Source organism: Chelmon rostratus, chromosome 5, assembly GCF_017976325.1.
Source record: "Chelmon rostratus isolate fCheRos1 chromosome 5, fCheRos1.pri, whole genome shotgun sequence".
Taxonomy (NCBI): domain Eukaryota; kingdom Metazoa; phylum Chordata; class Actinopteri; order Chaetodontiformes; family Chaetodontidae; genus Chelmon; species Chelmon rostratus.
The window spans coordinates 4,582,879-4,727,057 of NC_055662.1; the positions used below are offsets into that span (position 1 = coordinate 4,582,879).

The window sequence follows — 144,179 nt, forward strand, 5'->3', positions numbered from 1 at the left end:
ACTAAATTCAATTCACATGGCTGCTGCAGCGGCCTATATCTGAGGAGATGTGGGTGTTTGAAAGGGAGCTAGATGTAGTGCTGTGGTTAGGGTTTGGCCTATCTCGAACTGGTTCGGCCGACCACAGCCTTACGTAGAGCACCAGTGCCTGTGGCCAACAGTAACAAAGATGTGCTACAATGTCATAGTTTGTGGCTTCAATCCCCAGACGTCACTGAGAGAGCAATTACGATCAGCAACCTCAACTCCTAAATCATTTAGTCAGGTCTTTTGCCACACAGGAAGCTGTCTTATTACCTCTGGAAGCTGCACAGAGATTTATTGAGCTGATGTCTGATGACGGCAAACAACAAAGGGACACAGTTTGTGTGTGTATGCATGCCAAACCACGCCAATTGGGACAATAGCAGTCTGCTTGCAAAAGCAACTCAACACACTCTGATGTTTGGATCTAAACAAGACTTGTCTGGCACTCTATATTTGAAATTCTGATTATGTTGTTGCACTTCTAACAACCTCTTAATCATTGTCTGTTTGATCAGCTACACTTTTTTTTCTCATCAAAACAGATGACATGTAGATTAATTGCTCAATTAATGCTGTAGTTGTGTTTGTAGTTGTGTACATTAGCGCTGGAATGAAACGCTGCAGCAGGGCTTAATGTGAAAAGCCTGGCTTGAATGAGCTTAAGAACTGATATGAAGCTGTTTCATAATGAGATCGAGCAAATGGAAAAAATGCTACTTTCATTGCAAGGCGACAACAACAGGTCAGCGTTTTTTGGTTAGATTCAAATATCCCAAAGCAAAAACAGGTTGTCCAGTTCGTGTAGAATCACAAATGTGGACTATATATATATATATATATATATATATATATATATATATATATATATATATATATATAATTAATGTGCCCAAATACTTGAAATTGACTAATATCGTCATGTTACATCTTAGGTTGGCAAAAACTGCATGCATGTGTGCTGCTGTTTGACTCGAATCCTGTTCACGATCAGCACCAAGGAACAGTTAACTTTATTGTCTAACTGGTTAACATTCCTTTATGAAACTAAAGATATGATTTAGTGTGTGCAGCGATTACATATTATTGAACTGTACCTAACTCAGAAATGATCCTAATGTGGCTGGCTTCCAAAATTATCCTTGAATTAATGAATTAGAGACTTTTACATCAGTTATTTTCTACATTTTCACAGGCTGTCAGTTGAGTTATGATACAATTGCAGCCACTTTCTCAAAATTGTAAAAATATTGATCAAATATCAGCTTTTGATGGCTGAATTTGAGGACATAAGAATTGACATCAAACCCCACATTTATCAAACCCTGGTATTCATGAAGATAATCAGCTTAACAAGCTTCAGCCCAGAAAAACAAGCTACTTCATTACACTTCCCAAAGGTTTTCCCAAGCACTAGCAGAACAGAGACACCAACACCAACTCGACAGTTTCCTTCTGCATGCGTCTGCTCTGGGGCTCTGGTGTTATCAGCGTGAGTCACCTCACATAAATCAAAGTACCTTCCAGTGCCATGATGGCTTCCCACTCTGCAGCCAAAACATCTGGCTGGAGCTTGAAGGAACTGCCTGGGCCTGAGCGGAGCATATCACTGGCACAGATTGCACTTCCTGCTGCCGGCCCCGTCCGTACACATGCATGCAGCGAGGATACACACATAAAGGCTGAGCTGCAGAGAGGGTCTGGTCATGTGATGCAGATGGACTGCATGCTGGCCTCGCCCTCTGGCTGCTGTCAGTGCCTCTCTGATTGATTCTGTCTTTCCTGTTTAGCCAATAAAAGCTCTGTGTGGTGGGATGAGTGGCTTGTGAATGAATCACAAACACACACACACACGCATTCTGCACGCAGTGTGTGTCTGCTAGCTTAGCTGGAGCTCACAGTTTTGCCTGCCTTGTGTTTATTTGTTGGTCATTGATGTGATGAGAGATGGCTTGCGTGGTATGTTTTGTGTGTGTTTGTGTGTGTGTATATGTGTGTGTGCGGGGGCAGGTGGGAATGTGAATGCGTTGGTATGTTGACAACGTGAGCTCTCTTGCGTACGGCCTGTATTTCAATGCCCACACATACTGCATGTCTGAATGGCATGGTGTGGGTATACTGTAAGCCTGCATTCAGCACACATTAACGGGCCCTAAAAATAAAACCTTGGAGAGCTATACCTCTGCTTCTTCTTTCCAAAACAAATTCAACACTTCTGGCAGTTCTATAACAGGACTGTCACTGTCACAGCCAAACTATGGTACACACACACAGGCGCACGCAGAGACCAATGTATATATAACTAGCTCGGTAATTAGCCTTCACAAAGTAACCTTTGGCCTGAATGTTATCCCGTATGACAAATGAAGTAGCAGCAGCAACATGAAGAGTGGTCATTAGTGTATGTCGAGGCACATACTGAGAGGACGCATGGCATGTCTGGGCTCACTGATCTGGGTTCTGTCTGCCCAGTGGCATTTTTAGACCATCTATATCTTCATTCCTATTGCGTGCCAGTGGTGCACAGATGGCCTGAGCCTTTGCATGATAATGTACATACTGGCGGGTTGTGGAAACATCTATTTGTTGGCACGTAGCAAACTTTTTCTTTAAGAATAAGTAAAAACTTCAAAGCCAAAAATCTTTTTCAATGAAATTTAGCATTGAAAATAAAGAAATGCTAGTTACACGCCAAAACACGTTCTGGACCAATTTAGACCTTCTTTATAGCCTCTTCACTTAAAGTAAGTTTGATATTTCGAGAAATAAGCTCATTTGTTCCGTGTCAAGAGATAAATGAGAAAACTGATGCCATCTGTGCATTAAGTCAGGAGGTGATTAGTTTAACTTAGCTAAAAATATAGAAGTTTGGTGAAATATCTAGCCTGGCTGTCTCCATAACTTGTTTTTTTATTTCTGTTTTTGTTTAAATCAAATAAAGAATGCAATTTAATTAAGTCCTGAATCAATTCATTAATTCGTGATTAGTGAGGGTTTTTTTGTTGTTGTTGTTTTTTTAAAAACTTTTTGGAGAACTAAGGTTTTCCCTCCTGCTCCCAGTTTTTATGCTAAGCTAAGCTAATCACCGCCTGGCTCCATACTTTATTGCTGCATTCTTGCACTGTGGGTGCAGTGGGAAGAACAGGACAACCTCCTCTTATTCTGACTTTTTGACAGTTTGACTCCCATTGCTAGCATTGTTGTCACATCACTGAACCTAAAGTGGTTAGTTTCGCTGTGTAACATTCTGTATTTGGAGCTGTCCTTGAGTGACATCAGATACAAACTTTTAGCGTTTAAACATAACTACCAGAGACAGTGGCTTTTCAGGACTTCTGCCATCAGTTTGACACTTCTACGTAGCTCTTTTCTTCTAGTGGGACATAATGTAGCTGTCAGAAATTCCAGATATCTCCAACTTCGAGTTGCAGCAAGGAGGCTGACGAGAACGTTTTTTCCAACTGTGCTGCTGCTACTTACAGTCTGAACAACATGACGTGAGGCGAGGGACTCATTGAACTCTCAGGAGGAAAGTGAATAAATGCATTTCCCAAAAAGTCAAACAACTACAATCACTGTTCCACAATCACTGTTGATGTATTTTAAGGTATACAGTATATGCAAGGTTGAACATAGTATTTGGAGCAAATGGAATAGCTTGCATGTGACATTAGGACACTTGTTTCATTACATTTGTGTGTTCCGCATTTTCTGTATTAGTATAAAAGCAGTATAACTGGTGAGTAGGATAAACTTTTAAAAATGCTAACTCCTGAGTGTAATGTTCGGGGTCAGAGATAAGACTGCCTACTGCTCCCAGCAGACATGACCATGAGAAACAGCTTCATCACTGAAGAGGAGTTTCAAAAAGAACTGATAAGAATATTAACTTTAGACACTGGGTGCCTCCCCTTCTTCATATTCCGAGGGAGGACGGTTTCGTGGTGCTGATTGTGCCTGTGCATTGGGCTTCCTCCTTCCAGCTACGCACTGATTCATTAAAGTGGTGTTTTGTTCTACGCCTCAAAGTAAGACGGGCCAGTCACTCCTCGCCCTCCCTGAGATCTCTCTATTAACACCTGCAAAGAGGCCCAAGGAAAACATGAACTGAGGAGGCCTGACCATCACATTTTAAGATACCTGCACATTCAACACATACTCCCATAAACAGTATCTTCTCTTTCTCCTCTGATGACATGTAGAAAGTTCATAAAGTTGCACACATACATTTATTCTTGCATCCAACTGGTATTAAATGCCATATTTGAGGGAACATTGAAAGGACCCCCATCCTGTTTTGTTGTTAAGTGGTGTTTTTTTCTTATTCCAATGGATAATATCTAAAGCATAGAAGAAATCTAGCTTGACACCACTCTCATGTCTGTGTTTCTCATCATGTCACATTGGTCATACCGTGATTATTATTATTATTATTATTTTGTCATCCTCCTTGTTGTAATTCCAAGTTGGAGATATCTGGAATTTCTGTCTCAGCATGAAAGCAAATCAATGAATCATTACCTGACCTGTCAAGTGAATTATTCCTTGTAATGGTGGACTTTCCCACAGTAATGGTACCTTGAAGGCATCAGCGCACTTTTGCAATGCTTCGAGGTGTACAATGTGAGTACAGGAAAGACGTGAGGGACTGTGTGTGTATTCATCCCAGAGCTCTTCACAGCAGGACAACCACACTACAAGCTGCTGAAGGTGAAGGTGGGATGGCTGTGGGGACCTGAGACTGTGTTTGTGTTTGTGAACATTTTGAAAAAATACCTGTTTGGACTTGATCACTGACCACAAGCCCCTGGTGCCCTCACGAACAGTAAAGACCTCGACAATAACTCGATAAGGTGCCAGAGGCTGCTGATGGGACTGATGTGCTTTAATGTAGAGGCTGTGTCCACACCAGGACAAAGACATTAGCAGTAGCCAATGCTCTTTCCACGGGCCTAGTACAAACTTTTAGACATGAGATGTTCAGAGATCTGTGTGAGTAAAAGAGGAAGGTTTATCTGGTAGCGTCAGGCTACTGCTCCAGGTACTTAGAGGTCCTGCACCTACCCGTCCCAACCAGTAGCCAGATCATAGAAACAGCCACCTTTGCGCAGGATGGTGTTCCAGAAGTGCTAGTAAACGATAACAGACCTCAGCTAGTTTCAGAGGAGTTCACTTAACATCTACTCCACATCATGCTTAGAGTAATGGAGGGGCCACGATGGCTGCACAGGTAGCAAAGGGGATTCATAGACAGGAAGACCCCCTCCTGGCTCTGATGATATACAGGACCACGCCTTCTTCCTCTACCAGAGTCCGTACTACAGAGCAGCTGATGGTTCAGAAATTCTGACAACTTTATCCACCCTGTCTGATAACTTGGACCCAAGCCGGTCAGACATGGAAGAAATCAGGTGAGCAGATGCAACCTGTAAGCAGAGATAAGTATACCACCACAACTGCAGGAACAGGGTCAGGAATCTACTCTCACTACTCTCTACTGAACCTGGGGGACAGTGTTCTCATGAAAGTGGACAGAAGGAGCCAGTTCCACTCCTAGATTATACGTGGTGGACACAACTCAAGGAGGGCTGTGTGTGTTAAATTTGATTCGATTTAGAGAAGATTAGCACGCCTCTCATCACTAGATGACACCCATACTTACAAGACCGACATCATCTGTTAAGTGCACCCACAGTACCAACACAAACACACACACAAGTGACAACTACTGTTACTTGCTTAGGTTGAGTGAGTAAACCAGCACCTCGGCTGGACTTGTGGAAAAAAGAAATGGGAAATCAGTTAAAAGAAAAACACAGCAGAGAAAAGAGATTGTTACTGGGTCAGTGTTAAAGTGTGTTACAAAAATGTTGAGAATATATCTTTGAGGGGGAGATGTAATGTATGAAATTTCCCAGAGCAATGGTACCTTGAAGGCATCAGTGCACATCTTGCGATGCTTCAAGGTACGAGGTCTTAATGTGGGAAACACAAGGAAGGACTGTGTGTGTTTTCTGTGTGTTGACTGTTACATAAAATGCTGCTGAGCTTTCAGAGTTTTCTGAGTAGCAGACATTACATTCCTTTAATGAACTTTGTGGGACTTTTGATTGAAAAAAGGTCAGATGTACAGTTTAGTATTGAATATACTTACTCCGTATGGTTAGCTGACTCTTTACTTATTCTAATTAGTGAACTTAAGTTTCACATTTAGAAACCCCTAGAGAAGTATTAGGGGCTCTGTGTCATTGTATGTCGGTGTGTATATCAGTGTGCCCTGTCTGTCAGTAAAGAAGATTCCTGCTCATTATGTTGTGGCTCTCTCTGTCCACACTACAGTATGTAGTGAATGCTTTTATGGTCGGTCCATGGACTTAAAAACAGTGTCTCGTGTTGGAGTTTTGCCCTCCAGTGTGTGCAGTGCAGCCCTCTACCTCTCCATGATGAGAGAGGAGCCTGGTCGCTCTCCCATCTATTTCTATCTCCCTGTGGTCTGGCTGCTGCTCAGGCTGACCCACAGCCTTTCTAATTTGGTGATGAGCTGTAAAGTGACCTGCCTGCCCCCACGGCCTGGCGGCTGGAGCGAGAGTGGGATTCCAGGGATTTCCTTACCAGGCAGTCTCTTGGGTTGGATGGATGATACGGCATGCACACCTCAACCCTGTCACCTCCCCCCACCCTCTCCACCTCGGACCCACAGGGAGACCAAGGCTATATAGCTCTCAAGTGCACCCTGTGCACCCTGGCATTGTCCCGTACACCCTCCCTGCCTGGGTAAGCTGAGATGCCAGGAATAATTGATGATGATGTAGGCCATGGTATCTGTCCAGGCAGGGCAGCGGACACTTTCTCCCACCTCCTGCTGAGGGGTTACCATCCTGCCACCTCCATTTGCACTAATTGGTTTAAACTTGCTGCGGCTCTACAACTGCAACTCACCCTTTTCATGAATTTCATTAAGTGCTTATGTATTTCATCCAGCTCATTAGTAAATTAGATACGATGGTGATCCTCCTCGACTCAAAATCCAAAACACTGTATTTAGTATAATTTCAGTATGTGTGTCTAACAGGTGAAAATTTAAGTAAGTGGTTTCATGTGTAGATTTAAGTTAATGTGCTGCACCCCAGTGATACACCAAGTACTAGGACTGGGGTGTGTCCATGATGAAGGCTGCTTAGGCCAAAATGTTACTATTTGCTTGCCAAAATAAGTGTCCTTTAAAGTTAAATGAGTGCTATCTTTAATCTTCTGTCTTTTTTTGTTCCTTGGACTATTAGATTATATTGGTCTCTAACCCACTGCGCTCTGCATGCTATGCACCTTCTCCCACTGAACCACCTGTACTCCTTATTGTTTCATTTCAGAGTGCATCAGGGGGACTGGCTGACTCTAATCCATGGCCACAGAAGAGGTTTAAATCACTCTGGTTTCATCTAATCTTCCAGCTCAGACCTAGCCGAGCTTGAAACCCGCTTTCTCCATGATAGGAATGGACAAATAAAGGTCTCTCCCAGCACACCCATGAAAGGGGCCTGTGTGCTCTGTGGATTAGGGCCCTGTGTTTTCTCTGTCTCTCTTTCTCCATTAGACTGAAAAGGATGAAAAAAAAATAAAGACTCTCCTGTTCGTGCAGCATTGCAAGGATTTGCAAGTTCTATAGTTATATCTCAGTTGTGATGGGTTTTTAGGTAGTCGGCGTTTGGTAGCCCATTACAAAAGGAGTAGGAATTCAACAAAGCATATATCTGAAGTGTTAGTATAAGTGTTAGTAGTCTCAATTCTCCACTTTTTCTCTTCTTTTCTCTTCTCTTCACTAGAGAATATAAGTGACAATCTCACAACAGTCATCATAATCAGTATATTATGTTATGTATTGTGTATATTATATATCAGAGTCCTGTGCTGCTCTTTATTTCTTTATTTATCCAACTGACATTTTTGTTCACCTATTCCATATTTTCTTAGCCTCGTTTTTAAAAGACACTTCATAACACACACACACACACACACACACACACACACACACACACACACACACACACACACACACACACACGCAGGCAGACAGTCACTCCAGTGGAGAGAATGAGAGGGACCGCTGGCTGAGCAGAGAGAGTTGACTCTTCTATGCAGGCACTTTCACGGGCAGCTCATCTCTTGTAAATAGAGGTCCTTCAGCTCCGGCGCATGTTTTGTATCCTGTGCTCGCGAGGCTGACTGGGCTTCTCTGTCAACTGTCTAAACACCGGTGTCTCACTGAAATGGTATTTTATGAAGTTTTGTTAAAGCTTCTTTTTTTTACTATAGTGACCCGACTTTACGCAGCTATAGCGCCAATTGTGTAATAACAAGGCGTATGTGTTGTTTGTAGCTGTTGTTGTTGGTAGTTCCTAGCTTGTTGCTAACCTTGTAAATAACATCAAGAGACTGTAACTGTTACAGATGAATTGTAGTCTTACCTTGTCTATTTTCACGTCAACATTTTAGTTACTATTTTAGCTTCAGAGTGGTGACATATGAACACTGTTGTGAGTATAACAGCCCCGATAACGTCCAGTAGACTCGCAAGAAGACACGAACTCCATTCAAACTGTGGCTGTTAAACGACCAACTGTGTTGCTCATCCTCATTTCTTAGCATTTCTATTTCTATTTTATCAGTTAGTAGGCTATTCTGAGAAATGAAATGAAAGTAACGTCGCTGTACAATTAACAGTTAATAGTAAAACAACAACAAACAAACGATCAGTTAACAACACCAGTACAGTACCAGTTTTATGTAAAATGCTTGATTGTTAACATGTGTAAATAACTCGAATGTTAAACCTCCGATCATCTTCCAGCAGAATATAGTTTAGAGAGCAGCACTGAGAGATGTATTATCATGAAAGTTAAAATTCATTTAAAATAAACAGCTGTTTGTGGAATATATGCTTATATAATGACAGTCACCATAGTTAAATGTCAGTGAGGTACATGTATTTGCCAATTACCAAAGCAAGAGAAACTGCCTAATTTTTGAATGTAGTTTGGTGGGACTGTTCATGGATAAACTCATGAAATTTCTTGGACGTAGCTGTAATGCAGCTTTATTTTGAAAGAAAGGGGTGTGTGTGGGTCTGTATCAGAGCAGATACAGAAATTCTTTATTGGATTTCTTAATATTAGATTAAGCATAAAAAATATTTGATCTGTTTTCACTTGAAATTATGCAATTACTGATAAGAAGGCTGACGCGTATTCTGTGATTGTCTGTCTGTTAGGTGTATTTTTAAGGAGATCCACGTCCAGATGTCAATTTAGAAGTTCTACATATTTTGTATTGTCTTTTGTATTAATTTATATGATGTTGTATTTTAAAATTGCTGATTACACAGCCTTGGTGAAGGTGGGCTTATCTATTCTATGAGTGCTTTTTAGTTGTGAAATTGATCATAGAGCTCCTATGATAATGCACAAATTCACAGCTTAGAGCTGCATTAGTGTTGGTTGTGTTCAGCTTGCCAGTTTATTTTTAAAGTTGGTAGGACTCCGGAAGCTGTTCACTATGTACAAATCGTTATCATTCTGTCAAACCTTTCACCGTCCGTTACTTAGTCTTCATGCTGTCACTCATCACACCACTGATGATGACTGACAGTTTTAACACTGTGGCATGAGGTGTTTGACAAAGTGTAACATCTTGTTGTTTTCTGTCTTCCTTATCCCCTGTTGCAAGATGTATTATTGGGATTATAGCACAATGGACATGTGCTTGTTTTCATATCTTTGCCCTATGGACAGCAAAATCTCTGCGGATCCAAAGCCCATCACACCCGCAAGGTGTGGAGATGTATGATGACACTTGAGCTGTCGACCCTCTTGTGTCCCTTTATCCTTTAGTGTCCAGGTAAATGACCTCATGCAGGAAATGGGTGATAATGCAAACAGATAAGGCTCCTGGTACCTGTTGACCACAGTCAGGACCTCCTAAAACAGGACCCTCTGACACAGTGCTCCATCAGTGCCTGCCTCAATGACACCCACTAGGCATTTAGCCCTTATCTGCAATGGCCCCTGCTTAGCATTCACGCCATTCACGCGAACAATGCCACCTCTTCCCACTCATTGGATCTGTGACTGACAGTGGGTGTTGGTGCACTTGTGTCTGACTTCAGCCTCAGTCTGACGCTGGGCTGTTTATCCAGTCCAGATAACCCCTCCAAGACACAATAAAGGGTGTGTGTCTTCCTCGCCACTTCCCGTGTTGTTTGTGTTACTGGACTTTTAAAATGGACCTCGCTCGCTATTTGGCAGGTTGGTTTCCTCCTCAGAAGGATCTGTATTAGTTGGGGGAGGGTTCAGGCAGAAAGGCTGACTAATGATCATAGAGCCAGCTCACCACCCACTGACCAGCCAGCGAGGTGGAAGTGCACCCTTGGCAAGACGGTGAACAGCAGGGAAACAGCAGATAAGGCCACTGGCTGTGATAAACAGCAGAATGACTAATAGCTGAGGTATGATGTAGCAGGAACGGAGGGCTACATTTTTCAGGGTTGGCAAAGATGTTGCAGAAAATAAATACTATTGGTTTGAGAGGTTATAAAGTTGGCGTTTCATTGGAAGGCCTATCTATAATGCAGCTTTTGAGTTATGTGTAATCTACTTTTGGTTTTCATCATGCAGCTCAGATCTCATATTTGATGAGGCTGATATCAGCAGGGGATCTTGGGATCCCATGCCTGCATAATGGCTCCTGTGAAGCTGGGCATTATAAAGCTTCTGTAATAAACCCCTGTGATCAGTACCCAGCCCCCCCTCCGCCCCACTCCAACCCCCGCTCTTATTTATGAATGGCAGAATTTGACAAGGGGGCAGCTCAGGTGGGTAGCTGCCGATCACATGATACCAGCACTAAAGAGCCAAGACAGGAATGTGGACAGGACTCCCCCCCTCACCTCTACTCAAAAAAAACTTTGATGCCCCATATCACAACGAATACCCTCCCTTTCCCCTCCCTCCTCAGGCCCTCATATGTGTAGCAATGCTGAGGAGGGGAACGGGTGCTGCAGTTGAGGTGGGGTGGTGGTGGTGGTGGTGGTGGGGCGGATAGTGCCTGCGTTTGATCTGAAGGTCGCCAGCCCCTTGCTGGTGTTGAGAGATCCTTGGCGGACGAGGCTGGCTCTTATTTAATAACATGAAGGGGAAGCGGACCTTTCTCTCATAATTAGGCCTAATTACCCAGTAGGTGTGGACAGACGGCCCAAGAAGAGACAAACTGCCTTTATCCCTGGACTTAGAGTCAGATTACTCCAGAGCTGTCTTATCTGTTACAGGGCCAGCAGGAGCCTCAATCCTCCTCTCCTGCCTCTTCCCACTGGCTCCCATATCCAGCACACGTATATTAATCAGTCAGTGTGATTTATTATGCCCTGTCCACCATACAGGTACAGTTAGACCTAGCTAGTTACACCGATCTGTTATTTCTGAGATCTTTCCTGTGGGCATGTTTAATAACAAAGTTCCTGATCTGTTGGGTATTTGTTATCTATTGTTCAATCACTTTATCAAAGCTTCTTAGGTTCATTAAAACTGCTGGGTGGAGAGAATTTGACCTAAACAGGACAAGCTACTTGTCCTTGAGGGTGTTTGACCAGAGGATCGCATGTGCCCTGCTACTCCAGCAAGGTACCTTTGCATTTACTGGAGATGTTTTCAGATGTCCGTCTTACGAGCTTGACAAGTGACCTGCTTGATTGTTTGCCTGGCCGCCTCTCTCTGTTGGCAAGGAACAATTTAAGGGTCCTTGCAAATAGATTTGAGTGACATCCTGCCACTGCCTTGTTTGCTTACAGTGTCTGCGTCTCCCTTCCTGAGCTGCGTGCGTGTTTGTATTTGAGTTTGTGGGTGATTCACTGGCAGCCACCACAGCAGACCTATTGTTGGGGGCAATTCAGACACTGGAAATGCTGACGCCTGGAAAACAGAGGGAACAGTCCACTAAGGAAACAGTGGTAGGGAAGAGTGGCCATGATACTTCTCTTTTGAATACAAGTTGCTTTTGCAGTCCCCAAGTGACATCTCCATCACTGTCCCCACCTGTTGTCTGTGAGTGACAGTGAGCTGTGATTGTCACTGGAAAGTCTTGCAGCCCCTGGCCTTGAGACAATGAAAACAGCCCGCTTCAGGCTGCTGTGCTGTTCCATGCAGGCCTGCTGTAAGAGGACAATAAGAGACGCTTAATCCACCTGTTATCAGGGTGAGCCTCACCCTGTCAGACACTGACACAGGCTCAGGAATGCAGCCTTACCCATATGTTCACAAGAGGAGCAGCTTAACTGATAGACCCTCACAAAAACACTGTTGATGTTTTTTTTTGCCATTTTCGTCACACCACACAAAAACAAGTTTGTACAGTTGTTGGCTGAAGGGATCCTGTTGGTTTGGTTAAGAGATATGAGTCATACCTTGTGGTCGAAATATTGTGCAAACAGCCATATGCTTTGATCCATGCCGAATATTGAACCAAATGGGTTTCTTTTTTTGTTTTGTTGGTCATATTTTCTATAGTGAGTTTGGAAAAACTGCTCAATTTTCATGGCATGCAGTGTGTCTCCTTATAGTGTTAAATTGATAGCAAAGCTGATGGGCTGACTCTTTCCCTGTGAGTCTGTCAGACTGCAGCGTTGTATCCTTAATTAGGCAGGCTGGTCAGGGGTCTCTGTCTCTCTGCTTCACAGATTCACATGGACAATTTAACCACTAACCTCCTGAAATGAGTTGCTCCTGAATGCCTCGGGCTCCAGTTTCAGCGTCTGCTGATTGCAGGGAGCAAGGGTTATGATAAGTAAAAGTAGAGGAGGGGGTGATTGTGTGTGTCAGGGGTGGTGGTGGTGGTGGGGTGGTGCTCATTAACTTAGATGACTTGAAGCATAAAGTTACCCCTATTGCACTCTCATCTGTCAGTTCTATATGAAGCTTGAGTCGGGAAACAGTTAGCTTAGCTTAGCATAATGACTGTAAACAGGGGAAGGCATCTAGCCTGGCCTTGTCTAGGTAGTAGCTCAGTAATTAACACATATCTTCTTTTGTTTAATCTTTACAAAAAGCAAAGTTGTGGTTTCACAGGGGGTTCTGTGCTGGACTACTTTTTGGCTGGGACCATTGACTTCCTGGAGCCTGTGCTAGTTGCCTGGCAACCCTCACTTTCGCACAGTTTAAACAAACAAGATATATAACATGTTAGTCACTGAGATTTAAAGGTGGTGGATGGTCGGTGGATTTTTAGACAGAGCCAGACTAGCAGTTTTTCCCCTGTTTCCAGTCTTTATGCTAAGCTAGTTGTCTCCTGGTTCTTATTGAATAGAATGACTTAGGAATGGTATCAATCTCCACATCTACTTCTCGGCAAGAGGACAAAATAAACATATAGTCCAAAATGTCAAAGTGCTCCTCCAACATAAAGCTAACTTGATCTTCTTGTGCAGTTCTTTAGTTCTAAAACGATTAACTGTGGGGTTTGGCTGATTTTGGTCTTTTTGGAAAAGTCATATTCAGGATTTGTCCTGGTGTTGGTGAACATTTTATTGCAGATAAACGGGTGGAAAAATGATTTCAGTGTGGCGGTGGAGGAATTTTACTTACCAGCCTGGGGAGTGGCAGCCAGTAAAACCTGCATACCTTTGTATTTGAACCAGTGGGTTAATTAGTTAATTTAAGTGGGTTGTTCTTTTCAAAGTCATTGTCTGTCTGTTGTTTTCCATAACAATAGGTGTGATGTGTCATCCTGAATTGGAGAACTGCTTAAAAATGTTTATTTTCTAATTTGAATATTGGTATCAATGGTTTCAAGCCACCTGTGATTCTTAACAAGATAAACAGTTTAGAGGAGGGATTGATAGATGAATATAAGCTATCTGAAATCAGTTACTAAGAGTCACTTACATGTGATTGTGCTGCAGTTTAATGTTGATGCATCATTTCCTTGCAGCATACCTGCGGTCGGTCGGGTTTCCTCATCTGCCCGGCCTACAAACGACATAAAAGCCTGAGCTGTTACCTCTGCCTCTGGGACAACGTCTGTTGATCACAAGTGGAGTGAGAAGCCTGAATCTCCGTCTGTTTACTGTAATTAAGCTGTCAGAGCTTGTGATTTATGACGTATTGAGTAAGAGAGGTGTTATCATGTAGACTAGAAGCAGGAAGACAGAGAGAGAGAGAGCCACAGGGTTTGTAGCTACTAACAATAGAGAAAATACAGACAGCGAATTAAACACAACTGTCTGCTGTGTGGAAGAGAAAGGCTTCAAGGCAAAGTGGAGCTACTTTCTGACAGTCTGCTCAGTGTTTGTGCAAAAACAAAATGAGATGACTTTGGATTTTAGGCTGCACTACTTTCATCTCATTGTGTTCCTCTGCCAGAGTCAAATGAACGGGATTTGATTTGAATAGAACATTCATCATCTCTGCTGAAAATGTCTCGCTGACAGTTTCTGTTCCAGAAATACTGAAGCTCAAGCTGCACGTGCATCTTTTCCATTTCGTCAAATCGCAGAAGTTGCTCGTGTCTTAGCTCACTTTTCTTCTCGTCTGTTTCAGCGGGTGTCATGACGTGGGTTTGCAGCCTCCGCGCATCCCTGCATTGATCGCGTGACCCAGGGATGTCTCGTCCTGCTCCGTCCCCCATCTACACCCTGAGGGGGGCTGGCGGCCCCCTCCACACCCTCCACTTTAGCTGCCAGGGAGGGGACACTCCCCTCCTATTTTCTGGGTGAGTCATTTATCTTAACAGTCAGAATTTCATCATCTCCCTCAAACATTGATGATTTCTTGTTTATCCCTTCATGTTATGAGATTTTTCTGATTTAGTGCTTCATATATAGTTGTTTAATTGCGTGTCATATGTAGACATCAAGCCAGCCCGTCAGAATGCACTTCAGTTTTTAAAACAGGTACAGAATTTGGATATGCAAAGCCAGCTATTAAAGCAGCCTCCACCAAAAGCTTTAGTCTTATTCCAGTGTTTGTTAGTTTGTACAAGAGCAAATCTGACAATTTTCTTTCTATGGGTACAGGCGAAGTGAACTTTTTTTTTTTTTTTTATACTATGACTTAGAAAATCCACAATCAGTTGACCTTTTGTATACACGGTATGAGTCATAGCCTTGATAAAGCATCCTGTTGGGTTTTGCAGGTCAGGGAAGGGTGCCATCCATATCTGGAATCTGAACACCAGGAGGGCTGAGAGGATTGTGGAAGGTCATTCTGGTAACTCGGTCATCTGGGTCAGCACACTGCAGGCGACAGATACCCTCATCAGGTGAGGAAGACGGTTCTCTTGGCCCCTTAACTTTTGAATAAGATGTCTCACTCAACCCTCTCTCGTGGTTTCTGTTATTTGTGTCTGTAATTTGTGATTCTAAATTCTGATTTAATAGTAAACATTCAATGTCACGCAGGTTTCGCGATGACAGTCAGTGATGTATGCTTTCAAATATGCATGAAACTGCAGTTTTTGTTCATTCTGTTGGTGGAGCAGTCAGGGACGCGACATGCAGGTCTGTCTGTGGGATCTGAGCGAAGGTCGCAGTAAGGTGGTGGACTCTGTGTGGACCGGCAGTGTTGGATTCTGTCAGTGCTCCACGCTGGAGACGAGCCCTGGAAACTACCTGCTGGCCTTTGCTGGCCAACAGACAGAGGAGGTGAGACACCAGGCGTGGAAAATCTAAATTGTCTTTAAGTGATGGGTGTGAGTGTGTTTGGGTGTCTGCGCGCTTTAGGCCATTTATAAATTAGTGTACCCTGCCTCCCACTGAGTGCGTGCTGGGATGTGCTCTAGCCTCCTGCCACCTTGAAAAGAATAAGTGTTTAGAAAAAACGGATAATTTCCCAAAGATTCAAGGTTTTGTGTTTTCTGTGAAATTTTTTCCTCCTCAGTGTGGAGATTAATTGTCTGTAATATTATTTGAAAAATGCTGATGATACATATTCATGCTTATTTGTGAAATTAGATCACATTTAACAAATTAGCAAATTGTTAAATTAGATCAAAAGAGTTCACAAGTGACAGCCAGTTTAAAGCTGATGCATTCTACAATCATATGTCTAAATGGCTCAGTTTTATAGTTTGTTAACCTTTAGATAAATTAACCAGGGAGCCTCCCAATCCAAAGTGTTCACTGGCACATGTTCTTCTATGTTCAGCAGGTTTAGACATCCTTGAATTTATTGTCAGTTGGGAGGTGGGATTGTTAATTGGTTAAACAGTCTGACTTGAGTATAAAAAATGCCGACCTGTATGAACCTGGCCAGACTTGCTGTTGCCAGTTTGCTGGTTTGACTTCAAGTGTTCACACATACTTTTGGCTTTCAGTCCTGTTTAGTAGGTTAGTGGAAAAATGGAGGTCCCACAGCAATCCCCGTCATCTTTTCCTATTCTCACACTGCGATCTTTTGCATGTGGCCTGATCCGTAAATCAGCCTGGCTTGAATTCAATCAGGTTGCCAATTTAATATTTTTAGCAGAGCCTCAATAAATGTGTCATGAGTCAACACTGCAAACTGCATGCTCACATGTTTGCTGCTAGGAACTGTCAGACAGCAATCTGAGCATCATGAACAAACCAGCCGTCACGTCATGAGTCAGCATGCACATTACAAGGATATGAACGTAATGCCACCCACCAGCTAATGTAGAGACGCTTCAATACTGATAATCAAATATCGGTTACTGACTCATGTGGTTGGGTTGAGTATCGTCAACAATGTGCTGATAACCGATATCATTATTTTAATGAATAACAATTCAGTACATTTATGGCTATGTATTTATTTGCTAGTTTGTTTTTCAAAGTTAGGAAAGCAATTTTAAGTCAAGCATGATGTTGTCTTACACATAAACAAATGATCCAGGTTCCTTCCACACAGTGAGGCATACAGCATAGTAATTACTGGTACTGGATCAGTACTTGGCATGGGCCGTTACACAAAGCGCAGTTATTGGTATCAGGACTTAGATTTTTAACATTTTCATCTTTAACTGGTGGATTAACAAGGGAATTCCCAGACGTGAAGAGATTGTGCACTGGAATGGGATCACAGTTCTGTCTGCACAGTATGTGTTGGAGTTAATGCTCAACATCCACAAACCTGTACGGTTTTGTGTGGATTGAGGGAGGGGGGGGAGTGGGCAGCCAGCGATTCAGCCATCTTTTATTGCCTCCAGATTCATGTTACTTGCTCCTCTGTGGAGGAGCCACACTTGAAAGGGACAGAGCGGTCACCTGATCCAGCTAAACGTGCCTCTGCTAACCCCTATCCAGCAGGCCAGGCATCGGGGCGCCTGTGACTCCCAGCACCTCAATAATGCCATTGTCCCAACAGACACAGACAGACAGAAACACACACACACCCATGCGAGGTAGACCAAAACAGGCCACAGCCGATTTTGTCATTCGGTCTCCCCACCCCATTCCACAGACATAACTGGCCAAGAAAAATGCTTATCACGTATCTGCAAATAAAGCACCCACATGAATGAATTCCCTCAAGAAACAATGCATATGCACTTACCACAAAACATGCACAATAGTGGGATTTAGGGCTGTAGGCAATATGCAGATTGGTCAATATTTAGGAATGTAACCAAGAAAACAGAATCACTGCTTCCCGAGCTATTTCAGGTGGTTTTACTGTTTACTGCTCACAGCAAGATTCTTGGCAGCAGATTGCTGCCATGGTAGAAACATTAATTAATAGTGTGGGTGTTTTATTTATGGGCAGTGTGATGCCACCCAAGAACAGCGATCACCTGAGGCACAGAGAAGTCCTTAAAGGCCCTCTTTGTCAGGCACTCAGAGGTAAACATGCAGGACAGATGTGGCCTCGCGCTAAAATACAGATCACTCCCTTAAAGGGCTGTTTAATCTGAGGCCTAATGAGGATGAATATGCAGATCATCAGCATCGAGGAAGTCGAAGGAATGAGTTTTGGTAGTGATGTGTACTATGTACACACATACAAAGGCACACACTTTATCACTGGCTTCATTAGGCTGTGTATTTTATCAGAATCAGTGCCAATGTGTTCAGGAAAACACCATTCATGTCACGGGGTCAGGCTTTAGCAGGATTTATTATAGACAGCGGAGCGGCTGCTCTGCACTGATGGATGGCACTGTACTGCCGGTTGGAGGCACTCTGATCTGCGGAGGTCCTGAACCACAATGACAGATTCTGGTTGCTGCTTTGTTATTTGAATTCAGAAGACAAACAAATCATGACTTGGCAGACAGCTTGTAGATATATAAAGAACAATTGCAGTTTGTGTGTGTAATTGTAGCTGGGTCTCAATAATGAAAACAGCACTAGAGCAAAAATTAGGGAAACAGATAAAACTGGAACAAAACAATACCAGGATGTGTGGTTGGATCAATTCCTAAAATTATTTAAAAGAGGACTCTTTTCATATGAAACTCTGCTTGAAAGCTTTAGGCACCCTTAGAGCCTGGGTGGGCAAGTGACTCACACCTGGGTTTCGCCTAAAAGCGAAACCACTGGAGAGCATGAGCATGAGACAAGTTGCTGTGCAAAGCAGTTTAGCATGTTGACACTCAAAAATGTGCAGAAATCATGAAATGGTGACAGCTGGCTGCATGTTACAAAGGACTAAATATCCTCTTTTTAGCATGGTATTTTTTAGCATTCTTTTCATAACAGCTATTGGATGGATTGCCATGAAACCTAAGGCACATATCATGGTTCCCAGAAGATGAAGCCCACTGACTTTGATGAGCCCTTGACTTTTCCTCCACCACGAGGTTCACATTTGTGGTTTTAAGTTAAGTTATGTCCTTACAACTAGTGAATTGATGGGAGAAATTCCAGGCAAATATTATCTGATCATGTACCATATTTACCCTAATTGAAACAACAATTTTTAAAATTGGTCCAATATTGAATGAGAACACTGCAGCCAACCACAAAACGGGCTACAGTGTAAGGCCACTGGGTGTTTTCCCACTGTCAAAGTATGTCCAATAAAAGTGTTTGTTTTTGGCACTGACTCAGTAACTGAGATTGTTATTCACAACATTATGGAAAGGATCCCTACAGAGATACATTTTTTGTTCAACAGTAAGATCTGTTTTGTTTAACAAGAAATAGCCATCGTATCGCTCTCATTAAAGCCACCAGACCCCATTTACAGAAACAATAGTTTTATCATCATGAAACACACTTCATTCAGACTTGACAGAAACAAAATAAAACTTACCCAAACCCTCTTGGTTTGTCTTTCCAATGTTCCAACAATCATCACCAACTGTGGTTTGGTTGAAAAAGACTCTTAATTCACCGAACCAGGAGAGGAAAGAGAGAGCGAGAGAGAGCGAGAGGGCGGACATCAGAGGAGCAGCGGAAACAGCGTGTACAGCTGGAATATTTTTCATATCCATATTTAACACTGGAATTATTTTCACTGGACATTTTGACTGGAGAGATTTAAATATGTGGTCCTAAAACAGGTTTTCCCCGTGAAAGAAAACAGTACATTCCATTGCAGTACATTCAGTGCAGCTGGCGCGCCAGTGCTGCTTTGGCTTTGCAACTTTTTTCACATAAGCTGAAGAACTTCCTCACACCTGTAAACAGATATGATGTGTAAAGTAGGAGGAGTTCCCCTTTAATGTTAGCATGCACGCTAAACTGCAGCGAAGAATACGGAAGGCATTATAGCTGCTTATCATCAGCAGCACTGTTATTAGATGCATGTTAGCATGCTGATGTTAGCATTTAGCCCAATGCACAGCTGTGTCTTAGTACTACCTCACACAGCTGCTAGCATGGATGTATAATATGGAGGTGAACTGATCAGTTATCTCGAGTGAGTTTTTAGATCTAATTGTCACGTGTTCTCTGCAGATCAAGATTATTCAGCTTCCCAGTAAGACCCCAGTCTGCACCCTACTACCAGACGCTAAGCTGGGGATGGTCATGTGTATCAAACTGTGGCAGGTAAGCACCAGACAATCCTCTCAAGTGTTTTAACAGAAATTGTTGCAGTGCTTTTAACCGCCAAAAAAGTAGCAACGTGTCCCTCTGTAACTACATCTCAAGTTCAACGAGTTCACCTTGGCAGCCATTTTCAAAAGCACGAGATTCTCTACCTTGTACATTTTCAATACTTACCAACTTTATTCTGATTGGCCAGCAGCCCATAGCAAAAGATGCAATAATCGAAAAGTCAACAAAAATGCACATGAGAGACGTGGCACATGATTTACAGCCCAACAACTCGTTCTGGGCCATTTTTCCAACCGTTCCTCCTCAGCTGGCAGCAAGTTCCAACACTGTAATTAGAGCGTTTCTAAGGGCCGGGGGTTCACAGCCATATATCAGCCTGCAGCTGTACATCCAATCTGATGCGCGCAAAAGGTTAGCTTTCTGTTTGGTAAATGCTGTCGAAAGTTTTATTTTCCAGCCATTAACGAGACCCTGTAATTATTTTCATGGTTAATTATTAACTCTTTGGGTTTGGGGCTTCAGGGGACAGAGTGGGGTTTCAGACTTAGGCAAGACTTTGCATGGTTTGAATACATTTTATGAGCTGTGCAGTTTACAGGCAACAGAAATCAAAACGCAGCTCATCATTTTAAAGCCAGAGTGAGGCAAATTGCTGGCTCGTGTCCATTCAGTCCTGTATTCCTGGAATACTAATTAGATGTACTTTAATAAGTTAACTACAAAAACCACAGAGGTGACATTGTGTTTGTGAAATTATTATAGAGCAGTTAGAGAGTCTCACACAGTGCATGCTGACATTGTGTTTGTGTTTTTCTTTCTCTCCCTTTGATTCACTGTTACACCCACCTTTCATCATCTGATTTATGAACCAATGCTGGTTCAGCGTTGAGTGCCAGGAAACATAATGATCAATTATATCATTATAAATTATATAATATCATTGTAATACAGCACAGGCAGCTGTCTGACTTCAAAGCAGAAGGGCCCAGGTGATTCTAAATCATTTCAGGCTGATTCCTTTCAAGGCCGAGGCATGTTCATCTGTTACACTGACTGAGGGACTCCAGAGGTCCAAGCAGCGGGAAAAGACTGAAAAACCCCAGTCTGTGTGTGCATTTATGAGTGTGTGTGTGTGTGTGTGTGTGTGTGTGTGTGTGTGTGTGCGTGTGCGTGTGTGTGTCTGTGTCTGTGTGTTTGTGTGTTTGTGTGTAGAACCTCTCTGTCTGTCAGTCACAAGGAAAAAAAAATGCTCCCGTCGTCTTTCACATCAGATGCTCATATGCTACCCGCTGTTTCCTTAACCTCACACAGCAGGAGGCAACAGCTGACACCGTCACCCCTCTCTCCACCCTGTCTCTCTCCATCACACACACACACCAGGAAGAAGCCACCGACAATGATCTCTCTCTGTCTTCCCTTTCACCATCCTTCCCTCTCTTCTTCCCACTGTTGAGGCGAGAAACGATTATCCTCCATTATTTCCAGGACAGGCTCACCAACAGATTTATTGTCGGCCTTTAAGCCCTCTCTGCTGGAGTTTATGGAAAAGATTAAATGCAGTGTTAAACTGCACTTTCTTCTCAATTCAGCTTCCCTTCAACAAAATGCCACCCGGACAGGAGCTCACGTGCTGGGCTGTGTCTTAAAGGTGACAAAGCTGTCTGATTTCTCTGAATCTGACTGGCTGTGAAGCGGTGAACAATGCGGCGGACGTGGAGGAAGAAAGTGCCTCCACATGTGGGTTTTGACGTGTGCCGGGATGTAGGGCTTGGCCAGGGGGACGGTATTGATGTATGATGTGCAAGGCTTTTAATGTGAACAGAGGCTGGCGGGGAAAAGGAAATGTTCCTATACAGATATCCATCACTCTCAGCTCATCACCTTGCTGCCTCGTGGCCATGACATCATGGAGGACCGGGACAAATACCGGAGGAAACGATTGGTTCCTGATGTTGAAGCAGTGCCTGCCTGAGGCCCGTGGCGGCCACATCAGCAAACAAGCTGTTGGTCTCTGGGTTGTTCATGGTTTTGGAAGGACTTACCACATAAGGAAATGACATAAAAGTGTTTGCTGAATATACAATACATTCAGGATGTCACCCACATATTTCTCTCTAATTGCATTTAGATTTTATTTATTTATGTTGTTAGTTTATTTGACAGGGACAGTGCTCATTGATCAACATAGAAAATACTGTAAATGAGCCAGAATTGGCCTGAAAGCCAAACATTCATCGGTTGTCCCAGACCAGATGTTAAAAAGGCACCCTTGAAATAAAATAAAATGGCATATCCTTTAATATTTATACAAATAGTATAATAAATATACACAAAATAGCACAGCACACATCCATCAATGAACAATGCAATTAAATCCCATGGCCGGTAGCTACAATCAATAAAAAATAATTAATAAATATATAGATAAATAATGTTGCAGGCTCTACAGTATATGAGCGTTTTACATTTTTAAAACTGTGCTGTAAATGAATCCAGGGCTGCTGTAATAAGAGTACTTATATGAGGAGTTGATGGCCTGATTCAAGTAACATTTCTTTTGTAGCATTAAAATCATGATAAATAACAGCTTGTCAGAAGATGTGCAGGACACAAGCTGTGGAGGATTTGACCAATGCACAAGTCATACATTCACAGCTGTATTTTTGACAATTGGATGTAATTAGAAAAATATTAACACCTTCAGATCATCAGTGTGTAAAAAGACAGAACATTGTCCTTGTGTCCACCGTAAACTGAACTGTTGTGACAGTTCCTGCTCACTTCTGCTGCCATCGCCCTCTGAACTAGAGAAAGTTGCCTTTCAGAGCAGAGATCTGATCTGCCCACTGGCCTGACACATCCTATCTTCCTTTGCTGACAAATTTAATAAAACGTATTTTCTCTAAATTTAAATTTAATTTCAGATTAATTACTGGGACAACGTGTATCTCTCTTGTGATGCTCGGACAAATGCTTGAAATCAGGACTTGCTCTATTTAATCAGGATGTCTGATCATGCACACTGGAAAGTAGTGAAATTGAATAAACATGTTTCAGTAAAGTTCAGTTCAGTTCAAGTGTAGAGGCAGATAGGCCACATCGAAAGTGTATTGATTGATTGACTCAGAGATAATGAAATTGAGAAGGGAGGAAAACATGCTTTTATAAAGATTAAGAAATGGCAAAAATAACGCTGAAACGATCAGTCAGTTAAGCGATTATTTGATCGAAAAAAGTAAGATGGTAATTTTTTTTGATAATCGATTAATCCTTGAAGTAACTTCGCCTTCTTCCATCTGAGCTGATTTTCTTTGTTTCATGTGACAGTAAGTTGAATGTTTATGAATGTTTTGGACTGTTGGTCAGACAAAACGTGCAATTTGAAGATGAGACCTTGACATTTTTCACTTTTTTTTCTGACATTTTATAAGAAAAAAATTGATTTTTTGATTGGAGAAAAGCTGAATATGGAGACGAGTGTGTGTGCAGTGAATCTGTCGTCTGCTGGAAACTCTGAGGAGCTAAAACTGATTTAATGTTCTAATCTAATCTAATGTTCAGCAATTATAGTTATGTTGTCTCTATTTGTTTGAGTTGGTTTTAGTGCCTCTGTAGGTTACTTATTTGTCTTTTCTGTTGCCTCAGCAACAGGGATTTTAAACCTCTCCACCAAATGTGGAAGAAGAAGGAGAGAGAAGGAATAAAATGAAAAAGCCACCAACAGACTGAACACATATCTAAAAATATCTGGCTTTTAATTTGCAGGCTTTAGCGTAGTTGACTGAAATAATGATAATGTTTAATAATCTCCATAAATACAGTAATGAAAAAATGCCTCACATGACACATTACCAACCCAGGACCCAACTAGTCGCCACTCTAGAGAAGATCCAGCTTCATTGCTCCCTCCACTGGTCCTGCCTCCTCGAGCAGCTTCCATCCATCTGTCTTTCCAGCTGTTCTGTGGTGATGAATCTGCTCCCAGAGCCCCAGCCCCACTCCAGCAGAGAGCCCTCTTGTAGAAAGGCCTGTGGAGGATATAATGAATTAGGTGTCTACCCAGGGTTCCCTGACCTCTGACCCATGACATCATCAATCAAGGAGGTTCTACACTTAAGTGAAACGGTGGGCCCCAAGCCTGGAACGCTTATCCCGGGCCCTGCCGGCAAGCAGGGGCCACTGATTTTCACTTGTTTTTATTTGTTTTCATAATCCCTTAGTGTTCGTCCTCGCTGATGTGTTTGGAAGGAATACACGACTCTGTCTATAATTTGTTTAAAGTTGGAAGAAGAGAAATATAGAGCGTTAAGTGAGAAGAGGACTTGAAGATGGATGAAAGAATGGCCGACATGGCCCCCTCGCACATATGGAAAAAATTTCTTTCCCTCCTCGCTTCTGCAGGGCACAGTGCATTTACTGGGGGCCTGATGGTATTTTTAAAGCGAAGGCACGAGTCAGGATGAAGTGTGTATGTGTGCTGTGAATTCACGGGTCTTCTGAAATGTACTGTGTTGTTCCACAGGCTAAGTCTTTTAAGCTTGGAAAAGTTTAAATCATTGTTTGGGTAACAATCAAGGAGTGTGTGGGTATGAAGGAGAGCGCGAGGCGTGGTGCTTCATGTATGTGCATAGAAGATGGGATGGAGGTTAGGTCTCACCAGTCGGCCCTCCCTCCTCCTTCCCTTCTGTCTCTCCTTCAGTCCTTCCTTTCTTTCCTTCAGCATTTCAAAGATATATGAAGCCTTCAGTTTTTATCAGTTCACCTTTATGTTCTCGTTCACAGAAGTGATTTACAGGCTCACTGTTTACCTCCACACAACCGCTGACTGTCTCATCATACACACTCATTTTGAAGCCAGCACTGAGAGGTTATCAGTGACTCCCAGCTGTAGGAAGGCACCGCTTTATCATTCTCTCTGGATGTTGCTCGTCTTAATTTTCTCAAGTTTTCTTTTCTTTGCTTCATAAAACTAGATTTTGTGCTCGGTGCAGGTCGCTCTCTGTATATTTAACAGAGGGAGTGTGGTTTAGTTTTTGTGTTTGATGCCTGTTTGTGCACCTGGTTTCATTTCATTTCATGTGATTTGAAAGATTTACTGTGATGGTTTCACCGGTTGTAAACATTGCGGCTGGATCTGAGATGAAGAAGTGAGACTATAGTCTGTTTTTTTACATGAGTTTGTGTAAGTATGTGAGCATGAATAAGGTGTGGAGAGCTGAAATGATTAGCTGATAAATTTATTTGTCAATTGACACAACATGAATGTTGTTTAATGAATGAATTATTGATTAAGTTCCCTCTTTGTTTGATATGAATGTAAATTGATTTGGGTTTTAACATTTAGTTTAAACAGTTGGTCAGAGATAAGCATTATGGGACATTGTGATGGCCATTTTTCTGATTATGGACTAAATGATTAATTGAAAAAAGTAATTGCTATTTTAATTGCTGATTAGAATACGTTACAGCCATCATGTTGTGCCTCAGTAATAAGTATTTTATTTATTTAATAATCTAATCAATAAGTTTGAATTTGGCATTTGCACCGGCAATATGACATATAAAATATAGTTTAAAAAGTAGACTGCAAATGTAAGACTATAGCACATTCAGCATTAAAGGTAAAGAAAAAGGTAACACAATTATCAGGTTATATATAACAAAAGTATGGCATACCTAGACAAAAATAAAGGTTAAAGAAATAATATTGGTACAGATAAATTATATCAAGTCAGTGCACTTATAATAACAGAAAAGCAGCTAAATAACAAGCAAAATTACACTCAGCCGTCGTCAATGAACTTGAGTTTTAAATGATTTCAATGAACTAAGATGAAAAATAGGTTTTTCAGTCTGTTACTTCACTATATGTATCCGTCCGGCAGTGAGGTCTGTGGCTCGGTAATATAGATGAGGAGCAAAGTGAGGAGTGCTGTAATGGAGTGCTGGAAAGAGAGAGCAGCAGACTGACGAATGAAGCCCACAGTGTCTTTCCGAGTGTCAGTGGGAGCTTCCAGGATGATAACCTCTGCTCCGCTCAGCTTCCAGCACCACGCAGCGGTTTCTGGGGCTTTTACTACACATCTTACCTCACACTCCTCTTTGTGTTCTCTCTTCCCGTCTCGCTGCCCCTCCTCCTCTCTCTTATCATCCTCCCTCACTTCCAGCCAGACTCGGGGCCCGGACCTCTCCTGGTGGCTGGATATGAGGACGGTTCCCTGTTGCTGTGGGATGTAACCCAGAGGTCCAGTCTGAGCCAAGCCAAAGCCCACCCTGAGCCTGTCATGTGCCTGACCTTTGACACCCAGCGTCAGAGGGGCATATCGGGCTCCTCAGAGAAGAAGCTCTCCTCCTGGATGCTGGACGGACAGAACAACCTGCAGGTCAGCAGATGACAGGCTTAGAGAGGGTAGTAGTAGTAGTGTTGTCTAGTCTAGTAGCTCCCAAACCTGTTTGTCTGATGAACCCTCACAACCCCATCAGGTCAATCCTTCATTGACACCCCCGTCATATTCCAAGTGTGTTTATTTAAACTGGTTGTTATTTAACACTATTAATTATGACAGTTAGCAATACTCAGTGAACTGTGCTTGGTTTGGGGAGCATTCCTATGGAATCCCTGTATTCAGTGGATATTGTTCCAATCATTTTTATGTACAATTGAAATGTCAATGTTTAGGGCAAGTTAGCTTTAGTATGACTACCTTGGAGTGGGCAAAACTGCACATTCAAACCATTTATCCATTACTTTTAGCTTTTTTTTCACAGTTTTTACAACACTTGAAGCTAACTTTTTAAACTGATCATTCAATACTTTTAGCGATATTTATGAATTAAGTTTAGCTATTTCAACCATTTATCCCATTGCTTTCAGCTTTTTCACCATTGTTGCAATATTTACAACTGTTTGTTGATTACTTTTAGCTAATTATTTCCACTGTTTGTCTCTTACTGTTAAATAAGCGTTTAGACTCATCTGCTTGCTTGCTAACTCCTTTTCTTGCAATGTAATCACGTCATGTAGTGTTCAGCTGACTCCATGTGTTGATTTATTTATTTTCTTATAATCAAGTCAAAATACCTTTTTTTCAAATTCAACTCTTTCTCAACAGGCTTTGATAAATGCAGAAGTATGATGAAATATGCCTTTCTTGTAGCTCACTGAAGTGTCTCTGGTTAAGGTCCTGAACCCCCTACCTGCTAACTAATTGTTGCACAAGAGAGTCAGCTCAATGCCATAAAAAGTACAGAAAGGTAATGGTGGAGGTGGGAGGAGAGAAGTGTTGCCTTTCTCCAGGCTCTCTTGGAAAACATCAGGGGCCAAAGAGGAAGAGGCTCAGTAGGGCTCCAGGGGCCATAAATCAGCTGCTGGTTACACAGCGTTGGCAGGGCCAGGGGCCAAGGGCCGGGCTGGAGCTGTCACTCCAGATTCAAACCACCCACCCACACACACACACACACACACACATACTAACACATAGTCACACATTAGGCCTGGATAACATACTGTATGTAGAGGCATCACAAAATGTAATTTTTACATATTACTATGCAGCAATAAATAGGAAAACCCATGTATACTTATCTCATTTAGCAGTTAAAAAAGCAGCTAACTTGACTGGGATACTGTTGAGATGCATCCTTCTACCTGACAGTAGACGCAGGTTCTCACGCACACTTTAATACTTGGGAGTGGGCCAAAGTACACCCTAAAGCCCATACCAGAGCATCTTCTGCCACAACAAGAGAACACAACAGCATTGTACCATAATTCATTTTACATAACAGCCAATGCTCCAGAGACTTGACGCCTCATTTGAAGCTATATTTTCTCTTGATTTCATGAGCAAAAGGGAATGGGCCCATTTTGCAGCCAATCCCATGAATCAGAGCAGAAGGGGCTGATATAGTACACTCCTGCACAGTGAAGGGGTATTATTCTTTCCAAGGCTTTTTACAAATGAATGCTTGAATTAGAAATATTTGCAAAGTCTCATTTTTTCACCCCTAAAATGCGTCTAGAAAAACACTACGAAGGATTTGATTCAATATACCAAAAACAGGAGGAGAGTGGTTATTTGGTTTATTTTGCTCAAGCAACAAAATATTGATTCAGCATGTAATCCAGGATGAGGATGACAGGAAAAAAGCACAAGGAGAGGGAAAAGATCCAAGAGGGGCTTTTAAATTATCCTGAAGTGCAACTCAGTGTGACGTCCAGACAGCTATCCTCAGTTCTTCCCACAAAAGTATTTTTGTGTGGCAGCAGTAAGGGGGCAGGAGGGCCTGCCGGGCGGTGGACCCGGGCCCCGGTTCCTGATGGACGACCCGTGAGAGGTAATAAAAATATCAAAACCTTGGAGGCCCCTTAACCAAACAAAAAACACATCTGCAGTAAAGGGAACAGTAGTTCACAGTGGGAGGCTGCAATAAAGGCTGAGGAGGCTATAAGTGCCACAGCATCCCACTTCCCACAAATTACCCTGCGATACAATCCAGTGTAGTGGAACTGGCTGGCAAGCAAGATAGATGCTTTTTGTGAAATGGAGGGGAAACTGAATGTGACACAACACAGTGCAGTTATGATTTAGTGAAGCTGAAAGGCTGTGAAATGAGCTTATCAAGCCCAGATAAAGACAGATAGCCTCAGGAATGGAGGTTAATATATTACACATGGCTCCCAGAGGCCTTTATCTGCTGTTTGACCTGGCTGGCCTGATATCTTCTCATAGTAATGAGGCATCATCTTCACCCTTTGTTTTTTCTCTCCTTCCAGCATACATTTCTGAGAATGTGTCAGGGTGAGACTATGAGGGCGTGGGTGTTAGGCTTTACAAGCTGTTAAGCCAGATGGACATATATTTAGGCGGCCACGCAAATCTATTGACAAGTGCTGTGACGGGCTCCTGCAAGACAAAGAAAAAAGACAGAGGTCGCAGACTGGAAAACGAGAGAGCAAGTATAGACAGAGGAAGAAGCCGTGTAAATCAAGCCTGGCTGACAGCGAGCTATTTCTGAGACTGATGACAGTTCTCTACAGGTGGACCTCCTGCCTCTCATCTTCACTACAGTGTAAAGATATCCCCACTGTCTCCCCCCAGTAGTCACCTGCATGGTGTCTACATGGAGAATTCTTGCAACCGTCAGCCAGATCTGACCTGACTTATGGGTCAGGTCCCAACCTCAGTCTGCTGTTGGACTGATGTATGCACGAGCTGCTGTCATAAAAATTATTGCTCTCTTTGCTGAGCAGCCTTCCTCCTCTTCTCCCTTTTCTGAATGGGACTGCTCACCTGCTTGACACATCCATCTCCTGTCAGCCGGAGCCAAGCTCTGACAGGCAAGGTGACAAAAGGCTCTAATCTCCCGGCTGCGGAGTGTGATTCAGGGGCAGGGTGTGTCAGAAATACCTGCGAAAAGCCTCCCAGCCGCTAGGCTCGAGTGAGTGAGCGATGATGGGACGTTTCAGTAGATGAGCGTGAACGCCAAGATCCGTGCCAAGACTGAGGGGAGAGACGGGGAGAAAAGTGGAGCGAGGCTTGAGTGAGATCTGCCAAGTGGACGCTCCTTCTGAACGTCTCCTCTGTCGGTGAGATGCTACAGAGGAGGATCCTGAAGTGCGAGTTTGTGTTGGATCTGTCGTAGGGCCACAAAAAGTGTAATGGGCCCAGCTGCTGAGCAGAGCTGATAGCCTCCTGACAGCTGAGAAAGCTGGCGTTTAGACAGCAAACTTGCTCTGTGTGTGTGTGTGTGTGTGTGTGTGTGTGTGTGTGTGTGTGTGTGTGTGTGCGTCTGTGTACATCTGCATGCTGTAACACAGGCGAGGAAGGAGTGTTCTAACAAAGAAATGATGAAGCCCAAAGAAGAGTTCTGTCTGTGACGAGATAGTAAGCAAGCAAGGGGAAGAAAAATGGGGCGTCAGATAAAACGAGCCAAGTCTCTTCCCGGTGAGAGTGAATGGATTTCATTACATATGGAGACCTGGTTAATGGCAGTGCTGGAAGTCAGCAGTGCTTTCTTGGTATTCATTCAACAGTGGCGTGACTCTGCAGCAAGAACAGCAATACTGCTGCAGGAGAACATTAATTAAAGTGACAGCACAATTTAGATAGAGTTATCCTAACATCAAGAAATAAAATTTCCCAGCTGTTAACTAGCTGTTATTTTTGTCATCCATTAATCTGCTCATCATGTTTTCCCAGAGCTCAAGGTTTGACATGAGACATTTTGTCTCATTGCATTTTCTCTTGAGTTTATTCAGAGGGTCATTAAAACTCTGTGTCCGTACAGTAAATATGAAGCGGCTGGTTATCTTAGCTTAGCACAAAGATTGGAAATGAGGAAACAGGTAGCCAAATGTCGGAGTTTTACTTAAGAAAATGACTTGAAATTATTATTATTATTATTTAAATGATAATCTGTAATCAACATTGTTGGTGATTAATTTTCTGTCAGTCACTTAATTGATTGTCTCATCGTTCCAACTCTTATTATACTGTATTAAAAGAACTGTATTTTTCTTGTGCTGCAGTGTTAATCACAACACGGGCAGATGCCAAATATGACCAAAACTAACTGGCAGGCAGCAATTACAATTTGTTTTAATTATTTACTAATTGATTAATAAGTCTATAAAATGTCATAAAATTGTGAAAAATGCAGACCCCAAGGCGATGCCTTCATGTATTTTGTTTGTCCAGCTAACAATCCAAAACGCAGTTTACAATGATGTAAAACAGAGTAAAGAAGCACGTCTTTACAATTTTTATTTGACAAATGACTTGAATCAATTAATTGAATTTCAAAATAGCTGTTAATTACTTTTCTGTTGATCAGTTTATCAATTAATCCCCTAATCATTTTTTACCGTCGAGCACCACTGCCACATGAAATCCCAGAGTAAACACTGATCCCTGGCAGCCCTGGAACCAGCACATGAGCACCATTTATTTTCAAATGCTGCACGGGGATCAGCTTTTTTCTCACTACTTTCCCTTCTTCTTTCTCAGACTGTAGAAAGTAAAAACAGTTAGCCCGCCAGCCCTGCTGAATGACCATTACTGCACCATTAGCCATTTACTACTTACAATTGACCCTTTAATGAAACAAATGCCTTTTCCTGACACAAACTATGGGAAGCAAAACAAACAAAAACAGACACTTAAACCCATCATTATCAGGCCTCTAATGCAGACCAGATGGAGAGAGAGGGGGGGCATACCAACTTCTTGAGGTAATAACAAAGCTCCAAACAATCTTTCACCCCCCAGGTTTCTTTGTATCAGTGAATCTGGCTTGTTTGGTCTAACCAGCCGTGCTCTGATTCACACTGGCGGTACCAGCGTTGATGGTTTGATTAACAAAAAAAAAATGAAATCACATCACTGCCTGTTCTGAACTTTCTCGCTCTGTTTTGATCAATGACATTCCTCCCTGCTCCCTCTCTCCCTTGCATTCCACGTTATCCACTTGGGCTATGAGTACCTGGCTTATATCTTCCACATGCAGCTTGTGGATGGTTCCTGCCCGGAACAGGAGCATGCAGATAAATTCTCCACCGTCTCCTCCCATCCAAGGCCATTAGTCTCCCTAGACACAACTTATGAAGTCAATTTTACGCTGTCCAGTTTGATTTCAACTCCCATATCCAGATGTTTGTGTCTCATCTACAGGTTCAGCAGAGATCCCTAGCCTGCAGGAAGAGCACGTTCGCTCCCCAGGAATGCCCACCACAGCAGGCCCTTTAGATAGTGATCTTAGCCGCCATTCATTATAATATGTCAGAATGTTGCCCCTTTAGAGAGATTGATGCTGTCCTTGGGACACTGTAGATCAGAGGAGAGGGAGCTGTGGATAATCTTTAGCAGGCAGACGTTACAACCGTGTATTTATCGGGTCTCTTCTCCTGCTGACCAGACCTTTCAGTGTGAATGTAATTCATCAGAGGCGCTTAAAGCAACAAGGCCTCTGCAAACAAGCATTTCATTGAGATGGTCTCTCTCTCTCTCTCTGTCTTGCAAACTGTGACAAAGCTAACTCAAGCCCCGTCGTGCTTCCAGAATAGGCCTCCCTAACTCCAAACCAAATAGTGGGAAGCAGAGAGATTTGCTCGTGGCCCTCGTGCCATAATGTTTTATGGCCGATGATTGAGTCCCAGGAGTCTGCAGCCAGGTTCAACAGACATCCAGCCTCACACTTGGACCTCAGTCATCAGATCAGCTGATAGTCTCTCCCTGTCGGTGTTTGTGTTGGCCTCAGTTTCCTAGACAGCAGTGATTAATCAACTTACTGACCTAATTTGTTAGTGTGATTATTTTTGTCTCCTTATTTGCATAAACAATAGGTTCACTTAGTTTTAGATTTCTGTGACTAATGCCGCAAAGAATCTACTACTCTGCATCCTTTTGCATGGTCAGCTTGTATGAAGGTGCTTGTAATACAGGTTCTCTAACCTGCAAACATCCCCTTTCTCTTTGTGGTTTTACAGCTCCAGGACTGTGTGACGCTGGTCAACCCTGGGGTTTCCCAGCTGTGTATCAGGGGGGACGGTAAGCTTCTGGCGTCTGCGGGCTGGGACCATCGGGTGCGGGTATTCGGGTGGAAGAAGCTGCGGCCACTTGCAGTGCTTCAGTACCACACTGACATGGTGCAAAGTGTGGCCTTCTCTGACCACCAGGACCCCAGAGAAAGACTACTGGCTGCTGGATCCAAGGACCAGCGGATCAGCTTGTGGTCAATATACAACGAGGGAGCTGCCACTGCCTGAACCCCTGAGCTCTGGGAGGATATATTAACTTTTCCATCAAAACTTTCTCGACCTTCATCTTCACTGATGTTGGTGTGGCCAAACTGGTGTCAGTGGGCAACAATTCAACAGTAGTCCAGAGCAGTCTGGACATATGGACTGTGTATATTTTTTTAGCTGCTCTGTTCGCTTGAAATTGAGGTCCTGCATTGACGTCGCTATCTAGCGCCAAGTGATATTGACAGACTGAAGCAATGTGGATAAATTGCAATGTCTTATTCAATGTTTTGCCATGAATCAGTTATTAAATAGGGCCTGTTTCCACCTTCTGTCCACATGTCTCACCTGAGGTCTTCAAAGCAAGACAGTTACAGTAGTAAAATAAGGGAAATACATTTATGTGACCCACACTGCCCCTGCTCAGCTGTTTACAATCCTAAAAATTGTTGTATCTGCATACCAACTCAACGTGTCATTTTTTCCTTAACAAATTCAAATACTATGTCTCAAATAATGTCTACAGATTTTTTCTAAAACATTTAAAATCTAAAAGTCAAGATTTATAATGTTACTGCAAAGCCTATGTGAACTGGCGTAGTGCAAGTTTTTTTTTTTGCTAAGATTTTTTCAATGCATCTACACGCAGGAAGGGCTGAGAGTAGAGTTTCCTGCCCACTTGTATGGCAGCTGTTGGAGGCTGTGATGTCAACTGCAGGACCTCGATAATGAGTGTGCAGTGAATGTGAACATGAAGATTACCATGACACTGAAAGTTTAGATCGAGGCCTTATTTTCCCATGACACAATACAGTTTTTCCACTGTTTGTAAAAATATATACATCTGCATGTATCTGTTAAAGCTGAACAGGCAGACACAGTCTAACTTGAAGTGTGAGGCTAGTGAAAATACGTGCTTATTGTTCATTTGGCGCTTGCTGACTTTTTCAGTCCACTGTTTGCTAAAGCCTTTTGTGATGCCCTGTGCAGCACTGTGATTGTGTTGACTTATCTGATGGGAGATTTGCTCCAGTGGATTTGAATTTGAGGTATACGACGCACCTGAGCAGCTATGTAATCTGGTGTTGTTATTCTAGCAGGTCTTAGCTTAACGCGCAGGCCGTCCAGCCTGACCTGAGCTGTATTTGTCAAACAAGGTTAATCACAGCAGGGACATGAAGAACAGAGAGCTGTTGGTTTAGTGGAGGTGCTGATCTGCAGATGCGCTCCCTGGTCAGCATTATCTGTTTAGGGCCTGATTTTTTTTCTAAAAGATCTTTTAAGATCCTGAAAACTGAAGAAATTGACATTATCAGGTGAAAATGGTCAAATAACTTAAAAGTAGAAGAAGTAAATTGCATCTTAAAATAAGACTGTTGTTAACTTCTACATTTACTTCATGTGTAATGCCAAATACAGATGTCTTTTTTTACGAAACAGACATTTGTCATGACCAAGGCCAAGGGTCTTGTTGTGAAAGTGCCAGAGAAAATAGAGAGGTGTTGTTTTTCTGTCCACTGTCTCTAATAATATCTCTGTGAGTCAATGAGCAGCATGGGAGCCCATGTGTTACAACACCGTGCCGAGAGGCCAGGGTCAGGGCTTCAAACACTTGACGTTCTGCTTCATAAAGACTTTGTCTCTTGGGATGACCCCAAGTTGAGAAGCTCATCGTGCTGTACAGGAAAGGCCCGAGAAATCAAAGAGCCAGACTAGCATAATGGCCACGAATCATTAGGGAACAGAGGAAAGACGAGGTCATTTGCTTGACAAGCTTCCTTGCTGTGGTGCTACTGTCATTGAAAAAAAGTGTGTCACTGCAGGTTTGGTTGGTTGTCGTGCCTGTATTCAAGGTTATGTTTTGGTTGAAAAGCCTTTGTCATGATTATAGAAATACATGGAATGAGAGCCGTTTTTTGATTGTTCCTGGCAGAGCTCCATCTATACCTTTTGTCCATGACCCCGCTGGTGACATCTTGCACTCATAACGGCTTCCTAACTCTCCTGTTGGCTTTGAACAAACACCAGAGGTGGTGTGGGCCAGCTTCCGTCCGTTCTCTGATAAATCAAATGCCGCGTCCATTGGTGCAGATGTCTGCTGAATGGAGCAGACAGCAACCCGCTGGCCTCAGAAGAGCCTGGTGGGGTGGCGGTGGACCTCGTAAATCACTTCATAATGGATCATTTAGGAAGTCAATAAATGGACAGGGAGTCCGTCTGCACAATAGGCCCTGTGCTTCACTTATCACCTAACGTGTGTCTTCCGTGGCCTCGAAGGTCAGAGGTCAGCCCGGCTTTGGGACAGGACATAATCCAGTGGGTTGTGTGTGTGGTTGATGCTGTCACTTCCTGAGCCTTTGGCTGAATTTGAAAACATTTATGGTGAAAAAGAACGATTTGAAGAAAATAATCCCCTCTCTATAAGCCAAAACCAACGTTTGTCCTCACGGTGAGGTTGGTTTTATTTATTTTTCAAATGTGACTTAATACAAATGTATCAAGGCTCTTGCCTAGTGGTGATGATGTGTTTTGATGTTCTGCATAAAATGTCCGTCAGCAACCTCATGCACACCATAAACCGTAGCACCTTTTGTATTAGTTGAGAGGCCATAGGGGGCAAAATGTGAAACATGTGTTCCGTTGTTTAGGTGGAGGACTCTGGTTGGTTTACCTGGCTTGTTTTTTAAAAACTGTCCCCAGATCCGGCAGACAAGCGAGGCTCAGCAGCAGAAATGTACACAGAGGCGATGGGAACGAATCGAGACCCTGATAGGCCTGTCACAACAGATGTTCCAGATGCAGCTGAGTGTCAAATGATGCCTCTGGTCGCATTATCATCCATCCTCTACCTCTTCATACTTCAATGGCAAGTCCTTGGCACCGTGTCTCCCGGAGCCTGAAACATCTGGGCACAAGAAATACTCCACAATGTAACTGGGCCTAAACAGGTTTCTCTCTTCCACTGTGTGAAATGAAGGACACATTGAAATATTGTGCTTGAAAATGGCAGAGGCTCGTTGAAAACATGCTGGAGCCTATTTGATGTGAAGAAATGTAGTGTGGAATACAGGCACCATACTGACTACATAAATTTGTATTAGGCTGCAATTCATAACAAGTGTAATTCATAATAATACCTCCAGTAGGCGCAATTTCCTCCTGCCACTTTGAAAAAAGGGTCACTTATTTAATTTGCAAGGATTTAAAATGTCTTATCTCAAACGATTAAACAATATCTTTTTATCTTAATTCAGTTAAACTGAGTTTCAATAAGGGGCTAAAGGCCAATAATAGAAAAAAAACATCCTGTGTTCCTTATTTGTATGGACTCATACAGGTCTCTTCAGGCAGGGCTAGAAAATGAGGCCAGGCTTCAACGTCAGGTCTCCCCAGACTGATGCACACAACACCAGGGACACCATTTATTTGGAGTGCAATATATAAAGAACATTTTAATTGCTGGACATGCTTTAGTGCAAAGTTGGAAAACTGTTAATAGTGCAGGTGGGGAGCCAAAAGGAGAAGGATGCTTTATGCACTACAGGAAAATATTGTGATTTAGTTTGTTTACAGATTAAGAATTTGCATGCAAGATACTTATAAGATTTAATGCATTGTGATAGATTAAACTACCCAACAGTAAACTATAAAGTAGTCCAAATTAGGTCCACCATGACAAACTATAGCAATAAAATGCTGCCTAATGTGATAATAATCCAATAATGTAGGCTAATAAATGGCAGAATAACACCCAGGTGCCATTTTTCTGAGTTAGTGTGATTTTTACGGTTGACACATTAAGTGCATTTTGCTAAATAATATTTCACTTAAGTTGCATTTTCATTGCAGAGCTTTTACTTTTGATTGAGCATGTTTTATAGCAGTATTGCTATTTTTATGAAAGGATCAGATCAACCCTGCTTTATTGTTACCTCACAGTGCTAGCTGTAAATTAACTTATGTTAAAAAAAAGTTGTTTCCTCACTGGTCCCTGGACACAGCATGCTAGAAATTATGGGCCCTGTGATAATTTGTATTATTAATGAGGAGAAACCTACTCATTAAATTACTTTTTCCCTGAAAATACAAGTTTCTATATTGCTGTCACTGACCTGAGGTCAGAGTTATCCGTAATCAGTCAGATTACACTAAATACGACGTGCATTAGCGGTCTCCTTGATGTTTCTGTATGTGTTGTGGAACCTAGAATTAGTCTGAGTATCGCCTTTGACCCTTCTTCCCTCACGTGCTGCCCTTTCCCAACCCCGCGCTGATCGTCTCGTGGTGCTTCTGGACTTCCGCCTGGCTGATTGTCAGCACCTGCGGGCCGGCGTCGCTCCGCACCAGGCGGCTTCCTGCGCAGACTACACAGGGACAGTGAGTGTCACAAGGAACAGGTTGTTTGGGGTATTTGTGTTAGCGAGCGCAGCGTTTTTAAAAACATTAGAATTTGCTATTATTCGTTGTTTGTCTTTATGATGACTCGACGTGAAAAAAAAAACGATTTTAATACCACATAGCCCATTACAGATAAAGCCTATAAAATAGCATAACAGGCAATAAAAGTACGCAATGTAGAATTAAAATTGACACAGTAAATTAATTTCTTTCAATTTTAAAACGGAGGGTTAATTCGCTGAAACGTTTGTGAAATTGGCTGGTTCCTGTCAAATATCAGCTTTTTATTCAAGGCTACAGTAGCTAGCATTGACCTTTCAGGCTAGCTTAAAATTAATAGAAATTGTTAAGACGTCATTGTCCATATTGGCTTCATAATTAAATAAATAGAGCTTTATTCACCGCCAAAACAAACCAAAAAAATTATACAACCAATTAGTCGGCGTTTAAATGAGTGGAAACATTATTTAACCTTTGACACCTTTACAAGCCATTAAACAGTCAGAGGTCAGGCGCCCCCAGGCATCCTTTCCCCCTGCTCTCCGCTCATGGCAGCTGGGCTCAAGAGGAAAAATACGTTATTGAAATGAATCATTAGGGTTCGTTTCCCCTTGTATCGTGACAGACACAAATCCCAAAGCAGGCTTTTTTTTTCGCCAACGAGATTAACCTTGACAACAAAGCATTCCTCACAGGACTTCAAATAGGAGATGGAAATGGCTGCACAGATAGGAGCGGGTGACTTTCTTAAAATATCACTCAACTGTCCCACTAAAATGAGCAATGGTGTCCTCTTGGGGAGAGGGGAAATGTAAATGTCCTTTTTTCCAGACATGACATGGGTTCTTATTTTCTGGGAAGTAAGTTTTTCAAAATACAAATTTCAGAATTAAATATTATATAGATTTAGTCAGTATTTTTTAACAAATGGTGTGCACAATATTTTGATAATGAATGCTTGTTAAATGTGTAATACATTGTATAATATTCCAATTGACCTCAAATGCCCCGGTTTTAAGCTTGTATTTTTTTTAATGAAAAATCTTTCACTACAATAATGCAGTTTTGAATGACCTCTTGCTACAGTTTTTTTTTTAATGAATCAGTGGAAGATTTAAGCAGAAAACCTCACTTTGTAATGTGACCACAGCAACTTCAATTGCACAAACGGCCTATCCAAACTAAGCAGGAAGTGTGTGTAGAAGTAGGAAGTATGGTCGAGGAGTGCATTTATTTATGTGTGTGTGTGCTTTTTTCATAGAACCAGGTGCAGATTTCAACATTTGAACTATGGTGCAGTCTAATGTTTAGACAGCCTCTGAGTCCTGCGTACCAATGACTGCAGGAGCAGCGGACACCTCAACCCACTTCAACAGGGCAAATCCGGCCGGAGAAACCTGAACAATGCTATCAGTGAGGTAAGCTTTTTTTTAATCCTCCCCCCTCGGCAGTGCAACAGCGGACAGAGCTTTGAATGGAATATTTTCTCAAAGACTGTTTTCTTTATGAATTACAAGAATTTAATGTTTATTTTACAGATACAGAACAGTCATCCTGCTTCATTTATTTACTTTGAATTGCTGCAAGTCAGTGCCATGGTACAAGCTTCTCAGAGCGGCTCAAGATGTTCAGAACGTTTCAAAATCAAATCTCGTCTTTTTTTTTCCCTCAAACAAAAACATTTCGATGTGTTTCGACACCCCCTGTGATGAGCTCAACATGCAAACATCTCGTCTACCTAGAAGGTTGATGTACTATATAACATATGGCTTTTTTGAAAGCAATAAAAACAAGGCAAATCAAAAAGTGCATCCAACACACACACAAAAAAAAGAATTCAATTCCAGTCTGTGATCAAAGGTATTGTCCGTGTTAAGGAGAGGTCCCTCCTGTCTCCTCTGTTTGCTGGCTCAATGTCTGCACCGCTCAGGTAAGAGGGGCCTTGGTGTGGAGCTATTGCCATTTGGGTTCAAAGGTCAAAGCAGACCTCTTCAAGGACTCAGAGCAGGTGCCCGCGCTTAACGCAAAGAGGCATTTCCTTTAAATAAATACGGCGGGGTTTATCCAGCAGAAAGGAGTTTCAACCCCTGAACGCAAGTACGTAAGCCGTCAAAAGACAAGACTGTGTTTCCTTTCCTGCCTGTTTTCATTCCTGCAGTGCTGTGCACCATTCGCCCTGGTGGACAGCAGTCATTATCTGGGCCCGTAGTCATAGTTGGAGGGGCCACTGGTGGCTGAGTACATGTTAGCTGTGGCTGGGTTCATGTGGTGGTGGTATGTGTGTCCTCTGATACTGGGTAAAGGATAGGGCGATGGCCTGGTCTTGGCTCCCAGGTAGTGTTCATAGGTGGTGGGGTACTTGTAAGGGTGGTGGTGAAGGGTGTCCGGGGGTAAAGAGTGGGGGTCTGACCGAAGGTCGTGAGGAGGGCTGGGTCGGCCACTGGTGAGTGGGACGGCATGGAGACCTCCCGGGACGGGCAAGGCAGGGCTGAGGACCCGGGACATCAGTTGGTGAGCCGGGTCGGCGTGTATGGGTGTGCCGCTGGGGTCTCGCTCGTACTCCCGCCTACTGTCCTCTGTGCAGGAAGAGACATGACAACAGTTGAAGCTAGTCAGTGTGTTGTGCATACTTTGTGTCAGCAGGTTAGGTATATTTTCAGAAACAGCAAGGGTGTTCAGTTCTGCATTCCAAACGACAGGTTATGACAGGGACAGGTTTTTGGATGCTCCTAGTGTTTTTGGGTGGAAGCAGTTTACACTGTGCACTAACATATCATAAATTCTCATATCACAATTGTAATACACCCCAAATGAGTAGGATTCATTATATTATTTATTGATTATTATTTATTGACTATATTAAGCACTGTAAAAATGTAAATATTTATATTCTGTTCACCTTAAAATATTCATGCATATAAACTGATGCATTCCACTCAAAATGTTGCAGAAAAAATCCAAATCGCCTCCCAATAGAAACCATAGTTTAGTCTTGAAATTGCTTGAGATGGGTGAGAGGTGAAACTCAATTTAATGAATATTTAATTGGTCAAATTATTGTTATTGAGCTAAAAAAATAAAGTCATCACCCTGTCAAGAAAATCTCATTTTCACTGCAGGTTTTACTGTGTTACAAAGCTCTGGTCAGTTATATAACAGCATAAGAACCTCTAGTATGTCCACAGTAGATGACATTGACTGGCTGATATTTGATGTTTTATTAAAAGCCAGTATTGGCCTGACACTGTGAATAAGAAAATTAGGTGAAATATGCCATCAACTGAAGAAAAACATTTCTTCTAAAGGCCGAACAACTTAACGTGACTGTGTTTTGTTTTTTTTTTTTTTTTGTTTGATGAAAGGAATGAATTTTGATGAAACAGAGAGTGAACTGCAGACCTTTCTCTGTGCCGTTCTGCTGAGGAGGAGATGACATTGGGTTTCTTGTTCTGGCAAAGGCACTCATTATTGGCAGAGAGCCTGGCCTGTGATTCCTGGGCCTAGAGCAGGGAGAATGGATTCAGTTACATACTCATTTAATGAATGTCAAGGGCACAATTTCTTTATTATATATTAAAATGATGAATGCACATTTTAAGAGTTTACACTGATGCATATAATGAGCATTTACACATTGACAGGCCCCCAATTTACAATGAATGAATTGTGAAGGAACCTATTACATGACTCAGATTGGCCTGTTTTCTAAAATAATGAAGAACTCGCATAAACATCAGCGTAATCACTTCAGGTGATTCTTTTAAAAAAAGAAAAAGTAATTTGCAGAGCTGGGTGAACAGCATTTGCAGTAAGTCTTTGCATTGCTTTCAGCTGCATGAGTAGACCAGATGGGTGGGGTTTAGTCCATTGTGACAATTACGAAAGTGTCTGGTAATTTGTCAGGGACAGAAAAGCACAGTCGATGGACTTTCAAACAATAACCAGTCATTTCTAAACTTCATGGCACTCATTGTGTTGTTTTATGTGGCAAACTCCACCCATCTGATACCTGTGCCAGATAAAACGAACGGCAAAACTATTTTTGCAAATGCTCTACCATTTTTACACCATGTGGAGACATGCCAATAAGACTGTATTGTTTGAGTGTAAACTCTCACCAGTCCTCTGGGTCACAGTCCCTGAAGCCCTTTGCAAAGGGATTGCTGGCTATCTTCAGCTGTGTGATCTGAAATCCAGAGCACAACATGAAATAAACCTCAGCGCTGCAAACTGTAGTCATACAAAACAGCATTTTTATTCTAAACAATCATTGCATTGCATTTCTATCAGAAAGGACAGCAGTGACAGGCTGGTGTCATGGACTGAAAGAATTAGCTGGAAAACCTGTTCCATTTTTTTTAATCACATTTGAGCACACTGCTGTCTTTTATCAAATATGCAACAGTCCCAGGTCTGTTTTTCAAGGCTACATCATCATGTCCATTCAATGTTATTTAAAACACAAGGTGAATTCATATTAATACAGAGCTTATATTGTTGTAGGCTAGGTTTATTCCTGAGCACTTTTGTAACATTTACAGCTGCATAGCGTCACAGTCCCAGTTATACATTATTCATAATCATAGTTTGAATGCGTTTTCCACCACTATCATCACAATTTTACTGTTTCAAAGTAAATTCTGCTCATTTGTATCATGTTGTTATTTCATGGATCACATTATAAAAACAACAAATGAGCCACTGTAACTATAGGCTAGCCATCGAGGCTTCAAGTGTAAAAATAACTTTCTACTAAGGAAAGTATCTGACATTTAACATCAAAATGAAAAGAGTTATTTCACTCTCTCGCCTGATCACCGTGTGGTCAGGGGGATATTACCACACAGGAACACACAGACCCCCGTACTCTTCATTATTAGGCTAATTGTAAATGGATAAACGGAACCGAATTTTACTCTAATGTTTCGCTCGTTATCAGTCACTCTGAATAATCGATGAATGCACTAATGAGTGAGTATAAACAGCCTGATGGAAAACAGAGCATGGACTACGCAGAAAAAGGCGCACAGCTGTGCGCACAGAGCAGAGGCAACTTTTACGCGCAAAACACGCACACAGGGAAGAGATTTTGGTGTACCCAACAGGAGACCACTGAATCATTTATTACTGCTTTTGCACAGAGTCGCGCAGCAATCACCAAAGCTGACTTTTTACATCTTCATTTAATTAACAGCTACATTGAAAGTGCCTTGTTATAGGCTGTACTGGTAATATTTGATCTCAATTTCTTCTTGTACTCATAATATTTAAACAAATATATAACCTATATTAATACGCATTTACAATCAGGCCACATCCCTCGTACAGCTGCTAGTTTCTGAACATCAGTCCGTGTGGGTTTGATACAAGCTAATAAAAGCTTCTTACCCGGTGGTTCTGGTATGCTGTGACCGCTGTGAAGCGGGTTTCCTCAAAAACAAAAGTTTTGTAATTCTCCTCGGCATACTTCTCGCTGTCCTTGCGGGGGTCCACGTAAACCACATGAAACCTGGGCTGGTAGCGGTGCATGGAGTTCAAAATGATCTGTGAAACACAGGATTCATGAGCGCACATAGTATTATAATGCTCACTGCACTGAGGGATTGAAGGCTTCAATTCCATAAATCAGAATATTTTCGATCTTATAGTTTTATTATTATGCTATGATAAAAAAGACTGAGACAGTCAATGAATAAATGATTGATAAAGAAAAATAAAATCATGTTAAACTGTAAGCCCGACTGCTGAAAATGATTTCATTTGCGTTTAAGTATTAAAAAGATACACGTGTGGACATAAGCAGGTTTGGTAAATACCATTAAATGTAGAAGCAACCTGACGCTCCTGTTAATAAAACTGTCACTTTCGTCTAAATATGTAAAGGCCACCTGAGAATATACGAGCATAATTCTCATTTAAAGTCTAATCACGGAGCAATAATGATCATTAACTTTCAGTCCCATGGTGGACTCTCTCTCTCTTTATATCCCCATCTCCACCCAGCCGTCCTGGGCCTGTCTAATACACGGTAAAACAACCGGCCAAAACTCGACAATGTCCCGCTTTCTTTCTGATTTCACAACTAAAGCAGTGACACCTAAAAGCGCTCCGAGTGGAAGAGCGCGAAGCTGAAATAATTTCCAGTGGTGAAATATTCCACTTCCTTGCCGTCATTTTTGGAGTAAAGCCTGGTGCACAGAGCCATTTCTGTGGATTCAAAATTGGCTTCTGGCAACATCTGACTATGATTCAAAATATCAAGGTTTATTACTACTAAATCACACGTATCAATCAATTTGAGGGCCAATAAAAATACTCCACCTCCCCTTAACGGTAGTAATCTTTCTGCTGTCTAAATGGTGAGTTTACAGCTTTCACAGTTAACCAGTTTATTGTATTCTTGACCCTCTTAAATAGTCGCTAAAATCTGTGACTGTGGTGCTAAATAATGCTACTCACTGCAGTCAGTTTGCGCATTTTTACTAAATTGTTCACGCAGTGATTTGTGAAGCCGCTTCTCTGCCAGTCTCTTTGCATGCGTTTATTTCCAGTCGTGAACTTACATGGCCGTTATCATCCAACAGGTTGTTGGTGAGTTTGAGTTTATCAAAAGAGACAATCTGCTTCATCCACTGCGCGCCTTTGGCCGGAGAATCCGGGTGGTAGTGAACCCTTCCCGGTGTGGCGGGGTCCGCTTTACCGGCCACCAGCCACGATGAGCTGTGGAAAGCGTACCTGTAAGATCGAAAACGTTCATTAGACACAAGTTTCTGTTCGTAACACGCTATTCACTTCAATAAAAGCCAGAATGTGCATGCATGTGTTGACATATATACACTATATAAAGAAAAAATACAATAGGCCTTATATAAGGAGAAAATTAAGACATTGAATGTATTTCTAATCGTCGTAGTTAACAACATATTTCAGGTATTAATTGACTGTGGAATATTTCTAAATGCTCTCGTCTAAAAATGCCATTCCATTAACAGTCAACATGTTTGTATTTGTAAATTCATGCAAATGTTTATTTATCTTTTGTTAATCTATTTATATTGTGTGTTTTTTTTCAGCACAAGCCTCCTATGTTTTATGGTCCTGTAGTGACAGATGTGTGTGTTTCAGTTGTCTAAAGACCAGATCCAAAAAGTTACCTGTAACGTTTGTCGTCTACAGGCAGGAAGTCCATCAGGAGCATGTAGTCTGCCATGGGATCCATCCCAAATATTTTCACTTGGAAAGTTGGAAACATTCTCCTGGAAAACAAAACAAAGCAAAACATGTGGCGTCTGTTAAATCTAGGCTTTAAATGGTTGCTACTGCTGCTCGCATAGGTGCACGTTTAATTTTTATGTAATACTACATTTTCAAACTGGACCATCTCTCTCTCTCTCTCTCTCTCTCACTCTGTGTGTGTGTGTGTGTGTGTGTGTGTGTGTGTGTGTGTGTGTGTGTGTGTGTGTGTGTGTGTGGACGGTGGTGTTCAACTCTTTGAATTATTTGGAATTCGTTCGAGGAGCCAACAAATGATTTAGCCAAAGTATTTTTCAGAAAGGCAGCATGTTTGCAGAGAGACATGCAGCTCCAGGCCTACAGAGCTTCATTTGGCGCGAGCTGGAGGCTACAAGAGACGACACGAGCTTGAAGCTATTGGAAATGACGTGAATCAGTCCGTGCGTAACCAGATAACACTCTCACTGATCTGAATGGAGCTTTGCGTTTGTTGCCTTTTTACTCTGCTTTTGTCATTTCTGGCAAGGCTCGTTAAATTCTCCTCTGCTTTTTGATGAGTTCCAGACACATGAAGGCCTACACACGTGTAGCGCAAACACACGCGCGGAGGGCCATTATTTGAGTAGGCGAGGTGTGCCACTGCTCTTTAGAGAGTTTTGAGTTTCACCGTTTTATCATCAGGATCGAGAGGAAAAAATATCCACAAGTCTAGCTTTATAAAAAAAATACAACTGGGAGCATTTAGAGCCGGTGTTCTCTCCAAGCTGATAAATTAGTGACTTGCATTAATTTATTGACAAGCTGTTTCTTCTTTCCTCCCCAGAAATGTGGACTGAATTGCTCTTGGAAGTTTTGCCGTCGGTTTTGGTTTTGAAGCGACTCGGCCAGCAAACAAACATTTGTTTTTCCCCCTCCAACTCATATTGGTTACTACGTAGAGCAGATCCATATCCCCCAAGAACATCAGTAGAAAGCTGAGTAATCCGCCGAGTCAGTGAAAGGGATCCTAAAATCAACGCTCAATTAACATCAGTGTTGTGGCTAGGTGAGGCTGAAGGAGCTTTTAAAGTGCTCTGCTGCAGATCTCCTTTCTCCTGTCAGACAGCACAGAGCGGGGAAACGCAATCCTCACTTTAAGGATTAAATCAATTATCTCATGCCTCTTTACATTAGTATAATGCAGACACTCAGGACGGCATTTGGAGACGCTTATGCATATTTAGCATTTACTGGTTGATAATAACACTTGTGTAACATTTTATTGGCTCTCCACGAAGGTCAGAGGTCAGTGCTGGTAAGATTTTTGTCCTGTCTTAAGATACAAGCAGCTGGGCACGAGCAAAAATAAAGTATTAATTCTGCGATTAAAATTTGCCCAACTGATTGGTCTAAAATTTTGGAAATTAAAAATGCAAAATTGGCCAAATCTTTAAATTACCATATTCTGTTTTTGAAATTAGGAAAAATTCACACAGTCTCTGTAACCAAAATGGATTTTTGTGAGACTGGAGAGAAAAAGGAGGGAAGCAAACAGACTCTCCTATCATTAGGATATAAGAAAAAGGTAAACACGTGTCGAGGCCCGAATAAAAACAAGACTGCAACACTGTAATCAGCTTGTATAGGAGCTGATCTTCGTTCACACATGAAAAGACTCTTAGATTAAAAGCCACAATGTTCCGCATAACAGCGCTGCGTAAAACTGAGACTGACTGAGAAAACAGCAGCCGAGAATCACAGTTATACTTATTGGATCTATAAAACGCAGCAGGATCAGACCTTCATGGTGTTTACAGCTGACACACACACACACGCGCACACACACAAAACACACATCCACATACAAGCTTGCATGCGTTTGACTCTAAAACATCTCTGCAGCAGACCTGAACTGCTCACCTCTAAATAAAATAGATTTTATAAAGCCAAAAGGTCCGATGCGCCGACACAAAGTGTATGTATGTTTAAGAATGGAATTCATTCGTGTTGTAAAGAAACATTTCAGCCTTAAGTGTGCAAGAATCAAGTTTATAGTTTCTATTTATATCGCAAGGCATCCATAAATACCATATCTGAAGTAGTCTATAAGAAAAACAACATAGGCTAAAGTTGAATCGTGAAAAAAAGTTTTTGAGCTCGAGAAAAGGAGCATAAGAATACAATAGTTTTAATGAAACTCCTTCATGCTCATTTGGTTCCGTACAAATTGTAATGATCTACATTTTCTAATAAAATAAACGAAATCTTCTTCATGTCTTAATTGCGCCGTCAGCTCAAAAAAAACGTACATTTTATACCGTGGTTCTTTAGGCGGGACTAACAGTAATATCATTTTTTGCAACAACGCGTTGTCTGCTCTGTATTATTTACCCGGTCTATCCGAGTCAGTTTGCGCAGCAAAGGAACTTCCCAGCCTCTGAGCTGTGCAGAGTTTGCGCTCACCTGCCAGCCTTGGTGACGATCATCTCCGTGCCAAGCTGATTAAACTCGTCCCATAAAGCTTTCATCTCCAGCTGGACGTTAATGTTGGCCACTTTGGGGTTCTTCTTCACTATAGTTTTGCCGTTCGGTGTGGAGTTGGAGGACGACGAGGAGCAGTTCGGAGTCCCGCCGTCACTCGGCGGGGCCTGGCCCGGGTTAGACCCCGGGTAGTTGTAGCTGTGCTGGGCGGCCGGGCAGGGCTCGAAGTGGGACTCATGTTGGCTGTAGGGGTCCCCGGGGGACGGAGAGAGGTGGTAGCCCCCCGGCGTGTTGAGGCTGCTCAGGCTGCTCGTCGTGAAGGCTGCAACATCGCAAAAATGGGACAGCTGCGTCAGCCACGGACTGGATATGGCTGAAATCATCCCAAAAAACTGGATTTACCAAATATGCCGTGCACTGTAAGTCGGTTATAACACAGAAAGTAAACACAGAAGCAGGCGTCGGTGAGCTCCCGACGAAGATGTCACGCACAAATGCACCGCTTTCGGTTTAAAAGTTTCCGTCTCGGCTTCTTATTAATCCCTGAGGTTGCATCCACTGCCAGCATACTACAGTCTGTCTGATCTAAAAGAGCAAACGTCCGAACTGTGACGAAATGTTTCCAAAAAAACTCCGGTGCCCACGCAGAATCTCTGAACTATTCGCAGAAAGGCGCTTCGAGTGCATGTGGATTAGTTTGTGCTTTGGATCGATTGCGCTCTGAGCGGCCTCTGTTGTGCGCTGCTGCAGTATGTTACACTGCAACCCAGTCTCCTCTCTTATCTGACGCAGAGGGCCTCCCCTTTGCGATAAAACCGGTTCTTATTTCTATTTAGATAAGGAACTGCAGGTAATGTGCCTTTTCCTCGCCTTGGGACGAGACTGATTGACAGAGAAGTGCGCCCCTTTTTAATGGGCTTTCCGGCACCCATTTAACTTTTGGATAAGGGTATCGCCCACATCACCCCCGTTAGCAAACAATAGAGGATCTGGCCGGCAGTGTGGAGTGTAAACGGTTTACAAGGTAAACACACACTGATTTGCATGAACAAACAAACAGGCAGCAGGTGACTGTTGCTTTCTCGTTATTGGACAAATAGATCTCTGGAATGGATATACACCCCCCTCCGAGCTGGATATGCGTATTATGGCCTGTTTTTACCATTACGCGCAGGGTGCCCATGTAAACCTCCCTCCTTCTCCTGGCTTCATTCTCAATGTATGTGATCCTGTGCACGAATTCAAGTCGACTCTTTGTCCAACGCTTTGGGGTTTTGGAATGGGATTTTTTTTTCCACCCTGGCTGCTTTGTATGCAGACTTCACCTCCCAAATGGTGACTGCCCTGAATTTGCAATATTTTTCATAGTGGGCCACCCGTGTCAGAATTGCTTTTTACAATCATTTCATTCATGCATTCAAAACAACGCGCCCATGTGTGTTTTTGCGCTTTGATTTCAATTGTGCGTTTTGAAAAAGTCGAGAAGTTGAGCAGATGCAAGGGTCTTAAATAATGTGTGTATAAGGTGTGATGTATACATGCTACAGCGGCTCTACGGGCATCAACAAACAGATTTACCTTCCATTTCCCGGGTGACAGTGCTGTAGTGCATTTTAAAGGAACTGTGGTTGTGCAGGTCTGGCTTGTCCAGGCCGGCGCTCTGCTTGTCAAACGCTGCGTTTCCTGCTTGCTCTGCAGCCGAAATCAGAGAGGCAATACTGAAAGCATTTGCCTTTGGAGAGAGGGGACCGCCGTCGTCCATAGGCAATGGATCGAGTCGGGAAAAGCCGTCCCTCCTCCTCCTCCTCCTCCTCCGCTTTCCAGCCGCGCAGAAAGCAGGAGAAGGCTCCGCACAATGGAGAAGAACATGCGCCAAAATGGGGTTTTCACATTCCGCCACCGGCGCTCCGTGTGTGCGACAGTCTGGGGTGGACTGCTCTTAAAGTATTCCTACGGCTGTTGCGAAGACGCGAAAAGCTCTCCGGTGTTCAGATTAATTTGATGAAGCCCTAAACACGTCCTGGTGTCAAAACATAGTTCATCCGCAGAGACGAGAGAGAGAGCTTCCCTTGTTTCTCCTCCGGTCGGTGGCGGGGTGGTGTCATCTGAGTCTTGCCTTGAGGAGAAGCTACTACTGCTACGAGAATGTCAAGCGAGATCCACGCCTCCCCTGCACCACTAGGAAAAAAGTGTCTGCGCTCTGCACTGCATGTTTTATTTCAATAAGACTGTGTCAGTCATTTGAATTCAACTCCAACGTCATTGCAATGTCCGGCTTCAAAGTGCGCCACTTTTCCAGTAAAATAAGGGCCTATGTATGCGTTTGCATATTTTAGCTGCCCAAAGCCAGATAGAGCCGCTGATACTGCGCGTTTGCCCGGAACATCAGGGGCTGCCGTGCAAAACTATGAAATGTCTTTTACACGAGAGTTCACTCTTTAAACAATGGTTGGAAAAACATTAAAGAACCAAAATTAACACGCACTGCTTACTTCAGTTTCAAGTGTTTTGGTGTTTTCTAAGACACATACGGAAGAGTGTCGCTTTTAATTCAAGCAATAAAAGAAAAAAATGGATTAAAAAATGCAGAAATGGGGTAAAAGAGAAGTGGTAGAGATTCTACTTTTCTTAAAAATAGATTAATTAGACATTCAGGTGACAGGGTCCACATTAAGAGTTGTTTTCCTTCAACAAGCCATCCATCCGGACAATTTCTCATCTGTCTTCTGAGGCATTTTTCCAAAAGCGCAATAATGTGTTGCGCAATTTCACACGATTTGATCTGAGCTTTACGCAGCCCGTTAACTCTCAAATACAGTGCCACATAGAGAAAGACAGAAATTTTACCAAGCAAAACGCCATCCCTGCAGTCTGTAAACAGCGAGAACAAACACACGTGGCACTTCAGGCCGGAGCTGGACTTGACCTCTCCGCCTCGCGCCTCCACTATCGCCTTGTCGGTTCTCAGCTTATCGAGGTTCAGCTTTAATGTGCAGCAACCAAAGATGTATTTTGTTGGAGCTGCTGCGATAGCGACCGGATAGTCTAATTTACACTGGAGGCACTGAATCAAGTGTGAAGGCAGCAGCGGGGTTCTAATGAGATAAAGCCTTCAGAGGATTAGCCCTATTTGTTTTGAATGTTTCTCCATGGGAGGCAGGGAGCATAAATAAACTACTGCAATATGTTGTTTAGGGCAAATATTTACATAGATAGATACAATGGCTTTACAGCTCCCACTCGTAGCACCCTGTTTATTCATAATGTGACCTGTGCGCATTGATTTCTCTATAAAAGAAATCACGGATGATGCAGTCAGAACCAGTGTGAACCATCGCCCGGGTGATGTGTTCCTCCCAGCGTCCGCCGGGCTGTTTTATCAGATATGATGCCATCGACACCGACTCACTTCATCATTGCCAAGTCGGAAGCCTCCTTTGTAAATACTCAGGTGATAACAGACAAAATACAGGAGTGGATCAAAATGGAAAGAGACTGTGTTGGAATTCGCTTGCAGGCCTCAGCAGCGGCTGAAGTTCAGCCTTCAAAACTGCGCGTCTGAGCAGAAACACTAACTTTCAGCTGAAATATTAAACGGAAAAAGCGCCGTTAGTCGTAACGACGAACTGCACGCCTCCCCCAGTAAACAAAAAGAGTAAATATTGATTGGCTGCATGAAATAAATACTCACTTTATGGCTTGATACGCATAAGATTTCAGATTATTTCAGTCGCAGACATCGAAGTGAGTAAGCGATGAATCACGCAAGGAAACACAATCTGTGCAGCCTGTTGAACGCAGCATGTATCAACAGCTTAGTTACTGCTGTAGCATCAGTGGCTTTTCGTTGTAGCGTTCAAGCAGCTTTAAAAGAAGAGCATTTTTTATACTATGTTGTTTATGAATAAAGTTTTGTTTTTTGACGCCCGTCTTTGACTTCATTTCAAACATCGTTGCTCTGCATCCTGAAGAGTTTAACACACACGACCTAAAGCTGACAACAACTCGACAAAGTGAGCAAAGTATGTGAACAGCCCTCACTGATTAGAGGATACAGGCCTGAACACCGACTCCACCGTTTGTCCCTCACTGACTGATGGATGGAGCGCAGCGCGGACAAACTGTAGCTGCTGCTCCGCTGTGTCCTTCAGACCCTACCACTGTTTGTTTGGTCGTTTTATTGAAAATGCTACTGTGTTAAATTATCGTTGTGGCCAGTGTGTGAATTTAATTAGTGCAATGAAATAGTAAAATGATTTGAAATGAGCAGTATTTCATGTATAGAGAGAAACAGCTTGGGGTTTCGTGATGACGGACAAATTCAGACTACTTTGGAAGTTACTGTTGAACAGACGTCTTTTTTTTTTTTTTTTTTTTAAAGGTGATTAAATTACACATTTTGGTGTGAATTTCCAGAAGAACACTGTTAATAACAATGGCAGCACGCCTGGTGGCCCCGCTAATGTATAATGATGTTAATTACGACATGTTATTTCGTTGTTTATTGTAGTTAATCAGTGCATCAGCAAAATAATTATGCCCCCTCTTGAGCCCTCGGAGTTTGTTGCACGCACGCTTTCCATCTTCACATCTAAATATGAACGGAGAAACTGAAAGTGCACTCTGGATTTTACAGATAATTATTTTAGGAGTTAAACGTTGGAAATGGTTGCGCTTTTATGTCGCACAGGAAAAGAGTATTATCACCAGGCGTTATTCTCCTGTGTCCGGCGGCACAGTGAGACTCCGCAGTCTGTGTAGTGAACTGACAGCCTACTGCGCAAAGATGACAGGGGCCACGAGAAGGCAAAGCAGTGGCCCCCGGTGTTATTTGACGTGCGCTTTTACGCACTTCAAAGCGCGAATAAACATATTTGTTTGACAACAAATTCTCTCTATATATATTTATTAAAAATATTGGCTTGATTGCAGATGTGTGTTTGTCACATTTTGACAATCAGCACGGATTCAACATGTTGCTGGTTTTCTTCCTGTTGTCTTTTGCAGGAGAATCGGAGGCTCGTGCTCCTCGCGCACTGCAGGAGAGGCCTGTGTGGTCCTGTGTGTCCTGTTGTGGTTTCATGACAAATCACCAAACCAAAAAAACTCCCGCCCATGCCTCATTAAGTGGCACAGATCTCGTAAACGTCAAGGCTCGGCGGCTGCGATTTCTGTGGTATTATTAAACAGAGATGTGATTAGGTCATCGTTATATCTGGAAGGAGCTGTGGGTGCGCTCCCTTGTTCTTCTTCTTCTTCTTCTTCTTCTTCTTCTTCTTCTTCTTCTCTCTTTCTGCTTCCCTCAAGCACACAATAAAACCACATCAAATCCCCTTTGATCTTTTTGCGCTCGTGTTGTGGAGATATTTATTTCTCCACATTTTAATTTAATGAGCCTGTCTCTGCCACAATCAGCCTGATAAAATTATTAATTACACGCTCACATCATTTAACAGATAATAAATCATTCCACTCATCATAAAAAACAATGATTTTCACATTCATGTTGCGTGACAGAAGCAGTAGGGACCGCGGCAGCGCGCTCCACGTATAAAACCCTACCCTATCTAAATATTAGTGTAAATCCCTGAATAAGAAGCAGAGGAAGTGAGCAGTTGACCGCTGACAGCAGAGGGCCCGGGGTGTCCCCTCTCCGCGGGGCTTTAGGAAATGCTCGGAGAGGCGCAGGTATGCAGAGGGAAACGTTCAAAAGGTGCCTCAACTACCTACAGGACCTCCGGCCGCTGGTCATTATAAGGCAAACAAATTAGAGATGGAAATAAATAAAAAAAACGCTCAAACAAGTTATCAATTAGTAGGCTGGAATTACAACTCATGAATAACCTTAATGAAAAAACAGAAATGAAAAATTGAGTAATATCATCGGGAAAAACATGTTTTAAGATGCAGGCTATGTTTCTGTTTATTTACATTATATATTTATTTATGTATCGACGAAATCGATGAAAAATCCCTTGACTGTTTCTATAAAATGTTCACAGGGGACTGTGGTGGTAAATAGTGGCCTTAATAATTCTAATAAATCTAACATTAAGACAAGCTTCTACTATTCTAGTATCCTATGATTAACAGGGACTTTCAGTTGCTCTTAGAGCACCAGGCTCCATCTTATAATTCATTACAATTGAATCGTTTTGTTATGGATGAGTAGTTGAGGGTCTAATATATAAACTGGCTGATAGAATATAAACCTTTTGCAAAGCGCAAAAATATAAATGTTTTTTTCTCTTTGTGGAGGTGCAGGCAGCTCGCTGCCGTGAAGCACCAGCAGTGGTCTAATTTAGTCTGTTGGCTAAATTTGTGAATGCCTTCATTCACCTCTCCGGTTAAAAAACATGTGCACCTCCTTTCCCGAAATGAAATGTCCACATCGGCGCAAATCCTCATTGGAGTTTTTCAGTGAAAACGTCCAAACATTTTACCACAGTGATGAATATATGGCCGATGTCTATCAGTATTTGTTTTTCCTTATTTGTAATATCATTTCTACCGTCTGTCAGTGAGTGGTTTGTTGCATATTTAGAAGATTTTTGCCATGGCGTTCGTTGGTTGCTTGCCATCATGAATACATTCAAAAAATGTCGCTGTAATGGTGTAGAAGCTGCGTATTGTGTGCAAATATGCACGCTGATGTGGAATGACTTTATTACAGTGCAAACTGAGCTCATGTGTGCACGCGAGCGTTTGCAGGGCTCGATGTAAATACTGATGCGCGTTTGTGCTCACATTGTGTTACAGATGTTTGCAGAGCCACGTCGTCCTTCAATGGCCCTTCAGTCATGCGTAAAGGCGACAATACTACACTAATCCTACAGTCAAATTCAGCAGCTGTGTCGTAGTAATACAGGTATCACAGCAAAGCCAAGTCCTCAAAGGAATACTACAGGAATAGTGTAATAAGGTACTAAAATAGCATCAAATCTAATCTAATCTAGTGTGCATCCATAATTATTGTAAATGATTTTACAATAGGTCAGGCCTTCAGGGGAGCCTTGGTGGTAATTCTGTTTTATATTTGGGATGTTTATTTGTTAGTCCATAGACATAAGTTAATTTACTATACATATTTCAGGGAATTTCTGTATTTCTGAAAGAGCAAAAAAAAAAAAAAAAACAAAGCAAGAAGAAATAAGTCCAAACACACATTTCCTTGCTGGCATATAAATGTGGATTTCCTGTTCAGCCCTGCTCTCTTTGTATTTTGGGGGTCATCATAAAAGGACATGTGCATAAAAACACAATGGAAATGAACACAATGGTTGACCAAAGGTGATGATTCCCTCGTGTCTGTCTCAGGCAAATTCCGCCATATATTCCCACACACATTGTTAAAACATGGGAAAACAGGCTGCAGACCTTTTAATATTATTCATTTAAAAACATCAGAGGAAACACAGACATGTTTTAGAAAGAACCATAATGTTGTAAAGCATATTTTATTGTAGCATATTTTTGAACATGTTCCTCCTGATATGACTTTGTATTTCTTTCAGTTGGTGTATACATTATAACGCACAATGTGACATATATGTTTTGTGGGTGCAACCCAGTTTTTCGTCTTTATGGATTCTGAGGGTTGACAACTTCACTACCTGGTCTATTTGTCTGAGCAGCCATGCAGAAATGAAAAGAGACAAGGAGAGAAAAGCACAATTTTCACTTTCTCCCTCCCCCTTTGCAGTTGTCTGGGAAGATGTGTGCCACTGCTATTTGTTTATTTTGGGAAGGAAGGTCCTCTCTCCACATGTCCTCACTGAGTTAACGGGCGTAGGCCTGACAGCTGCCAACTGTGCCCTTCAACAGGCTGTGGGCAGCCTAGTCCAAGCAGGCCGGCCTCGACACTCTGCTCCCCTCAGCTCCACCACACCTGAAGCAACACTGTGACGGAGAGAGAGGGGAACAAGCAGTTATCATCTAACTACCAAGACATTAGCGCAAGATACAGTCTGTCCATTAGGAAAGTGCCTAAAAGTGTATTACTTATTTCAGCAGGACAGGAAAATGGTATGCATGTGTTATATCACTGAATATTACGAGCTATTATCAGTATTAAGCAAGATGAATTTCTCATGGACAGACTGAGCGAGAGCAAAAACAGTTTGGAATGTCTGTGTAGGACATAAGAAGGGTGGGTGTGTGGTGGGGGGGTTGCTTGGAGTCAGATCCCTTTTCAAAATCACTCCTTCTCTTTCCCTCCTGTCTTTGTTTTAAAACTGGGAAGCTTTTAGCTTTTGAAAAGTATCCTTTCCCTATCTGTTGCGCGGCGGCCTCAGTCGTCATCACCTTGCCTCTCCCCTCAGCGCTATTGGAGCGCCGGTAAATAGCTGGCATTCCTGCCACAAAGAACCGATGATGTGGGCTTGGGGCCTCCGTGATCTCCCCAAATTAATTAAGGCCTTTCTTCTCTCCTGAGCAGGATCCATGGCCTTTGTCTCTCTAATACATCTTAAGCCCAGTATTAAATGCAAGAGCAGAGTCTACGCTCATTATAAATCTGTCACTGCCTGCTTTGCTCCTCTCGGCCTGGCCCGTGATCTTAAATAGGCTTCAGTGTAGCAGAGAAGCCATCCTCCAGTCTGGCTCTCGCCCCTTGCCTCCTCCTTATCTGCAGCCCTTCCATGCTCCCCACTGACTTGGTATTTATTTGAATATGAGAAGGCCTGCTTGTTGTTTCTGGCACAGGGGGCTCATGGCTGAGACCCCCTCCCCACAACCACCTCACGTCCCTCAACCCCCCAACTTCTTCCATCCCCTCATCCCCACAATGCTCACTGCATCGGTCCCTCTTCAGCCACCCTGGCTTTTTCACTCTTCAGCAGTCGCTGCTATTGTGAACTTGAACCACAACCCTCGAGTCGAAGGCCATTTTAGACAGGCCACTGTGCATGTGTATGACTGTGTGTGTGTGTGTGTTTGAATACACACATGCATATCCCATTAAAAACTTGGAATTAATAACTGTGTTGGTGGAGGTAATGTCCAAGTCAGCGGGGTGGGCACAGTCTGCTGCTTTTCTTCCAAAAACTCAGCTGAGTGAATATTTCCTTTAAAGTCACTCCAGCCAGTAAATGCACCTTTCAGAGGCTGATCCTGTTTCTTCGTTGCTTCCTCCTCCTCCTCATTTTTGCTTGACTGCTAGCTTCATCCCTTTGGACCATCCGAAGAAAGGCTCAATCCTCTTGGGCTGTTGAGATGATGAGACTTCCAGTAGGTCTCCAATTTGAAACACTAAAGGTGTTTAGTGAGGTTTTAATGTGGTAATTTGTTTTGTGACAGCAGGATCAGGATCGTCTCTTACCAGCAGCAGGAAGAGGATAACATGTCCGTGAGAGAAGGCCCCACACCAACCCCAGACAGTGAAATTAGGGGATCAGAGACGTGCAGAGATTTGACCTTGAGGAATGCCAATACCACACCCCTAGCTGGAAATGTGCAGTGGAGGAGACAGGAAAATGAGCTACAATGTGGCTTTTTGTTTGGGCATACAGGAGATTTGACTTGAGGAGGGACTATCGGGCCTTCCTGTGCTCCTCTTCTGAGATGAAGAAGCAGGAAGTCACACAGGAGGTAAACAATGTGCAGAATGGAGCCGATACCAAGGACTGGAACCACCCCCATCATTCTTGTTGGCATGGCTCTGGGCCAGTAGATAATGGACACGGCGCCCACCAAAAACCCTGCTTCCATGTTGCAAATATTTCCCCACCATAGAAAATGTTTACATTCAGTGTAGCTCAGTATGGAATGACCCGCAGACTTCGCCTGGTGGTGGTTTTGCTCAGATCAGCCATATCTCAGCTCTTACGCTGTGCTTCAGGTCACAGATCGTGTTTTGTGCGTCTTGTCACTCAGTCACTCGGAGGATCCGTCAAAAGCAGTCTCCACCAATCAAAATGAGCGCTGGACCGTCTGATACTGATTACAGTGATTCATCATGTCAGGAACTCCCTGCCACCACATGTTTGTTTTGATCTCTTCCTATCCAGCACGGTGACAGTGAAAGATGAGGGACCATGTGGCTGGGCCGGCACAGCGCCATGGAAACGGCCAGCACAAGCAGCAGCTCTGGGTCCCAGCACGGAGCTCAGTGCATTGGCCACAGCCCCATGTCAGAGCTCCATGTCCGGGTTGGGAAAGAGGGAGCTCAGTAGGGCGTGGGGGGGATTTGGTTGGCTGGCTAATTGCAGACCCAAAAGTGTAACTTTAGGTGATGTGGGGATTAAGGTATGTTGACTTGTGTTCACTGGGGGGCTAAACTGACACTCAGTTCCCCCAGAGCGGACAGGTCCTGAAACCCCCTGGAGTTGGCTGGGGGGTCTGGGTCACATTAAGGGGGTACTGTGTGGCCTGCTAGGGCAGACCACATGACCAGTTCCTCTAAAACAAGCACTGCTGTGTCCATAATGTCAAACACTTCCTCCATCTGCATCCATTAGCCAGCTCTCGAGGTGGCGAGGAACATTTGAGAGCCGAAGGAAAACAAAGGGTCCAGAGATTACATGGCCCTTGTGTAATGAAAAAGTTCCCTCGCCTATTGTACTCGGGCGGTCAAAGAATTTACTCAAGGAATCATTCATTTTGAAAAGACAGATAAGCTTTTCTGTTCGCATCAAGTGGTATTTCTTCCATGATTGTAAATCAAAATAGGATTTGATTGTGTGGTTATTAGAAAAGTGTATAAAATCCAATAAAAAAATCTGTTTTTAACATTTATGGCTATATTTAAAACCCACTGTTTACAGCCCAATGAGTTTAATGAGAATTCTTGAAAATGTTTACTCATGTTACTTTTAAAAACTGAAGAAATAAAAATCCTATTTATTAAACTTGATGTAATATAGTACGGAACATTTAACTGAACTTATTTCACACAGTACTTGTGAACATGTAAAACTGTAATCTAAATTTAATTTCAATTCCAGGTACATTTTGATTAAAATGATCAAAAAATGTCTTTCATAATGGAGCAATATAAAACTATTTATTTTAAGAGGAAAATGTAGGTCACATTAAGAAACAAAAGCTGTCTCCTGACATGTTAAATCATTCACTTGTGGTTCATGAACAATTAACAACTAAATTATTACAAATCTTTCAGAATACTTGCCAGTGATTTGTTTTATTGAGCAAATTATTGAGAACATATGAAACTGGATGAAACTGGAGTGATGAATTATCTGAATAAAACATTTATTTTTGCAGCTGGCACGAAAGAAAAATCTGAATGACAAAAGAGAAATAATGTTTTTTTTTTTTTTTTTTAAAAAATAGGTTTAGCAATAAAAAGGGACCATGGAAAAATAAAAATGACAATTAGCAAAAAAGCTAATAAACCTAAGAGCATAGATGTTTTATTTTTCATAATCCTGATGATGCAAATTTAAATTATTCCTAACCCGAGATGGTTTCCTCTCAGTACACTTTAGACGCTTTCGATCACCTGACTTGTATTTACTGGCCTGTGTTCGCTGTATTCAGATACGCTACCTCACCCATATTTTCATATAGGTATTCCACATGCCCCTATCGTCCTCTCCAGCACTGGAAAAAAGCAACCTCCCATGTGGCTTAAACTGAGAGGGCCTAAACATTGAGTGAACTGGATGCAGAAAAAATAGCCTTTGTGTTTGGGTCTGATTTCTCAGCTCATTAATCTTGACTGTAGTCATACGTTGCGTCTCGCTGGCTGGCATATTTTCAGCCAGCTTGAATGTAATGATATTTATTAGAACATGTCCTCGCTTGCTGGATGTCTCTTACCGTATCTGACATCATTGTCCTGGATACCGAGTTGTGTTTACATATGACTAAGAGAAAGAGGGTTGGACATCAATTTTGTTCACTTCATGTTTTTTTTTTCCTCCTTTGCAAAGAATTCTTTTAATTTAATTGTTTTGCCTTGATGAAACCTAAAATCCTTTTTGCTGACCTGCTCACAAAGGCAACATGATTTCAAACTTGTATTAAATAGCTATGTACATATACAAAACTCCGGCTAAAGTTACACAAACAAAATCAAAATTCACCAAATGAATAGGCTTACTTTTTACACACTAAATTAATAAAACCTTTAAGTCTTGTTGAAACTTAAAATCTTTATCTTTGTCACAGACCTGCCTGTGAGAGCAACTTGATATCAGACTTATTGATATTATAAATAAATAGCTATGTCCAAGCAAACTTTTGTTCTTGGTTTGGGAAAAATCTAGCTATACCAGGATTTACATGACATTTAGCCCACTTTTACATGCTAATTATGGTATAATGTAGATGCAAGATAGTTGAGCTAATTTTTGATATTTTGGTAGCAAGTCATTATCAGTAATCAGTCACTGTTTTGACAAATATTTTATCACAAGTTAACTAATTAGAATTAGGTGGCAGCAATAAAAGCAAAAGACATTATATGTAAAGCTTGCGTACTATTTATAGCATGTTATTCTCTCTGGCTGCAGAGAGAAATCACAGCCGTTCTCGCTTCCAGCTTGCCTGCTGATCCGTGTTGAACCCTGTGCAGCAGGTTGACTGAAGAGAATGTTTGGCTGGAGAGACAGTTTGAGTAAGTGTGTGCATCTGTGTGTGTGTGTGTGCATGTGTCTCTGTTGCAGGCCTTGGAAAAAGCAGTAGCTCCCCTGTGTGGTTTGCTGGTGTAAGAGCACCTGGCACGGCAGGGGGAGAGGTGGGCATTTGGGTACCAAGACATATCCTGCACACCTCCACTGGCACAGGAAGAGGTAGGACTTTGACACCTGTCCTGAGCCACTGACACAAATGTCTCTCTCACTCTACTCTAACGCACCTGGATAGAAGCAGACACTTAACTGGGAGTGAAGCATTGCTGGTATCTCTAGAATCTAGTCTGCTGCAGTGAGTTAGCATGCACATATTACATGCATTCACCCTCTGTGTTAACCCTCAGCCTGCGTTCTTGTTGTTGAAGACACACACGGAAAAGCCTCTGTCATCACCCGTCTCTCCATGTGACAAATGACAACAACTTCCATAGTACACACATGCATGCCTGCATACACACACACATGCCTGCATGCATACACATCCACACAGCAATTACTAGAGCTAAAAAAAACAATTACTCAGCATCTAATTTGCCAGTATGTATTTGAAGTTTCTGTGATTTGTGGAGGACGCACATGCAAGATAAGCTACATGCTCATACACACAAAGTTATTTGGCTAGAGGCCCTTTGGTTCAAGTTGATGTTTGGGGTGAGGCATGATTTTGCATAGCTTCAGAGGCTGCCTAATGCAGGATCAGGTGTCCCCGTCCATATCAGATGCCTGTGTGGAGTGGATGGATAGCTTCAGATGGCATGTGCCCTCTCTGGACACTGGACACTTCACCCCCCCCCCCCCCCCCCCCCCCCCAAATATTTACCTGACATGTCTCTGTGGGTGGTGGCCCGTCTAAGGAAACACGTATACACACATTCACAATGATTGATTTTTTTTTTTAGCATACAGACGTACACACCAGGGTTTTTACTGATTTGTGGTATGAAAACCGATGTGGATGCTGTTTGGGCTGAAGCTGTCAGTAGCCAGATAATATTTTTACTGAGCATTTTCTACCACAATATGTACAAAAAAATACAAGGATGTAAAAAATGACCATTGTGAATGTTATAAATCCTCAGGAATAGCCTGTACACCACGTAGGTCTATGACTAGCCACTATGAAGTGAAATTAATAAGTCTCTAATGGCAACCAGCGCTGTGCTGATCAAATACTCTCAAATGCTTGGACAGGTGTTTCCACATAAAACCTAATACGCCTGGTAGATCAATGCTGACACACACATACCTGCACACATGCTTAAACACCAGTCCATTCCCGCGTCAGGCCTCATTGGTGATGACACTTTGAAGTTGTTGGCTGCTTGTTTACTGGTGCAAATTAGCAGGTAGGAGACCTTCAGAGGAGCAGAGAGCGTGGCGGCGTTGTGGGTGGTGGGTCCTTCTTCTAACACTGCACTGCAACTCATCCACCACCACTCCCCTCTCTACCCCTACAACCCCCCCTCCCAATGAAGGAATGCTTTCAGCTGGACTCACCTGGTAGAAGGGCCTAGGTCATCTCGTGGACTTCACTGGGGCTCACACTCCTGGAGCAGCTCGGCCTCCAGGTGCCAAAATTTATAACTGTTCTTGCTACATATCCTCTCTACCCCTAGTATTACATGTTACTCTATGGGTTGAGAATATTCTACATACTACACAAAATATTTTTTTTTTAATTAAAAAGCTCATGAAAAGTTATCAGACATTTGTGGTTATATCTGATGTTTCTTAAGTACCATCCATTGTCATCTAAGACTGAAGTGGCAATATTTGCCCACATAATTCATTCATCTCTACCATTAATCTTATCTCAATTCCTAAATTAGAAAATACTGCCATTGAGTATGAGTATGAAAATAGAGGCTTGTGATAGCTTCATGGTAACATAATGCAATGTAGAGGCCCTCTCAGGAAGAATTTCAAATTTTAGGTATATTCACCTTCTTGAGTCATTCATTTTTATACCTCTAATCCATTGTTAGGTGAGGAAAAGGACATTTGATTTAGTACTTTTATAGTAAACTGTCATGACGGTAAGGGGTGTATTTACAGTGAAGGTCAAGGTCCTAGTAGCATTTTACAAATTTTACACCAAGGAAAACTGTCCAGGGAGGCACTGCAGAACACAATTATTATAAAGGTGTAAAAGTCACACAACTTGTATGTTTTTCAGCATCGGAATTATTAAAATATCAGTTGCCAAAAATCAATTTTAACATTGTTCTCCAATTTCAGGTATTCTGTTTGTGCCGGGCAGAAACAGGAAATGGGAATGGGCTTAATACTGGGACAGAGAGCCGTTTGCTCGACCAAATAAGAAGAGTAAACAGGAGTCAGTCTGCTGGGATCCCTGCTGCTGCTGCTTTCAATGGTGAGAACACTGCGCTCCACCTTTTCCCACTTACTGTCCCAAACCCACTGCCCTGCCATGTACAGCTGTATTGTGTGTGTGTATGTGTGTGTGTGTGTGTGTGTGAATGATGAATGCAGCTGTGTATTGTAGTTATAATGTAGAAATTGTGTATTTGCTTGTGTGCAGACAAATTATTCTTTTTATAGGAAATTGTGATAAGTGTTACTAAACATGTTTTGTGTTAGGCTAACATTTTCTGATTAGTGTGTGTGTGCGTGCATGTGCGAGTATGTGTGTGCATGCATGTGCGTGTATGTGTGTGTGTGTGTGCGTGTGTGTGCAGCTGTGCTGTGTAGAAAAGCAGATGATGACTGATGATCTGTTGAAATGTCAACATATCCAAAACAAGAAAACAAACTTTGTAGCCCCCTCCCCTTCACCCGAGAGCAATGAGATGCATCATTCCATCACATCTGGTGAATACACAATCAATGGCACACAGTGCTACAGTGTGTGACGTAGCCCCCCCTTTAGGCTAGTCGGTGTAGAGTTGAAACAGCTGAAGTGGAGCGCAACTTCCTAAATTTCGTTGAAGCCGCATGCAGCATATTGTGAGTGATGGGCAGATTTTCTGATTTCAACCTACTGGACAGTTACTGATGTACAGGAGTGTCTGTGTGTTATACACCCAGGATGAGGTTTCTGCATCTGTGTGTGTGTGTGTGTGCTTTGAACGCAGGTCATTACTGTGGATGGGGATTATCTGTCCCCCCACCACCTACTACTTCCACCCCCACATCACCCCCTCCCATGAACAGCTTGTGACAGCCGTCAGTGTCAGTCACTTAGTGCAGTGTGTGTGTGTGTGTGTGTGTGTGTGTGTGTGTGTGTGTGTGTGTGTGTGTGTGTGTGTAGGACTGTTTGCATTAGGGCTGGCTGAGTAAACAGAGCTCAGGTTACCTCTGAAGACTCTTCCATATCATCCATCCCAATTTAAGTGTGGAAAAATATCGTATGGATGACGGGGGAGTATCTTACTCGGTAGCACCAGATCGCATTCATTTTCACATACAATGAGGGGTCAGCTCACATGTTGGCATGTGATGAAACACTGAATACATCCATGGATGAAACTCAGCATGCTGTCTGGGTCTAAATGTGCTCGATATGCACTTTACTCATCCCTCACATTTGAGAATATGAGACTTCAGCCTGAAGCATGTGTATACATGCACACACTAAAAATGTCTTGTGTCCACACGTATTCAGATCCTTTTCCAGGAATTTGCTATCCATGCTAAAAGCTTAAACTACAGAAAAGCAGTTAATCCTGCTCTTTCTCCTCAAATGGTTTATTGACTGTGGGCAAACAATAAAATGGTGTAACACATTTTGATAACCAGAGTCACTGACTCTGCTTAATCTATGCTAGTCTGCTAGGTTAGCACTTTAAATACAGATTCTCACAACATACAATGCTGTTTCAGTCCTTGGACGAGTTCTGAATAGTGATTTGAACTAGAGTCACACACGCTACCAGCTAACAAATAAAGATGATAAATTCTTGGAGGCTACAGTGAGACTCAAACAAGGGTTTTAAAGAACAGAAAGATCTGACAATAACAAATCTTGTATTATGTGATCAGAAGGGGCAGAAAGTTGGCTTATAAGTGGAAGTCAGCCTCTTAGTTGGCCACTTTGTAAAAGTAAATAAAAAGAAAATAGAATCAATACCATTCGACCATAATGACAATTATTTGTCATTGTTCTTGAAAACAAGCTCTGGTGTTTCTTTTTATGTTTCTGGTTACTTTAGAAAAAAGAAAATGACAATTGATCCACTAAACATGTGTTCAGATCAAATGCAAAACACATTTTATTCACTTTTTTTCATCTTCTCTGCTTTATTCACCTGGTTCTGATCACTGGGATGTTTACACAGTCTGTGTTTCTTACCTAAAAGAAATGTGACAGTACAGATGTTTGTTGTAGCTTTCTAAGACGTGGCACTCTGTGTGTGTGTGTGAGAGGGAGAAAGCTTAGACTGATTTTAAAACTTATCGGGAACTCTTGTTCCTCTCGTTTCATGTCCCGTCTCTGTACATTTATAAAGTGCAGTCATTTCCAACTCAACTGTCTTTTCAAGCTGTTTATTTTTACAGCATTTCAAAAGCACCAAGAGTCACATTACAACAGTTATTTTAGAGCATGCTTTTTTCATGGTGTCTTATATGTCTGATCCCTGTCAGCTCTGTGATTATCACTGAGACACCTGCGAGCACAGGGAAGTGAGACACACACACGTACACTCGCACACACATGCTAATAAGTCTGTGAGACCCCCGGCTATGTAATGCACCTCCTCCCTTTACGTTTCGACATTCCTGAATGTTCAGTGTTGCAGAAGAAGACTTGTGTGTTTTGTGTGTATGCGAGCAGAAAGTCATTCTTCAGATGCACGCGTCTAAGGAAATGTCAGCAAGAAGACACACCACATACCATTTTGCATCATACTGTCAGATTATGATTGCAACTAGAGCAGTATATCGACCACATATTAGAACAAATATACTGTATAAAATTATGCATTTGATTACTTCTTTATTTCCTAATTGATATAGTACACTATGTGACAACAGGAATAGTTTATTACCACATTTTACCCTACTACTGATCATCTAGTCTTCTTATGTCACTTTCTTTTCTCTCGTGCCTGATTTTCCTTTTCACTTTTGCTCTATTTCCCTGTCTCTCTATCTGTCTCCCACCCACCACCTCTCTCTCTCTCTCTCTCTCTCTCTCTCTCTCTGTCTCTCTTGCTCTCTCCCCGAGTCAGTTGATTTATCCCCGGCTCTGTTTTCCCTGGACCACATGGCCCGGCAGTTTGCCCTAACTCCACTCATCCAGAAACGATGTCATTCAGATCCAGTTAAATAAATGGCCCTATAAATTTCCTCCAATAATAAGCCCGGGTGCTGCTGGAATGTGCGGCAGCTCGTTGGGGACGAGACGGGTGGTGGTGGTGGGGGGGTGGTGGTGAGAAATCCACGCAACCCAAAGAATCCAGACAGCTCGGCCAGTGTGAGAAAGCATGGATTCTGTGTGGATGAGGAGGAATCTGGGTTGAGCAAATGTGTGTGTGGGGGGGTGTTTGGGGGGTGGGCAGGGGCAGAGTCTGCTCACTGGGAGCCGCAGTAGGAGTGCGTGTGAGGGAAGCGGGGGAGTTCCAGGCCCCTGTCTGTTTCCCTACCTGGAACGAGACCTTAGGGACACTTTAAATCGGCCCACCCAGAGACAGAGACAGCAATCAGGCCTCTGTCAGACCCGGCTAAATCAAACCAAGTCAAGTGTGTTTGTGCGTGCATGTGCATCTGTGTGTATCTGCACATGTGCGTCCAAAAATGTATGTCATTGGATCTCAGAGCTAACTCATCTATAAGCCTGCATTTATGATGATGATCATCATCACACGCCAATCCTTAATTGTTCTAAATCTACTGATATTCTCTTAATAAACATGGAGGCCATAAATGGAGCAACAAAAGTCAAAATTAACCTGAGTGGTTATCTGTGTGCACACACGAGTAAATGGCAAAGGTTTGTGGTGGGATGTGAACCCATGAAAGACGGGAGGGAGGGACTGGACCTTTAAACTGGAAATATATTGTTTCTATGATGTAAAAACTTGCAATTGCACCTATAGTGTTTGTTTTTTTGCCGGCCTGGAACCATATCCAAATTAGAAGCAGATAGTGGAACCCAACCCTAGTTTTCCATTTAAATGTCTGATTTGATTGCAACTTAAAACCTGGATCATCACTTGAACTTTGTCCTTACATCGTTCACAATCCACTTAACAGAGGGTGAATTCTGCTGTCATCTGTTGTTCTTATTCACTCAGTGACAGTCTGTGTGTTTACCTCCAGCTGATTTATTGGCCCGTCACTGCAGTAGCTGACTGGTAAAACATGAGAAAACTGTCTGACCCCCGCACCGTTCTGCCACCATGAATATCTGTGGGAAACAAGGAAACTCAATATTATTTCTCCTACCAACAGGGGGACGCGCTTAACACAAGGGGGTCAGATGGCTTGTGGTGTGGTGATGTTTGGCGTGTTCTGTGGTTGTCATGTTCATTTCACACCACAATAGCAATGGCAGTTGGGAAACAGATAGATTGGGCAAAGAGCTCCCAAGCAACTCCTCCTCCTGGGGGGCACACAGTCTGCCCTCCATCCACCACGGTGCAAACAACATTACCTGGAACTGTAAAACAAACATACCCAGCCTTGCTTTGAACAGCAGCAACTTCATTTCAAAGAGTTGTGAGCTACCATTTCCACTGACCTGAAGGTCCCTCCTCCCTGACTCCATCCTGGTCCCTCTACCTTGTCCAGTTATGGAGCTGAGTGACTGGCCCACTGTGCGATGTCAGTGACCCAAAACCCGTTTACTGCTTTAAATTGCTGCCCCCGTCCACCAAACCCACCTCCGCGTCTCTCCAACGACACACTGCCATCCTCCTGCCTGTCGCCTGCAGAAGATGACAAATCACCCTCAGCTCCTTAAATGGGGCTGAGACTCTGCATGGCCCCAGGTCCCCTCCCTACAGCCTGCCCTGTCTGCTTACCGCGGGTATTCCTCATCCTGGAATGAGGCAGTGGACCTGGTTGGCCCTATACCCTCCCTCCACCCCATTCACCCACAAGAGCTCGAGCTTATATCTCTATGTTTATCAAATCTACATGGAGAAAATAAACATTGTTTGAGCGTGATGTTGACAGATTGGCTGGAAATATGAACGTCAGCCACAGTGGAAAGAAATGGGCATTTATCACCAGGATGGATACGGTTTCATGCGTGTGTGTACCTGTGTGTGTATGTTACATCCCTGTTGCATGACATGATCCGTCTGAGTGTGTGTGTGTGTGTGTGTTTGCGCATCTGTCTCTGTGTAGCCTATGTTTGCATACCTGTTGCATGAATTGGTCTGTGTGTGTATTTGTGTGCAGATATGTGGGTGTGTGTGCTTACTACATAACCGTCTGGCTCCCATGTGAGGCAGTAAATCTATCATTCCTGCTGCGTTTACCTACCACTTCACAGAGCTGTATGTCCAGTGTAAACAACGTTTATCACTGCATGCAAATGAGCCTGTAAGCCGCAGCCTCCACAAAGACCCCATTCACTGCCAGCATGGCGTTTTACCAGCACGTTGAATCCGATACCCCAGATTACAGGTTTACTCCCAGGCTTTGGGCGCTGCTTTACTGTCACTCACTCTTTACAATAGTTCCCTCCAAATGTCAGTGGGTCTCTCCAAATGCAAAACGTTTACAAATAGTCTGTGTATTATTAGAGTTATGACCAATACTAGTGCACATAAATGTCATGTTTCAGATTTGACAGGCCTGCTGTGAACTTAAGAGACAAGATTTATCTCCTCTCCACCCGCCGCCCCTCCTTTTTTCACCTTCTATTTCCTCTTCTTGTAACTCCTTTCTCCCTTGCCCCTCCTTTTTTTCTCTTTTCTCCTCTGCATCCTCTCATAGAGGTGGTGGTATGTGTTGATTGTAGTAATTTTGCTCTTGCAGTGCACTATTCACTGCTGCCCTTGGAAAACAGCCCCATGATTAGACTGATATGTCTGTCAAGGTACAGTAAGAGGCCACTATGATCCTTTTATTAAATAAAAACCCTATCTGACCCAGGTAATGTAATTCTCCTCTGACATAATGAAAACCGCGATTAAACCTGGATTAACTTAATCCCATGATGATTTTATCATTTTTGGCATAAAGTTAAAGTTGGCCATCAGTAGCCGGCAGCTTTCAAAAACTCACACTGTGCTGAGGCCTGAACAACAGCAGCATGTGTTGCTGTAAATTACAACTTAGGGCCCCACTGGGAGGTAGACAAGATTTATAGGACACTAATAAGCACTATCTCCACAGCAGATCACACTACAAGACACTGTGTGTGTGTGTGTGTGTGAAGGAGAGAGAGAGAGCGATGGGGAAAGGAACGAAATGAACAAAAAGCGTGCACTTACATATACACACAGGTTATTTGTCTATGGTTTAATATAATGTAAAATAATCTGATTTTTTGAGGAATGTGGAGCAGGAAAATAACAGCACACACAAAAAAACTGAAAAGAGCTGAATGCAGTAAAGGGTGAGTGGACATAATAACTCAAATATGTCAAGAACACAGTAAGTTAAAATATAAGAATGATTAATTACAAAAAGCAGTCTCATTATGATGAGGGTGCGCAGGATAACAGCAACAGCTAATAAGGAGACAAAGGAAAAGGAATGAAAGTTTGCAGTCTCTTCATAAGATGTTTGTAATGTGAATATTCAAAAATACATACAAACACAAGACAGATTTAAAGTTGGTGCTGCAGAGGCTGACATATCCTCACCTTAAAACCTGGTCTGAGTCAAGATTCTGAATTGCTGGCTACTACATTTCCCATTATGGCCTCATCACTGCAGGGGAGAGTTGAGAAAAGCTCAACTTTATGCAAATGTACTCTGATGCAATGAGAGCTTTAACAAGGCCAGAACCAATCATGCTCATTTTAATTCCCACAGAAACAGAAGCAGTTGTTTACCACTCTGCTCCACTAGAGCAGGGAGGATCGTTTCCAGCACAGATACAGGATCAATCAGTCTTATCCACTTACTGTACTTGGAGAACAAACAAAGGGAATGAACATCTTCCTCGTGTGTGGTACGGCGGCTCCGTCTGAAAACAACTGTCCAGTCCACAGTATGGAAATTACATGCTCAGTGCAACATACCCACAAAGCCACAGCTTCATGAGAGGGCAGGGACTACCTACTACATTGTATCAGTATGTGTGAACGCAGCGTTACACACAGTTTTGCAGCAGCTACTTGCTAAGCCTTCTCCTCCCAAAAGGCTTTTGACAGATCAGGCTTCTCTGCTCTGAGCCAGACTTGCGTATTTCTCAGAGGAATGGCTCTAATAAAGACACTGCAGCTAAAATGCTTTCATATTGAGCCTGGCTCTGTGTGTGAGCAGTGTGTGTGAGCAGTGTGTGTGAGGTTAGGGCATGCTTGCTGTCAGCGCTGCTTTTGGTTTGACATTGCTGCCTCCTCGTAAGAAATGTCTTCAACAGAGCAACAATACCATCAAATCTGACCGAAGACAAAAAAGAGAGAAAGAGCGCCAATGTGCTGACGTTGCGAGTGTGTGTCAGTGTCTGCGTGTGTAAAGGCACACATAAGCACCCATTTGCTCTTATTTGTTGTGTGTGTGTCCCTTTTTATCTGCGTGTGTGTTCACCTGTGACCGTGGCTATTCATCAGAAAGAGATGAGCTCATGAGGGTGGGTCCGACAGAGGGATTGGTGAGTGTATGGGTTTGCGGCCTGTTTCAAATCCAAGGTTAATCCCGGTCTTTCACACTGGAGAGTCTAGTTAACAGAGAGCGCTCTGGGTGGGTAGGGAATGGAGTGGCAGAAGGAGAAACTATGATTGGATAGCACATGTCTGAAAACATATTGAGGAATTGAAAGTATAAGCTTCTGTTGGTTCAAATGCTTCAAGCCTATAAAGTTTTGAAGCCAGTGGAGCTGCTGGCTGGATAAGTATTTTCCCCCAGTGTAAATTCTCATTTTCAAGTTTCCTGTTAATGATACTCTAATGTTCCTCAACACTGAAACAGCCTCACGGATAATATAACTTTACTATAACTATGTTTATGCTATGGCCATCAGTTTAAGTATTTCAATTTAATTTCTGAAAAATGCTGTTTTTTCTCTAAGTCTGGTATGGCAGATATCTCTAAATACGACCTTAACCACAGTTGCTATAAAGAAGAAGCCAGTCAGAGGTGTGAATCACAGCTGTAGCAAATTCAAAAGGCTTTCCTGTTGCACATGGGAACGAAACACTAAGCTAGGAAAATCCAGAATCTTAATGAGAACTGATTAAAACTCTTGAGTATATATTTCCGACCAAAATCCCCTTGGGAGTTGTAGTTGTTTTCTTAAATTTGAATTAACTGATTTTTTTTGGCGACTTGGGTTAAGCGCAACAAGTTGTAAACACAGGTGTGACATATTATCAACTAATAAATCTTATAAATCTAAGTCCAATACTCACCCTCCTTTTAGCTCTGTTTTAGTCTCCACCAACTCCTGTTAAAAATATTTTCTCTTTAGCTGCTAAATACTACAGTTTTCTCACCAGCTAGCTGCTAGCTTTGTGTGTGCACCATTTGGTGTGTGGTAGGTAGTGTGCAGTGGGTTTATGAGAGCACATAGAAATGTTATGTGTCTGTTTGAGTCAATTAACATTTTTTTATTAGAATATTACATTAATGGGCCTTTTCCATCTGGCACATTGGGCGGCAGACAAAAGTCCTTCCACTTTGTAACTCCATTGAACTAGAAGAGAGGAAGGCGTGTGAAGAAAGGGGGGGCGGAGGGGAGATGGTCACTTTCTTCTAACATTCAGCTCATGCACAGTCACAGCTCCAGTACTGTGCTGCAGATCCCTCATGTACGTGTCGTGCCACCAAACCTCAAGTACACACTCCCTCTCAGAATTCGTATGTGCTTCTTGGCAGCAGCTGCAGCCCTTTGTACTGTGGGGTTAGCAGTGTGTGTGTGTGTGTGTGTGTGTGTGTGTGTGTGCGTGTGTGTGTGTGTGTGTGCGTGTGTGTGTGTGATCTCTCCCACTGGCACAGCTGACAGGGCATTAAACCACTCTGAGCAGCATGTAGCCACTGGCATGTAGTCTGCAGGGGATTTAGAGGGCAGAGAAAGTCACTGTGTTTTTCTCTTGGTTGCCCCACACACACTTCCTTTCTTTAATGTGGGTGTCACTCCCTTTACTGTTCTCAGACATGTGTGCACACACGCTTAGACACTTTCAAAAAGGTGAAAAACCATTGCGCATGATGAAATCCATCCTTTGAGGTTTACTTTCCTGCTTCCCAGAATCCCTCTTTCTCTCTCTCGCCTGATTGATTGTTTCGCCCTGTTTTCGTCAACAGAGAATTCCACAGGAAACGACGGTAATTAAGAAATACTGATGCTGGATACATCTATTTGCTTTTCCAAAATGATCATTAGCAAAATACGGCTGCAGTCGTTCATCACTGTGCAGCAGCACTTGGCATCGGACACACACGCTCGCTGCGGGCCTATCCCAGCATTTCTCTTGGCGATGACTTCATTAGAGCTCGATTTGCTGTCCTGTAAACATGTGTCTCTCTGGGAGATATGATATAATGGCTGGACTAACTGTTCATCTATCTTCTATGCACATGGTAAAGTATAACATTCCCAAGTAATAAAAGGGGTGAACAAATACTGGAATCAACATGACACGGCCTTTAACTTTGCTTTCTGATAAGTTTGTGTTAGCTTTAAAATAGGCCCGATGGTACGTTTTCAAAGAAATATGAGGCAATTAGTGAAGTTCATAAGAGGCTCACATTCAGAGCAGAGAATCAGCCACAAAAGCTAAAGGAAGCCAGGAAAACTGTGACACCATTACAGGCCTGGAATGAGATCATTTTTCGGGCAAGGCCAAAACCCCTGTGTGATAACAATAGGTGATAATTACATTGTATGAGAACAGAACAGGATACAGTCGACAATAAGCCAGGAGTCAGTGTATTGTAAAAGAGTACTGAGTTTATTAAAACTGTAAGATGAACGACTTTTTCACAACACTCGGCATAATTGATTTCTTTTCAATGTGAACAAATCATTATATAAATTGTTACTGTTATGTTTTAATGCTTAAATGAAGTCTATAAGTGGCTATCAAGATAAATCTGAACAAGTTTTCAACACCCATGCAGCTGTTAGTGTTTGAGACTGAAATCATAAGAGCAGTCACAAAAATGAAGTGAGAATAAAGTGCTTTTTAGGAGAGAAATGTTAGCTTTTCAGTGAAGGCAGGTTGGCGTATCAGATACACGCCAAATTATAGAGCGACTCATAGCTCATAACTAGATTCACCATTTAGCATCAGGGTAAAAACAGGTGTGTCGATAGTGAGTTTCCTGCAGGGCGCATGCCTATCAACATCACTGTAAACTGATTGGGCTCAACTTATCAAGTGAAAAATGTTTCGGTGAATGATACAGTATATACTTGCAGTTTTGTCTCGCTCCCGTTCCATTTCATGCTCCTTCCTTGCAATCACACTGAAAAAGCAGCAAGTTGCAAGTCAGATCTCACAGACAAGGCACGCCAAACTGGCTGTGTGGTAGAGGGGCCATTACGGCCACGCCCCGGGGCACCCACAGCACTGGCTGTTTGGCCGGGGTGTCATTTCTGCCCTGCCGTCATGGAACACTGAAACAGCCGAGGTTTCCCTTCTGTTGTTTAGCTAGTTGGTTTCATGTGTTTTCAAGATACACTTCATTGTTATTGTTATTATGACATAATGCCCCTTGTTGTTCTGAGCTCATCTTAACACTGAGCCTATGAACACTGACATATGACGTTTTTAGTAATTACAGTTAGTAATTAACCCTTATTTCTCCACATCTATGGTTCTGAATAAAACATTTCAGTCAATGTAAGAAGAGCACGTCCTTGCATTTACACCTAAGTCATTTCTCCTTGTGCTTTTAGTCTGAATATGAGGAAAGTGAACGCGCTGCTTGTGATTTTCTTTCTAAAATTTTTCTCCCAGGGAGCATACCACTGAATGGTTTCACTTTCACTATGCATGAATATGCTACCACTTACCAGTAATCTGGTGCCCCGCTGCTATAAACCTTGTAGGTGCTCAAATCACAGATAGGACAAAGCAACAGCCAAGACATATATGCTTATTTCCTATCAACAGTATATTCTAATTTCAGTTCATTTCAGTTTAGAAGGAAATTCCACTTAAAAACGTCCTGGCTCGTATAGTTTTGGCCATCCAACCCTCTCTTCTATGTTTATATACAACTAATTTGCAACAGCAATTGTGTTTTGAAGAAACATTAATAATGTCTGGATTACATTTTTACATTACGTGGAAATGCCAACATCTGGCAAGTTAAAAAAAAAGATACTGAGACTTTGCATTTTTTTTTTCCTGCTAAAACATGCAATCTTGCAATACAGTATCTGCTCATAGTGACAACCACATTACTCAGTATTTATATGGTTAGGCAGTCACAGCACTTGGTCATGGTTAGGGAGTGATAGTATTCTTGGTTAAATACAGAAAAGTGACTTGAAGCACGAGACATAGCGTGATTACCAACATTTAACTGAAATCAGTCTTTCCTTAAACTTGACCTAAATGTCTCTGTTTCTTAAACGTAACTGCAGCGGGCATTCAGCAACACCAAACACCAAAATCTGGACTCAAAGTCCTGCACTTTGCATGTCCACCCCCGACCGAGACTGGGACTCTGACTCTGCTGCGGTAGATAAATGTAGCGCTTCATTCACTCTGAACGTACTCCAGGCACCGATTACATTTGTTACCACAACGTAATTGCTGAAACAATTTAGAAACATACAAATGTCATTTCACGTAGACAGGGTTGGGCCTTCGTTCCTAAAAAGAACACTGTACTCATCAAGTTAATTGCTGAAATCTGGGAACATGGCAATATCACTAATGGGTAAAAATGATTACCCAAGCTGCCGGTGGTAAACACCCATCACAGTTCACAGATCAGCTTCTTAGGTCAACATTTACCTAATGATCTTAAGGTGGTTATCTGTGCACGGACTGCTTGTGTATTTGCCCCATCAGACTTTGTGTAGCGGCGTTGCTGTGCTCTCAGATCTCAGCAATTACTCTGGTGAGTGCAGTGTTATTATTAGAAATAGAAATGATCGCAAAAATAAGACCCAAGCAGTACCTTCAAGCTACAGTCTCATAAGTAACCACAAAATTGAATGAACACCTCTGAGACAGTATTTTTATCATTCATATTCAAAACAGCTTGCCTCCCAGACTAGTGCACACAGAAGCCTAATCGGTTGGGAGGAGCACACACCCTGCAGCTCTGGAAAATATAATAAGGTCTAATGCAGCTTTAATTTTTAGGGTGCATCCAGACAGGTTTATATTTAGAGGAAGCCAAAGGAAGCCTTTAACCTGTAATGTCTGTTGCCAGTCATTCAAAATTGTGGTGAACAGTCAAGATTTTGCAGCCATCCGCTGGGAGTCATCAGGTCTAATGATCGATGTGCAGGTATGTGTTTTGGAGAGCTGACAACCTGCAGGGTTTCATTCCACCCAAACACCGCAGCAGGTGATTTCACTGTGCTGTCAAGGTGTGCTTCTAACTGAAATCACCTGACCATAACTCAAAACAGGCTGAAAAAGGAGGAAATAAAGGTGCTGCTCAGACTTGCAATATCTTGCACACTTTTTGATGATTTCTTGGTATGTTCATTTTAAGAAATCTTGCTTTGAGAAAAAAGCTATTGTACAATGTATAATCTGTGATTAGAAGGCATCATGCATCATGTCCATACTTGAAAACACTACCAAAGCAAACACAAACAGAGTGGGAACCAGATCAACGAACATAACCAGCCTGACAAACTTGATCTAAACGGGTGAAGAATTTAGCACCACAACGCTCAGAGGTGTTCGCCACACCAAAAACTCTTTTGATGCATCTGTTCACGTTATTTGTATTGATCTATTCCCAAGTCATTGATTTATCGTCTGCTGGGGCGGTGTTAGAGAATGGAGGGACTTGACTTTGATTGTCAGAGTGTGTGTGTTGAGAGTTGGATTTCCAGCCCTTTTACCGTTTCACCTACCCTAACTCTAACCCTAACCCTAAGCCCATAAGGAAGGTGACTCCCCACAGTGTGAGTAATACATGTCCACACTTACACATCCATGTCTCTGCTGCTGTTTAGCTCTGAACTTTGACCAGACAGCACAGCAAGACCTCACCATAAATTACTGATTATTTAAAATGAAGTGTTTGATAGCCATCAAACACTGTGTGCAAACAAACTGGTGAAACAGTGATTTATGAGAGGATCATTTCTTAGATGTTCCTCCAGGTTCTTTTACAATCAAAGACAAGCTCATAAATCAGTCTCAACAGTAATGGCCAATGTTATCTTCAACTAGCTTACAGACTAGTGAGGCATGTTTTAGACCCTGATTTGTGGAAGAGTGAAAGTGTGGACAGAGCAGGGACAGAGAAAAGAGGAACGAGACAAGATTAGTAATTTCTGTCAAGGTCAAGTGTAATTAAAGTTACATGGACGTGATGCAATAATACATCTGCAGGTAGTGCATACAAACACAGATGCCCGACCAGCCTCAGGGCTGTCATTTTCTGGCTGACCCTGACCTTTGACCTCACTGGAGGTGTGAAAGACAGAAAGACAAGTTTGCTGCAAGCTATCATAGTTTCCAACGCTTACTCTACATTGTCTGCAGCAGTAAAGAGGAATTAATCTATATTGTTTTTAAACGATGATGTCAGTACTTTTATAGCATAACATGCTTTCGTGAGAAGTGAATTCTTTAATGTTAAAGCGAGCCTCATCAACTTGAGCAGCCACTGTGTCCACCAGTGACAGTTATGGGATAATGTTACAGCAAATGCTTAAAAGTGAAGTTACACATCTACTTGTGTAACAGTGGCACCAGTACAGGAGAGTCATGAAATGAAAATAATTTCCATTATTCAGCTATCTCTACCTAAAGTTTGTTAACATTAGATTAGCGTCATAACATACTGGTCGTACCAAAGCAAGTAGGGTTGTAGCAGCAAAATCCTGCATGAATTGCAGTGGGTTGCATTTGTTTTCAGCTTGTCATTTGTAGGAGAAAGACTGTGTCATTTCATCTTTGAAAAATGACAAAATCACACTTTAAAGTTCAGTCAAAGTGACCACAATAGTAGATGTATATGCAAATATCCCTCTCAGGCTGCACTCCTAATCTCTGGCTGGAAGCTGTGATGACATGCCCTGGAGATGTGTCCATCATGCTGTCTCTTATTTTACAGCAAGTTCTCTCTGTTGCTGAATCATTTTCCCTGTTAAGCAACAGGGAAGAAGAAAAAGAGCCCTGGCACTTGTCGCAACTCGCAGCATGAAGTAAAAGGACAGGCAATTACAGAGCTTGGTTTCTGAAGAAAACCCACAGCTCTGGGTGAGGATCCTGCAGTGGTTTCCATGTCTGCATCAACAAACAATATTCTCAAGCAGAGATGAGGATCGGGAGCTCGCGTCTCTCTAACGCCACACCCCCAGATTTTTTTTTTTTCCATTTTCAAACTTGTAGTCTTTAGTCCTAACTCAAGGGCGGGACTCACATGACATCACTTGAGGCAATTAATCAGAGTTGGCAACTTTTTTCACCTCTGCAGTCGTTCAGTACTCCCAAAGACCTGTTAACAGACGGAGCTTATGGAATTAAACAAGCTGTTAAGTTTACAGTTTCTTTTATTTCCCAAACACTCAAACAAACAAAAAGGAGCAAATAACTACAGTTGTGATGAAATGGGCCCATTATTAAAAGAGATAAAAAATAAAATAAAATAGAATAAAATTAATTAATTGTATTACAAACTATGTGAAATTGTTTACACTTTACAGTCAGACTTTTCCATTTGTTTAAAATTAAACATGTGTTAAAGACTTTGGATCAAATACATACATAGTTACATATATTTCACCACAATGCTATAACAAATAGATCAGAATTTTTTCAGGGCATTTAATTAATGAGAAAACTAGTTCGCTCTTACTTAAGAAGATAGCAAACTGTCTTCAGATGCCCCTTCCTCAGTGTGTAATCTGAGAAATAGCAGTAGAAATCCTAGAAAGGCAACTGAAACCCCTGTTAGACTGCAAAAGACCTTCAGGAAGATTTAGCAGGCTCTGGACTACTTCAAGAGGCATCAGGCTGAAGGTGTTGCGGTGGCCCTCACATTTCCCTGACCTAAACATCACTGAAAATCTGTGATTAGACCTCAAAACAGCAGTACATGCAAGATGGCCCAAGAATTTACAGAACTAGAAGCCTTTTGAAGAGAAACATAGTTGCCCCCCCCCCCCCCCCCCCCAAAAAAAAAAAACAAAAAAAACAAACAAACTGAAAAACTGAATCCTAGCTGGCTACAAAAACCTTTACAAGCTGTGATGCTTGCCAAAGAGGGTGTTGCTGGGTGCTGATCATACAGGGCATCCAAACTTCTGCTTCTGGACCCTTTCCTTTTTTATTTTAAGAACTGTAAAAGATGGAAAGAAAAAAAAAAACATCTTGCTTAAAATATTAAAGAAATGTGTCATCTTTAACTTTATGCAGTTTGGAAATCAGGTCATCTTTTACTGGCTTGGCTGTTCACAGGAGCAGAAAGTTTAACCAGGGTACCCAAACTTTGCATGCCACTGTAAATACCACCAACTATTTTCACAAATATAACACCTGTAGACTGTATTTTTATCAGATGCAGCGTATCTGAGGATCCTTAAACATCTAGTGAAACAGACACCGATCACATCATAAAGGAAGATAACAAAGTGAATGTCATGGAAGATTGTTGTTGTTGTACTGTCTGACAGATTTGATTAACTTAAAGTCCTGTCACTTCCACAATACTGAGCATAAAAATTTTATTATTTTTTAAATGTGTTGAAATGTTTTAATACATGGATTTCTTCATTCTGATAAAAGAAGTCCTGTAGGATTCATCCAAGTTGTTCCAAGCCCACTTCCTTTTTTAAATAATTCTGAATGTTTGGCGGATGCACATTTGGGAATCAGTGGCCTGTGGGGTCTCATCTAAGTTTCCAGAGGTTAACCTGATGTCCTGTGTGACCCCAAAGGATTCAAGGGAAGACTGTTGGAAGGGGTTCCTCGGTGTGTGTTTTCGACCTTGCTTCCCCCTCCAGCATCTCAGGAGGTCCGGACAGACCTGGCAGCCCCTCAAAGACGCCCTTCTTTTGCCCTGCGCCCCTGGGGAGGGCAGCCCCCAACATTTATGCAAAGTCAACAAGCCCTAATTGTAGGATCAGCTTACAAGCTAAATTCTTCTTGAGCCCATTAACAACTGCAGTTAATTATAAGTCAGGCGGAGGGGTGTTCGAGTGTGAGTGACAGCGAGACGAGGCAACACAGAAACACAGCGGAAGGAAGGGAAAAAAGCCTGGAAACATTTCAAGTTACATCACAGATACAATACACACACGCATGCACACAGGCACATTAGACTTTTTTAGGCGGACCTCCCAGACTACAGTAAATCTCTTCTTCATTGGTCTTTGTGGCAGGGATTTGCTCTAATGAAGGAGGGGATCAGAGCAGTGACTCACACATTGTCCAAGTCACAATAAGACCAATTTTCCTCCAGCCTCAATGTGTAAGCTTGACAGTAGGATCAATCCATCCTCTAATTACACTCTTGGACAGCTGAATGCACATTAATCTAAAAATAAGACGGTGATATGAGGAAGTGGGCCATCACACTGTGGCAAAAACAGGTTCAGTGAGTGAAAGCTGGCAGGTTGGCGTGGGGGTTGTTGCTGTCCCTGGCTTAGCTATGCACAATACTGCAGAGGTTGCTATGTATGCAGTATATACTGCATGCATGGGTATAGAAACAGCTAGAGACACTTGTTGGCAACATGTCAACTTCCTGCCTGTCTTCAGAAATCCACCTATAAAAATCTACATTGACAAGCAGGTTTCTCAATTGATGGTTTTACATTTGCTTTTTATGATCTCTCTCTCTGTGAATCAAGCCCTGAAGACAGATTCTCATTATTTTATACAGGAAGACAAGTTGCTCACCAAATTCCCTACAACATTTTCCAGTACTTAACAAGTCCCTGCATGGACGGTCCCTGCAGCAGCACTAAGCCTCACTCTCAGTCAAAAGCCCACAATGGTTCAACCAATGCATCTTTCATAGTTCATTCATTTTTTAGTGGTGTTTCCGTCGTCATTGTCTTTTTATATGGTGTCTGCTGTTCCAGAGAGCTAGACTTCCTCAGTCTTTCAAGTGGCATATCATGTTTGCTTCAAATCCCCTTCACTGCTTAGAAGTGAGGAGGAAGAAGGAAGCAGTGACAGTGTGGTGAACAGAGGCAGGCCTCGTGGCTGTAAGCCTGCTTTATTGAATTCTCTGTTGTCTTTATGAAGGCCGGGCTAAGACGGGACCAACAGGTGCCCGTCTCAAGTGGGATGAGCATTAGGATGTTCCCTTTGACCCCGGAGGGAGACTGGACAGCTGCAGTGTCTGAGTATGGGTGTGTGGGCGTGTGTGTGTGTGTGTGTGTGTGTGTGTGTGTGTGTCACAGACAGGGTGTTTCCAGGTCAAGGCCATGGGGGCAAGTAGAGAAAGGCATTAAGTGCAAGAACTCTACGTGGATGTCTGAGGTGGAGCTGAGGTGGACCATCATCAGTGCTTCATCAATGTGGAAAGACAGAACTACTGAACCACCAGACTCATCTTAAAGCTGAAGATATGCTTAAGCTCAAAAGCCTAAATAGCATGTTGTTATATGAACGTCTCCACTTATAGTTATATGTAATCGTTATAAAATAGCTTATACAAATCTCAGTCGGTTCACCTTGAAACAGTACTTGACATAAGCTGAGTCTGGGTATTGGAACTGGTATTGGTATTCCCTGATAATCAATATAGGATGTTGGAGAGATAATTAATCCAAAGTTGATTAATCTCTCTGGCGTCCGACAACATCTCTTTGACATCAGTGTTCCTGTGGCTGTGCAGCCAAGTTGAAATGGCTGAAATATCTTAAGGCCATTACCCGTCCGACAGCTGTGTGAATGAAGTACTTATTTTCACATGAAAGCTGTTACTTCTCAGTGTCTGCAGGGAGATGAGTGTCTACAAGGTCTTAACATTAATTTTGCATTCACCCAACAACAACTGTAAACTAGTCTTATGGAGCTCAAGCCCTAAGGACAGTGTCTGAGTAATTGTGAAAATTAGATGCATTTTTGCATGTACTGTACTTTATTGTCATTATGCAGCGCTGTGTATAGAGACTAATCATTTTTGTGTTTCTGAACAGTTTCAAACAACACTACAGTGGCTGGGCTGACCTCGTCAGAAGGTTCTTTCTAGAAATGTTGACTTTGATTTCCTTAGAAAGCTGAGTCAGCAATGTTGTAGAAATAAAAAAAGGTGCACCAACAGTGTTTGGTTGTCTTAAACCTCCACTATGTGCCTTGACATGGTCAGCCTGGCAAGAGGAGCAGAAAGTGGGGGACACAGTGGGTGTGTAGATGTGTTTATTAAGAATCCCAAGGCAACAGCAGAGCAAATCGCTGGCACCACACTCTATCCACCTCTCTCCTCTCTCCTCCTCTCTCTCTCCACCCATTTGTGCTCTCTCTCCATCTCCCTCTTCTTCACTCACCCTGGTACAGTCTCCTCACTCATACGTCTCTCTCCTTTCCAGCTGCAGACGAGGAAAACCCCAAACCAGTTGGCCAGCGAGCCTGTCAGCCAGTCGGCCAGCTGATCTGCCCTGCAGAGGGCCCTGCCAATCATCATCTGGTTCTTCTCATGCTGTTGAGTATTTCCATTGCACAAGTATCATGATGTACCTTCTTGGGGTTAAACCAATACACACGTTTGAAGGCCCTTACCTTTAGCCCTTACAGAGATATGTCACACTGATGCTAAGCATCAATAAAGAAGAATAAAGAAGAGATTTTAAGTTTCCTGTAGTTTCAGCAACAACTTGACTGAATGGAGTATGTTTCACCTTCTAAATTGGATTGCTTTAACACAACACAAACACGTTTATCAAGGTGAAATGGTTCAAATGGTTTTCTGAGATGGACTGAGTTGTGCACAATTCAGAAACAGACGCTTATACACATGTGGTCACGTTACGTTTAATATGACTTTTGCTGAGTGCTGTTTCCAATAAAATATCACGGTGAGGCTAAGAGTACATGCTAATGTCAGAATTTGTTTTAGTCAGCAGTTTCAGTTTTAGTCATTTGTTTTTAAAGCAGCCATAAGCCATTTCAGTTAATTCCTCCGAATCAACCTGCAGCACTTCTACTTGCACCTGTGTACACAGTCTGCTCTATACTGCACATCTGTGTCTCCATTTCTGTGTGTACATACATGTTTTCTTAACCCTTCTTCATCAAAGGGAGGTTTGCTGAGTACACATGCTTCTGTTTGACAATGCCCTGTTTTATAATCTTAGATACACTGAGCTGCACATAATAATATTGTCGAGGGATGAGAGACTATCACGGATTCCCTGCCTGGCTTTTCCCAAAGACTTTGTGTCACTAATTCATATGTCTGCAGCTGTCACTACTGTGTTAACACGGCAATGTGTGATAACATCTTAAGTTTGGCCAAAAGGCTGCAGGCTTCTTTTTGGCCTTTCTCGTTTCATGCGGCCAGTCTGAGCAGAAATACTAAGCTCTGCCAATAACTAGCATCATGTGTAATTATAGGTTGATAGTCGCAGGGCAGAGATGAATAAATTTAAGAGGTGGAGAGAAACTGAACACGATGATTCCAGCTGGATGATCTTGTAGAACCTGAGTTAATGTTGCATATGAAAATGATATGAAAAAGATTGCTGACTTACCACCAATGGTCACATATCCATGACTAAAAGACTGTAACCACTTAAAAAGTTTTTTCCACTTCATTTTGGCCACAAATTTTGAAGAAAAGTCCAAAAAAATTCGGATACTGTCTAAAACATAAATAAAACCGAATGTGATAATTTCCTAATCCTTTTTCAAGTATCCTCATTTGAAAACAGTATAAATAAATATTTATAATAATAAGTAAATATCTGCTTATTCTGAATTTGATGCAGCAACATGTTTCAAACAAGTTGTGACAGGAGCAACTAAAGACTGGGAAAGATGTGGAACGCTCCAAAAACACCTGTTTGGATCATTCCACAGGTAAACAGGTTGATTGGTAACAGGTGATAGTATCATGATTGGGTATGAAAGGAGCATCCTGGAAAGGCTCAGTAGGTTACATGGATGGAGCGAGGTTCAGCACTTTGTGAACACATGATTGTAGAAAGGATGTTACTACATGAGCTCAGGAACACTTAAAACTTTGCAGATGATTGCATTATGTTTTTATCTAATTTTTAGACAGCGTCCCAACTTTTTTGGAATCAGGGTTGTATGTTACATAATATAACTTACAGACGTAAGTTAAAATATGTCAAGGCTGACTTTTTGTTTCACATGATCACTGCTGTCCTGGGTGAAAGTCCTGTGTTTGTTTGACACGTCCATCAAGCCCAACCTCCTCCATAAGCAAACTTTCTTGCTCTTTATGCAGTGTCACCTGACTTTTTTCCCCCTGTGTGAAAAAAGGAAACATGGGTTAAGCTTGTCTTCTTATGAGCTGAAGTAATTACAGTTTTAAAGAAGAACTGCTTCAATACTGATTACAAGTGTATTGCCACTGTCACGCAATGTGATTGAATAGAATACCAACAGACAATTAAAAATGATTGACAGACATGAGGCAGCAATTAATCAGCAAATGAGACAAGACAGCTGAAAGAATATTATTATTAGAATATATTTTTGTACATGTATTTATAATCTTTTTATTATATATTTTTAAACATTAATAACAGAGCTGTAGTTGGTGTTGTTTTCCCCAGTCCACGATACTGAAATGATACAATAATGACTATTACAGTAATGCTGTTTCCACAGCAGCCCAGCCGCTTCATTCACTGTCGCATCAGATAAGATGACCAACTGGCAAACAGACTCCAACTGAAGGGAAATTTGTCATCTGGTAAAAAACTTCTACGTATGATAGATGGCTGATGGTCCGTCACTCCCACCTCCTCTAGATTCTCCCTCGCTCTTTTGTCCTCATTTCCTCTAAGACGCATTGAAATTGGAACATCGTCAGTGGGGAACCGTTGTTTCTGAAAAACACCCATCGTCATTGTCCAGGAAATGGACACCTGAACTTTAAGTAATGTCAATTAATGCAGAAGTTAATGCAGTTTAAGAAAAAAGGAGGCTCAGATTCTGTTTGGAAGATGGCCCTTGCACATCAAAGAGCTGAGGCCATGGAACTGGCCAATCAGTACACAGGAAAAACAGTTCCTGCACTGTGGATTTGAATGGACTAGTCCCTGTGTGTGTTTTGGTGTGACAGTATGGAGCATGACACGGCTGCTTGTCTAGCATTAAAAAGGAACCCTTTGTAGTCACACTGTGCATATGACTGTTCCCATTGAAATGCTGGCCTACTGGCACAACGCGATAGACAGCACAGGGTTTGTGATGTGTTAAATAGATGAATGGCGAGTGTAAACCAGGTAATTAGTTGTGTAAATGTTGATTATGCTATGAATTCAGTTGACACCAAGGAGGAAATCCTGCAGGAGAGAGGAGTGACACCAGACTCAAAGACACATTTACAAAAGGAAATACAGCAGCACAAGAAAATTCCACCTTTGGCGAAAATTACAGAACAACCACAAAGACACAGTGTAAGGCAAGGTGCATGTTACAAAAGCATACAGTGGAATCAGCCATAGGGAAAGTAGTTTATGAAACATAAATGTCAGGAAAACGTGCTCTCAGGGAAGCATCCATTGATTCAGATATGTCATTTATAACTTAACACCACTGAATAATCTCACTGCTCCTTGAATCTGCAGGCTTTGAGACAGATGTGTGAGGCAGCAGTCATGGACATGGACGACAACACGTGTAACCTTATTCACAGTGACAGTATGTTACCTGATGCCCCATGCAAACCAAAGCTGGGGACAGTAGAGAAGTAAAACATCCCTTAACACAGATTTGAGTCGCTCACAGTTTGACCAGACCTCTTGCCCTCCTGCCTCAGAAAAAACTCAAGTGGCTTTGTTCATTGCAACGCATGACCCAGGAGATCCTGAACTCATTTTGTGTTTGTTGTATCCTTTTTTTGCACCAAGTGCACTTGACATGCTCAAATACTTAAGTGCTTATTTTGCATTCTGTTTTAGATTTGAGTAATTCATTATCCAGTGTGTGTATGTGTGTGTGTGTGTGTGTGTGTGTGTGTGTGTGTGTATATATATAAATATATATGATGGAAGGTAAAAATTGACAAACTAATCTTTTTTCATAAGACTTTTTTGAGAGAGCCATGTTTGCGTTTACACTGGTATGTACTTCTTCCAGAGACACTGAGGCAGAGTCAGAGTCTGACACTAACAAAACCCCTCACTGTCTCCTGCTAACTCTGCTTTTATATGTCATGAAACTAACTATCAGTGACGAAATGGAAGCATGACAGCCTTTGGCTGCTTTCACGCCAACTTGAGCTCTGCGAGAAACAAACATCCCTCTTTCTTATTCGAATGAGAGTCAGAGTCAGACAGGACCTTGATCTGCGCTCGTCAGCCGGTGGATGCTATTAAGCTGCGGTTTGGTTGATAGTCAGACTACTTGTAGTGGTTTCCATATTAGTTTAAGTACTTGTATTGTTTATTATTTATTTCAGGTAGAGGTACAACAAACATGTATGTTTTTTTCTACATTAATTGTAAAATATAATACAAAAGAAAAATGTACACGTAAGTAAGTAAAGATAAGATAAGATCAACTTTATAATCCCCAGCTGGGGAAATCTGGTGTTACAGGCAGCATCAATAAAAAATATAGCAATAGTAAAGGCAATGGGCAACGAAAAATACAAAATAAGAAGTTGACTATATATATGTGTATTTTATACAAAAGACTAAAAAATGTATAGAGGGGTTGTCAATGATGGATGTCGGCTTGGCTAACATCCTCCTCTCGTCTACGTTTTCAGTGGTGTCCAGAGGGCAGTCCAGGACAGAGCCAGCTCTCCTAACCACTTTGTTCAGTCTCTACCTGTCCCTCTCAGAGCTTCCACAGCCCCATCAGACCACTGTGTAGAAGATTTCAGATGCAACCACGGAGTCATAAAATGTTTTTAACAGTGACCTACATACTCCAAAGGACATCAGTCTTCTCAGCAGATGGAGACAACTTTGGCCCTTCCTGTACAGGGCATCTGTATTGGTGGACCAGTCCAGTTTGTTGTTGAGGTGCACACCCAGGTTAAGTAAAACATGCCATAATTTCACAAGTTGTAGATAAATGTAGCCTACAACTAAATAGTTTGGAAGCATTACATGTTTTTCTTCCATGGAAAACTCAAAAGGTTCAGCCAGTACTGAGGCAATATAACTTAACATTCTCAGCTCTGTTCCTCTTAATGCAACCAACTGACAAAAAAGTAATTTGAACTCAGACCTAACATATACTTAACAATGTGCAAAGAGTACATTCAACAGAACTTAATCAAATGGAAATATTAAATTCTGTGTAAATCAGATTACATGATATCTCTATTGTCACAACTGACAAAAAGGTCAACAACATTTGTAAATGGAACAGAGTGAAATTTCAAGACCTTAATTCAGTCGTCAATCTTTCCATCTGAGTCTCTGTCTCCTAAGCCTGAGGTGTGCTGTGGCATGCATGGTGTGAGAAATCAGGTCCTGGCGATCTGCCAAGCCAGTCGTCAAACAAAGAATTGATGCACTGCCCTCTGGGCTTTTCCTGCCCGTCTTTACACTGACTAGTATGAAAGCTTAGCAGCCAGGAAAGATTACTTCTTTAAAACCTTCCTCTGCTTCTGCCAACTGCTACAAAAACACCAGACTAGGAGTTTGGAGAGGTGGGGGTGGATGTGAGGGGGGTGTCTTGATAATACAATGCTCCGTAAGATACACATATTTGGTGTTAAGTGTCCCTCTCTGTAGGAACACTCTGCCTCGAAATGACAATTTAGATGGAGAATGTTATTTTATAGGGGTGACAAATTGCAGGTATCTCGTGTGGCTTTGGGTGAGAGTTTCAGGCGGCTTGCCAACTTGCTGAGCGGAGCCAAGGCTTTGACTGACTGCTGCACCTGACCGTGCACAATCCCAGAGATCAGCTGCCATCACCGGCAGCCGTAGCAGTCTACCAATGAAGAGGGGTGTATGCTCAGAATGTCCCACCCACTTGGCATTTTCATCCAATGATGATAACTGTCTAGAAAGTATGCCCAGCCATGCATTTTTCTTCCTTCCTATAAGCCTCTTTAATGAGATGATGAATGATGTGGTATCTCCCAGCAGGATGGCCACACACACTAACCTACTACCTGGGATTCTACATTCACAGGCAGTTATGCAGATCATTTTTCTCTGATGCTGCACCGCTGTTTTATGTAGAGTTTTTCTTTCTGTCTGTGTCTGTATCTGTCTCAAGTGAAGTTTAATGCCACAGGGACTTACTTCGGTGGATTATATTTGTTTTAGCTGTATCTTCGAGACTGTACAGCTGGTAACACTTGAATATGATCGCTGAGACAAATTGCTGATATTCTGCCTTATTTGTCTGCTCTCAAGAGCAGACAAGCGCCTACACATGTGATGGAACAATGACAAGAGGAGGGGTCCTTCTTTCTTATTTTGGAACTTGAAGGACCAGTGTGTAGGATTTAGTGCGCTGATGTAGCAGATCACAACAAACTGATTACACCTCCTCTCACCCTCTCATTCCAAGCATGTAGGAGAACCTACGGTGGCTGTGAAACCCACGCAAAACGCAAAAGGCACCAATGTTTGGTTTGTCCTTTCTGGGCTACTGTAGAAACATGGCAGTGCAACATGGTGGACTCCATAGAAGAGGACCTGCTCCCTGTGTAGATACAAAGAGCTCATTCTAAGGTAATGAAAACAAAATGTTTAGTTTCAGGTTATTATGCACTAATGAAAACATAATTATGAATATTGTATTCCATTTTTACCATCACACTGAACCTTAACCATTGGACTTTTAAGAATTTCTTCTAAGAAAACAGAACAAATCTGTCTGGGTAAATTTGAGATTTTTATGGTTTACTTATTTAGAAAGTATATTAAATATGCACACCTTTGGACACAGTTTGAGTTGCAGACTTCTTTGCTTTTTCTATCCATTGAGTTACATTCGTTCTCACCAGTTGGTGGGAGCGCACTTCAGACACACTGGAGGACTGCAGAATTCCCTGATCTTGCACTGATTCCTTGTCAAAGTTTGTAACAAAAAGGGAAACAGTCTTACTGTTATTGGTCTCAAATCACACCCCATGTTTATAAGGCCAATCAACAGATATTACATGTCAGAGTCCATTGTGAGTTCATGGGCATACTACACAGCCCATGAAAATAGATGTACAATGTCTTTTGTGGCTCTGGAGGAGCTTTGTCAAGTCAAGTACATCTCTTGAGTAATCTCAGAGCTTTCTGGGCATTCTATGTAGCCACACTGTGGTTCACCACTTTGGTCCAGACTGAAATATCTCAACAACTACTGGATGGATTGTCGTGAAATTTAGTACAGACGTTTGTGATGGATGATTGCAATAACTTTGGCGATCCCTTAACTTTTCATCTAGTGCCATCAAGTGAGATTTAAATTGTCCAATACTGTGTCAACTGTACTTTATGTATAATGCTAATTAGTAGATGTTGCCATGCTAACATGCTAAACTAAGACAGTCAGCATATTAAGAAATGATACCTGCTCAACATTATTGTGACCATGCTGATTTTAAGATTAGCTCATATGACTGCTGTGCTTAAATACAGCCTCGCAGAGCTGCTCGCTGTAGACTGCTGGTCTTGTTTCCGTAAAACTGACTGAAGTAATAATTCTCAGAAACATAACCATGCAGTGCAACATGTATGTCTTTGTATAGTTATCTTAATTAGTCTATCTGTGTTTAGAATTGTCTTCCAGCTGAGGGCCCACAGGGCTCCCTGATTCTGCTGGTTGAGACTTGCTGCTGCACACGATCACCACCACTTGCATGCATACAGCGTGTACGCTCGTTAACACACGCTGTTACTCTTGCTAAAAAACATGCACGTACTCTGTAGTATCTTGTACTTGAGTTATGTCTTGAGCCCAGCTGTGTATAATGCATAAACCAGAGATGTTCAGTCTGGCTTGCATGCTAATTGCCTGTGGGGATCTTCTCCATGCAACGCTCCCGACTAGACCACCCATGGTGAGGAGAGGGTGCATTCGTCTCCATTTCAATAAAGCGTGTCATTATCTCCTCGCCTGTGATGTGCCACAGCACCACTAAAAGATAAATGCTGTAATAACATCCAAGATGTCTCTAAGGAAATGTGATTGATGTTGTTAACTTTGTTGAACACATGCTAAAGTGGGTTTGGGAATGTGTGATAGTGTGTTATTGAGAGTTTGTTTCTTTATTTCTCTGTGCTAACTAAGTTATATTCAGACTAGACCTCTTCCCTGCAAGGTCTGGCCCTGCTTGATTTGCAGGCACAGGGGGGATTTGGGGGTAATGCATGATTGGAAGTAGGTGGTGCTTGATACTGGAAAAGCTGCTGCTGAGTGTGAGCAGACTTCCCTTCTCCTCTCACCAAATCCTCTTTGGCCACGGGCTCTCCCTTGTGCCAAGGCCTGCTGAGAAGGGCCTGAGCTAAACCAACAACTGGGCTGCTTGATGAAAGGGGTGAGCATCGGGGGGGCACGCCATGAACCCAGGGTCATCCCACAATCCTGATGACTCTATCCCCGGTTCCCCTTTCACTGGCACACAGTATACATTACCAAAGCATAAACTTCACCACAGGGTGCTGATGTTCTTTTAACATCGCTGAGCTAAACTGAGCAGAACTGTTGTGACCTGGGCTCTGCTACACTGGCTTGGCTCACACACACACAGTACATAGCACATATTGTATGCAGTGTAGCTGCTGGAATGGTGGTGGAAAGGAATAATGTGATCTGACGCAGAATAGGTGCTGGTGAGAGCCGTGGAAAATACAGCAAATTGAATAGTTAAAAGGGCTTTTTCTTGTGTGTCTGTACTCTGGTGAACCCAGGGCTTCAAATTCTTTCAGAAATTGAAGATGAGACCTCCAACCCTCTATGTGGAAATCTCGTTGGTCTCGTTTTTCATTTGCGTCGTGTGTCAAAAGGCAAGACGGATGTGAGCTCCTGCCAGCTTGACTGACCCAGAACTTGACTGTCAACTGTGAAAACCTGGGCGGGGTTGGGTGATGGGAGGCGTTTTGTCTTGCAGATACAGTATGACATGAATGTCTTCCATGCTGACAGTGTGTGTGTGGGTGTGTGTGGGTGTGTGTGGGGGAGGGGGGGGGGGGTTCTTAGTTGAGACAAAGACACAACAGGGCCCGTCAAACTGAGATAAAAACCACCGCTCATCGTCACCGTGTTGCAATGTTTGAAACAGTGGGAGTGGGAAGGAGGCATCAGAAAATGTAAAGTGACCACCCAAGGTTGAGACTATAGCTGCAGGGAACAACATGGCTTGTGAGCAAGAGAGATCCTGGATCCTGACATGTCCCTGCAGCAGGCTGGAAGACTTCCTGAAGATAAGACAGAGTATTCCTGCGATCCGCCATAAAAGAAATAAATCATCTGAAAACGTCTTTTAGCTGCTTTCAAGGCTCACATTTGCTTATACGATTCCAATGAAAGCAGCAGAAACAAACACAGCTTTGTACCGGGACATGCTATTTGTTTTCCTTCAGGCACACCACATTTTGCACCGCTCCAGAGGATGTGAGGCGTGACAGAATATACATATGATTTTATTTCTCTGATCACAGGCTGTTTTTTTTCCCCTCCTGTTTTTTTGCATATGGAGCTCATCAAAGAAGAACGACTTGTTAATGCTAGGACTGCTCAGCTGGAAAGTTGTTTTCAAGCGCTGGGCCATTGAAGAAACACAATGTAATAAAACACCAGCCAGTGCTGCTTCTTTGAGCTTCAGAGCTTTTCCCCTCCACAAAGAAGTCAATCTTTAAAAAGCTTTTGCTTGTGGAGCGGAGCACAGTAAAGCTTCTTAGAGCAGGTCTGTGCTCAGATAAGGATCAGGAGGCATGATTGTACTGTGAGCTTTGGAGTGTTAGCATGTAGACAACCTGAGCACACATACTGAAGTGTCTCCGTTTGCTCCTGGACATGTTTTAACACTGAAACTCTGCGGCTGAATCATGGTGGTCTACATTTAGCATTTGGAGGCCACTGTGCTTGTGTGCAATGGCCAACTGAGACACATTGTCCTTGTCCAAAGTGTTCATGTGTCGCTCCCTAAGCAGCTGCCTCGTTGAAACCCTTCTAGTAGACTTGCAAGCCATGAAACATTAAAAGGTTAAAGTGTGTTGGCATGAGAATCTGGTTATTGTGGGAATGCCGCTGTTGTGGAAAGTGCAGCGGGGAGTAAAGACTAAGCCAGTGTGCAGCTGCACCTGGTGCAAGCCACCACTGGATCGTACTGTCAATCTGCTTGTGTGCTACAGTGGAAGTTCGAGTTTGAGTAGTTTTGGATGTTGTGGGTAACTGACAAGAGGATTAGTGTGAGTGTGACCTGCTGTAAATACAAAACTCACACCCACACACATCAAGTTTTGCATCCTGCATGTATAGTCTATGGTGAGATGTGCATTGTTATGCACACACATACGCACACAGAGTCGTGTTTCCATCACTTTTGAGGATTACATTCAATTCTTAGAAACTTACCCAAACCATAACCACAACTTGGGGGCATACAGACATACACACACACCTACGCACGTGTGTGCACAACTGCACGCACACGCACACTTAACAGGTGTAATTAGTCTTGTGAGTACTTGCTGATTCATGTGAAAGGAGTGTTATGGATTCACACACAGCTCTTCAGCATCACAGTGGCGTAGCAGAGTTACTGATTCACTGATCATGTTACACTGCAGTAAGTAGTCAGGCAGAGACACACTTTATTCACCTCCTGGAAGTATTGTTTTAGTGTTTGGGACTTATTAAAGTTAGAAGAGAGGTTCACATTTTTTCATGCCTGGCTTGAAACAGTCTCAAACAGGTTTTGCTTGCTGTAGTCAATCCATTCTCGAAAGGCCGTAAGTCAGGATGATACCACCTTGATTTGTCTGAGACTGCTGAAGGCTCAATTAGCTAAAGTTTGCAATGTATTTTTCATGGAATGAGGACTGGGGAGAAAGGGTCAAGAAATAGAGCTCAGTTAAAAATAGACAAATTGAGCAGGTCAAGGCCCAACAGTGTTGGTCTCATTAAAATGGCCAATTTTGTATATTTGGGCCCATACACAGTTGGGCCTATACATGGGCCTGATACAGCCCAAAAGCAGAATGATGAGGCAGGTATTGGTGCACAAAGACAGTTTATTGTGAACAGAACAATCATTATGAAATGTGCAATCCTGGGCTGGCTGGGAGGAATGGCAGACAGTGGTTGACCAGAGAGGCGAGGCAGAGAGAGTTAGCTGACTTACTGCAGGAAAGCCAGGTGGTTGTACGGCTTGGGTTTTTCTAGGGCAGAGAGACAAGGCACAGGAGTTAGTTTGTAGGTCAGGAGCATGTGGAGTAAAATCACAAGTTTCCAAAAGAGAGCTAAGATGAAGTACTACAAAGGACAACTGACAACCTGGCAAAGAGTAGAGTGAAGAGCTGAAGGTTTATACACTGTGCTGGTTGGTTAGTGATGAGACACAGGTGTGCAGGAGGGTTGGCTGCAGGAGGTTCAGGTGACCATGCCCAGCTCAGCTCAGACAAAGACAAAGACACACAGCGGGAGAGACAAAAAACACACATGACATGAAAGGGAAGGGACACAGAGGAGACACAGCGAGACAGGCAGGAGGATACTGCCAACTCCTCACACTGATCCTCAGCCTGAATTGGCCCTATTTTGCCTCAACACCTTGTTTAATCTTTCAAACTGAAATAACTTAACAACTATTGGATAGATTGCCATAAAATGTTGTACACACTTTCATGGTCTCCAGAAGATGAACCCTACTGACTTTGGTACACATTGGTTGTTTTGAGTGAAATGTTAGCACAATTATCAGATAGTGCCATTACAATTGGTATAGACATTCCTGTTGCCTCTGGATGAATTGTAATAATGTTGGTGGTGGTCTAAATTTTAGTTTTTGTCCAAATAGCTACAAAACTAATGCCTTTCCCACCAGTCACAGCTGTACTTTGTGTTTAGTGCTAAGTAGCACATATTAGCATGCTGATTCATCCTGGAGGGGATTTGCATGTCATAGCAGCAGTACATGAATGAAACACAGAGTTAAGATGGTCAACATGACATACATTATACCTACCAAACATCAGCATTTAGCACTGTCATTGTGAGCACGTTAGCATGGTAACATTGGCATTTAGCTCAAAGCTGCTCTTGGCTTAAGTACAGCCTCACAGTGCCACAAACTCTTTTACGTGCAATGTTAAATATGTGCAGTCTAGAAATGTCTACTTAAAAACGTCAGCCAGATGAGTGACCTAATGATGTTCTCCAATGTAAAAACAATTACAAGAGATGTACAAAGCAGAGCCTAGATTCCTAAACTGCATACTGACGCTGTTCATGTTGAGCCAGAGGCCACAAGCACTCAAATACTTACACCCACGCATGCACGCTCACGCACACAATAGCAACACAAGAGTACACACGCTAGCACGCATTCACACTCATGCACACTCTACGTTCTGCATTGCCACGGCTTTATCTGCTAACATGCACAGAATAGTTGTTTATTGTGCTAATGTGTCCAACTCGGAACAATCTGACATGATGTGCAAGACAGGCAGAGAACAGAAATGTATGTGGAGGAATGTTTAGTTTATGAGCTTTGAAATGTTTCTCGGGGAAACTCGTGGCTCGATGTGTGTTTTGCCAGTTTAAACACATTACTGTACTCTGCTGCATGCTGGAGATCCCATGAGGTCCCCTGCAGGTTTATTCAAACATATTATGTGTACGGAAAGACACTGACATCATTATGATACAATCTCTCTCAGGGGAAATTGCATTCACTCGTCACTCTAATGCAGCAGCTCTGATCCTCTGACACTGGTAGCACTTCTTCTGCTTTCCTGGACAGTGAAGACTGGATAGTTTTGCCTGAGGGCAACCAAATGGTTTCCTTGTTTTGTTTCTGTCTGTCTGTCTGTCTGTCTGTCTGTCTGTCTCTCTCTCTCCTTCTCTGTCTCATAATGTTCATTTGAATATTTGCCAGCTGACTCATGACACCCGCCCTTATTCACAGCAGCTTGATAGTGTGTATATCTCACTTGTTTGGATGACTGACAGCTCCTACCAGAAAGAGTGCAATTAATCAGGACAAAGCCATGCTGTGCCTCTGACAGCTGTGATAGAACGGGGAAGTTGCTCAAGCTGACTGGGTTTGTCAGGTCGAAGTTATGACCATCATTGAGAATGCATGAAAAGAGCCAGTGACAGTGCCCTGTACCTGCGTGATTGATAACCCGGAGGGTAATGGCTATTTGTCGTCTCGTCTGGAATGTGCTGGCCCGAAGCACAATGGTTATTTACACGCAGTATTTGTCTCGTCTCAAGACCTCTCAAAGATGTCAAACGAGGAAAAAGCTGTACATTTCTGTCAGTGGAGTGTCATGCTGCGCCTCCTTGTTTTTCCATTACGTTGTTATTAATGAATCTCAGTAGTGAGGATTATGCAATCGCTCAGTGAGCTTGGCAGTGTGCGCCAGAATCATTTGTCAAGCTTCTTTTGATTGTACAGAGATTATATTCCAATGCACAACAAAAACAAATTAAGATATAAACACACAAGCCATGTACACTTGCTAAGAAAATATTTCCTTCCCTTCCTGTCATCGCTTTCTTCCCTTCTTCTTCGTCCCCTATCTAGAGTCCAAAAATAACTCTCGCGACTCTCACGTAGTTTAACATTGTGTTTCCTGTTAAACTTCATTTAGGGCTGCTGTGATTTATGACTCTGTTTTTATGATATACTGTTGATGGTGTTGGGTGCTGAGGAGGAACTCAGAGGGTTGGGTGGGATGGCTTCCAGTGAGGCGCTCGGTGCTTCTCTGCCAAAGTTAACAAGGAGATGAGCTATCACACCATCTGCTGTCTGTGATCTGTGACTCATGGCTTCTGGAGAGCAGCCAGCACCTTACCTGCATGCCTGTCTGCCTGCTTGACTGATAACGGTCAGACTCTCAACAATTCTTCTTGTCACCTTCGTAAATACACACAAAGAGAAGCAGTTGACATGTCATGCATGTCTGATAAGACATTTAGCAATATCCCTGCAGCAGAATGATCTAATCGAAGCTGAGTCAAAGTGACTTCAAACACACAACAAACAACAGGGTGTGTGCTTGACTCTGTCACTGAGGCTCTTCACCAGTTCCTTACTTTCTACTGTACTTTGAAGATGCTCCAGATAATCACGGCCACTGGTGATACTTGCACACCCCACTGCATCTAAAATATATATAATGTCACCAAACTGCAGTCTTTAGCAGCCTTTGCTGTTCTTTACAATGAGCATGTCAGCGTCACAGAGATGCTAGCATGGTTTAGACTCATCCATAACTGCGTAGGTTTGAACGCATTATTACATTCATGCCACTGGCAAAGAATCAACATGACTCATGTTTTTGGACAAGCTCTTTAAAATGAAATTATATGTTGGTATTTATTTACTGTGCAATAATATTCACAGAGCAGAAAAAGCTGTAGCCAGTAGCAACGTGGTCTCATATGTCCTTGAGGATATCTGAGGTTCATACAAAGGATGGATTGAATCATATCTCTCCCAGCTGGTTTCCACTTCCCCTCCCCTCTTACACTAAATTTAACTGCCCTCCAATAACCTGGAAACTGACACTGGGGTAATAAACACAATTGCTCAGACATGAGCATGAATTAGCTTTAGATGTAGTTAAACATGTCTGGCCAGGTTTAGCAGCAACACATAAAAACCTGAGACACATTGATTGATAGTGTAACGCTGGAGTTAAAGGGCAATCCTGCACAGCTGATTCCAGTTACACTTGTGATCTAAACAGTGACACTACAATCAGAGTTTGATCAGCGATTGTGAAACAGAGGCAGACCTGTTCAGCATAAAAGCAACGTTGCAATGATGACAACTGTAAGACTGACAGGTTTGACAAATGGAGTTCCAGGCATGATTTGTGATGTAAAACAAAACATTTTCAAGTACAACAGTCTGGTTGCTGACAAATCCTGTTTGGACATCTTTAGACGATGGGCTTAGCATATGAATTGTTAAATCAAGTATTTAATCTCTTCTACAAAGGTTTATTACTCTGGTTGTTATGAAAAGTATTTTAGAGCCTTCTGCTGAAGGTGCCGTCAAATCTCAGTTGGTGCAAAATAATAATAAAAAAAAGTTGTCCCAACCATGAAGAGATTATATATATGAAAAAAATTGCAGCAGAATAGTGAGGTGCTTGTCAGGCTGATGTATAGCTTGTATATGTTGGTTTGTTAGCTTTAGGCTGTCTGCTGTTTGCTAGCTGACACACTGTTTGTAGCAGGGCTGCTTGTATATTTATTTTTTTCTATTGATAAAATGGCTTGATGGTGCAGTTCGGTGTAGAACTGTTGGCAGTGTTGACCATCTTATTGTCTTCTCTTCTCATGTCAGCAGGCCCAGGGTTTTGGCAGTGACCACTGGGCGTGCGGAGGATGGCACAGAAGGTGGTCTGGGATAAGAGAAATCAGGCCGAGCCTCTGGGATGGAATGTGATTAATCAATTAAACACCTGTAATGGTAGGTGCCTCCATAAAAAGTTGTTCCTTCATTCTTCCCCTCAATAAGAAGACTGTTCAGACAGATTGCATTTAATAGCTCAGCAACTGCACTTGTTGTCCAGGAAATAAGATGAATATGGCTAAACTTCTGCCGCAACACAAGATATCATCAACACATAGTGCAAGAGCACATTCCTGGTAGATCACATTGTTATGTGAAAGCAATCTTTCTGGGTTTACTCACGCGGTTGTCACAGTGAAAGATAAAGTGGTTGCCACTGTCATATCTTTCCAGAGCTGTAAAATTGTCCCTCATAGTATTACAAGTGCTTTTGCAATGTATTGGCATCCAAATACCTTCAAGCTGAAGGATATCCAGGACTTGCTGGATTTTATTTCATCATCTCGCCGGTACCTGAAACAACATGCCCGGAACAAAACAGACCCTTGCATTTTTTAAACATTGGGTGTTGAAGGTCTGAGCGCCCACTAATGTACACATCATCCTCTTCATCACCAGTTCTCTGCAGTGCCACTGGCAGTTCAGACACAACAGCTATTTCAATGAACCCTTTTAAAAGTACATATTTACTTTTGCTTCAGGAGCAGTTATACAAGTTTTCAGGCCAGAAGTTGTACTTCATGTATCTGTGTTGGTTGGTCTGGTGCACCAGACCCCGTTTCCCACCGCCAAAGAGGCCGAAGGCCAATGTGAAGGGCAAGGTCTGGATGACAGCACATGTGCTGCTGCCATGTCTGCTTTGTTCTGCCTTCTCTACCTCCAATCCTTCACACCATGGATAGGTCAGTGGATGACCCCGCTGTTAAGCCACAAGCTTTATAAATGGACACGCTAGCTGAAGAGACTCAGCCAGGATGGAAATGCACGCTTCAGAGATAAACTCAGCTGAAATCCAGGGAATGATCAAGAGCGGCGGTGGAGATAATTAATGATTTCTCTTTTTCCGCGCTGGAAAAAAGCCCCCGCCCCCTGTCGCTACAGCTGACCAACATTAGTAATAAATTCCTCATGGTTTGACAACATGTTTGGTGGACTTTCTGGCCCGGCTAAGGCTCAGCACAGTATAGCCCCTCATTGTCCCAAAGGTTTTACATTACATTTGGGATTGAGTAAGTCCCAGAGAGATCAGGATCCCACGTTAACTCTCTCTCTCTCTCTCTCTCTCTCCCACTCTCTCTCTCTCTCTCTCACACAAACACACATATGCTTTTCCCTCTTTTCTGGCGTTGCTCTCACACATTGCTCTAGGTCAGAAAAGCTGATCTACAAATCCGGCCTGTTAAGAGAAGAAATACAAGCTGCTATTGAATTAACACTGCAGTCGTGTTTGTATCATGATGACATGTCAGTGCATGTTTTCCTCTGCTGAGTAAAACTGCTGGCCTCAGTGCAGCCCAGCTGCCAAGGAGCCGAGCACGGATCTCAAAATATTTGTCATAGTGACAAATGCCACAAAGCATTATGTCAGTGTATCACTGATTTCCTTTTGATTGAATTTTCCGTATTATCTTTTCTGAAGGTGGTAAGGTGAAAGCATTTAGCAGTAACTTTGTTTTTGACGCTGAACCCAGACAGTGTCCCATAACTGGATCATTTATTGCTTTGCTGTATGTCACAATTCTTCTAAACCGTCATGCCTGTAGCATCGGGAATCATTGGAAACTGAGGGAAATTCACAGTGAGTCTTTAATGAGTTTGGCTCTCCAGATAACAAAAGTCAGCACGGACGAGGACTCAGTCTGTTCGCTCCTCAGATGGCAGCTGTCTTAGGGACTGTGTGAAAATAATTGTGTGGGTGGGATATCAGAATTGCGTTAGGGTTAGGTATTTATGCTTTTTGCTGATGGAGGGTTATCTGGCTTTTTTGAGCAGGTCTTTAATAATGAAAAAGCACATTGTGAACAAATTGACTCATAATTGATATAGAAAACTTGTACAGACCCAGCAGTTATTGAGCAACATTATCATTCATGTGGAGCCATGTTTCTGTTCACCTGACAATGTCAGTCCAGTTCACCCTCTTTTAACTCTGCTCTGGTCTCTACCAACTGCTGAGAGAAAATGCTCCACGATGTTCACCAGTTGCTGATGCATTATAAGTATTTATTATAGCCACTCTAATGTTTAAGCAGGGGTGCACCACCTCACGAATATTTATGCTTTGCTTCTTTTCATTATTAAAGTTGAAATGAGTTGTACCAGTTCAGTATTTTATAGTAATTTGGGCAGTGTGGACAAGAACATATGAACAACGCTGGGTCCCACTTTATTAAACAGTAAAACATACAGTTCAACCACAATGATTTTCATACAGTCCCTTGATAAGAAGCGGTGTGTGACAGCCAGAAAGATTCATGTTTTTTTGCATCTGGTGGTATTTTTTCATGCACTGTCACCAGCATGACCAGCAGTCTGGGGCAAAACCAGTTCATTTTAGTGCCAGTGGAAATTAGGTGAGTGTGTCTGTGTCTTATACAGACATGAAACTGCCTCTGAATTTCTACATACCATATTCGATTAATTTGTATTTTGGGAGTGATAAAGCAACTATGAAAACAATTCCCACATCCCACATTAATTTAAAATAACCCCAGAGGGAGAGTGCATCTGGATAAAAAAGGGATATTTTCATGAAAAATATTTGGATTATCTTGACACCACAAATGCTTTTAAAGCATTTGAGATCTTAAGGTTTTAATTATTTGTTTGAAGAAGCCTTGTTCTCATCTCAGCATCAGTCACTTGGGGCAATTTCACTATCCGCCTTTTGAAGCACATCTGTCCCATCTGGATCGATGTGGTTTCTGGATGTGGGTCTTATTACAGTGAGGTAGCAGTGGGACTACAAGTCTGATGTTTTAAAAGAAGGCGAATACTTGCCCTTTCAGCACTGGCTTGTACTGGTACAAAACATCTAATTATTATCTGTTTCTCTTATCTATTTTTTCTTGTGTTGTTTTCTTTACTCGCTGTTGACTGACTATAACTAACTATGTACTACTTGGAGTTATGTTTTGCTGTATCAGCACTGCACTGCAGCTCGCACTCTGCTTTGTTATGTGCTTTGTTTTTCAAATGGAATATTGGATACAACAGAGCCAAACTGAGACAGATTAAAAACAAGGATGACATCAGATTGAATTTGTCACATCATCCTCTGTGAGGCAAACAGAAGAAATGGATGAGTGCCTTCTGACATTTCACTCGCTGTCAATCTCCAAAGCCTTGCCATTAGCACAGACAAGCTTAAGATTACAATGATCACATTTACGCCTCAGCACCATCTCTCAGCACCTGCTTAGGGAGGGGCAGGAAGCTCAGCATCCTAAAGAGCATTACACACTGCCTGGTCTTGGCCATGTGCCATGTGCCATGCTAGCACTGTTTTCATACCCGCTGCTATACGGTGCTTTTATTTCAAGGCTACAAAAACTACAAAGTGCAAAAAAGGCCACAGTCTTCAGTCTTTAGGATATCCTGGGGAATCTGCAATGGAAAAATGTCACAGTTGTTGCTTTAAGCCAGGATCTGATCTCCTGATATGTGTCAAAGTGATGGAGCTGTCAACTGCTGCACTGTTGATTTAGCTTCAAACACAACCGCTCTAATCTTTATCAGTTGGGAGTTTGCCTGTAAAAAGTTTGCTGCTTATAGTGTCACAGCTACAGATTGAGATTAGCAGCACCACAGCATAAAGCAAAAATACGATTTGAGATGCATCCGTTAAAGTGATGGCATTTTTGTAGCTTACAATTTCATATTTTAGATGTCTGGACTAGTACATTCCAGAGTTGTGGACCTGCGTCAGCAAATTAATTCATTTCCATTTTTGTGGCAGCAAATAACTTACAATCAATCATTTGGAAACATCGACTCTGTGTTGGTCAACACAAACTGGATTGCAAAATGCAAAACAGGTCAAAATTTAAAAAGGGACATTTGACATTTGAAATTCCCTCGTAGTTTGATATTTGAGGATTTACAAAAAATGGTAAATTGAGACTAACAAATGCCATCTATCCCACAAACTGACTTTATCTACACACTGGTGTTTAGAAGCTAATGTAGCAAACATGAAATCAATTAGCCCTTAGCAGAGTCAGCAAAAGCATTAAATGTTTGGATTCACTTACTGGTTTGTCTAAATCGTTATCTTTATAATCAATTAACAATCAGTGTCCAATGTTAGCTATGTGGGTGGCTAGCAGTGAAGCTAGCTTCATGTTGCAGCCTAGGACTTAGCTACCTGTCTTGACAGTCAGACCTCCTTGTGACTTACAAAAACAATGAATTTACCAAATATATTTATATTTGCAATATAACGACACACATTAAATGGGGAAGCACAGATTCAGCTCTGTGTTTGTGACTGTGTGCAAGCACAAAATATGAGTAAGGATTAACATCAATTACAGGATTTTGTGCAGGCTATTGACTACCTACCTGCACAAGACATGTCAAGAATGAATTCAGTATGAGCAAACACTGATTTTCAGTGCAAGATTTCTGGGGTTTGACTTGAAGTTATTTTCTGTCACCTGTATCATTGTTTACTGGTTTGTGAATGATGCATTTTGCTGTCTTCTCGCACTCCAGTTAGTCCTTGGTACCGCTGTACTGTGCATAACCAAAGAGAGACTGTAAGAGAGAAAGCCAGCCGTGTTTGTGCCTCGCTCCATGAGTAAGTGTGAGTTGTCTCTGAGGCGAGTTAAGTGGTATATTTATAGGTTTGCCTTCATACCTTTGCGATGCGCGTCAGGTTAGAAAAATAACTGCTTTCAGTTTGATTTGATTGATTGCTAAGAGGAGCTTCTGCTGTTTCAGTCCAAACACCCCTAAATCAAACTTGTCACAAATTTCCGGATTTAACAAGGCATCCCGGGCTGAAGGAGAAGAGAGACAGAAATCTATTATGAACCAGCTCTGCTGAAGGTTATTTTTCAAATCTCTGATAAGGATCTAAGAAAAATTCTCGCACTGCAGGCAAACTAACACGTCGCTCATGTATTTACAGATGCTTTTTACTGCAGCTGATAGAGAAGCATTGTGAGGGTAAAACGTGAATGCAGAAGACTTCTAGATCGTTAGTTTTACATAAGAAACCCATTAAACTGGCTCACTCAGATTTTTTAAACGTTAGCTGTTCAACATACAGCACTTTAATCCGATCCAATCCAATTTGATCATCACAGAATTATTTTTCATGGCAGACATGTTGGCTCTGGCCATATTTCTTGTTATAAAGCCAGCAGGGAGTGAAGTGGATACAACTGGTTAGAAATGACCAATGTGTTTTCTGTCACAGGTTCACAGAGGTCAAGTCAAGCCTCCTCTGGTGGATTTACAAGCCCGCTGGGGGGTTGAGTCCACTGTGTTCAAAACATCAGCTTCTCCTGGTTATTTTCTATACTAATAATCTTTATGATGAAGCACATGCATGCTTCATATTTTAGAATAAACCAATTATGTAATACGTGAGCAATGTATATTGTGAACTGCCCTGACACTACAGCACCTGCTTTGCATCATACAAAGGATAAGACCTATACACACTAGACTATATTATCTATCGAAATAACTGTAGTCATGAATTAGGTATAATGCACCCAAAATGACTGAGGCTCTTGTGAAACTTACTGCAGAAATAAAAGTATTTTACTCCGCGGGACAATCTGTGATGGACAATTCGATAGCTAATTCTATATTATACTAATTAATTACAGCAACCAGTAACAAGTAGCAGCCCACCAGTGGACCAGTGATGTGCAGCCAAGCACAGACTCAAACGCACAGAGCTTCATTTTTAAATCTAATGGCCAACGTTTTTGGGAACATGTGTATAAATGATCTGCAAGGCATCTAGAATATTTCCTTTTGAGCACAGCCTGTAAAGCGTGCCTGAAAGTGTTGCTCAAATAAGATATTGGTCACGTTTTAGCAGCAGTAGCTTTGAGAGGACAGCTGATAAAGTTTAGATTCAGCTATCGCGCAGCAGCTTTGCAGAGCAGAACACGCTGGCTGAAGCTCCTCTCTCTGTGAGGCTGTCTGTCCGTCCACCTGGAGCCCATCATGGCGGCCGCTGCAGGCCCGGCAGCTGCAGCACTGCACTCTGGGATACCGGACACCCTGAGATGACGACTCTGATGAATTTGTCTGCTCCTTGCCCTGTGGCCCCCATCAGATCCATCCTACTGGGAAACAAGTGTGTCTGACTGACCCAGACCAAACATGCTCCCTCGCTCGCACACACACACACTCACACTGACTCCAACACAAACTTCCCGTGGCCTCTGCTGCATGCCACACCATTAATACCAACTGGCCTTTCTTTAAGGCTACAAATATTTTTCACATGCTCCTGGCATCCTCCGAGATCATCTTGAGTTTCCGCGGCCACAACAAAAGCGCACCGCTCCTTGTACTCGGGAGTGAAAAACCACAGGATGCTCAGCCCGGGATATTTGTTAACATGATTTGTGAAACTTTTCAGACCACAAGACAGACTGAAGCAGAGAGTTGCAGCGTGTGTGGGTGGAGAAGAAGTCAGATCCCCCTGTGCCACGTTTGATGGTTCCTTTATTGTGTCTACAACAGCAGCCAGCAGGGGAGTCTGTTAAATGCCAGTCAGCCACACACACAGGCTCATTGTCAAAATAGCACGGAGCAGCGAGGTGTTTGCTCTTGACACATCAACAAACGGGATGAGATTATATCACTGCAAAAACTCAGACCAGTGCTCCCAGTACAGGAAGGATCAATGAAAGAATTATTCATTCATTAATTTGAAGTATGATAATATGTATGTGTATTAAAAAGTCCAAATAAAAGGTTCTCTGGATAAAATCCTAAAAGCTACAGAGCCACCTCCATCACAGCTTAGCAAATGACATCAGTTTGTGATGATGGAGCTGATGAAGACCCTGTGATATGGTTGAAAGCTCCAGAAAAAGCTAATTAGTGGACTAGCTGCTAATGAGTTTCATCAAACTACACAAATTATACTTTTTTTTATAAATGATTTTTCTACGTCCAGGATAATTTTAGTTCTTCAGGCTTGTGAAAACTATTCAAATGACTTGAGAAGGTTGAACTGAGGTTGGGAGGAAGTCATGTGGCCCTGGTCCTACCAGTGTTCCCGTTGCCATGATCTTCATATATGTTTGCAATTTATCTACCTAATATTGGTTCTGTTCTGTCCATTCTACACCTTCGATATCTGTTGCATGACAGTGTGTGGAGGGGATGGAGGGATCCCTCCTCCATCTGGGTCTACACAGGAATGTGCTCAGGTGCAGTATTGAGTTCAGGTGCCCAACACACAATCACTGTAGTCAACAGGTGTAAAGTGGAAGACAATAGATTTGAAGTCTGAAAGTACGCTTGAGGATGCGTTTCTGTGTGTATAGTGTGGACAGTTGCAAGCTGTTGTCCCTTAATGCCACACACAAAACAAAACAAAAAAAAAACTCGTGTGGAGGATGAGTTGAGGAGTCTCACAGCCTGAGGAGAGAAGCTGTGTACTGGCTTTAATGACTGACCTGAGTCACAGCTCACTGACACATGGAACTTGTGTCGAGACTGTTCCTCATTAACAGGCAGAATTGAGGACACAGTGAGGTTGCATGCAACTCCGTATTATCAATTTAATAATTGTTATTAAGTGCCTCAGTGGTGGATGAATGTGATAACAGCCAGCACCAACTCACAGTCTTTCCCAGTGGAGGAACTTTAGACTTAAAAATCTCCAGTTTCCTCCTGTAAATCATTTTGGTGTACTGCCATAATTACTATCGACAGACGACAGCAGAGCAATTATGTCTAGTTGCCTCTTGTTACTGTTGTGTGTATGACTGTGTACACGTGTATTTAATGGCCCAGCCAGCCTCATCCTCGCAGCCCCACCCTGGACTCCCGGAAGGCTTCTGGCCCCCAGCTTGTTTTGAGTCAAAGGGTTTGTCTGTAAGCGGGAAGCCCCGATGCCACAGTGCCGTGTTTACTTTTCACTCAGCACATTAGGTATGGCTTCACCCTACCCTGATGCTGGTATCAGCTGGGTGTGTGTGTGTGCGTGTGTCCATGTGTCGTTTCCCATGCCATCACGCTGCCAAGACTCACACTCCAAAAGCACACCACTTTGATGAGTTTATCAGATGGTGATTTCATGGCAACCCCTCCTCCTCCATCCCCTCCACACACTGTCAACATCACGTTCGTATTTATATTGGTGTCTGGCACAGATACAGATCCAAGACCGTAGCTGCAGATATATGGCTTTCACTGCAGTATGTAGTCATAACTGCATAAACAAAAACAAAGACAGCAATCAGGTGTACGCGCGAAAGCAGAGATAGTCTTCGAGCAGAAGTCACACGCTCTTCACCAGATGTAAACAACATGCATTTTAGGCAATGAGCTCATCAGGAGCGACGGGGCAATGATAAGCATGAATTCCTACACTGCCGAGATTACTTAACAACAACGGCACAGCAAGAATTTCATGAGCGTGCGGACATGCTGAAGGATGTGCTCGACTGCGGCGATAAAAATAAGTGATCAAAAGAAGAAATTAATAACGTGAGGCGCAGGTTATTACTGCAGCTGGGGCAGGGCTGGAGATGAAGGCAGGTTACCGAGGTTAAGTCCAGACCAAGGTTAGCTGCAGGAGGCATGACGGGTGAGTATGAGATGTGGTCAAAGGATGAGAAGGGTCTAGGGGCGAGGGAGTTTTTTTTTCTGTAATGACAGGGTGCTGGGCAGCTGGATCCTGTTTTCCAGTGCGACCGGGGAGCGTAGCAGGGCATGGACAGCTCCGTCTGTGGGCCCTGTGTTCATTAGTGGAGCAGCACTGCAGCACTGGGGGTGATTCACAAGCATATCAAGTTAAAAAGAAATGCCTGGCCACAGAGGGATTTTCCTGCTGGGCCAGAGAATGTGTGTGTGTGCGTGCGTGCGTGTGTGTGCATGTGTTGGGGGGTGGTGGGGGTGGTGGTGGAAGAGCAAAGTGGGATGGGATCAAGGGGATGGAATTAGTAAACTTCAATCGGAAAACTTCCCCGCATCCGAGGAGACGCTTAAAAGTCATCCTCGATCAGACTTTCACAAACATCCCGGCCGCTCCTGTTCTCTGTCTGTTCCATAAAACATGCTGAGGCATTTTTGGGTTTTGCCCTAAATTCACTGATGTGTTTGATTTTTTTTTTTTTTTTTTTAATCTGGCCTGCTCATCTTGTGATTATTTGGAGACCTGGGTCCTGTGCTTATGTGTGTTTGTCAGTGTTTTTCCCCTGACGCTGCACTGCGCCGCCGCTGGTCCAGGCACAGTGCCAGTCGATCAGGTTTCACTCTGCTTGTGTTTGCTTCTCTGACTGGCTTGGCAGAAACCAATAAACACCACACTCCCACCCTTATACCTCCTTCTCTGTCTCACAAAAAAAAAAGCCCATTCTTGCTCTGCCAAAGCACACAAGGCACTATGGATTGATTTGATTTTTTCCCCTCCAGTCCTTTTCCCTCTTTGTTGAAATTCCTTGCATATTTGGAAGTAGGCAGTGTGCAACTTAACAATTAAAGCTCAAACACCAGGCAGAGGATGATTGAGCTATTCCGTATATCTCCGTAATTACGTCAATTTTTCTGCGATGCCACTGAGCCATTTGTCTTCGCCGAGACCACACGGTGACTTTGGGGTGGTCGTTTGGTGTTTGAGCCCAGGCCACCTTCCGCTGAATGTTTGAATCTGGACATATCTGGATTGAATTGGCGCCCTGCTCCTCCTCTCACCCCCACCTTCTTTCGTTTCATGTGGTTTGTAACTGCAGCGAGGCACATGTGGCTTATATTGTTCTGCTCACAGTTTGACCCCCATCAAAGTCATTATCAGAATCGAAATTGCTTTAATCGCCAAGTACAATAAATAGAGTGAAATTTTGTGCTAATGGTACTGATGACTTATCAACATGTTACCTGATAACGTATACACATACACATGGTGCTAGTTTTAACATGTATGTTAAAAGTATGACTACAGAACAGGCAGAAAGAGAGAAAACGTCCAAGACCTTTGCTACGTCTGTATAGATCCAGTCATGGAGGATGATTTGGTCAGCAGACAAGATGATGTTTGATGTTGCAGCAATAAGAATTTAACTCAAACTAAAATACATATTTGCTAAAAAATCTATATCCTGCATCTGTCCTTGGTGCTTGTTTGATTCGTATACAACCAACAAGATGAAATGGAAGTTTTATTTTATTTTTCTGCCATGATAAACTTCCTGATGTCGAGTGTTTTCCAGTGTCGCGATTTTTTTGAGTTGACAGTATCGGCACTGTAAAAGACTGACAGCATTAGCTGATTACTGAAATATTACTGCCACATGCTGTGATCTGAGCGCTCCATATGTTCCTCGATGATACGGCATGTTGTTGGAATAATGAACAGGGCGTTCATGTTACACCTGTTGTTGAGAGTTTTGACAGTCTGGTCATTCGCCATTGCCACAACTGGACTCATGAAAGAACAACAGCCAACACAGCTAGAGGACCTCCACCTTTGTATAATGTTAGACCAAAGTGTGGGATAGCTGACTCAGCAGGTTCACTACATGAATGAAAAGCCACGCATTGTAGGACTCAGCGGTAGCATTAGCAAGCTAAGCTAACTAGCTTAATCTTTCTGAGAGGAATACATATAAAATGAACAGCACAATGGGTCGTGCATGTTCTGAAGATGCTGCTCATGATTAAATCAAAGAAACAGTCCGAAGCTGCGTGGGCCGGTTGAATACGTGGAAAAACACGTGTTCCAGCAGCGTTCGCAGGCCGCGCAGTCAGACGTCCTCCAGTCAGTAGCGCACCGCGGTTGGCAGCATGTCTCCAAGCAACGCCGGCTCTCAAAGTCAGTCAACCACTGCCATGGGAAAGGCCCACCCAGAGGCCCGAAGCTGAGACTGTTTCCACAAAAAAGTGAAAAAAAATCCTCTTTTGAAAAATGTGCACAATAGCAGTATTACTATATTTAAGGACACAAAAAGTGAGTCGAGCTCAAATTTCAGTTTGACTTCAAGTCCATGGGGGGCGCAGAACTGATGTTTTGTTTACAGTAGCTGAGTTTATCTTCCTGTTTAACTATTCAAAAAACATTGTCAACAGTCTTGCAGCCTCCTTAGCTGTTCCAAAAAGAGATCCATCACACAGATCATTAATAACCGCCCTCTCCATCTCTTCTCGCTCTGTTTTTTTTGTATCAAAAGTATGCATTTCAAAAAGACTCGGGTCCAAATTTGTCATCCCCACATGTGAAAAGCTACATGCCCTCACATCTGTGAAGCTGTGAGTGGAGCTCCTTTCTTTTTCCTGTGCAAGAGGTTTTATCTTGCTCTCTATCTGCACTGACAATACGCCACCATGCCTCCATAATGGCATATTTGCCCGAGACGTCAGTGTTTTGAGAATACACAGTTAGGGACCTGTGAAGTGTGCACGTGTGCTATGGCTGTGTGCGCAAGGATACAAGCCTACTATGCACACAGGCATGGATACATGCATTTAGTCTAAATAAAATGGAACCGTACCAGTTGGACTAGTCCAACACAAAGAGCCTGTCATATGAAGACAGCATAGAGGAACATAGATCTTGCATAGTCTGGTAAGGTTGCTTTATTTGACAACATGCAAACTATGTTTATCTTACTCCCATGCAGTTATGCCTGGCATTTGCACAAGCATTATGCCGACTTTCCACATCTAGCAAACCACAAGACAAAAAACTAATTCACTAATGGTTCTTCTGTGTTATAATCAACATGAAATACTGTAAATTGTCTCAGTTTGTCTATTGGGTAAATAATCCGTATTAATGAATTTTCTGGTGATTATTTAATGGCCACGGTAGCTTGACCTCCTCTCAGCTTCTCTCTGAAACTCCTTCAAACCATGTCACCCTTCTCTCTTCTCCCCAAAAAGCCCCATAAATCACTTTCCTGTAAACAGTAGTGACACACAGCCTGATGTGTACTTCGATATATATTTAGGAGACCACAAGGCCTGAAATCTGAGCCTGCTTGTGTTTGGGAGGCAAACTGTAGTGAGACGTTGTGCTCACATGTGCTCTGGGTGCAGGCTTGTTCCTCTGTGTGTGTGTGTGTGTGTTTGGTTTGTGTTGCTCTCTCCGCTCACAGAGCTATAAGTACATGTTGTGCACAGATGGCATTGAGCTAATTTGTTCTTATTGTTACAAATTATGTTGTTGCACTTAAACGTGGTAATGCTACCAGTAACAATAACAGAGATCCAGACCGGGCCGTGGCTGGAGCAGCTGCGTGACGCCACTGCTGGCCTGGCTGGCTGCTCAGGGTTACTCAGTGGGAATGGTTCTTGGTGTAAACACACTCCTGGCAGGACATATGGACCTGCAGATTAACCCACTGGAATGGCAGTTAAATAACATTCACCTCTGAGGTATTAGGCTTCACAGCAAATATCCACACCTCAGACACATTTTAATTTCAGATGTGGGGGAAGCATTTATCCAGACAAAGAGTATAATGGCAGTATCAGATAACACTTCTAACGTTACAGCAATTAATAATGAGAACTGCTGCACAAACGACAATTTTGACAAATATTTGTGTGATCAAACGATGTTATTTAGAAGACAGAGGTCCAAGAGAAGCCGAGTGTATGCAATGGAAGACTGAAGCTCCTTTCAGACATGCACCTCATTATGTAAACAGCAATTCAACATGTCGGTCTCACATCTGAATGAGCGCTCAAGCCACTTTTACGTGAAAGTCACGACACTTCCAACATGTATATGTACACATATATGTAGCATGGATGGCTGACAGGGTACGTCCAGGCTTTAAACATGCATAGAGAAATAAAATACACATTTTCTTCTTCTTCATAAAGTCACTCTATAAACATATCCCGTACTTATAGTCTCAAAGGTACAAAAAAGTAAAATCACTTCAATAAACTACAAAGCCCTGTGAGTGAGCCAATTCTAAGTTGTGGTCTCATCTCAGATCAGTTCAGAAGAATCCTCGTCATGGTGCTGGGGCTAACAAGGTAAGAAAATACAAACAAAACCCCCCACCCAAAACACTCCAAAACACTATAAAAGCTAGCTGCTTGTTTTCAACTTTTCAAATGACTAATATCCACCAAAAGACTTTATACAGCATGTGAACACGCAGGAATCCCAACAAGGTAGCAGATTTTCTGTATCTAAAAGGAAGTTTATTGACGTGAGGGTAGCTCGGGTTAGAATGCAGTTTAATTAAAGGTACCCTGTGGAGTCTTTTGACCAATAGCAATGTTTTGATGAGTAGGCCCCTGTTTTGTTTTGTTCCCACGCACACACTTCACGCTTCCTGCCAATGCTTTCATGCTAGCTTGTGAAGAAGCCTGCCAGCCAGTAAATGTGCACGTAAACAGTGCAGGTTTCAATTTTTTCAAAAAATCTCATGCAAATGTTTTCTGCTGAAGGAAATTATTCAACAAATTTGTTAGACCTTAAGGATACACACACATGTTTTGGTGAGAAACACTGAAAGTAAACAGAAACTCTGTTTGTCCACGGGGAACCTTTAAGGATTCAACGGCAAAATAAGCTTCAAAATCCTTCACTGTGAGGGAACAGCACCAGATATTCTGCAAGATGTGTTGCTCTTTCTCTAATGGTTCTGTCATGTCTGAATAATGCCACATTTACGTCACACAAGGTCATCTATGTCTGAATGACAAAAAGCTATCACTTCACCCGACGGTTGCAGCCAGCAATGCTATTTATTCCATATCTGAAAAGGGCTGAAGAATTTGTCGTTCTGTGCCAAATGTGACTGCTTAATCGTGTCTCTGTGTCTGTAAGATGAACACCAACAGGGGCTTGTCATCAGGTGCTTGCTGGATCTGGGCCTGTCTCGCCCTCTCAACACCGGATGACAACTGGCAACTGGGCTCCTGAAACCCAGGAGAAGCGTTGAAAATGTCTCTGATTACAACCCATTATTAATTGTGAGAGCAACAAGCAGAGACTGGAGCGATCGTTTTTCTGACCTTTTTTTTCCCCCGCCATTTACGAACACAACTTTGGCCTTCTGTTATCTCCCAAATCCCATCTCATCCCTTTCCTGTCCCCACTGGCTCAATAGCGTGGTGCTGAACTTGACCCAAAATGGCAGAAAGGGTAGAATTAGGGAGGAAGGAGGGATAAGTGGGAAATGAATAAGGGGCTGGGGACAGATTTAGAGGCCTGACTGGCGGTGGCCATGAGGGGGTTCCCCATGGATCAGTCTTAGGCCCAGGTGCAGACTTTTAATGAAGATGGTGGAGTTCGAGAGAGGGGAATACACTTTGAATACCCCGTCCCCATGTGAAGTTTCACTCAACACTGTGGCCCTGTTTGACCCGGGATTAGTTTCCTCTTCCAGGTTTAGAAGCAGGATGCTGACCCCTGGCACCCCCCCTCCGCTACCTGTACACCAAGAGATAGCCCAGTTTCCCTGGGGACAGATATTGCGGTCGCGCCTGCTGTCTGGACTGAAGCCAGCCTGGACGTCTCACAACAGCGAAGGTGCCCATCTGGCAGGGCCGACAGGAAGCTTTGTTCTCTGTCCTGACCCATTCATCCTGTCCTTTGTAATACAATATGCATTTTGTTTGTGTTTCATGCAATTTTCAAGAGCGCATGTTTTTGTGTTTTTACAAAAACTCTTCACGGATCACCTCCATCACAGATGTAGCTTTGTTTAGATCTCTCATACATTATAAATTTCCTTTCTTTACTTTATGCATTCTGCCCTGTCTCCCACTGCAAAATCCAAAAGAGATGATCGGATAAAGTCAAACAGAGCTGCTCCATGTAATCTTTAAAAAATGCAATAACAACAGCAAGGTTGCATTTCTCATATGTAGCATCTGTCCACTTTACGTGTCTGTTGCTTTGTATCATTCTGATGTAACCTAATGAAATTCCACACATAGCGGTTGGGAGTGTGTGTGGAGTAACAGGCTGTGTTGGCTCGAGGGCATTTCCACTGTTTATCAGAGATCGCTGCTTGTTTGTTTTGGGACCGAACGTGATCGTGAGCTTGGGCAACGGCTGTCTGCGTGTCCTCTACTAATTATGCTGGAGCTGCCGATGTGTAGCTCCTCAGAGCATCCGCCTCCTTCAGATTTGGAGGCGATAAGAGTGTGTGTGGGGCGCATGTGGGAGGTGAGACTGGAAGTGGTGAAAGGGTGTTTGCAGGCTGAGAATGTGGCTGTGGTTTATTCGCACACCTTGACTGTGGTTTTTCTCCATCTCTCTCTCTCTCTCTCTCTCTCTCTCTCTCTCTCTCTCTCTCTCTTCTCTTCCTGTGTTATCTGTCCTCGTATCTTCACTGGCTTCCTAACACCTGTTGATAAAAGACATCCTCACCTGTCAGCAGCAGCCACCCAGCCACTCGTGGTTCTGATCCTTAGACAAGCCAGTAACACTCTCTGAATGTGTCCCTCCCTCTTTTTTGAGCTACTTCTCTTATAAACATCCTCACTCCCATTATTCTCGCTTTGAATCGTCTCTATCTGATTAATGAATTGACATGTGCACCTCTCATTAGTCATTTAGGGAGAGAAACATCTTATCATGACATCGTGGAGGAAGGTACTCAGCTTGATAAAAAAGTTGTGTAAAGTCTCCTGAGGAGTTTGTCATAACCCTGATGATGTCATAGGGGTTATCCTTGCTTGGGGTGGGCTGGAGTCTGAAGATGTGGGCATTTACCAGGCAAGTAGGGTTGAACAAAAATATGCCATTGCGCTGCATTTTGGGAAAATGAGCCTTTTTTGAGCTTGATGCTTACAAGGGGCTGAAAGTCAGTCGTGTGGGGTAGAGGGAAAAGGTTAGAAGGAGCATGTGGCTAAGAAATCTGCCTACTTTTTCTCTTGAGTTTGCAGGCCTGTTTGTTAATCTGAGTCCACCAATGTTACTGAAGCACAACATTAAATTACTGTAGCTTTAAGGATGTAGCCTGGTTTCAGACTTCAGAAAGGATCACTGCCCATGTTTGAAATGTCATTCGATTGCAGTAAAACAACCATTCAGAGCTTTATTCTGCTGCCTTCTCTCTGTTCCTCTCTACCCTGTCTTTCCATTTGTTTACTTGCTGTGCTGCTTCCTTTTAAAAACAGATGAGGTGGAGCATAAAGGAGAAAAAAAGACCTGAGGAGCATCATCAGATCCCACTTTGCCTTGTGTTAAGTAGAGTGCTGTTAGTGGTGTATGTGCGTACGTAAATCAGTGTGTGTGTGTGTTCCAGACGACAGTGTGTTAAAGACGTGTGTGTCACTACGGTGAATGGAGGTGGCAGGGTGCTAACAGCTGAAGACAGGTTTCAAGGCAGGGAGGTTACAATTGGTGTTAATAGATGCCTTCCTAAAGAGCAGATCACAATACACAGTAAAACACACCCCCAGCCTGCGCTCATTCAGCTTCTTCTCTGCCGTTCCCGAGCTGTGTTTCAGGGTGTGTTTATGTGCTAACCACAGATTGATTGAACTTATTTTCTTGCCAGCATGAGGGAAGGCTGCAGAGCAACAGGTATGTGCAGTATGTCCTGAATTCACTTGTGAAATTTGGGAGACACAGGTGATGCTTGGGTCTTCTTGAGCAAAAGGAAGAAAATAAAGTAGCTTAGTGTGGAGCAGATGATGGGGCAAGCATCATCTCTGATTTTTATTCTGTGCTTCTGCTCCAGTTTCATCTACAAGTTCCACCTTCATAACTCAGCTTCATCCCATTGCCTTTGTGTTATCAGTTTTTAACTGCTAAACATCAGCATGTTAGCATTGATGTTAGCATTAAGCTGCAGAAAAGATTTTCAATGTAGGTTGTTTACATGGTCCCATAGATACAAAACAGTGACTGTGTTTCACATCAAGTTCACTTTATATTGCAGTTTTCCATAGTCCTATTTCTTATTTGTATTACTCACAGTTTGAGTAATATGTGTTTTGCATGATTAATATTTCATTTATGACTTGTATGTGTGTGGTAATTTTGAAAGAAGAAGACCTGTGTTGTCCAGCCTGTGTGCTCCAGGGCTAATCCTGTGAACATTGTCACAGATAGATAGACCACAAAGTGCATCACAGATGTCTGTATGAATGGCCTAGTGTAGTATAACTCTGCTGTATAGTGTATCGCTGCATGCTGCAGGCCTCCTCTCCTGCAGTTCTGGTTAGACACAGGCTAACATGCAGCATGGACCTGCACAGCTGACAGCCAGCAGCCTCTGGGAGTTGACAAATGGAAAAAGCCCTGAAGATGAATGAAGCACAATTACCCGAGGTAACAAATGTTCCTAATGATTTATGCCTGGCTCGGGTTGCTTTATTTTTGCCTGGGTACAATTCTCCAGGAGGACAGTGGTGGTGCAAACCCTGGGGCTGCTCTGTGCTGATGCTCAGACAGCGAGCTTGCAGACATTGAGTAATGGGCTATGTGAGACCACCGCCATTGATATTTACCTCATTTCTCCTCACCCGAGTACTGTCTCAACGACGTCAAGGCTAGCCATCATCCTTTGAGTTTTTTGTTTCATTTTTCAAGCCGAGGTATGGGTGATGCCAGGGGCCCCCTCGCTCGCTTCTCCTAAAGGCCCGCCCGTTGGTGCCCCAGGGCAGAGAGAGGGAGAGGGAGAAGGTGAGAGGGAGATGGAGAGGGGAGAAGGTCAAACTAAAAGCTCCAGGCATTGTGAGGAAACACACACTTCTCTGTGTTTTCACTTGTCTGCTTGATGAACTATCATTCTCCCTACATGGCTGAGGGAAAAAAGGACATGTTTTTTTATACTACAGTCGTAGGTGTGATGGAAATGAATTGCAGTCATGAAACACCCTCAGATATGGTTCCCCTGACTGCTTTTACAGCCCAGTCGGCAGAATAAAATGTTGGCATTGTACGTTTCGGCAAATCACGGATATGTTCAATTTGGTACATTTAATCATACATCACATCATATCAATGCTTCTACAATAGCTATCAAAGATCAGATTATATATATATATATAAATATATATGAACTACTTGGAGCCTTCAGGCCATGTGGAAGTTCTCACTTTTTGTCTTTGAGTTATTACCACTTTGATATTTTGGCACAGTGCATTTGAGAGTTATGAGATTTGAAACAATGGTTGTGTGCAAAGTGTAAAATCTGTTCTCTGAATACAAACCTCTGGCCCGGTTGGTCTCTGTCAGACTCCAGATGCTAACTTAACTAGCATCATGAAAAATGAGACCAACAATCCATATTTACAATGGAGCCTCTCCCATTCTCTCTCTCCCTCGCTGGATAACAAATGGGCAGAGTGGTGCATTCATCAACATCGGATTAATTGTGAAATAAAGCGCAGTCTTTTTAAATGAACTTTACAAATTCAGGGAAGCTCTTCACAGGAGGTACTAATTTGTCTGTTCAATGAAATAAATCACCCGGTTGAAAAATTGTTCCACTGAGACTTAAGTGTCAACAGAGGTGTGGCAAAATCATGTAACTGATTATTCAATTGAAACCTTAGCAACTGTTATTATGATAAATCATGCAGGAAACCTAAACAAGCCCAGCTCAGTGGTTTGCTATTAATGAATATTACCCAGTTTTAACCTTGTGTGATTTATGTATTGTTTGGTAATCATAAGAGGTGAAACCTCTGAAATGTTGCATAAATCTTTAAACATGGATCCGGTTTCTCAGTGCATTGCTCAGTGCTCTTTACTGTGTAGTACCTCAGTGTAAAGGTGCTACATGTAGCATTTTAGCATCAAGAAGCCTTTAAAACATTAATGTGCGATGCAAGTACTGCAAGCATACGAGGCAATTCTGGTAGTATTGACAGGACATTATGATCAACAGTTAATTTTACTGTACATTTTGAGTCACTTACAGTGTTAGACAAGTAACCTGACAAAGGTGATTTAACCTTCAACCAACTTCAACCCTACATCACATATTCATTATTTAACCCCAAGACATATGTATTAGACAGACATATGAATATAAACAAACATACAACAAAGAGAAAAGGACAATATAGGTCTATACAACTTAAAACAGTGGACTAAGACATTAAGTAGTAAAAAATAGAAAAGTGGAATACAAGTAAAATGTGAGTAGAAAAGAGGCTGTCCTGTCACTGGGACCACGTGGGTTTTTCTTTAAGGGCCATTAATGAAGTGCAGAAGTGCAGCAGCAAGCAAATTATGCCTGTCTGTGATTGATGGTACATGAGCTGACTTCCATTGTTGAAATGGACAACTACAAACATGCTAAACTGAATGAGCTGCTAGGACAAATGTGCTGGGACAAAGTTGACAGTCTTTTCGGTGGAGTTTGGAGGCTCAGCAAGCAGCTATTAGCAGGCCACATTCTGACAGAGACAGTGTTACACAGGAGAGGTTTGTGGTGAGCGAGCTAATTAGCTAAGAAGCTAAAACCTCATTCAGGAGAGCCTTGTTGCTGCTGTGGAGCTGCTGAATCCAGATAAAGTAAAACCACAGGGTCAGTTGGTCTGGAATAATTGATAGAGATGAAGGAAACCCTGATGTGGAACCTCAGTGATAGCAAGTGTCTGTGTGATTTGACCTTCGTGGAGGACGTTACCAAGAACCTCTCAGAAGCTTCTCAGCTCTCTGCTTTCAATTGCGAAATCATCTGAAGTGAATGTAAAGCTGTGGTGACTGGAAAGAGGAAACACTGTCCCTTCAGACATTTGCTGAGATTTTTTATGACATGAATAGTGAACAAAAGGAATGAACATATTTGCTGTTTAATGTGGAACCAGCTGATGTTCCTGACAGCCTACAGCATGAAATCATTGAGCTGCAGAGCAACAACCTACTACTGAGAGCAGCTCTGTTCAAACCTGAGTTACAAAAACTCAGTTCTGCTCAAGACTCACTGACTCAAACCTGGAGAACCAGCTTTAAGTAGCATCATCATCATCCTGCTTTATGTTAAGGCCACCAAGGTATGGGTATCTGCTATACCCTTATGCCCCCATTCTTTCTAATAGGAGGAGGATTTATCAATACATTGCACTATATTCTAGAGGTCATGTTCAGGAAGGGGTCAAAATTGGGGATCTATGCTGTCATCCTCCAAAGGCATGACAGTATGGGATGAGACTGGACTCCTGGGAGCAGAGAATCGGAAAGATATGCAACCAAAGGAAGAGCAGAGCAAGAGTGTGACCCACGGGATGCCCACTGTGGAGGGAGGGACCACTGTGCCAACTGCTGGAGGCAAGAGGAGCAGCGGTACAGAAGTAGGTGCGGTATCCCTAAGCCTCCCTGATCCTGATTTGAAGTTTTTTAAGGTGCAGCCTTGCTTGTTTAGAAAGAGAAAAAGGTCATACAGCTGATTAAACCAGTGGAAATAGTTCACTTGGACTGTCACAGGCAGTGATTGCAAAATGTAGTTGAACTTGGACTGCGTTCATCTTTAATGCGTTAGCCTTTGCCCACAGAGAGAGATGAAGGGGTGCCCATTTTTCTACATCCAGTTGAAATTTCTCAAGTAGAGGCTCCATATTTACCCTAATGATGTCTGACAGATTGGATGGGAGGACCCTGAGCCGACCGTCTGAACATCTGTTTGGGCAAGAGCCTCACATTTAAACCAATTTATCTTGAGTCTGCAGAAAGTAGTCCCATGGACTCACATTCGTGTGCAGACACGTGCAAAATATTTCCAAAATATCATACAGATGTGTCTTAAAGACATACACTGTGCTTGTATACACACTCAGACAAACACACTCGCTGTTTCATTCACAGCTGAATTGGAGGGGGACTGATAGGACGACATGGAAATGTGGCTCGAGCCGCTCTGGCCCTTTCATCCGCGGCTCTGTTCATCCTCACTCCCCCTGCCATTCGTCTGTGGAGATGCCTGTCGCAAGTTCCTGTCCTGCATGTCAGAGACACCCATCGCCTTACAGACACGACCCAATAGTACACTCACTTTGCCGGAGCTAAGGCTGACATCTGGACCGCAGAGACCGAGGTGAAACACAGGAGCGCACTGATGCATGCTGGGTAACGTGGCTCATTTCTCAGCAAAGCACATACTGCAGTGTGGCGAGTGTAGGCCTTGACACGAGTTTGGAAACTGACTTTTCCTCCTGTCATAAAATATATCAGGTAACACAACAATCAAGATGGCAGCTGTAAAAGGCTGCAGAGATCTCGTCTTTCCTTTTGTTGCGACACAGGATTATATCACTGTTCAAGGCTGTCATATAATCATCTATTCAAAATACATGCCTGGTTGCTCTAATTTACGACAGACCTGCTTCCTCCTGTGCTGTCGCGCCTCTCTCTGCCTCCTCGTGTCCCCTCTCCTCCCCCCATTCAGTCCTCTAATTGAATGGGGATCGAGAGGAGCGAAAGTTAGATGTGACCTCTCCGACCACATGAAGTGATTCAAGCTCATGCTGCTGCTGTGGCTGATGTCTGCAGGCGCCGCTTTGTGTTTGAGTTCAAAACAGCAGGCTTCAAGTCAGAAAGTAGCCACGGACTTTAAAGGGCATTGCACAAGGAACGACCTGTCCTTCCCCTGCAGCTACTGGTAGTTAAATGACCTTGCATGGTGTCAGTTAATCTGATGGCACTGCTTTTAATATTTTGGTGACATTTTGATTTAGAAAAAAAAATATATATATATATATATATATAAGTTTCTTAAATTTTCCTCAAGTGGGCTGAAAATAATACCATCGTTTCTCTTACACCAGGAAGACTCCTAGCCAAAAAAACATCTCTCGCCCTGAGGGAAACTGTCTCAGTTCCTGTGCAAATAAATAACAGCACATGCAGTCAAGACAAAACAGCAATTATCCAGGAGAGAGAGAGGTAGAGAGAGGTACAGAGAGAGAGAGAGAGAGAGAGAGAGAGAGAGAGAGAGAGAGAGAGAGCTCCACCAACCAATATTTTCATGTTCCCCCCTGCTCTGTTTTTACATGTTCCCTGCCTCTGTTTTTGTGGCACAGTTGGCAGTAGGCTCCTGCTCATAAATGTGCATGGATTTGTGCTGTAAACTTCTCCAGGCAGTTTGCCGTGTTTGCATAAATACTGTTTAACACTTTGATGATCATACGGCCTTTATGAACTGATCCCTCAGCGAGAGACTGCCATTATCCCAAAAGACAACAGGAGTTCATATTGAGTTCTGTTGACACTAAAGTCTGAGCGGAGTCTGAACCGCGTCTGTGTGGTTGTTTCAGGCTCTGTCTACTAAGTAGTCCAGTGTACAAATGCAGGCATGTTCCTCTACAAATAGAGTCTGTGTATAAACTAAGTCTTAAGTCCAGGATGACAGCACAGTTTGATTTCTGAAGATGCCTTGCGTGGAAGCCTCTCCACCCTGTTTTAAGTAATAAGAGATTACAGGTAATCTCCTGGTAATGGCAGGTTGGCATTCCACTTCAGCAGGCGCTTCTGAGGCACTGTGGGAGATGTTGTTTTTGGCCTAAAAGCCTCGTAATCCTTTCTCAACATATTAATTTGTTCATTGATCAGTGCAGAAAGGACTTTTACTAACTCAGATCTGGCTGAAAAGCTTTGTGTTGGTCTGTGCCACCTCTGTGCTTTCCCATGCGAGGATGTGTGTGCGTGTGCATATGATTGCACAGATGATGAAGATGATGTGTTTGCAAGCATTTGCGCACTTACTCATACATGCATGTGCAGCCACTGAGGCTTATGGATACTGCAGTTTCAGCTGCATATTGATATTCCAAACTGAAGAAAATTGGGTTTTTAAATGATCCCGGAGTTTGCTTTGCTTCTGTGCCCGAGGATCATCTTATTTTTTTTGAACGGCAAATGTAAGTCACACATTGTAAATTGCTTCTTTCAACCTGATGAATGTGAAGATTAGATTATTAGCATAGACAACACCCTCATTCATTGAGGAGACTTTACTTTAGGCTACTTGTTTTGCTCCACTGTGCAAATTTCACTCACACAAAATGTCATCTGCTAGAAACCGGCAGGGGAAAATGAAAAAAACAACGCTGGGTTGTCACAGAACTCAGCCGTGACCGAAGTAAAGAAGGAATGGTTTGATATGGAGTTAGATGCCAAAGTGCTACACTTTCAGGTCAGGACAGCAACTTGCATAGACCCCGAGGCAGTTGTTGGAGTAAGAGACTTTTTTCCATCACACTGACAGGGCAAACAGAATATTGATTTATATATTGAGGTGTCTTTTTTTTACACTGTTTACACCAGTTAGCTACATTGTTTGACTCATGATGGACAGGTTTAAAAATGATCCAAATCAGTGCAGCAGAGCCATAACTATCGTCTCCTTTTCTTCCACATTCTTGTCCAAACTACATTACCCACAATGTAACTCAACTGACATCACCTGAGGCAACTCATCAGGCTCCGTCATCCACGATGAAAGCCTCCCAAAGAAAGGTAACGAGCTGCATGCACTAGGTGCGCTGACTTCGTCATCACGATTAACCTCTCAGATGTCAGTTTATGGTGGAACCAATAGCCCTGTATAGCTTTTTTTTTTTCTTTTTTAAATTAATCACGCTCCCATTTGCTCGTGGGTATTATACCAGGTTGTCACAGCTAATTTCATAATGTTAATGTTAAAGTAAAATACATGTTCCATGTACTAAATGACATTAAGCAGATGGGATGTCTTGTCAGCAGCCATTCTGATGAAATAACCAATCTGCTTACTGACCTGCTGTGTTATTTCCACTTCCTGCAACAGGTGGGCGACATGTTTTTTAAGTCCAGTGTAGTGATTTGATTTAAATGGCATATTGCTGTAAGACTGTAATAATAGCCCCTCTCTTCTGTTTTGGCCATTCAGGGATATAGTGATGATGGGGGAAGGAAGTGGTAGCATGCCAGTAAAAATGTGTGTGTGTGTGTGTGTGTGTGTGTGTGTGTGAGGTAAACAGCTTGCTTTCCTCCTCATGTTCTCTCTGCCTCCCGCGGCCCGATCTGTCGGTTATCTTTCACCGTAAGGCCGAGTGCGCCTTCAGTGGCGACCTTAAAGGAATTAAATACAACAACAGTAACAGCTTGATGCACCCTCATTACATCACTGAGCTGCTCTCGTCCGTGTCCAATAATGTTGTTCTGGAGAGAAAGCTGAGCTTTTCCTCTGGCGTCCTCTGTGCTGTTTGTGATGCATGCTTTTGTACTTGAGCTGGTGTGTAAGCTCTTGCCAGTCCGGGCAGATGTCAGAGATGGATTTGCTCGCACGGCTGCCAAATCACAGTTGTCTTTTCAAGGTCTCTGACCCAGAGATAAATGGCTGTCTGCAGCAAAATAACACCTCTCAGTTTGATTACGGTGCAATGTTACTACTTGCGTTCCGCAAATAAACCTGTATGGCGAAGATTGAGTGCATACCCACCTGAGTGACCTGCACACTACAAAATATATGTGCAGTCACCGGTTGTTTAAAAAAATGATTTTTCAGATAGATAAAGAAGTAATAGAGCCTTTTTTTCCAGTTAAAATGCAATTCTATTTCGTTCATTTGATTTAACTGGGTCTTTTTGCATTAAAAATACAGAATAATAAGTGGTTGCCAGGCTAAAAGTTTAATTTTTTTTTGCAGTGGTTTATTTTAGTGTACCCACCCTGTTCGTATAGACTGACTCAAATGATCCCAGATGAATGACCCCTGTGTGCGGGCCCTTCACCGGCAGACGATGATAAAGTTCTTAGAAGAGAAACATGTTTATTCTGCGTTAACATTTCATTCATGCCAGCCAAGAGCAGGAGGTGGTGGAGGTGCTTTCCATTGCTATTCAGTTAATATTCTTCAGTCTTTGTGTGATTCACCTGAAAGGTCATAAAGCAGCATGTCCAATCATTGCTCAGCCCCGTGCTGATTGGCTGGCCGCCTGCTCTTCATTGTTGGGCGCTTATACTGAGCAGTAGGCTGTACTGGTTTGCTGTTTGGAGAAGACTTAGACCTGTCACACGCATGCACACTCACACACATGCACACAGCGGTTTTAAGGCAGTGGGGGTTATGGGATTATAAAGAGGAGAAGTGAAAATTCCTGTTTGGGAGATCTGCTGAGGCTTAAGTTTCCCCATCGCACATGTCATGGTGGAAAAACTCCCAGGAGGAGGTGGGGATCGAAGCGTCAATCCCACACAAGGCTTAGGGTAAACACAGAGGTATTCAATGACCCAAACAGTGCTCTCTGGCTTTCTTTTAGCCCAGCTTGTGTTTCTTGCTTGCGTTGCTCTGAATGGTAACGTTGCCACGCAACTACATATCAAACGCTTGCAGTAACAACATACCTGTGTATTTTCATGACATAAAAGCCAGTGGATCATGTGCGTTCATATCCGCGCTTGACTGTAGTCACGCTGCAAAAAACAAACATGTTGTAAATCTCTCCTGAAGAAATGTACAGGATTGTACCACAGGATGGAAATTGTAAAGCTAATATGTGCTAATAATCATGAAAATAAAAAGCAAAAGAGGTTGATAGAATGTATAATAAAAAAGCAATGTGAACCATAAAGAAACGGATAAAAATATATAAATATATAAAAAATGTTTTTGTGGCCTATGCATAATATTGTTCAATGTCTATATATTCAACATGAAACACAGGATGAACGTTTTATTCACCAGATTAAAAGCAGGTTGCAATATGTGGAGACAGAGTACAGACGAGGATTTTTGTGTACCTCCATCCTTTCATGTCAGAACTAAAACAGTCGCACTCCTTCCAGTTTTCTTTGGAGAACTGCTACAAGGGAACAAGCGTTACAAAGCAGGAGCACTCGAGTGACTAAGCTGGATGTCATCGTCTGAGAGAGAGAGAGAAAGAGAGGGGGAGAGAGAGAGAGAGACAGACAGACAGACAGACAGAGAGAGATAGAGAGAGAGAGAGAGAGAGAGAGAGAGAGAGAGAGAGAGACTACAGGACCTGCCTGTAACAACAGAGGGAACAACATTCCCCACCGACTGTCAGCCGAATAGTCATATGCAATGGCTGCATGTGTCAACACCTCCAAGAATCACTGTTCCTACTTGTGTGTGTGTGTGTGTGTGCGTGTGTGTGTGTGCGTGTGTGTGTGTGTGCGTGTGTGTGTGTGTGTGTGTGAGCGTACAGCTCTAGCAGCAGCGAGGGATCTGAAGGATATAAGTCTGTATGTTTTGCAGAGGTGTATGTGTGTGTACATGCATGTATATCATCATCTAGGACTCTTTTATTTGTCTGTCTGTGAGTATAACAGGTGTCTTACTGTGCCATACAGAAACTGCAGTATCTAGCAAGCAAGTATGTTTGTACATGTACTTTTTATGTTACACACTATTTGTGCTCCTGCATAAAGTATGGTGCTTACAAGACAGCAGGACATAAAAATAAGAAAAATAATACGTTAACATGCCTTTTTTATTTCTTTTTAAGCATCTTTAAGGTCTTATCCCACACTATCTGGCAGTACCATAAATATACTGTGCATCAGCTTGTTCAAAAAAATCTTTATTGATGCCGAAGATGTTAACACTGAGACACCCTGAACTGCTTTATGGCTGCATTGTTACATTAACTGGAAATATTGAAGTCCTGTGCATGATTTATGCACAATTCCCACAAAATCAGCCCAGCACATTTTGGATCTCCCCTATAATGTAGCAGTCAGTCGTATGTGTCATGACTAAACTCACATTGGTGCATTAAATCCAAAGCGACAGCCAGGACTGTTAGCTTATCTTAGCATAAAAACTGGAAGCAGAGGGAAACAGCTAGCTTGGCTTTGTCCAAAGTTAACAAAAACCACTGAGCAGGACCTCGAATACTGACTAAATCAAGGCAGTGAAGTGAATATTTACTGTATGTTTTTCCTAAAATGTTGAATTATTCCTTTAAGGGGTTGAAAAGTGGGGTTGCAGTGAGTTACCCTCTTTGTTTCCCCTTTCTTTGTGGACAACAGTTTCTCACACTTTCTCTCTGCTTCATCGTTTTTTCACACACAGGGTACATCTCCTGGCTTCAATACGGTCATCCTGCTGCCATTCCCACACTAAAATCTGGCTCCAAAACTCAGCGCAAACGAGCTCAAGATAAAGACACATGTGATCGGCGTGTAAACAAAGACGAAGGTGGAGTTGGCAAAGCACTGCAATCAGAAACAGGTGATAGATTTGACTTAAAATCTTCTGACTTCCAGCAGCAGAATTTGTCCAACAATCTTCAGGACAAAATATCCAGAAGTGAAAATGACACCGTGACACCAGCTGGCACCTCTTTTGACCTCTTTGTATGAAAGAAAAATATGTGGAGGACTTAATGTACTCTGCACCTCATTTAACACTACCGAAGCTTAAAAAAATCAACCACCCATGAGAATATTTGATTCTGCAGCTAGTGCCGGGCAGTGGAGGTGATGCTGAGATCAGCCTTTGGCACGCTGTGCCCCTCAGGTCGTCCAGAGTTTAGCTAAGCAACGCGGGAGCACAACAGCCCAGACTGCTCTGCACGCACAACACTCAGGTGAGTGGAGGGCATGGACGATCTCCGTCTTCGGCCGGCGGAGGGCTTAGCGTTGCTGGGAGTGGTGCCGGTGTCGGTGGGAGCCCCGGCTCTGAGAATGAGGTCATGGCGCTGGGACTCCAGCGTCCCCCCTCGGCTCTGTCGGGCCCTGAGGCTCCCTCACATCTGTGTGCTGTCTGACCCAGCGGCAGGCAGCTGCTCCCTCTCATTATACCCCCTAATGGATGGATCCGTTTCCCTCTGACCTCATCCTCCCTCCACAACAACATCTCTCCATCGCTCCATCCCGATACCCCTCCATCCAGGCACAGACCCTCTTTTCTTCCAAGTCTGAAGGGCTGAGCAGGCACAACCTGGCCTGTAGTGGAAACAAGGGCAACACTTTCAATCACAGCCCAGAAATTAAAGTCTATTTATTAAGAACATGCGTATGCTGTATCTGTGAAACACTCGTTGGGTGCTTGGATACTAATGTAAGTACAAAGAAGGAACACAAGGTTCAGTAAGAGGATGATAACAACTGTGTGTCTAAGAGGGACGTAGAAATAAATGAAGTTTTTTTTTTTACTGTATTTTAAAGGATATAATTATATTTCTGACTAACAAGGCAGGAAAAATGGGGAAAATAGGGTGAGTGTTGGTACTGAAATGAAATAATTTAATTTAATGTGTTGTGGCGTCCAATGCAGGATCCATATTACAATCAAAACTGATGTTAGAGAAGAACCTCTCCTGTATCATAAACATACACTTTTACTTATGAACAAACATGTTTATTGAACAAAATACTTTATTATGAGAATGATAGCTGAGGAAAGACTCTACCAGGTGAGCTACTGGGACACCCGTAGTCACTACTGTTTGGTGCAGTTATAAGGTTTATCAAAGTTACACAGTTTGCTTCCTTTTCATGACCTATTATTATGAAAGGACATACAGCATGAACTTGTTTTTACCCTGGAAGGCAATGTAGAGTGCAGTTTAGTCCCCCATAACTGCACATGTGTTATCTCCTTCAGTGTTACCTACCTTGAGTCATATATATAAGTGTTAAACATACAAGTTGTCTTGTAAATGACATGTGATCATCCACTAAAACTAACCTGGCGATACATCTAGAGATTTGCTTGGCTCATACATGCTCAGCGTCAGTGGAAGACCACCTGTCTTCATTCCTTTGAGATCTCACCACAGACCTCAACAATGAGTAGCTGTGAGTATTTTCACCTGTATAGCGGCTGGCCTGGTGTGTGCGAGCACCAGTGTGTGGCATTTATCTTGTGTCCAGTCCATTGAAAGGGGGAAGAAAAGGCTGGAGAAGAAAGGGGATCTGCGCTCTCCTCGGAGCTCTCCACCTGTGTTTGCCGCTGAGTAAACAGGAGCTGTTGTCACGAGTGGAAGTCAGCTTGCGGTTTTGCTCTTTGGAATTGAATTTCAGGATCCTTCGGCTCTTTTGATTTCGTCGCAGAAGGCAAAGCGAGCTATCAACACGCCCTCCCATCGCGGCTTCTCTCGCGGCGTGATGGATAGAATCAGTAATGCCTCGCTCTAGCCCATATTTGTCTTTATCATTAGCGCGGGCCCGCTGCGTTTGAAGCGCTGTCTGAGAGGCAGGCTCAGACTATTTATAGGCTGGGAGGCTGTTTCAGCGAGCTCATCTCCTCTCATCTCATCATGTCTCCTTTCAACTCGTCTCAGACCTGCTGAGACGCAGATTGAGGAATTGCTCTTTTATCGCGCAGCTTCCATGTTTACTACCAAATGGCTCCGATCCATCCCTCGCTCTGGTTAGCCGCAGCGCTCGGACCCGTCGATCAACAAGCGCGGCTGGTCGGGCACGCCTGGTGATCAATGGCTTGAGGTGCAGGCCGAGAGAGAGGAAAATAGAAGATGAAGAAAGGAGCAGAGGACTGAAAGACAGACAGGAAGTGAATGGAGCGGAGTCCATGATAATCTCCTCTGCAGATGGAGGAGAGAAAAAAAACAGAGAAAATGGGAGGTATTATGGGCCTTATGATGATCCATGGGAGATCTTGAATGCATTTCAGTGATGCAATTCCTCGGATACTTGAGTGTGTATGAATGAGTGTGTGCGGAGGGTGGGGGTGGGGGGCAGACAGATAAAGGCCAAAATAAAAGCGCAGTGGAAAAACATTTGGTTGCCAGGCAACAGGGCTTCAAGCAACGGTAGTATTGAGTTATGAAGAATGGCGGTGCATGACTCGACTTCCCCGATCTGGTTTCAGAATGGTGTCTGGGCGGGGCGGTTTGAGGGGGGGGACAAAGACCAAGAAATGTCTCCACCTGTCCTGATTTGTCAGGGCTGGTGAACAATGACACTGACTGCTACAGACGTTGCCTCTAGGGGCCTGACCCTGGCATATCAACAGGGGCCCTTAGACTGGGCTAAGGTTTAGGGGTCTCTTGTTAGTTTTGGGATCCGTTCAAGTCATTTACACAGCATGTGGTCTAAAGATGAGCTCATTACGTCGTCTCATCACGCGCCTGTGAGGTGGCTTACAGGCTGAGAGGCTTAAGACAGAAAGTTGGAATGAGAGACAACGTGTGAGGGAGTCAGTAAGTGGGGGAAACACTCAGAAGTGTCAATATGTAAAAATACTCCATTACAAGTAAAACTCCTACTTAACACTACAGAAGAATACTGTATATACGGCTAGTTATTTTAGTCCAGTGGTTTGCAGCCATGATAAATGTGAGGGATCATGTGCACAAATGTTTATTCATTTTATGGGGACGTTTTCTCTATTCTGAAACATTTGATAATTTTGCCTATTTGGGTCTCAAACACTTAAATGAAGCCTAAGTTGGAGCAGAAATATAAACAAGCATATAATGGAAAGTTAAATACCTCAAAACTGTACAAAATTACAGGACTTGAGTAAATGTATTTAGTTACTTTCCAGTGGAGGGGGTAAGAGGTTATCAGAAAAGTAAGGTGAGGATTCCCAAAGTTGTCACCCACCAAAAAAAAGACAGCGGTGGGGCCACTGTGTTCTCAATGCTCTAATATTTCATTCCTTCCTCCTGCTACTCTCCTTCTGCTCAGTATTTCATGTGCATGTGTGTGTGTGTGTGTGTGTGTGTGTGTGTGTGTGTGTGTGGCCTGCAGACCTGCATCTGTCTGTCAGTCAATTTGTCAAATCTGCCAGCTTGATGACACGCAGGCAGACAGCAGACAAGGCCGAAGTTAATCCTGACGGCTTTGACAGTTCATCCCCTCCAAACCCGGGCCACAGGGAGCATTGTCTTCCAAATCCCATCAACCCCTAATTCCCCTCACTTACACTTCATTTGATATTAAAAGATTGCATTTTCCATCATAGCTTCCTCACAAGAGTGATTTACAAGTGAAGCAGGGAGGGATGCTTCCAATACTTCTAGTACTGAAGAAGCTGATGGCATATTTATAACATTCAACAAATGTGAATGTAGTATTATTCTTACAGTTATTTTATTGTCATGGTTGGAAACAACATTTAAATGTTCACAGGTTTGAAAACCACTCCCCCAAAAAACACTTCAAATACAAAGAGACAGTCCACCATACACCAGACTCTAGATGCTGTACATCGTCATGCTGTAGTCCATCCAGAAGTGGCACAGCAGCTTCCAAAGTATGTCAGCATGTGATTTGAAGTTGAATACCAGCATGAATTATAATTAGAAAGCTCATGCATGAAAACAGAAATTACAGGCAGGCTCTTTGTAACTATGAGGTTAGCCCAAGCAGAATACTGAGGGTCACTGAGAGCTGAGGCTCGGCTCAGGTTTTTAACGTTCATAAAGACAAATGTCTGTTTGTTTGGGTGTGACGTACCAAACTACCATTCAAAGCATTCATCTACTGTATGTCTAGGATAACTTAGCTATTACGGTTGGATAAGGCAAAACTTTATGTAAATTAGGGGCTGTCTGACTGCCTCTGATTTATGCCGTGCTTCGTTCCAGCCTAGTGCTGTAGTTGTATAGTGTATGCTGTTTGCTCTTCATACCGTGTAATCATGGTCTCAAGTCATAAAACATCTGAAGTGATTGTGATCATGTTTTAAAAAATGTTGCCATCATAATTGGTTTAACCATGGTTTTAAAGTATTTACTTCATCACCACAATGTATGTCGGACTGAATCAAAGTAAACCACAGTGTCCATGTTCACTGTAATGAAGGAACATGTCAACCAGTGCAACAGTGTCGCTCAATGATCTTTCAGAGAAGTTATATTTAAGTATCAAGCTTTGACACCAAACACAATGAACAAATAAATCCAGCAAACTGACACTGGCACACATGCTCTATACTGGTTTCTCTGAGCTGCCCATCATGTCGAATATCCCCCTCGCCCCACGGTTGCAGCGCTACAGTATCAGATACTGTACAGAGCTCAGGCTCAACATGCCTTCGCTGCTGTTCTAACTTAAGGCCATCTGGTTTGAACCAGGTAGCAACACTTGAGGCAGGGCGCGGGCAGAGGATCCCTCAGATGCACAGCTGAAACCCACTTCCTCGGATAACTGTCCAAATAAGAGGTTGAGCCCTCGAAACACAGTGTACGCTCCTATGCTGATTACAGTGAGCATGCATACCAGATGGGAAGCACACATGTTGCACTGTACCATGCGGAGAGTCTGCCTGGTATCTCATCCTCAGCGCTGGAATTTAGCTTGTAACGTGCTGTTTCCTTCCGCTAGGCCTCCAAATGACAGTGTCTCGTAAAACAACACTGAGAAAGAGCCAAATGTTTGCTGCTTGTTGGTGTGTTACTCAACACTGCTGAATAATTATAAGAATCCATGCAACAAAGCATGTCCATGCATAGTTGAAGGTGCACTACCAGCAGGGGGCGATAATGACTGGGTTGAAGGGCAAACTTAGAATGAAACGCACAAATTCAACCTGAACGTTCACACAGGAGACCACGCTTTGTGAGACCAGTAGAAGGAAGCAGTTATTTTAACCTGAGCCATGATCTTTTCCTAATGAAGTAGTCTTGGTGCCTTAAGCTAATCAAACTCTCACCTGAAATGTTTCTCGGCACGCTTTATTTTGAAAGTCTGACCAGACGTTGTTGCTGGCTTGACTGTGGAATGAGCACATGTTCTTTTCAAGGCAAGGAGAGGCTAAATGTGACACTGACACTGTGGACTGTGATGCTGGCTGGAAATATTACACTCACAAACCAGAGCTAGTGTCCCTGTCCAGGTCTCTCATTCAAGTTTCCCTTCACAGCTTTAGACAACTGGTGGAATTTTGGTAGACCAGAATGCATCATTTTACTCATCATGTTGGCCGTAATTGTGGAAGACTGCATATCGTATTAATGTGCATCTTGATTTTTGTGAAAATAGTTATAGTTGTCGTGACTGTGTGATTAAACATGAGTCGGGGGGAATATTGTTAAGACTCGGGAGGGCTTTGATTTTTTTTTTTTAGAAAGTAAAAAGCCTAATTAGCTTAGTATTTTTTGTACAGTCCCTAAAAATATTGTCTGTATATCTTGTGTGTCGGTCTTTCTGTCTGTCTTTTAACCGCGACCTTCAATCACAGAGTGCGCTCAGGCAGCACGACATGCAGGAGACCAATGAGAGTTCCTTCTGTCTTAGCGTTTGTGGGTGTCTGGGCGATGTCAGCGTTATGCAAGCAGACTCAACACTCGCTGTGCTGACAGCACGAGGCCTCGTCTGATAAGACAAGCCCGCTGCTCGCCTGGGCGGCCTGTGTGGTTCCCCTGACACCTGCCGCAGCTCTGACTCTGGGATAATGTCAATAGCCTTACAGAGATATTATCTGACCAGCATTTCCTGCTATAAATACCGATGTGTTTGTGCAATGGACCCACCTGAGCTGTGCTTATGAGCTCTGAAACTTATGGACTTATTATTGAAGACTGATTTCAATGTCAGTGAGGCTTCGAAACTGTGTCCTCTAAACATTAACGTTTTAAAAAATCAACATTATGAATTACCAACTGAAGTCCTGCACCCTGAATGTCATCGTTTGTTCTTATTTGTCTGACAGAAGCCTCACATTTCAGAGTTTCCTTCTCAGGTTCTCGCTATCAGTGCTTCATCTTGAAAGGCTACCTGTCAAAAGCCTCAATTTCATCCATGACTAACTGTGTCAGCTCGCAGCGAGAAGACAGATTAAACTACTGTTTACTTAACTCGCCAGGACAATCTGTCTCTAGCTCAGCAGAGAGTGATATTGGATCCCTTCTGCCGTACATACCAGTAATGTCACACTGAAACTTACTTGTCAGGTGCCTTTGTTGTCCCGTTTCATTCATGCAGAGTGACCAGAGTGACTAGTCGAAGAAGCTTCAGCACCTTGTTTAGCAGCATTACGAGCAGACAAACGGGTCAGGGGTCAGAGACACAGGAGACTGACAAATGGAAGAAACACAGAGGGGAATATTCATGAATAGGACAGAAAAATCATGATGAAGAATTTTTTTTTTGCTTCTTCACCTTGCCTCTTTCCTTTAGGTCGTGAGCAGTCACTTTCAAAATGTAATTTATTACAAATTACTGATTACACTTAATTACAATTCAATAGCAAACCCTTGATAGTGAATTCTAAACTTCCCAAAAGACAATATGTACATTCATCATTATATGCATAGTTTCATTAACATTCAGGCCTGTTGCCTTGACCAGTAAAGTGTTTTACAGAATAAATACACCAACGTTACACATGAGCATCAATTTACTCTGAAGTAATGTGAGAAACTAACCCTGACAGTGTTTTTAGGGTTTGCCCTCTATGGTTAACCCTTCCTAAGCACTAGAGCAGTGTCTTGGTGGAGGAAACTGCTCCAACTGCACCAGTCGGGTTTTGAACCCTGGACCCTGGCTAATCCCTGACCCATCATACTGCTATTATACAGGTGTTCAGACTTGAGTCCATTTAATTGTATAGTCTGTGAAATTCAACAGAATTCATGGCGGTATATTTTTATGGAAATTTTTCTTACAGTTATTTGCAGCAACATATATTTTTTTCTATATATTTTTCTATACTTTTTTCTGACATAAGCCCTTTGTATAATATGCACATATATATAGTCCGCTTTTATTTTCTATTGTGTATCTTGTATTTCTCTATTTCTATTGCTATTTCTTTTTTCCAACTGCCATTACCTGCTGCTTGTAACACCCAAATTTCCCTAAATGGGGATTAATAAAGTGTATCTTATCTTATCTTATACAGTTTTAAAGATATCTCCACATCTTTGATTTTGACCTTTTTCTCTTGCAACTGCAACTGGAGCACCTTTCAACCGTATTACTGTTTTTTCCATCAGTAATACGGTTGAATTGTCTAACATGAAATTTCTATGAACATTTTATAACCGGATAGCTGTAAAACTGGGGGGTATTTTTTGCTTTTATTATAGAGACAGAAGTTCACATTTAGCCCTCTAAACCCATAGGCTACCAGGCTCTCCCCGAGGAGTAAGATAAACTTGTTGGTTGTAATTTAATAATATAGAAGTACACATGCAGCACCTATAGAAATACCAGCAAGAGCGAGCGGCCAGCAGCGTCTATAAATACACATAAATCTTTTCTTCGCTCGGGAGATTGAAGTTGAGCCAGTGTTCTGTGTGTGCACATCATAACTTGGTTAACCGGGTTAGGCACATGCTCTGTTTATGAGAACGGTGATTAAGGTCTACTCTGATGTTAAAAGCGTTACAGTGGCACGGAAACATCTTGCTCTGTCAGGTTTTGTCTGCTCTGTCTCAAAGGGTTTTGCATACAGTTGGATGTCAACAAACGACATGGTGGCAAACAGCAAGCCTGCACACATGACCACGATGATTAGTTCTTTCCCCTGGTAGGATTAACCCACTGTTGCTCACTTGAGGATGTGGCAAGTGACTGGTTTCTCCAGGACAACACAGAGACTCAACTCAGCCGTGCTCAAGTAAACAGTTTAAGCATAAGAGACCTCAAGCAAAGCGTGGTTGATACCTGGCCTTCTCCGTGCATGTAAACGCTGCCAGCAGCATGTGCTGAGCTTTTCTCCTAAAGGAAAACTCCTGTTTTCAAGAATCTTGCCTCAGCTGCCAACGGTAACAAAGAGCTACGCCATGTTCCCTAGCATTAGCCAAGCGCCGGGCCTCCTCACTCCAGTGCACAGGGTTGTCAGAGAGCAGCAGGCTCAGGGTGCTGTCACTTTGAATGACTCCATGAATAGGCCCGAGCCTTTTAGAGCACGCTGTTTGGCTGTAAGCTGTTTTGACACGGGCTCTAATACCTCTCTCGCACTTGGCCAAAGGGTTTGGGTTCAGAGGCCTGTTCATGAGGAGGAACAGCGCGGCGTTTGGCTGCTCCCAGCCTGCAGAGACAAGAGCGGAGCTTTTCTGCCTGGCTGAGAGGGAATGGCTGTGACATGTGGCTCACACAGGGCAGGATGGATGTCAGTCACTGCTGCTCATCCCCCATCTCCGTCTCCCCCTCCGACCATCTGCCTGTCTGTCTGTCATACTGTCTGTCACTCACTCTGTCTGTCTGGTTCCCTGACGGACTGCAGTGAGTGAGAAAGGTGAGAAATATATATATTTGATCATGTGGTGTCTCTTGTTCTTTAGGATCACTGAAATGAACATAAACAGAATATGACTGAAAGTTAGACCCACCTTTTCCCCAGAACACACACCTATGCTGAAATCTTGTCTAAAGTGTGTATGAGTCGTGTAGTGAAGCTCAGCTGAACAGAGGATCCTGTTACAGCCCTTCAGACCTCCTTGAACTGATGTAAGGCTTATTTAATGGTGGGCTCCTCTAAAAGCCGAAGCTTTAACTCGGCCAATCATAATATTATCTCAGTAAGCCCTGGTACCTCATATTGTGCTTTTGAACAGACGTTGCTCCGATTTCAAAACGTTTCTCCTACCTGCAAGTTTAGCATGAACATGCACTATCTGATGGAAAATCAACATCATTTAAAAAATAAAAAGTGCAATGACAGAGCCAGAGTTATGGGTTGATTCCCACTGGATCCTCTCTGACTGAAAATGCATGCACTCATGGTACTGTGATATTATGACGTTTGGAGAAACACAGGCCCCAAATAGCATGTTTTGAATCTAAAAGGTGGAAAGTCTAAAGCAGCACGGCAGGTCGAGGCAGCAGTTTGCCCTTAAGCTAACGAGGCTGACATAAATTTATCGTACTTACATCTTATTGGTGATATAGAATTTAGTCTGACATGAGTTTTTATGATTTCAATAGGTAGTGTATTGAATCTTTACAATAATATCATTGTTATATAAGCTATTTGATATAGTTTCATATTTTTGAGTCAATGTTAGCCAATGAATTGCTTTCATTTTCAATCAATTTCCACCTTATTTCATACTTTATATTTCATTCTTTTAGACTTTTCAAAATGTTCTACAATGATTTCATGGATCATTTAATACTCCATGTTGATTTGGCAGCACTTGTGGATAGTGGTGCATTGTAATGGGATTCAGGCGTTTTAATAGTACTGGTGCCAGACCTCTGTTTGAAATGACACATGTAACAACTGCTGGTTGTTAAATCTGATGCTGGGGGCAGCAAACACACCTTAAGCAGCACAGCTCCTGCATCCTGTGCCTGTATCTCCGTGCATAGAAATGGTGTTTTCAGGGGATTTATTGGGCCACATTTTGCTACAGAAGACTAACAAAGACAGTTAACAGTGCTGTGCAGAAACAGCAGTTTTTTGCATTATGTTCCACATGTGCATTGAGCATAAATTCAATTATACACTGAATTTCTATTGCTGAAAAAGCTCATACATACTCATATATACATACATAATGTAAATACTTCTCCTATTTAAACCTGCATTAGCAGATTTTTGGACCACTTACGGCAGTGGAATAAACTGAAAACATAAAACTGACATATTATCACCTAATAAAGTTGATATGGCGAGCCATTTAGCAAACATTTGCCCGTCGACACGTCAACGCTGCAAGCGTTTTGAATTGTCCACCTTGCAAATGTGAGTTGCTAACCTTGTTTGTCTGCTGTTTGGTGTTGGACAGGTACCTGCTGCATCTGGAAACAATGCTGACGAGAGCTCAACCACAACAGTGCATCTGTGGGCTGGACAGCTAGACGATGAGGTGAAAGACACTAAAATGTCACGCAGGGTGATCATTTTTTTGTGGGTTCATGACTTTGAGCGACCCCTTTCACATTACACAGTCACTTCATTTATGTTGGTAGAAAAATATTGAGCTGTGTGCATGTGTTGAGAACTGATGTGCAAGTGAGTCAAAATGTAAACGTTTGCAAATACACAAATAATGTTAATCTTGAATAAATAGTGGCATACGGCTAAATCCTTTGCAGTGATAAAGCGGACTAATCTCACTGTAAAGGGAACTACGGGAAGTTGTGGTAAGACAAACATCGGCGTGTAATGCCTGCAGATAAGGCCGGTTTGATCCGCTGCGTGCACTGCAGACTGAAGGCCCGCTGATGCTGTCTCTGTGTTGCCTTACAGATAAAAGCCAGACCACAATAAGGCCACAGCAGTCAGCTACCACAGTGAGTTATTCTCTCTGTCAAACGTGTTTCTGTTGACTTGCTTGTTTGTTTATTGGTGGCTTGTCCCTTTGGAATTCGAGATCTGATCCTACGCTTACAGTAAACTCTGCGACAAAGCGAGAAAAGTGCTCTGGTTTCCACGGTTTGACTCTTTGTCTGGATATCACAGGTAAAGATCAAGAGAGGAAATGTGCTCTCATTAGGTAGTATGTTAATAGTCTGTCTGAGCTTTTTTCATCCTTTTTTGCATTTTAATTCTGAACTTCCCAGTAAGAGACAGTGACTGTAAATTGTTTGAAGATGTGGTTGGCATTTAAGTACACATGGCAGAGGTCTCATGTTTATGTGATTTTGACTAATTGTGCTGAAACAGATTTTAAAGTACAGAAAACGCACATGTCCGGACTTGGGATTTGATTTAAACGCCTTTTGATACTAAACTGGACCCAAACAGAGCTGTGCTGACTCACTGCTTTAAACTCAAACACACAAATGATCAGCCAAACATCTTCTGTCCCTCCAAGAAAGCAGAGCATAGCCGCTCTCGTCCCAGGAGACATGACAGCTCTGCTGTGCCTTACTGCCATCTAATGGTCAGGGAGCTGCAGAACATTGACTTTGCACACTTGCACTGCAGTGTGTATAATGAACTCTGTCAGCTGTTGCACAAGCTATATCATGTACAATCATTTTAATTTTTGACATGCACCAGAGACACATGTCCTTAATTGTGACAATGGCTTCAAATGCTTTGCTGTTTAAGGAAATATTGGACAAAATGTCAAACCCACAGTGCAGACAGTGGAGCAGTGGTGGTCTCTTACTGAGGACACTTTCTTCCGTGTGTGTTTGTGTGCGTTCCTAATCCCTTCCTGCTAAGACACCTGCCCAATCATTGTTAAGCAACAATTAAAATCATGAGCTGATTCAACCTTATCTGATCACGCCACCCCACCTCTTTTGTATCCGCGGCTTAAAGCTCTCAAGTGCCTTTGTGGCTTAATTACATGTATCAAACATCAAATAATGGCTGCAGCTGGCTCGTGGCTGTGTGTACAGTGCAATAACTCATAAACACTGATTATCACAAAAGCAAAAGCACAATGGGAATGGCAAAGAGTATCGGTTTCTGGTCAAACAGAGCACCAAATGTAAGAAAATACTGACTGAGTGGCGGCGGGGAGATAAACACACTTAAAAGCAGCACGTTGATACACTGTATCCGCTGTCGGAACAATTCACCTGCCGCCATCTCTCAGCGCCGCCATTCACGGCCTCGCCATCTCTTTTTTTCCGCTGCAAATTGACATGTCATCACTTGACTATATTGATCAAACCTCAGGTGCAAAGTGGAGGCCCCCCGCCGGACACCTTACCCAGCTTCTTTTTCAAGCATTTTAAAGCCTCCCCGTTTCTTCAGTGACGTGACGCTCGCCGCCCCTTTGGAGTTCAGCGTGGGCAAACACGAGGCTGAAAGCTGCCGCGGGCTCCTTTAGAAAACACTACAAAACTTACTTTAACTGTAGCTAGCTGGCTTTCAGTGCCGTACAAACACAGAGCTAATGTGATCCCGGCTAACCCCGGTGCCCACAGTGGTCACACTAGTGTTGTCTGCTGACAGCTCCTGTTAAGACTCTATTGTGTGGACATGGCTGTGCAAGACAAGAGGGGAGGTAGTTAAAAGCACAAAGGGGACATGGGTACACACTCCCTTCTTTCTCTCTCTCATCACAGCTGCCTTCTCTTCTGGCTGCTGCCCTGTCGATCATCCTCCATGAATGGGGATCCCCAGACCTCTCCTCAGCTCCCGGAGAGAGAGGGAGGCGGGGGTCTGGAGAGGGGGGCTCATCGAAATCCCGGACCGCCAAGGACAGGTGCAGGCCAAGATATGAGAGGCTCATAATGGTGCTGACGGATAAGTTGCTCTCAGAGACTCTGGACGGAGCTCAGCGGCTTCCTCGGTTGCTGCAGCTCCACTCTTCCTCTGGTCGTTTGTCTCAGGCTAACCGCTGGAGCAAAGGTGTTGTTGTTCAAAGAAAAGGAGAGAGAAATGAGCATGTAGTGAGGATGTATCCATTTCCTTTGTGGTGTGATTCACCTGACCCCAACTCAGTTCAGTCCCACAGGTACAAAAACCTTCTCCTTTCATATGTGAACCATTTGTGATTTCTTCAATTATTAAATGTGTCGACTTATTCTGATAAATTCTGTAAAAATGTCTCTGTGTTTAAATTTGTCATGAATAAGGACAACTAGTTGTTAGGACCTAGAAATGCACATCATCAACACTTAAAGTTTAAACTAAAACTTATATTTGTGTCAATAAACCATATAAATCTCTTCCTTCAACGAAAGTAAGTGTGTGCGGATAACTTTGCGGTCAGAGAGATGCAGATGTGTCCGGGGTGGCACGAAACAACGTGAAGAGGAGTCTGCAGAAGTTCAAAATGTTTCAGCTTGAGTGAAAATATCCTGAAACATCGTCACTTGTCAGTCCACGCACGTACAAGACCGGTGCACCTTTTGCTAGCCAGCTAACGATCGATGGCACACTGGCTGTTTGGTGCGGATAAAGAAAGACTGCACAAATAATGATAATATTTGCACAAATTATGCGAAACATTGGCAAGTACTTGCTCGGCCCTCTGTCTGAGCACGCCTGTAGAATTTGAAGTTGTGGAATACACCTTGATGCAGTAAAATCTCATCATCAATTATATTAAAATAACTTTTTTTATCATTAACTCAATGTTTGGATATGTTTGTCAGGTTTAAGTCAAGTCAGCTTAAGCTGTGCAGTTATCACCTTCATAACCTACAATATAATCATCATAATGAGTTATGCAACGTAATATGATGAAATGATTAAATGTCCAGCTGATCGTTCACTCATTAAGCTGTTTGAGTTATTTAGAACCATTTTTTTCTCATTAGCATATATTTCCCAGCATGCAATTCAACAGGTTTGAAATTCACAGAGAAGCCCTGTTCTGCTTATGTAAAGATGAGAGTTTCTGATGGAGGCTTGTTATGTCTCTTTTTATACATGTCTGTGATGAGTCACATATCTTTGGTTACCAGCTGCAAAACACAAGCAGTCAGCAGGGACCCAGTGTGACACAGTTATATTAGAAACACGTTAACTTGATGGAAATGAATGGAAGTAAAAACTCTACATTGAAGAAACAAAAGACATCCAGTTAAATTTTGAACTTGAAACATTTTTTATGGCCGTTGGGAGCCGTTAGCCGCTTGCATCACGAAGGGCACAACCATTGTGCTTTACATTAAATTCTGCTCACCAAAACGTCCTGTTTTGGGAGACTTAATCAGGCTTTCCATATTAAAAAATGCTAAAGGTCACTGAGGTCACAGAGACAAAGGCCTTTGTGATGGGAGTGGAAGCCCTGTGTGCCAGGGATGACAGATGCCGGGATGTGATTGGCCTGTTCCTGCACGGATGGGATTCGCTGTCAACAGGTCCCAATTAGTCCAATCAGAGTGGAAGGAAACGGCACAGAAAGGATACTTTGTTAGTGCCACTGTTTGTGAAGCTGGAGGCAAAAACAAAACACAATCACGAGTTCTTTCTTCCCACCCCCGCTGTCTATGGGGGCAAATTAACTTGGGGTCTGGACTTGCAGCGTCGCTTTGTTGGCACACGCTGCAGTGCGGGGCTACATTGTTACGGCCTTTAATGTCGCTGTTGATGTAAATATTACCTTTTGCGTTGCTTTTGTGTTTCTGAGTAGCACTCAATGACCAGAGCTCCTTCCTGACACAAATGTGTCATCGAGAGCCTTTCAGATCAGAACACAGTCACCCTCCAACAGCAGGCTGCAGTTCGTATGAACCGTTTTTCACATGAGAAACGTCGAGTCAAGGCAGCCGAGGAGACGTGTGCGCCACAGAAAATAGATGCTGAGTCATATTTGGAAAATAAAACCATGGACAGACGTAGCAGCGCATTGAAAGAACTAAACAAAGTCTTATGGAAACGGTATGAAAATAGATGAAGTGTTGATCATTTTCTTTGTTTGGGTAAAATTAAACATTCTGATCTTTAACAATAAGCACAGGAATACTCCAATGTGATCACCTCAGCTGCTTTTTAGGAGCTGGATAGAATACAGAGATCTTATCATAATGCTGATGCAGGTAACAGAACATCGAGTCACAGGAAATCTAAAGCCAACATTTAACCAAATATCCACTCTGGGACCTTGACCTAACTAACTAATCAGCCAGGCTTTGGTGAGTGATGGGACATTGACCCTTGACCTGAGGAAGTCATTTAGATGGAGAGGCAGTGAAGGTCTGATTCATGGTCAGAATATCAGTGTGGTCTTGATACCAGGGACAGCAGAGGTGAGGACAGACAGGTAATTGGGGAGGTGGAGTAGGGACATCTTCTTTCTCTGGACCTGCCACTCCCCTGTATCTTATACACTGGCTGTCTCACGATCAGCGTATAATAGTCCAGTTTTAGTTCAGAGTTACACAGCAGAAGACTATATACCCATTTAGAAACAGTTGTTTTTCAATAATACACTGACTAAAGCTTTTATTCAGTGATTAATGTGCTATTTAGTCTTAAACTTAGCTCACATGCATCTTCAGATGAACTTGCCGTTATTGTAAACTTTGCTAAAAACCTTCCGAAATGCCACAATGACTCATTTAACAAACAGAGTAATTGGACATTTTCACCAGTGTCTCATCTAAGAGATATGCAGTCCAATGAACGTTTCCACGTCTACTGAAGTGACCTTACTGGAATCTCTTTTTTTTTTTTTTTTTTTTTTTTTTTTCTGAAGCCCTCCTCCTCATCAGGTTTTGGTTTGTAATTCTTGGTGTAGAGACGCAGGGATTGGTGTGGACATGGTTTGGAGGTCTTGTATTATTTTGTACAGCATATTATTTTGGGGCTGTCTGGGCCCTTTATAAAAGTTCCCACTAATATTATTACAGAGATCCTATTGGAGCGTATTGTTGCAAATGGCCATAGGATCAGACAGATGCCAGCCTCCCATGGCCTGATCCTTGATTCCTCAGATATGGTTTTTCCACTGTACAAGTGTACCATGAAACATACTGACTACCACTGTGTGGCATGTTTTTCCATAGTGTTGTGCTTATGACCACCCAGCATTTGGTTGGCCAGTCCTGGAAAATATCCTTAGAAAATGATAGATTTTATGTTTCCAGCAGCCGTCGCGGCCCTGTGATAAAGCTGGAAAGATAGCATGAGTAACAATATCCTCTGTGACAGGAAACGCTACCTTCACAAATGTGTGGAAAAAGCTGATACTGTGCGGCTCACACTGACAGTGATCTCTGCAAAAACACCACTCTGTGGCAAATGAGAGGAACAAATCTCAGGACTCTGTCCACACTGCTGTGCTAGTGCACAGATATATGACACTTAGGCTCACTTCATCACAGTGGTACATGCCTGTTAAAGTCCTCTTCTTCTCAAAAATGTGTTTTGATTATTGTTACGTGTCTGGAGGGGCTATCAGTCGACAATCAGAGTAATACAGCACATTTGTCACAATAGGCCCAGTGTCAGAACAGCATGGCATTGATCATTGTGTGCTTAACAGTCTCCCGCAGTATCTCTCTTGTCAGACATTTAGATGTTTTATAAACACCCTTTACCGTGACATTGCCAGATGTATTTTCATGCTGTATAAAACTTTTTGAAAGAAAGATTATGTGAATGATTTAATAGAACACAAACTTCTGTGATTTGTCACTTTAAACTCATCAGAGGCAGCTGCCTTCATGAGGAACACCTACTCCCCAGTGATCAGACAAAGATCTCGTACTTCCTGCAGACTTCAGGTGGATTACCTCCCCAAACGTCACAGAGGGAAAAAAATGAATAACTGAAATAGCAAAAATTGCTATTCTCTTTTGATGGACCACGCTACAAAACAGTTTAATCTCAGGAGTGTGTGACAGCTCGACAGAAAAAGCAGACATTGTCTCGGAGTGTCAGTCACTGGTTTCAGTGTGCTATCTTGCTGTAAGAGGATATGTTCGCTGAGCTTGGAGGTTATTTTAAGGTTCACAGTCAGATCTGAGGACCTCAAGGATCTCTGGTTTTTCTGTGCTGCGTCTGAGGGACGACACTGAAGAATCTCTTTAAGATCAAAGCCTGGAGATCAAACAGACAGCTTCCATAGCAGGAGGAACGCAGTCATATGGACTTCAATCACTGTCTGTCCCTTCAACCAGCAGGCCCAGAGAAGCAGCTGAGTGCTGTACGTAACCAGCTCCTCAGGTACTGCTGTCTACCCTGCAGGACCACAAGGACCCCTGCACTTTCTGTTCCCATGGCTATTAATCAGCAGCCTTGTGGGGGCCAATCATGCATCACTGAGGCCCCTGTCATCCCCAGATTCTGAGTCTACAGCAGGACTGGGCTGGGACCCGGGCCAGAGCTGGGGTGTCCACAGATATTGCCAGAGAATATAAAGGACTGTTGGTTGGGAGTATTAATTATCAATGGCCTTCATCTCAAGGCACCAAGGGTCAGCTACATAAACATTTTTCCTCCCCTTTTCCAAAACATTAAGACCAAGGCATCTTTTGTTATGAGCCGAACGCACAGTCTTACACACCCAGGCAGAAATGTTTAAGGGCCCTCTGAGATTTGCCCTTAAAGTTAACTTTCTGAGAAAGCAGAGGACTATATGTCATTTTATATGGAGTGGAAGACTAGTCTATCATTTGGGTTGGTAAGAAAAACAAAACAAGACTTGTGACCAGTAGTTCAGGATGCTTTATTCACACAAACTGGTGAATAACTAAATCTTAAACACTTGAACTAACTAGAAAATGCTCACATGAATGATTTCTATAATAGCATCCTTGCTGTATAGAAAAACAATCGATTAGGTCAGTTAAGTGTGCGTCTAAAGCCCAGCTGCATTTCCTCTCAGATGTTCTTCTGCAGATATAGACAGATTAACTAGAAAACAAATGAACATCACACTAAGAAATCTGCAGTTTCTCACCAGGAAAATGGAAATGTACTCCTGTTACTCACGAGGGACTTTTTCCACTGATGGTTAGTATACCTCTTTCAAAAATAAACAAGGCTTGACTCTAGCCAAGCGAAGCAGAACATTTTAAGAAGTGAGTATAGATTAAATCAAACTGCCCATTACTTTGGGAATGGCTGTTCTTTGGGTTGAGAACAACTTGTTCTAGCTTTGCTTGACAGTATCTTGATAGTTGACCTGAGCAGACCTGCTGATGATTTGACTTTGCTATCTTCAAGTCACAGTCTCACTCCTCCCCCCTTCGGGCTCCCTCCACCACTGGAGGCATTTTAACAGGTGGAGGAAGTGAAGATACCTCTACCCCGCAGCTACATTCCTCCTGTTAGTCTGACTGACTGATCTGCTGCAAAGACACCTTTGATGCTAAAGATGATGTACCAACTAGCTTCCTCCGTCTGAGCAGTCAGGAGAGGACTGAACGCAACCACCTGCCAGTCAAACTTAATTTAGTGGAAGAGCCTATCTGGCCTGAAGCAGGGGGAGCTCCCAGCGCTCGGCATACCTGTCCAGCACTGATTGAAATAAAGTGAATGTCTGAGGGCTGAATGGCCTTGACAGAGCTGTGAAGCAGCGGGGAGATATAGTCACACACACACACACACACACCCAGTGTTTATGCAAGTGTGTCTGGAAGAGTTTGATGTGGGCTGTTAAGCGTCCACCGCAGTGAACGACACACCTTCCCAGTCTTAATAAGTCCCAGCGTGCTGCTAAACCAGCAGCTCCTCTGTTATTCTTCCAGCAGTGTTCAGCAGTGACAGAGCTTCTCTTCAACAGCCAGCACACCGAGTCTGCCTCATTATACGACACACAAATACACACAAGAACGCAAGTATGAAGACACATGCATAGAGGCTGGTGATTTATTGGATGGCGGTCATTGATGGAGAATATGGTTAGACCCTGTGGGGCTTTTGGGGTGCTTTAAAATGGATTTTAATGCACATAATATAAAATTCAAAATTAGAGTGAGAATAAATATGAAAAAAACCCAACAACTATATATCCATGTTTGGGCCACTTACAGCGAATCACTGCAGGCAGATTAGATTAGCTCACACTGAGTGTAATTAAGTATGAGTAATATAAACTGGTATTGGTAGTGTGTATTTGTGATGTGCATTAGAGTAAAATGTAACCTTTCTGCACACAGATATTTCTGGTAAAATTAATAAGATCCCATGGGTGCTCTAGTGTGTAATTTATGGTCAAACAAAAACCGTTGAGACAAGGACTTATGGCCTGTGAATTGTTTGTGTTAGCCGCACCATAAAAGGCATTACCCTGTCAGCCTCAGCAATGTGCAGACAGCAGTGTGAACAAGGCCGAGTGTGTACGTGTGTGTGTGTGTGTGTGTGTTGTGCTTGGAAAATCAGCTGCAGTCCATATGGGCAGCGCTTTAGCTCACCTCTTGCCACATTGCTGACCTGCTGCTGGACTGAGAGAGAAAGGGATGGGGAGCTGTCTTACCAAAGAGAAATAAGAACTTACAGAAGAGCTAACCCATAATAACAGCTGCATTTAAAGCAATCCAGCATATACTATTGTAGTATATTAATGACAACACAATCCATCCAGAGAGCTGGGGTTTATAAAGGAAATGTACTGATGAGAGACAAAATAGACTTAAAACAGCTTTAGAGTGAATGCTTTTACAAACTAGTATCAATGATATTATAAGTAACTACAAACTACATTATGTTTATTCTGGCGCATTAGACAGCTGTTTTACACATCTTCATGTCATTGTTACTGCAGTTTGACAAACATAATGTCAACTCAATGTCTGCAACCAGCTTCTTTCAGAGCTCTCAGCCGTGTCATATGGATACGCAGCTCATTCATATCTGATGAATTTGTGCCTCACAGTTCTAGTTGTGGTGGAATGTAAGCAGGTAGAGGTTGACTTGGGTGAATGGGTGTGTTGCGAATGTGACTTTCCTGCAGCAGAATGAAGTCCAACATTTGCCCTTGGTTATGTTTAGGCACAAGCCTACGTGGTTCGGTTCAGGGAATGGTTGTGGTTTGGGTTCAGATAATTGCATAGTTAAGACTGGAGATCTTTGTTGTCATGGTTAGTTATGTTATTTGCCATAACCACGATCTTTTCCTAACCGTAACCATAGTGCCTGGGCTGCCTCGCCCTAGGTTTGGGCTGGAGTTGAAAGCTCTAGAAAAAGCTAGTAAAAGGACCATGAACTGTTTTGTCAAACTATTATCCGAGGTCAAGAGTGAAACTTTCCGCTGAACTTTAAATTAACAGAGCAGCTACATCTCTATGCTCCATCCACTGATAAATACTGTGAGATACAGTTGAAAGTTCTGTAGAATGCTACTGAGTGGGCCTTGAGTTAGGGTTGTTTTGTTAAATTACTGTTCCAACGGGCGAGAATGAACTTTCCTGCAGTTTTATGGACGATGCGAAAGACAAATGCTCTGAGTTTAACAGCATATGCTCTGGAAACATGTACTCTAAATGCCTAACAAAGTCTTTTAATGTGTTCTGTAATGTGATAGGAAATTGGAGCCAACAATGACAGTAGCCACACTGAGGGCTCATTTCCCACAGTGGCCACCCACACTAAATATATATGCAGTTTGAGCTTTGGATAGAAACACTCACCAAATGGCGGTCCGGATGTTAGCAAGACACCTTCTCCTCTGTCATGATTAACATGATGAACATGCTAAAGTATCTTTGCTTTTCTCATAAATGCTCTAATGGAAATGGTACTCTCATCAGAATGAACCTCCAAAGTGCATTTTGCAGATTTACCACAAAATCTGTAATCACTGCTAACTTGGAGGTAATTCAACACCTCCCGTGAAATATGGACAATGACTTACCACCATGTGCGATGTTGGCGTGTTTTAGCTTGTTTCCCAGGCTGTTTTTAGATGTGTTATGGTTGTGGGCATCAGTCATAATGCCAAGGTCATGGCTTCTAGATGGCTTTTCCACTATTAGACCTCATTATAGCTTATTAGGTCTCAGCTGCTTGTCTCTTCTCCCCTCGCAACACGCTCGCACACACATTTATACACGGATAACCCCTGCTCCGGACGGACAGATGGACGGTCGCACAAGCACACACAAACGCACACATGCAATACACAAACACAAATACAGCAGCCCCCGCCGTCCCCTGTCAAACACTGCCCCGCCATGCCAAATGGCAAATAGCGGCAGCTGAGTGTTCGTAGAAACTGGTGTTTGGTAAACGGAGAAGGCTGGGAGTCAGGGAGCGGAGTGGGCGAGTGCAGCAGGTGGTTCGGTTTCAGGTCCCACCGGGTGCATTCCCTCACTCTGAACTGCAGGCCAAGGTAGCACGGCTGTCTGGAAAACAACTTCATCAACGGCTACTGGGGCTCTACTCCCGGGCTGGGAGCAGGGGCGGGGTGAGTGATGGGGGCTGTCGCGGGCCGGAGACTCGTCACGACCCGGTCTCCGAATAACACAGTCCTCCATCAGAGCTGACCCCTCTCCGCACGGCGCTCTGGCTTCTGCCATTAAAAACAC

General features: G+C 42.7%; 2 protein-coding genes across 3 annotated transcripts; one reads left to right on the top strand and one right to left on the bottom strand.

Moving 5' to 3' along the window:
- Positions 1–8,225: 8,225 nt before the first annotated feature.
- On the top strand, positions 8,226–36,690 carry gnb1l (guanine nucleotide binding protein (G protein), beta polypeptide 1-like). The gene is made up of 7 exons (XM_041937420.1): positions 8,226–8,291; positions 14,604–14,775; positions 15,199–15,324; positions 15,544–15,706; positions 19,925–20,017; positions 26,194–26,409; positions 32,514–36,690. The coding sequence occupies exons 2-7, from the start codon at positions 14,666–14,668 to the stop codon at positions 32,790–32,792; spliced, it is 987 nt and encodes a 328-aa protein (XP_041793354.1). The 5' UTR covers positions 8,226–8,291; positions 14,604–14,665; the 3' UTR covers positions 32,793–36,690.
- Positions 36,691–38,663: 1,973 nt separating this feature from the next.
- tbx1 (T-box transcription factor 1) lies at positions 38,664–49,043 on the bottom strand. 2 transcript variants are annotated; one of them, XM_041937618.1, is made up of 8 exons: positions 48,438–49,043; positions 46,842–47,181; positions 44,321–44,422; positions 43,730–43,901; positions 42,555–42,710; positions 41,285–41,352; positions 40,566–40,666; positions 38,664–39,742 (listed from the first exon to the last, which is right to left on the bottom strand). In XM_041937618.1, exons 1-8 carry the CDS (start codon positions 48,619–48,621, stop codon positions 39,360–39,362), a joined length of 1,506 nt encoding a protein of 501 aa, XP_041793552.1. In that variant the 5' UTR covers positions 48,622–49,043; the 3' UTR covers positions 38,664–39,359. The 2 variants fall into 2 exon arrangements, with proteins under 2 accessions (XP_041793552.1, XP_041793551.1); XM_041937617.1 differs by having other exon boundaries at positions 46,842–47,232.
- Positions 49,044–144,179: the final 95,136 nt, after the last annotated feature.

Excerpts from the sequence above, each read along its gene's own strand:
- gnb1l (XM_041937420.1), top strand. The coding sequence starts at position 14,666 with ATGTCTCGTCCTGCTCCGTCCCCCATCTACACCCTGAGGGGGGCTGGC. Across the intron at positions 15,325-15,543 it reads GCGACAGATACCCTCATCAG|TCAGGGACGCGACATGCAGG; the intron begins GTGAGGAAGACG and ends TTGGTGGAGCAG. Across the intron at positions 26,410-32,513 it reads ACGGACAGAACAACCTGCAG|CTCCAGGACTGTGTGACGCT; the intron begins GTCAGCAGATGA and ends GTGGTTTTACAG.
- tbx1 (XM_041937617.1), bottom strand. The coding sequence starts at position 48,621 with ATGGACGACGGCGGTCCCCTCTCTCCAAAGGCAAATGCTTTCAGTATT. Across the intron at positions 43,902-44,320 it reads GTAGACGACAAACGTTACAG|GTACGCTTTCCACAGCTCAT; the intron begins GTAACTTTTTGG and ends TCGATCTTACAG. Across the intron at positions 39,743-40,565 it reads GCAGAACGGCACAGAGAAAG|AGGACAGTAGGCGGGAGTAC; the intron begins GTCTGCAGTTCA and ends CTTCCTGCACAG.